Source organism: Diabrotica virgifera, chromosome 10 (genome assembly GCF_917563875.1).
Source record: "Diabrotica virgifera virgifera chromosome 10, PGI_DIABVI_V3a".
Lineage (NCBI taxonomy): Eukaryota > Metazoa > Arthropoda > Insecta > Coleoptera > Chrysomelidae > Diabrotica > Diabrotica virgifera.
The window spans coordinates 139,565,550-139,697,560 of NC_065452.1; the positions used below are offsets into that span (position 1 = coordinate 139,565,550).

Here is a 132,011-nt window from a genome sequence, read left to right on the forward strand (position 1 = left end):
AACAACATGACAAGAATCTACAAAACTTTATGGAAATCGCAAGGAAGTATAAATTAATTTTAAACGATGAAAAATCGAAATTCTGCATGACTCAAATTAATATACTTGGATATACTATTGAAAAGAAAACTATAAAACCAGATGCTGAAAGACTGCAACCCCTTATCAATTTACCAGTACCAACAAATATCACTTCATTAAGAAGAATTCAAGGAATGTTCGCCCACTATTCAAAATTCATACACAAATTTTCGGAAAAGATACATCCTATTGTCAATATCAAAGAATTTCCCTTAAATCAAACTCAAATATATGCCTTTGAAAAGCTGAAACAGGACATTGTAGAAGCAGTAGTCACTTCTGTTGATGAAAATGAAATATTTACAGTTGAAACAGATGCCTCCGAATTCGCCATTGGAGCTCAACTTACACAACAAGGAAAACCAGTAGCATTTTATTCAAGAACACTTTCAAAAACAGAACATAATCATTCAAGTGTTGAAAAAGAAGCTTATGCAATTGTGGAATCCATAAGAAAATGGAGACACTATCTTATGGGCCGACACTTTAAAATTATTACAGACCAAAGGTCAGTTGCTTTTATGTTTGACTTAAAATCAACATCTAAAATTAAAAATGAGAAAATAATGCGTTGGCGTATAGAACTGTCCTGCTATAAATTTGAAATTATTTACAGACCTGGGAATCAAAACATTGTTGCGGATACTCTTTCAAGAATATCTGCTGCTATTCACCCCACTATGTCAGATAAAAATTTATTCAATTTACATAACACAATGTGTCATCCTGGAATAACCAGATTCTATCACTGGATACGATGTAAAAATCTACCTTATTCTTTAGAAGATGTCAAACGAACTATCTCTTCTTGTCCAATCTGTGCTGAAATTAAACCAACATTTTACAAAAACAAAAGCACTTTGATTAAGGCTACAGCACCTTTTGACAGACTGAATATAGACTTTAAAGGACCTTTACCATCTAACAATCAAAATAAATATCTGCTGAATATTGTAGATGAATATTCAAGGTTTCCATTTGCATTCCCATGCTCAAATTTATCATCTTCAACAGTCATCAGTTGTTTAACTGAGTTGTTTACTACTTTCGGAACTCCTGCATATATTCACAGCGATAGAGGATCTTCATTCTTGTCTGCTGAGGTAAAATCATTCCTAACAAGTCATGGTGTTGCTTCCAGTCATACAACTCCATACAACCCTCAAGGAAATGGACAATGTGAAAGATATAATGGTATCATTTGGAAAACAGTTCAACTAGCAATTAAATCTAGAAATCTTCACATAAACCAATGGCAAGATGTACTACCTGATTCTTTACATTCAATTAGATCTTTACTGTGTACCTCTACTAACTGTACTCCACACGAACGTATGTTTAATCATCCCAGAAGATCAACAAATGGTACATCTATTCCAACTTGGCTTAGTACTCCTGGAACTGTTTTCCTCAAGAAACATGTTAGAAATTCGAAATATGAACCTCTGGTGGAAGAAGTCCAACTCCTAGAAGCAAATTCAGACTATGCACATGTCAGATTACCAAATGGAAATGAAACCACAGTATCGGTCCGACACTTAGCTCCGAGAGGAAATACTTCCCTTTTGGCAGTAGATGAGGCAACTATTGAAGATAATGAAAAACATGTAGAAAACCAGTCCCCCATGATAAATCAAAACATGGAACCATTGAACAGTGTAGAAGAAATTAATACCATAGATAGTCAACTTCAACAACCTTTTTCTGCTCCTGGTGACGGTCCAACTACTTCAACTTCAGTTCCCCCAGAACTGATATTGCAAAAGCGAATAAGAAAGCCTCCTTCCCATTTACAAGATTATGTCAGAAACTAACAGCGTGGATGAATGTGGTGTTCCTTTCTGCATAACTATTATTGTTATTATTGTCATTATGTCATTCACTCATGTCAATGTCATGTCATTGTCATATCATTATATCACAGTTTGTCAATCATAATGTATGTACAATTTTAGTTTATTAAAACCTTTAATTCTCAAGGTTTTCATTATTACAGGTCTATAGTTGCAAGCATTAGATTTTTCACCACCCTTATGAAGGGGAATAATAATGGCTATCTTTAGGCACTCTGGGAATTTGCCTCTTTCAAAGGAATCATTAATTAGTGAGACGAGGATTTCCAACACATTTTCTGTGAGATTTCAGAAGATTTTTATGGATAGTCCATCAGTACTACAGGATGATTTGCTTTTGATACTATTGATAGTTTGGATCAGTTCAGATGTATCGATTGGTCTTAAAAATAATGAATTCGAGAAAACTCCTGAATTGGGGAGATAGGAAATGGGATCTTTTTGTGGCAAAATAGTAGAAGTTATATTTTTACTCACATTAACGAAATATTCGTTTAGATTTTCCGGGTCTGGAAGGGCAAATGTTTGAACTGCGTGAGTTCTATTTCGAAGATCGTTTATTATGGACCAAGTTTCTTTTGCAACACTTTTAGAGCTTTCCATACGATTTTGATAGTAGGCTTTTTTAGCTGATTTGATGAGTTTTAGATAGGTTACCCTGTACTTGGTGATATATTGAGTGACAGAGACGTTGGTAGCAAATTTCTTGATATACAATAGTGAGCGCATATTTTTGGCTGATATGCGGATACCTTTGGTAGCCCAGGGTTTGTGATGTTTTGGCTTCATTGAAATTAAAGGAAATGCCTTATTGAAGATAGATACAAGCTTTTCTATAAAATCGTTGAAATTATAGTCCACGTCCGCAGAAGGAAAATGCCACTCAGAAGTTAAGCATAAATTTTGAAATTTATGAAAATTCCGAGCGGAAAAAATCCTACCTAAACGTCGGGTTTTCGAGGAGGGTTTGCTGAAGATGTTAAACTTCGTAAATACTGCTTCATGATCTGATAATCCCGCATTAATAATTGTAGAGCAGACATCAAGGGGTGAGAAATCTGAGACAATATAGTCAATTATGGTAGATGAAGTTTTTGTAATCCTTGTAGGAGAATTAACGTGCATTGAGAGACCATATGATTCAAATATGTTGACCAAGGACATTTGGGTAGCACAAGCAGCATCATAATTAATGTTGAAGTCCCCGCATAGAATTTTTCTGCTTCTATGAGGCAAGTCATCTAACAAATTTAGCAGGTTCTGAAAAAATAGTTCCACAGGAGAGTCAGGTGATCTATAGATGCAAATAATGTAAAGATTAAGATTTTTATTATAAACTAGGGAAAACTCAAAGAAGGCTTCATTTAACAGAAAGTCATATTTTGTAATCAGAGAAAAATCATTATTTCTAGAAAGAATTAGGGTGCCTCCATGAGCTGAACTTGGACGATCATACCTAGCAATTGTGGTATATTTTTCTACAAAAAAAGGCTCGTTGACTTCAAGCCAGTGCTCTGTAACCGCAACTATCGGGGGAAATCCTAATTCCTCCAGAAACAAAAATAATTCGTCAGTTTTATTTCTTATAGAACGAATATTAATCAGAACCATACTAAAGTTGTCATCACTAAAATTATTCGAGGTTTCTAGTTCCTCAGAACACGTCGTGTTATTTAAAAATGTCGTCTTGGAGAGCTAGTAGAATAATAATTTCGGTGACATTCCCTTGATTTTTGTATATGTATGATTCTTTCTGAACTTAGAAAGGACCTGTAAGCAGCAAGATCAGCTTCCACCTCAGCTGGACCAATTCCATAGGCATCACTAAATTCTAGAAGAATTTTTCTTAGTTCCTCAGTCTTGGTAGGTAGTCCTTCGGAAGCCAAAAATAGTTTTACACTGGTGTTGGTATATCCATCACAAAATACTGAGGCAAGCTGGTCGTGTAGGAAAGCAAGATGTAGCTTAATTGCTTTTAATATATCCGGTTCCCTTAATCTTGCTAGTAGATATCGACTGTTTGAGTTATTGGTTAATCTAACTCTTGGTGGTGTTAAAGGATCCAAATTTATGGATGGTTCCAAAGTATCTTTTTTAATGAAATTAATTTGGGAACGGAACGGATCTTTAGATTTGCAAATTTCGATGGCCTGCTTGTCAGTAAGTATATTTGTGTTTTGAACTTCATTTTTGTTTTTACTTGGAATGGTAATTGGATTTTCCAAGCTAACTGGGCTTCTGATGTGCTTCGGTTTCATATTTGCCTCAGATGAAGTTGTTGGTTCGGAGTATGAGGATTCTGTAGACCATTTAATATTTACACCAGTGGCCAAATTTCCTTATTAAATAATAAGTTAATAGATGTTTTAGACTTAATACCTATTTTGAATGAAGACCCTGTTGTTGTGTTGGCATCTTTAAGAAGGGCATAACATCTTATATATTCCTTGATACCTAGCTTCTCTTTAATGTAGTGAACTACTTGAATAGGAGTGTAAATTGGGGTTAAGTTGCTAATAACGACAACGTGGCATTTATCTTCTGCACTTTTTGATTTTGTGACTGGACTAGCTTCGAAATGTTGAGTGTCTTCGGTTTGAGTACTTGAAGTGGCATACACAATGTCTCTTTTCGATACATCTTTCTTCGTTGGTATAGCAGGTAGTTTATTTGAAAGATTACTCATTTGATTAGATATTTCACTTACGTTTGAAGAGAGCCTATCTAGTCCCAATTTTATCTCAGATGAATTTGAATCTTGGACTTGCACCTTAATCGTGTCATTGGAACAGCCGAAAAAAACTGACGATATATTTAAGATATCTTGTTCCTTATCGATTTTAAAAGATATTCAGGATTTAGCAGGTTATTTAATTTATGTATTTCGTCAATTTTTTTCGTAATATAGTCTAATTTGCCGTCATTTTTGGTTAATAAATCATATGTCTCGATGAAAATTGGCAAATTATCAGTGAGTTTTTTTGTAACTTGAATTAAGGCGTCAAAATTCTCTTGTGGTATTTGATTTTTGAAAGATTGTTAATTTTTCCATTTAGATATCTGAGACTAGGCGAATTACATAAAGTACAGAAAAATATTAAATGATAATTTTTTGGGTCCAGTAGAGTTTTTGCCGTTGTTTTATTGAGACCAGAACATTTGATGCAAAAATACCGTTTACAATCTCCATGGCAACGTATCTGATATTTATTTTCGTTTTCAGAAAATTCAGCTATAAGCAAATTTCACAATTTTTGGACGTCATGGTGTCAAGGTTAAATATTATACAAATATTTAACTAGGTCGTTTAAACTTGGTGATGTGATGATATGTGTCTCTGTAAATATGGTGAATATTGTATACAAACAAATGAGAACTGACAAACTTAATCGGTCTACCATTAGATGTTGCCAAGTTTCAATTTCATGGCTTGTTAAGTAAAGGCACCGGTAAAGGTGGCTTGTTGGTCGCTTCTTGGTGGCTATGACACGGATTATACGACAGAAGCTCAAACAAATGAAAAATATTGTTCTGTGGTCAGAGGAACTCTCAAATCGAATACTACCGAAGTGTCCGAAGTAGAAGTACCGAAACGAAATTACAAAAAAAAATTCATTTTATAAACATCATTGTTGTAGGTGTAAGTTGTATGATCGTTGTTAAGAAGACCAAACGAGGAGGGTGATTGTTAATTATTAAGAATAACAAATTTAGGAACAGATCCAGTTCAAGTCAGTAGTCAGTGTATAAACAAAACAAATCAGAAGGAATACTGAAGGTTGTTGAGGTCAATTGTAATAATTACTTATTACTTTCTCAGGTAAAACTTTTAATATCAGCTATTTACTTATTTTTAATTTACTTGTTTTTCTTTATATCATAACTCGGTTCTACCTTAGCCCTTAATATACACATTTTAAATTGCTTTTATGATGGTTAATCAGATGACTTCTCATACATGTAATAGTAAAGGCTAGGGCGTCAATTGAAATCATCATTATTTAGTATTTAGTCCTCTTATTCTAATATAGGCTGCAGGCGTCAGTTAATACTTTATGTTTTATGTTTGCCAATTCTCATGCCCTATTAGATATTTAAACTTACATCCATAGTGAAATTTAATAACAGTGTAACAGTTTGATTTCATTAATGACTGGGGTCCCCTGGATTTAATACTAAAATCCTACTACAAAGTATAAATTATTCCTAAACTATGTATTACTCTTAGTAGTCAACAAACAAAGTACTAAGTGGTTTAGAGGTCACACTTATTTATTCTGTGTGACATTTCCATTCTAAATAAAGAATTTTATTTTAAGATTCTTCTAAAAAAATGTAAACAAAATAACTGCAAAAAAACAATTATTGTGCACTTTTCAAGATTACATACAATAACTTTGTTTCTCTTTTGTTGTAAATCTTATCCAAAATTCTAGTTTTAAAATTGTTCAATTATATTGAAAGCAGTATAGAATTAAAAGCAAATAATATGCAGCTTTCTTTGATTTAAAATGTATTTAAATTAAAGTAAGTTATGTATTTTGGTGATGCAAAAAGCTGGTTGTAAAAGATAGATTATGAGTATCCTATTTTATATCTGCTTTTCATATATCGACAGCGGAAAGACAGGACCTCATAACTGAAAAATTTGTATAAAATAAGTTACTTTGGTTTTCGCTTTAGAATAAGTGTATCGGCACCTATTAAACAGCAGTTACAGCTGGGAAAATTTCCGGAAGGCTTCCAGAAGGCTTTCCCAGCTGTCACCTCTGTTTAATAGGTGCCGAAACACTTATTCTAAAGCAAAAACTGAAGTAACTCATTTTATACAACTGTTCCAGTTACGAGTAGGGATGGCGGTTGTTGACAAAAAAACCGGTTTTCGGTTATACCGGTTTTTTTACTTATGGTTTAACCTGGTGGTTATAACCGGTCAAAAAACTGGTTATTCCAAAAACCGGTTTTCGGTTTTTTTAATCAGTAGCAAATACTCAATATTTTAAAAAGTTACTTTTATATTGCACTTTATTTTGCTCAATTTTCCTCCCGAAAAATTCCCCAACAAGTTCAACCTAAAAATTTTCCCAGGCGCTTTCAAATTACCCTAAAATTGGGCGAAAGTACCCCAAATCTGGCAACTCTGATTCGTCGCTCTGTAGACGGGGTCGGTGTGTATTGTATTGTCAATAATTGGGATATTCCCAAAAGTGATGATCCTACCGATCTACTGAAATGACCCTTGGATCTACTGAGTTTAAAAAAATATCCAAATGCACTTATATTTTACTTAAAAATAAATTCGATAACCCAATTCATGTTTTATTTCTATTACCAACAAAAAAATTTCAGTAGTATTTTTAATACATTTGTATAATACCTTTTAATTCCTAAGAATTTTCTATTGTTTAAAAATTACATAATGGAGATTCCTAATCCTATTTCGGTATTCACAATCATCATACAAGAGTCTCAAGTGCTCAAGTATAAACAATTATATTAGTGACATGTTATCATCTAAAATCTAAATAACTATTCCTGAACTTTAATAAAACTTAATTGTTTCGTAAAAGCTGATGTGACACGCCTTTGATCTTTGGTGGCTAAGCCGCCAACGACACTTAAAGCAACCAGACCGACCATCGAAGTAATAGTCAGTGGGCATATCACACAATATAAATTCGTAAATAAAATTAAGCACTTATGTTGACTTTCAATAAATTAGTATAGAATATTGCACCGAGAAAAAAGTTGCGTACAGGGCCGGCTTTTGTTGGCATTCTTTATAATAATGGAATTATTTTTGATTTACAAAAGGTTGCAAATATATCGCACAATGCAAAGTAATGATGAAAATCATATTGATTGGAACCATAAATAAAAATACCTTTTTGTTTATCCTGATTTTGGCATTGAAAGACCAATAATAAAATATACCTATTTATTACGGTAGGTGTGGCTTTCACTGATTGTTTTTGGCTTGGGCTGATACAAGATATAATTTGTTCGTCGAGGTATTTCCTAATAAATTATATTTTTTAATATAGGTTATCGAAAGATAACACAGCCATTGTAACGGCTACAGAAATGTCACAAACTCTGAAAGTTCCAATTCTCTTTGGGTGACAAATGTTCGTTATCGATAACAAGAAACTTTATGTTGAAATCGAATGTCAATATTGTTCTTGTCTTGGAAACCTATCAAAAGTACAGTTTTCCTTTAAAGTCGAATATCGGAGCAAACGAATAAATACCCAAGAAGTACTGTAAGAGTATATTTCTATAAATATAAATATGTAACAATCTAAAAAATAATCAAAAAAGTATTATATGAATAGTTACAATTACACCGATTTGTAACATTACATACACTATACATTCAGTATCATTGTAAATCCAGGATGTCCACCGGTATAAAATGGCGGATTACATATTTTTTCACAACTACTTCAACATGGGTATCAAATGAAAGGGTTTGACTATTAATAAAGAGTTCATTATAGAAAATCCAAAATGGCCACCAAAAAATGGTGGGTTACATATTATTTAATTTCACAACTACTTCAATATGGGTATCAAATGAAAGGGCTTGACTACTAATAAAGAGTTCATTATAGAAAATCCAAAATGGCCGTCAAAAAATGGTGGGTTAGATATTTAATTTCACAACTACCTCAATATGGATATCAAATGAAGGGGCTTGATTAGTAGAAAAGAGTTCATTATAGAAAATCCAAAATAGCTGCCAACAGAATAGTGGATTACATATTTTCGTTGGCATACTGTTATACCCCCATCTACTGTTTTTTTTATTTTTATTGACTTCTAAAAGGCATTTGATCGTAGTAAATATTTTATATTGATCGAGGTTTTAAGAATCATTGGCAAGATTTTCCCAATTATCGCCCCAATTATGTCTCCAACAATTTTTAGTTTGAATGGTATTTTGATTTTGTTTGCGTCGTGTAAATCAGAAATTGTCATGTATAGAACTCTTTATATATATTTTTATTTCGTAAAAATAGGATATCTTGGAATGCGATGACACCCGGACAACATCTGTTTTGACCTGGTTGGCCCTTCGGAGACTTGCGTCTGTTATGAAAAATACATGCACTGACACCAAATTTATTATTTTTATTTTGAAATAGGTATCCTTTGGTTGGCAGAGCGAAGTTTAGTTTTTTTATGCATTACGTAGGGGTAATGTATACAAGGAAATGAATCACTTTCTTCATGATTTATTATCAATAATATTTAATCAAGTCAAATTAAGACTATTAGATACCTAATAACTAATATGTAAAAATTACAAAGCAATAACAATTACCTGTTATTATTTTTAGGAAATCTAAATAAACTTATTTCTCTTCCTGTCGCAGAGGAACATCCGTGAACCACACACGAGTAACCAGACATTTTAACTATTATAATTATTATATAAACGCTCAAACTTGTTAAGTCAAGTATTTACCATACACGCCTACGGACTATCGTAAAACAACCAGAGTGGCAGAATTAGCTGGAATTAGCATGTGTTGGGAACACTTAAAGCAACCAGGTTCGCGCATGCGTCTTCAAAAACGGTACACGTTTTGAGTACGGTCGTGTCATTTCTCTGTGGTTATTGTTCTCTGCTTTCGTCCAGTTCTTTGTTAGTAAATAAAATATGTGAATTATATTTGTTTGGGTTAATTACTTGGCAGATTATTGAATAATCTTTGTAGACCTGTCTTTGTTCACATTTAGAAAACTTTATTGTGGTCTCGTTAGGCCTATTCTAGAGTTTGGATCAGTTGTATGGTCCCCATCATACAACTGTTACATTGAACATATTGAAAGAGTCCAAAATAAATTTTTGAGGGTAGCAGCTTATAAGAGTGGATACAGGAGAGAGGAATATGACTATCAGTGGGTAAGAGATAGTCTAAATTTACCAACACTTGAGTCAAGGAGGACATTGTTAGATTTATGCTTCCTACACAAAGTTATTAATGCTTTCATAGATTGTCCTCAATTGATATCACTTTTTAGTCTTAAAGTTCCTAGTAGAAGCAACAGACAATCAGAAATCTTTTCAGTGCCATTTCACCACACTAATTTTGGTATAAATGAACCGACTACACGATTGGTTCGGAGTGCTAATAGCCTGCCAAGACAAATGGATATTTTTGACTCCAAAATTGGTTTGTTCAAAAAACAACTAAGGGGTATCTTACAATAAGTTTGTTGTAGTTCTGTATTGTTCTTGCAATATGTTTGTTTGTATTATTCTGATGTGTTTATTATTTTAATAATTTATTATTGTTGAGGTGTAACTTGTAAAAGTCTTGTTGTGTGTAAAACTTGTAAATGGATGCCGTAAATAAATAAATAAATAAATAAATATAAATTTTATAATAATATCCATATGATTGGGATCGAAAAAAGATAGAAATCTCTTCATTTTTTCTCTGAATTAATTATTTTTTGCAGAGGTAACTTGTTCGATTTTTCACCGGTTATTCCATTAAAAAGAAAAAACCGGTTATAACCGGTAAAACCGGTTGTTGCGAATTAAAAAAACCGGTTTTAGGTTATAACCGGTAGGTTTTTCCCATCCCTAGTTACGAGGTCCCTCCTTTCCACCATCGATATGATATTTTGTATTCAAATTAGGTTTTATTGGATTATTTTTATTTGGTTTAAAAGTATTTTAATACAGTATATATGTATATAAGCTGTACACTCCCGTGGCAGTTATAGCTGTTTTTCACTTTAATGATCCGTTAAGACATGGGGGATCAGTCCACTTTTCTTCTAATCTTTCTCCTCAAAGCTTCTGGTGTGTCTTCGTTTCCTTCACTACTTTTCTCCACTCATTTCGGTTCTCAATCTTTTTTTTCCAGTTTCGAATTCCCATAACTCTTAAGTCATTTTCGACTTGCTGTTTCCATCTTGCTTTTGGTCTGCCTCGTGTTCTTGTCTCAGGGGGTATCCAGTTGGTAATAACTTTAATGGGATCATCTTCACTTTTTCTACTTATACAGGGTGTTTCATTGGAAAAGTAACATATGTTAACTGCAGAAAGAGGACACTTAGGCCGTCTCAAAAATACCATACTTAATGGGTCTTACTCCATTAATAACAAAGATACTGGGTGTTTTATCTATTTTGCCATTTTCTTAATTGGTTCATAACTTTTTAACCACACTGTATATTGATTTTATATTTGGCACGCAAATATCGTTTAAGGTGTACAATAAATTATATTATTTACAATTGTAAAAAATCCAGGTCCGGATTAAAAAAAATTGGAAAAATATTCCAACCCAAAAACAACACCCTGTACATTAAATTTTTTTAAAATGGATTTTTCAGTTGAAAAGAGGATGAAAAACTAAATTTAGTGGTATACTTTGAATTTTCGGCAAAATGATTTTTCTGGTCAAATTTTGAATTTAAATTCTGAAATTATGTGAATTTCGAGAGCTCTAAGTAGAAAAAAATTGAAATACAGCTTACAACTTGTCAACCGCACTCTATATTCATTTTATATTTAACACGCGAATATTCTTTTAGGTGTCCAATCAATTAATTTATTTACAAATAAAAAAATCCAGGTCCGGATTAAAAAATATTGTATAAATGTTCCGACCCAAAAAAAACACCCTGTATATTAAATTTTTTTAAAATGCATTTTGCATTTGAAAAGAGGCTGAAAAACTAAATTTAATGGTATACTTTGAATTTTTGGGCAAAATAATTTTTCTGGTAAAATTTTGAATTTGAATTCTGAAATTATGTGAATTGCGAAGCTCAAAGTAAAAAAATTAAAATATGATTTAATTTTAATTAATACCATTATTTAATCTAAATTGGTAAAATATTAACATTTTAAATAGAAAAGAAAAGAAAAAGACTGTTTGACTTGTACACACTTCTATATAAATCTAAACGGGAACTGGTGTATGTTTTCAAAAGTCACACTATCAGTCTTTTGAAAACATACACCAGTTCCCGTTTAGATTAACATTTTGACACATAACAATAAATTTTGATGGTGGTAATTTTGAATAAGTACTTTAGTTTTGAATAGTTATGCTGCACATTTTCTCTGTTTTGTTATAATTTTTAGATACTTTTTTTATTAAAGTGATGTATTCTTTATTGACTCTTTATTATTTATTCATTATTTAAAGATGAATATTCGCCATAAACTATTTGTCACAGATAATAAAAAAACCCTGAAATGTTTTAACATTTCACCAATTTAGATTAAATAACGGTATTAATTAAAATTAAGTCGCATTTTAATTTTTTCTACTTAGAGCTCTCGCAATTGACATAATTTCAGAATTCAAATTCAAAATTTTATTAGAAAAATCATTTTGCCGAAAATTCAAAGTATACCACTAAATTTAGTTTTTCATACTCTATTCAAATGCAAAATCCATTTTAAAAAAATTTAATATACAGGGTGTTTTTTTGGGTCGGAACATTTTTACAATATTTTTTAATCCAGACCTGGATTTTTTATAATTGTAAATAAAATAATTGATTGGACACCTAAAAGAATATTCGCGTGTTAAATATAAAATAAATATACAGTGCGGTTAACAAGTTGTAAGTTGTATTTAATTTTTTTTCTACTTAGAGCTCTCGCAATTCACATACATAATTTCAGAATTCAAATTTAAAATTTGACCAGAAAAATCATTTTGCCGAAAATTCAACGTATACCACTAAATTTAGTTTTTCAACCTCTTTTCAACTAAAAAATCCATTTTAAAAAAATTTAATATACAGGGTGTTTTTTGGGGTCGGAACATTTTAACAATATTTTTTAATCCAGACCTGGATTTTTTATAATTGTAAATAAAATAATTAATTGGACACCTAAAAGAATATTCGCGTGTTAAATATAAAATAAATATACAGTGCGGTTAACAAGTTGTAAGTTGTATTTAATTTTTTTTTCTACTTAGAGCTCTCGCAATTCACATAATTTCAGAATTCAAATTCAAATTCAAAATTTGACCAGAAAAATCATTTTGCCGAAAATTCAAAGTATACCTCTAAATTTAGTTTTTCATCCTCTTTTCAACTAAAAAATCCATTTTAAAAAAATTTAATGTACAGGGTGTTGTTTTTGGGTCGGAACATTTTTCTAATATTTTTTAATCCGGGCCTGGATTTTTTACATTTTTAAATAAATTAGTTTATTGTACACCTTAAAGGATATTTGCGTGCCAAATATAAAATCAATATACATTGTGGTTAAAAAGTTATGAACCAAATAAGAAAATGGCAAAATAGATAAAACACCCAGTATCTCTGTTATTAATGGAGTAAGACCCATTAAGTGTGGTATTTTTGAGACCGCCTAAGTGTCCTCTTTCTACAGTTAACGTATGTTACTTTCCCATTGAAACACCCTGTATGACCATACCACCTTATTCTTCGTGCTTTTGCTTCTTTCACCATGTTTTCTCCTTCCATCCATTGTTCTATTTCGTGATTCATCCAGGGTCTTCTTTCGCTTTCATTTATTACTTTTGGTCCCAGAATGTTGCGCATTATTTTTCTTTCACATACTTTCAGCTGTTCTTCTTCTTTTAACGTTAGGGTGTTGGTTTCTATGGCATACATTACCACTGGCCTTATGGTAAATAGTCTTATATATTTGCATCTTTGTATTTTTGCTTAATTTTTTTATCTTTTATTATTTTCTTATTTTTGTGGTAAGCTCTATTTCCTGCGTGTAGTTTCTGTTTCAGGTCTATTCTTTCATTATCTCTACTAATCATCGTTCCCAAGTATTTGAATGTATCTACTTCCTCAAATCTGTAATTATCTATTATCATTTGTGTTAGTCTTGTTTTCTTGAATCTGCTTGCGTTCATGTACTTTGTTTTTTCCATATTTATGTCTAGACCTCTTCTTTTTGCCCATTTTTCTATTTCAGAGAATGCCTTAATTCATGATATTTTGTCCCGGGCTATTATAACGATATCATCTGCATAACCTACTATTTGTACTGCATTTTTATTAATTATTCCGTTATTCGTTGCTTCTTTTATGGCACAATCTAGAGCTGTAATAATACAGGCAAATTAAGCCGTAAATCATCAAATAAACAAAAAAATTGCGAAGTGGCTGTAACTTTCTACACTCATAAACAGACACATTCTTTTAAAAAATCCGATGAGTCCCGAGCATTAAATGTTGTGCTCGACCCGAAATCCAGGTATAAAGACCTCGGCGCTCCCCTCCTCAACTACGTAACGGTCACCGGCAGTCGACCAAATGCTTGCGTACCGTAATTTCGGGTGACTTTGGCCCGCCAGGGTGACTTTGGCTCATTTTGGGAAAAATATATTTTAGCAACTAGGGCAATTGTACAATAAATTATCAAGTAAATTTCATTATACCGCACCATCAGTACCATATGAACTGTTTGAAAATTTTAATAAATTATGCTAATACTTGTTATGTTACGAAAAAAACGAATTTCTAAAATTTGGTCATTCCACATAAGATTTTTTGACTGCAAAAATTGGTTGGCAACCAATAATACTTCCAAGAGTAAGATTAATTGCACAGTGGCATATTGAAAATCTGTGAATTCTTAACCTCCGTGCATCGTTATTTCAGTCTAAACATAGACAGTAAGACGGTAGGATATTATTTTGCAAGGTGCTACAAAATTTAACGGTTTTCGGGTGACTTTGTCCCAGTTTGTTGATTGTTGGATTTTGGTCATTGGTTGCTTCTATATTAAATTAAAGTAAGTAAATGCTGATTTTAAATTTGCTTTTAGCCTTGTAACAACTGCAGGGTTTATTAACTTGCAGATACTTCTTTTAACTATTTAGAATGGGAAATAAGCCACAATATTATTAAAAAATGATTTTTATTAACGTTTCAATATTTTTTAACCACAATATTATTAATAGTATTTTGTATTTTGACAACGGTACCCGATTTGGGCGTCGAAACGTTAATAAAAATCATTTTTTAATAATATTGTGGCTTATTTCCCATTCTAAATAGTTAAAATTGTAAAAATGCCACAAGAAAATAGCTTCAGAACAACACTTGCAGATACTTCGTCTAATTCTTCATTTAGTGAGAGCTATAGGGATAATGAAGATCTACATAAGCTTTCCATTGGAGTTGGAGACTTCGTAATTGTATCCGACTACTTTGACAGCTTTCCAGGAAAATTCGATGGATTTGTAAGAGGTAGTAATAACTGTTACGGTTGGGTGCAAGTAATGGTACTGGGTGAAAGAAGTTTATGGCAATGGCCCGAAGTCTCCGTAAGAAAATCCTACCACTTGGCTAATCTTGATTTCACTGAGCCATTGGAACTTGTAGATAACCGATATTTCTTTCCAGATTTAAAAAAAAGCTTGTAAATCGTTTTATTGTTCATTTTTTGTTAAGAAATCATGTTTTTTGTTAACCTAGGGTCCTATGTAAAGTTTCATGTTAGTTTTAGTTTTTCTTTGTTTGAAATTTAAATAAATTTTTTTCACCTAACAAAATGTTTGTTTCTGATTCATCTGGTAGGGTCACTTTAGCTCGAACAATAATAATCACAGAGAATAAATATAAAATGTAGCTTGAGACAAAGTCACCCGATACTAGCGGGTGACTTTGCACACCATATTTTTATTTTTTTTATAATACAGGAAGCGCTTTTTTGTGTTTTCGTGTAATTTTTCCAAAAGAGTAGTTATAGACTCAAATACACATAAATAAAGAAACATACTTTTATGTATTCAAAAAACTGAAATCTACATTTAAACTTCGAAAGTGAGTCAAAGTCACCCGAAATTACGGTACTGGTTAGTTCTCTTTTAAACAGTGTGCGTCTAGTATCGTAAGTTGTAAGATATTTCGGTTGAGCAGTATTAGAAAAACTTACAATCAACAATTATTATTGTGCATTTTAAACATTCTCTGGGTGGGTTGGTATGTGCATGAACACTTTTCAATATGACTGAAAATAATGAGTGTTTTATATGTGAAAAACCCATTTCGGATGATGCTGTAACGGTTGGTCTAGAAGCCATACAAACTTTAAGCAATTGCATCAAAGAAAGAGGAGATGGCAAACACCAGTTACTCAGCGAAAGTGATTTGATAATTGTCCACAGAAATTGTAGGAAATATTATACAAGACCAAGCAACGTGAAAGCGGCGAAGAAGATATTTTTTGATGATGAAGCATCTACGTCAAAATTGTCACCAACAAAAAAAAATTAAGATCTGAATCATCATTTGATTTGATAAGTACCTACATGCTTTTTTTGTACGGAAAAAATAGATGAAGCTTGTAAAGAAAAACAGAAAAAATTACCGGTAAGCAGAAGAATGTCAATCACTACTGTCGACAATGTAAGTACCCAAAATAGTATTATAAAACACGCTAATGAGAGAAATGACAAATGGGGAAGAGATGTCAAGGTGCGTATAAGTAATGCAATAAATGTGCAAAACCACCATAAAATTTAAATTGAAAGAAAAATATGGAGATGACATAATTATAACAATGAACCGTAAACAAACTGCCACTGTCTGCTTGCGAAATATTTTACATGCTATTTTAAGTGACCATATTTGGTATCATTCACGAAAAGTCGATGAAGTTGAAGAAAAACTCTGAAATGAAGTTATGAGAACAAATCTTATCCTCAGAGCACCGAATGATTCAGTAACATTGAAGACAACGTTCCTGATTCCCTAATGTGTTTTTTTTTTTTTTGGAAAAAGTTTTCATGGATAAACGAAAATCTAATTCGCAGTTACTAAAAAAATGTGTTACGATAGGACATTCTATAATATCTGCAGTTAAGCCCCGTTCTTTTAATTATTCCTTACAACTAAGTATTGCGTCATTTATTTATAAAAAGATGAGTTCCAAAAATTTAGTGCAAATGCTATCCAAGCTGGACATTTGCTCCAGTTATAATGACATGCAAATCCTCGAAGCATCACTAATAATGGCTCCACCAGAAGTAATTGAGCCTAGAGCATTCTGCCAATTTGTTCTTAATAACTGCGATTTCAACGTTAATTCAATTGATGGTTACAATACGTTCCATAACCTGGCTGGTATTCAATGCATAACCCCGGCTACCTCGATAGCATACTCTTCAGATGTAATTGAGCGACGCAAAAAGTTAAAGAAGTCTGCAATTGTCGATAAAAAAGGTATTGTTGAACTTCGTGTATTTGAGAAAAAGACGGAATGGGATTACAGAACCTTCTTTTTGAGAATTTAGATGATCTGTTTCCTTCTTAAAAATACGATGAAGTTCCAAGTGTGTATGATGTATTGTAAATGTGCGGAAATGGAAAACATTCGAAAATATTGCTGGATGGCAAGGATATATGGAAATAATCACGTCTACTGAATCTTTTGATCAGACGAAAATACAATTATTGCCGTTTATAATAGCTCCACCAAGTGATTACAACACCGTTTACACGTCCCTAATGATGGCTGTTAAAAAATCCAAGCAACTACAAATTCAGACCACGTTTGTCACGTTTGATCAACCCTTGTACATGACTGCTGTTGACATAGTGCTTTACGCGGAGCCGGACTCTGAATTAAGTAATGTTATAATCAGACTTTGAGGATATTTATAGTGATATTTACATGAAAAAAATCAAAAAATTATACTATTTACTTGTGGGTCTCTGAGAGACCCGTTGTACTGCAAAAGGTTAAGCGTGGCCACTTCAGCACACCCTTTATGGCTAGGGACTCCTTGGTTTCTTGAAATATATACATTTTCAAAGGTCTATACCAAGTTACAGCCACTTCGCAATTTTTTTGTTTATTTTGGACAATTTTATTGGACTATAATGAATAACTCAGTTGACAGGGCATCCCCTTGTCTGACTCCGTTTTGGACCCTGATCTTCTCTGTTGTCTTTTGACCTTTGATTTTAATACATAATATCAAAACTACATCATTATGGGAACACTAAAACCTAAATTTACAAATCAAGGGTTGAGAACCATAAGTTTCCAAGCGACATATTGTACAAAATCAGTTTTTGTAAAAGATTCTATTTAATAAAGAATTCTGCATCGAATGATATTTGAAATACGTTGAATTGTTTCTAGATGGAGGTGTAATCAATAATGAAATATGGTTTCAAGTACCTATGTGAAATATTTTCAGGTTCGGTCCATAAGGTTTCAAGCGGCAAGTATGACGTCTCATTCTGGAAGTGATTGATGGGAAGATTTTTGTAGTTCTGGTTCTGATTATGTCCTGATTCAAATTCTGTTTTTTTAAGCTTAATTTAGGAAAAATATGTTTTTTTGTTATGATTTTCAATTTAAGAATAAATATTCCTGTTATTTTAAAATTTATTGCTTACATTCACCAATTGCGTTAATATAATTTTGGAATTCTGTGAACTGCTTATCTTATAATTCCATAAGGTTTCAAATACAAGGCTTATAGTGCATTGAGGTTCCAAGTACTATGCAGACGCCAGTAAAAATGTACCAAATTTCACATTAGAATCTTACTTATGGCATTACCTATCTAATGTGAGGCATTGTCACAATTTCCCTCACTGTAGTATAAAATAATTTTAACATTTACAGTCCTTCAAATAACAACGTTATGATAAATGATGAAAGGGTTGCCAATGCGAGTCCATTATACAATTGGATATAGTAATTGAGTCAATACTCGCAATCTTAAGTTTTGTTTCCTGAAAAATTAGTGAAATGGTGCTTGGAACCTTACTGTTCTCAGCCCTCGATTTGTTAGGATGGTGTGCAGGGTAAAACGTTTTTGTCTTTGTTGCTTCTGTCTGTTTTATTTTTGTCTGTGTTGCTTCCTAAATAAATAATTTTAACATTTACAGTCCTTCAAATAACAACGTTATTAAGTTTACAATTAGAAATTTGTTTCCTGAAAAATTAGTGAAATGGTGCTTGGAACCTCAGCCCTCGATTTGTTAGGATGGTGTGCAGGGTTAAACGTTTTTGTCTGTGTTGCTTCTGTCTGTTTTATTTTTGTCTGTGTTGCTTCCTAAATAAATAATTTTAACATTTACAGTCCTTCAAATAACAACGTTATAATAGTTTAAAATTAGAAATTTGTTTCCTGAATAATTAGTGAAATGGTGCTTGAAACCTTACCGTTCTCAGCCCTCGATTTGTTAGGATGGTGTGCAGGGTTAAAAGTTTTTGCCTGTGTTGCATCTGTCTGTTTTATTTTTGTCTGTGTTGCTTCCTAAATAAATAATTTTAACATTTACAGTCCTTCAAATAACAACGTTATAATAGTTTAAAATTAGAAATTTGTTTCCTGAATAATTAGTGAAATGGTGCTTGAAACCTTACCGTTCTCAGCCCTCGATTTGTTAGGATGGTGTGCAGGGTTAAACGTTTTTTTCTGTGTTGCTTCTGTCTGTTTTATTTTTGTCTGTGTTGCTTCCTAAATAAATAATTTTAACATTAACAGTCCTTCAAATAACAACGTTATAATAGTTTAAAATTAGAAATTTGTTTCCTGAATAATTAGTGAAATGGTGCTTGAAACCTTACCGTTCTCAGCCCTCGATTTGTTAGGATGGTGTGCAGGGTTAAACGTTTTTTTCTGTGTTGCTTCTGTCTGTTTTATTTTTGTCTGTGTTGCTTCCTAAATAAATAATTTTAACATTTACAGTCCTTCAAATAACAACGTTATAATAGTTTAAAATTAGAAATTTGTTTCCTGAAAAATTAGTGAAATGGTGCTTGGAACCTCAGCCCTCGATTTGTTAGGATGGTGTGCAGGGTTAAACGTTTTTGTCTGTGTTGCATCTGTCTGTTTTATTTTTGTCTGTGTTGCTTCCTAAATAAATAATTTTAACATTTACAGTCCTTCAAATAACAACGTTATGATAGTTTAAAATTAGAAATTTGTTTCCAGAAAAATTAGTGAAATGGTGCTTGGAACCTTACTGTCCTCAGCCCTCGATTTGTTAGGATGGTGTGCAGGGTAAAACGTTTTTGTCTGTGTTGCTTCTGTCTGTTTTATTTTTGTCTGTGTTGCTTCCTAAATAAATAATTTTAACATTTACAGTCCTTCAAATAACAACGTTATAATAGTTTAAAATTAGAAATTTGTTTCCTGAATAATTAGTGAAATGGTGCTTGAAACCTTACCGTTCTCAGCCCTCGATTTGTTAGGATGGTGTGCAGGGTTAAAAGTTTTTGCCTGTGTTGCATCTGTCTGTTTTATTTTTGTCTGTGTTGCTTCCTAAATAAATAATTTTAACATTTACAGTCCTTCAAATAACAACGTTATGATAGTTTACAATTAGAAATTTGTTTCCTGAAAAATTAGTGAAATGGTGCTTGGAACCTTACTGTTCTCAGCCCTCGATTTGTTAGGATGGTGTGCACGGTTAAAAGTTTTTGTCTGTGTTGCTTCTGTCTGTTTTATTTTTGTCTGTGTTGCTTCCTAAATAAATAATTTTAACATTTACAGTCCTTCAAATAACAACGTTATGATAGTTTAAAATTAGACATTTGTTTCCTGAAAAATTAGTGAAATGGTGCTTGGAACCTTACTGTTCTTAGCCCTCGATTTGTTAGGATGGTGTGCAGGGTTAAAAGTTTTTGTCTGTGTTGCTTCCTAAATAAATAATTTTAACATTTACAGTCCTTCAAATAACAACGGTATGATAGTTTAGAATTAGAAATTTGTTTCCTGAAAAATTAGTGAAATGGTGCTTGGAACCTTACTGTTCTCAGCCCTCGATTTGTTAGGATGATGTGCAGGGTTAAAAGTTTTTGTCGTGTGTTGCTTCTGTCTATTTTATTTTTGTCTGTGTTGCTTCCTAAATTTTTAGATTTGTAATATTTTTGAAATTTGGTTTGATTAGTTGTACGATTTTTAATACATCTTGATACCAGTATTTTTATGGCTACTTCATTCATGCTCATTTACTAGTAGGCGAGCAGTTTACCCCTCAAAAGATGCCTAGAAGCGGAATACACTTACCAATTTTTTTGTATGTCTACCTCACCAATTTTTTTTTTATTCTATACATTTTTCAAAGTTCAAATTGTTTTTTTTTTAATTTAGTCAAGTGCGCTGGAAATTCAATTATGAGTAAGAATATTTTGACAAGGATAAATGGTTTCTATTTTGCTGAAAACACGGACCCAAATATTTTGAATATGTCTTTTGAGCAATCTTCTGTTGTGGACCTATAGTGTACAGCAGCTGCAGTGATTCAGTTGCGCTGTGCATAAATCTTTGTTTAAATTTAAAACCATGTTTTTTGCAAGATAGAAACCACTTATCCTTATCAAAATATTATTATAATTGCACTTGAAGGTTTAAAGATTGATAAAGCTTTTTGTAGAATTGCAATTCATTTAGTAGTCGTAGAAAAAAATCACTGAATAAGGCATTTTTTCAAGATTTTTTTTTCAGAACCTTTATTAAAAATGAACATAAAACTTTTTACATGTTAATATCTGACTCTTAAAGAATACAAAAAATATATCTTTTTTAATTTTTGCACGTACACTAATATTGTAGAGGGCGGCACAGGCGAGGCCTCGATAAAAAGTAGTTCCGATGACGGACAGTTAATCTCAGGATTGGAATCTCTTAAACAAAAAAATCGTGTACGGTATTTGAAAAAGAAAAGCTTCTTACGTGACAATTTACCACCGCTAGTGAAAAAATGGCCCATTTTTCTTCAGTTTTGCATGGTTAAAAAATATTTATTTTTTATTTTTTGGTCAAATTGTGGTAAATTGTCACTTAAGAAACCTTTTTCAAATACAGTACGATTTTTTTGTTTCAGATATTCCAATCCTGAGATTAACTGTCCGCCATCATTTCTCGAGTCCTCGACTTTTGCGCCCTCTACAATATTAGTGTACGTGCATAAATAAAAAAAGATATACAGGGTGTTTGGTAAAAAATGGGCCATAGATTCCTGAGGTTAAAATAGGTCGATTTAAGCTAACTTACCTAAGTACAAAAGTTGATAATAACCGAAATACAGGGTGTCAAAGTTAAACTTTTATTTTATTTATTTTTGAATATTTCCTGACAGGCATGGGACAACAACACGATATTTGGTAAGTGGTGCTGATATTGTACAATCTACTAAATTATGTTAAACAAACGTTTCTGGCTATTACCAGACGCGTACGACGGGGGAACGTGAATGGTTGACCCTTCCCAAATTCTACGCCACTGGCGGAATTGTTATTTTAGTGCAATTTTTTTATTCTCCAATACTTTCTATGTAAATATCATACTCTTCATTCGTAACGATAAAGCCATTAGTTTTCGAGATATTTGAAGCTAAAAATGAAGGAGCATAATACATTAATCAACATAATTGTGCCTTTTCATTTTTAACTTCAAATATCTCGAAAACTAATTATTTTATAGTTACGAATGAAGAGTATATTATTTGCATAGAAAGTATTGGAGAATCTAAAAATTATGCTAAAATAGCAGTTTCATCAGTGGCATAGAATTTGGGAACGGTCAACCATTCACTTTCCTCTGTCGTACGCCTCTGGTATTAACCACAAACGATTATTTAACATAATTTAGTAGGGTGTACAGTACCTACACTTTCTGCCAGGTACCATAAGGATATGTCAAATAGTTTTATAGTACCGTGCACACATAGTTCTTAAAGTTTTAAATAAAGAATAAATTATTAAAAAAAAAGAATACTTTAAAATAATTTGACATCCGTGTGATATTTGACAGAAATTGGAGGCACTGTACATCCTACTAAATTATGTTAAATAATCGTTTCTGGCTACTACCAGAGGCGTACGACAGGGGAACGTGAATGGTTGACCCTTCCCAAATTCTAAAGGCTGTATGACACTATACATTTTCTTGTATCATTTCTAATATCGTTTCTGATATGTCAAAAAAATGCATAGTGTCATACACAGATACAAGAAACGATATCAGAAACGATACAAGAATTTGAGTCAGACACAGATTCTTGTACAAGAACTGCGGCAATTTCTGCGCAAATAGCAAAAACGTAAAACCTGCTGGTAAAACATCTAAAATGTCGTAATTACTTACTCATAATGGCGGCTGAAATGAAAATGAGATAATGTATTGATGAATTTATTTGTGTTTTTGTAGGTATTATTTATAAATCTTTTATTGATACCTACTTAATATACCGTTTGGTATGGACCATGATACTATAAATAAAGTTATTTATAGTATCAAGTAAGTGTTATTTATAGTATCATGGTATGGACTACTGTTCTACTAATAACCATATATTTAGCTCCTAGTAAAGTTCAAACTGTAAATTTAAGTTTCATGGTGCATAATTTTTTAATAGACGAAAATACAATAGTCCCTAATTTGGATCAAACTGAAGATAATTCTAATGAAAATATTTTAGCACAAATATCAAAACAAATAACACAAATAATCAACCTCAAACAGTCAACGTAAAAGTCTGGTTAACATTAAAATGTTTATAAATTTTATAAAATCTTTAAAATCAGCTGTAGCTGTAGATGCAGTACTACCATAACGTGACATAGGGTGACAAACAAAATTTCGACCAATCACTTGCCGAATTTCATACAATTTTCTATACAAGAACTTGCATAGTGTGATACAGGGCACAAATGTACGTACAAGAAACGATATTAGAAATGATACAAGAAAATGCATAGTGTCATACAGCCTTTCGCCACTGATGAAACTGCTATTTTAGCATAATATAATATACTCTTCATTCGTAACGATAAAGTCATTAGTTTTCGAGAAGTTAAAAATGAGAAGGCACACTTATTTTGATTAAAGTATTATGCTCCTTCGTTTTTAGCTTCAAATATCTCGAAAACTAATGGCTTTATCGTTACGAATGAAGAGTATGTTTTTTACATAGAAAGTATTGGAGAATCAAAAAATTGCACTAAAATAGCAATTCCGCCAGTGGCGTAGAATTTGAGAAGGGTCAACCATTCACGTTCCCCCGTCGTACGCCTCTGGTAGTAGCCAGAAACGTTTGTTTAACATAATTTAGTAGATTGTACAATACCAGCACCACTTGCCAAATTTCGTGTTGTTGTCCCATACCTGTCAGGAAATATTCAAGAATAAATAAAATGAAAGTTTAACTTTGACACCCTGTATTTCGGTTATTATCAACTTTCGTACTAAGGTAAGTTAGCTTAAATCGGCATTTTTTAAGCTTAGGAATCTGAGGTTAAGCTATGGCCCATTCTTTACCAAACACCCTGTATACTCTTCTGTTTTTTATTAAATATTGTATGTTTTGTACCCTCTAAGAGTTAGATATTAATATGTAAAAAGTTTTATGTTCATTTTTAATAAAGGTTCTGAGAAAAAAATTCTTGAAAACAATGATTATATTTTTGGTCTTCTAAAGTGTACTAGTACCTTAAATAAGATTTGATGCAGTAAAAAAGAGTGTGTGTACTTTGTACGCACGTAAGAAGTTATACTTCTATTGTTCTTCTGCTAATGTTATAATTTCATTAAGTTTGTTTGTTATCACTTTGGTTGTTAATTTTAATGTTATGTTTAATAAATGAATTCCTCTGTAATTCTCCGGATCCGATTTGTTTCTAAATTTGAAGACCGGTATTAGAATGCTTGATCTCCATTCTTGTGGTATTCTGTTTTGTTCTATTATTTTTTGGATTAGTTTTAATAGTTGTTATCATTGAAATTTTCCCAGCTTTCTTGGATGTTATCGTTTTGTAATATTTCATTCTCGACAATTTTCTCTGATTTTTTTTTCTATATAAAAGTTTTCCGTGGATTCAGTATGTAGTCCTTCGATTCCGATTTTTATCTACATCTGCTGAGTTGAGGCATCGTAAGTCGATTATTTTTGTTGGATGTATATATCTGTTGGTTATAACTTAATCTTTCATAGATTTTTGTCCACGGGTGTTACTGAAAGTATATCTGTGTTGGTCTTTGTGGTCAAAAAATGTGTTGTTTATTCTAAGTTCGTTATTCGTGTAGACGTTTATTATCAGTTCTCCATTCGAGTATTAAAGTCCCCCCAATATCATTTTCCGTCTAACTTGACCTATCGACTTACTGCAATTTGTTGTAAAATATTTTCCTTGTTGTTTGAGGCTTGTTATTTTCTGAGCCGTATATTCCGATTATGTTCCTTCTCCATTCTTATTTTTGCTGTGGCAATCCTTTCTCATTCATATTGTTACTCTTTGATGTGATTTTGGTATCTTTGCTGTATTAGTAAGGCTACACCTTCTTTGGCCCTGATATGACAGTAAAATGTAGGTTTTGTTATCTATTTTAATAATTTGTTGAATCTAAATCTTGCAGAATAATTAAACAGATAAGAGAAATCATTAGCGACAACGTGTGTTGGCTTGCAGATGTAGCAGAAACCTCAATTTTTAGACGGTCAAAAAAATGATTTAATTAAATGCTCGCGCCAAGAAATCCAATAAGTAGAGATTTTTATATACATACATACAGAACTATCTACACCTAAATTTTTAGGGCATTTGAGTTTGTCGGGCAAAAGTACTTTACAAACGACAAAACAATGCGCTTGTCGAAAAACCTGCTATTTTTAAACACCTGTATTTTCTAATATATTAGAAGGATTTTAATTTACGAATGCTCGTTTGAAAGGTATTTAAAAAATATTTTATTTGACGGTTTCTACATTTTTTGTTCGTTTAGTTAAATTTTGACAATTAGTTGAAAATCATAAAGTTTTGTTTTCTTTTCGTTCTTCGTAACCTATAAAATACAACGTATCTTTTGCGGTCTTCCAAATTATTTCATCAAAAGGTTGACATTATATCGAGAAAAATGAGACCTTGTGCCTTGTGGGCTCAGAGATATATGGTAAAAAGGGCTATTTTTGACCATTTTGAGGGGCATATTCGATATTGAAGGTACAATAATATACAGTGCCGGATTAACCATTAGGCGGCCGCCTAGGGCCCAGGCACTTGATGGGGTCCGCATCCCACACAAATGCATTAATTAATATTTAATTATTTAAGCAGTTATTTAAAAAAAATTAAAATGTTAAACTAATCAAATAGGGCTAACTGAGACAAAAAAAAATTAAAATGGTTAATTTATGATTTCCAATCAAACTCAGTTTTTTGCTTTGTCTTTTGTCAAATATCAGAAAAATACAATCGACTTCAAGACAAATTAAGCAGTTATCTTCAAAGGCATTTTTATATTCCATGTTCTAATCATTCCGTCAATTTGGTAATCAATTTTCCAAGCACATTTTGATAAAAGCTCGTAATTATTTTGGTATGGTACGTTTTTTTTTTTTCAATTTCTACCCACCGATTGGCCTTATAGCCCAGTCACTCACGGTAAAAAACATTGCAAAACCTCCGGATTTTAAAAAACCTTTGGATTTGAAACAAGACTTGGCTTGACATGAAATTTGGTATAAGCATAGCTAACATTTCAAATAAAAAAGTGATATTGTGCCAATGTGTGTTTTTGCTCTACGGTTGAGTCCACCCCTTCTCGGGGGGTGAAAAAATATACCGTCAAATTACGTCGGGAAGTGGATAAACTGACTAATTCTAAGCAACTTTAATAGAGTTCAATCGAGTTTTTTCATCAAGTCAATACATTTCGAGTTATTTGCAAGTGAATATCTTCATTTTTCAACAAAAAATAACACGTTTTTAGACGGTTTTTCGCAAATAACTCAAAAAGTAAGTATTTTATCGAAAAATATTCTTAGCAAAAATATAGCTTTTAAAAACTTGAAAAAATGGTGTATGTGTGCAGTTTGTAGACCCAGTAGAAGCCGAGTTGTAGCTAATGAAAAGTAGGTTCTTATTCGTCAAATTCCAAATCGAATATTTCAACACTAAATAATCAGAAAATGAAGCACTTTTCATGGAAAACTCATCATAACTTGTTTAAATGTTTTAAAAAAGCATTATTCTTGTTTTTTAAAAAAATTTCTATCATAAAAAGTAAGCAAGATACGCTCAGAATAAAGTTGATGCCATTTTTTGGGTAAAAAAACTGGTGAAAATAACCCCCTAATTAGCATCCCAAATGAAATTAATTCCTTACCGCTTCACAAGCTACTTTACTTTTGTATTGTTTATATTATGCTCTGTAAGTTTTATCGGTATAAAGTGCTTATTTATAAAAGGGCTGTAGTGGAAAGGGCTTGATCAAGCCACTAATCACGAGTGTATGCAATTTTTTTTATTTGGCTTAATGCCTCGACAACTAATGGCCATTCGCATGGTACAGTGGATTTTTCCAATCAGGTACCTAATGTAGTGGGTAGTATGTGTGTTGAGTAAATGTCTTGTTACTTAGCAAAGTCGTCATTGTTTTTGCAAAGAGACGCTAATTGTATCCGAACGTCTGCGGTCCCTCCGGTGAGTACCGATCCCACAAGGATAGAAACTATTTTCATTTATTAATTTTTAATAAATGAAAAGTTCTCTACCCAGGGTATGCAAATTTTGAACAGTCATATCTTAACCAATTTTTATCTTCCAAAAAAAGCAAAAATCTGAAATATTCAAAAAATCAAAACCTATATTTTTTACTCTTTAAGATTTTTGGTACCACTAATAATTTTTAAGGTATTTTGAAAAAAAAAAGACATTTTGTTTTTCAAAATTTCAAAAAATTTGTTTTACTTTAAATCCCAATGTTTTGAAATATAAACACTGTGAACCGGTGAAACTTACAGATCATATAAATAATATACTTATAAGTTTTTTCAAGATTTTCATAAGTTTTCAAGATTTTTGTGCCAAAAAAAGGGAATAACATTATTTTAAGCTTTACTTGATAATTTTGATACTTGAAACTTGTTAAAAAAAAAACACAAAAATAAAACTTTTTTAACACTTTAAAAAAGTTGTGATGATTTTTCACCGAAAAGTGCTTCATTTTTTGGTAATTTACGTTGAAATATTTGATTTGGAATTTGTCGAATAAGAATCTACTTTTCATTAGCTCCAGTTCTGCTTATACTGGGTCAACATACTTCATACACACACCATTTTTTTAAAATTTTGTATACGCTATATTTTTTCTACGAATATTTTTTCGATAAAATACTTAATTTTGGAGTTATTTGCGAAAAATCGTCTAAAAAGGTGTTTTTTTTTCTGTTGAAAAATGAACATATTCACTCGCAAATAACTCAAAAAGTACTGATTTAGTGAAAAAACTCAATAGAACAAAATTTACTTAGAATTAATCAGTTATCCATTATTTTGAATGTATTTTTTTCACCCCCGAAGGGTGGCACTCATACTTAGGGCAAAATCACATATCGACACAATATCCCTTTTTTTTCTTTGGCATATTGGCTATGGAATATTAATGAGAAGTTGTTGCGAAATGTAAAAAAAAAGAAAAATGATCTTTTTTACATTGTCGTAATTTATGTTTGGAGTAACTAGTTCCCAAAACAACATAAATATCTGTAAATTTGTTTTAAGTAAATGGTCGATATAAAGAGGCCTACTTCTTATGGCCGCCTAGGGCCCCATGATGCCTTAAACCGTCACTGATAATATACTAAAATTTGGTAAAAATCCGCGGACCCTCCCCCCTACAAAAATGGTGGAAAAGTGAAAATCTTGCTCATAAATAATACCAGATTTAAAAAAATGTTAGATCTCAACTTTTTATCTCAATTATTTCAAATTTAATCTTTAAAATGTTTTTCTGGGATCTTCATTAACGATTGATTCGATATTATTAATTTTATCTGTTTTGATATGATATTTATGTTAATGGTATTTGCTGTATTTGATAATTATATTTAATTATTTTTACTCATTGTTTAACTTTAGAAGCCTGAGCTCTCAGTGGACTCAGTAAGTAGAGTAGTGAAAAAAATTTATTGTAAATAACATATACAGGGTGTTTCATTGGGAAACGGAAATACTTTAATAGTGAATAGAGGTCACCGAGCCGGTTCTAGATATAATACATTTTTTGCCCTACCGACTTTTATAACCGAGTTACAGGGTGTTTTATCGATTTTTCCCATTTCTTTCCTAAGCCATAACTTTAGAACCACCCTGTATATTTTGTTGATATGTGGTACACATATGTCTCATTCAAAACCCAAACGACCGACATACTAACCATAAGAAAAATCCAGGTCCGGATTAACCAAAAATTATAAAGTAATTGTGACCTTAAAACAACACCCTGTATATTCAAATTTTGAAAATCTGTTTGCATATTTGAAAAGAGTACAAAAAAGTAAGTTTATTTGTTCGCTTTAATTTTTCGGCCAGACAATTTTATGACTTTAATTTTAAAATTATATTGAATTTTTAAGAACTCTGACATTAAAAAGCAGGTATTATTAACTTTTAGTTATAAATTATTAAAGTTAATGAATAAATACTCATTTTAAAAATAATCAATACTTATTTACTACATTGGAACGACCCAATTACTAATGACAAGAAAAATGCAGGTCCGGATTAACAAAAAAATATAAAGTAATTGTGACCTTATAAACCAACACCCTGTATATTGAAATTTTTAAAATTTGTCTATGCATTTTAAAAGCGCATAAAAAACTGTGATTAAAGGTTCATTTGAATTTTTTGCGCCGTTGATTTAATTACATCAATTTTGAAATTATGTATATTAAATTTTAAAGAACTCTGAGATTAAAAACCAGGTATTATTAACTTTTAATAATTTAATGTTAATGAATCAATACTTATTTTAAAAATACTTAATACTTATTTACTACGCTGGCTTCATGTATTCTCTTGATTTGTAGCTGTATCCACATTATTAAAAATTAGAATTGCGAGAATTGTGATATTTTAATGATTTAGTAAAGAATTAAGAAAAACAGTTATATCCAATAAAAAAAATTCGTTTAAACAATTCAATAATTTATCATAAATTAAAAATAGTTTAACTATTATAACAGTTGCTCAAAATGTCCCATTTTGTTCTATGCATTTCCTTGCTCGTTTTAAAAGATTTCGAATCGATTATTATTATTGAGTTTGTTCTTAATTTTTTGGCAGCTTCTTGTCACCTTGACAGAATTAATCAATATGATTTCAAAATTGTCGTAATTAAATTATCTGCGGACAAATTTGACATGCACCTTTTAACGTAGTTTTTTATGCTCTCTTAAAATATGCAAACAAATTTTCAAAATTTTAATATACAGGGTGTTGTTTCAAGGTCACAATTACTTTATATTTTTTTTGTTAATCCGGACCTGGATTTTTCTTGTGATTAGTAATTGGGTTGTTTCAATGTGGTAAATACGTATTGATTATTTTTAAAATGAGTATTTTTATTCATTAACTTTAATAATTTATAATTAAAAGTTAATATCTGCTTTTTAATGTCAGACTTTTAAAAAAATTCAATATACAGTGGAACCTCGATTATCCGTCTCTCCACTAACCGTCACCTCTTTTAACCGTCAGGGTCCGTATATAGTTTTATTGACTACATAAGCAAAAAATTGAGTCATCAATACATTTTGTTTGAGCATTGCGATAAGCCAAACGAATGGTTAATTTGTGATGAGGATGCAAACAGCTATCGATTGCTGACAGATGACCTAATCGTTGAAATGGCAACAGAGGCGAAGGAAATGGCAACAGAGGTGGAGGAAATAGATTCAGAAGGACAAAGACTTGGCATTTGACGGTGCCGGTGTCGATGATGCTATTGCAACTAACAAAGATTTGAAGAAGCTAGATTTGACTAAAGAAGTTAGATAAGCTGCATCGTACATGCAACATTCACTGGTATTCTCAACAAGAAGAAGCCAATAAAGCAGGTTGCATGATCTTACGCCGATTTAGAAATTCAGCAGTTGCAAAATGTGAAGCAATAGTAAAACAAACAAAGATTTCAAAATATTTTAAATCAAATTGATTTTATTGTACGAACACAAATCCTTGTTATATTGAAAAACAAAAGATACAAATAAAATTTGGGAGTTGTACTATGAACTTTTAATTTTTTTTAATGTTCTGTTAACCGTCTTTGCGATTATCGGTCATACCCTTGGTCCGATGCCCTGACGGATAATCGAGGTTCCACTGTAATTTCAAAATTAAAGTCATAAAATTGTCTGGCCGAAAAATTGAAGCGAACCATTAAACTTACTTTTTTGTGCTCTTTTCAAATATGCAAACATATTTTCAAAATTTGAATATACAGGGTGTTGTTTTAAGGTCACAATTACTTTATAATTTTTTGTTAATCCGGCCCTGGATTTTTCTTATGGTTAGTAGGTATGTCGGTCGTTTGGGTTTTGAATGAGACATAGGTGTACCAAATATCAAAAAATATACAGGGTGGTTCTAAAGTTATGGCTTAGGAAAGAAATAGGTAAAACCGATAAAACACCCTGTAATTCGGTTATTAAAAGTCGGTAGGGCAAAAATGTAGTATATCTAGAACCGGCTCGCTGACCTCTATTCACCTTTAAAGTATTTCCGTTTCCCAATGAAACACCCTGTAGGATGAAAGTTGCTTAACAACCTGATTTCAACGAACTATATCAAGTTGTATTATGAATAATACAGGGTGAAATTTTGAAAGTAAAATAACTTATGGAATAAAATATTTTGTGTCCTTATTTTTGAAAATTATAAAAAACGCTAGGATACGTCAACTTTTGAAATTAAATATGCAATGTTTAAACATACATTTAAATATACAGGGTGTTTCACACAAGTTTAGCATAGTCCATGATCTTTAATATTAATGAAATACCCTTTATAGTTTTATGTTTTTAGAAGCAGTTAAAAAACCTCATCTAAAAAAGTGTATTATGTAGGGCGTATGGTCTGTTATAAATAAGGTGAAATTTTAAAATTATGTACAGTCGGAAAAATGAAAGAATACTCAGGAACGAACATATAAAACACGCTGTATTTTCCTGTCACCGTGTCACAAAGAAAATTATCCAGTGCAAGTACATGTAACAAATACATGTAACAATAATTTATTACATGCGCTGGCCATTTTTTGTGTGACACGGTGACAGGAAAATACAGCGTGTTTTATATGTTCGTTCATGGGTATTCTTTCATTTTTCCGACTGTATGTAAAATTTTCGTTTAGATATTAAATACATAAAATTTTGAAACTAATAATTTGTCATACTTTAACCCTTTGCGGTCGTTGTCATGTAATATATGACACCATTACAACTCGTAAAAATTTACTAACAATTTTGCCCACAGGTCGCCTGGCATGTCATACATGAAAAGCGTAAAACACGGATTTAGTCGTTGGCATCTCTAGCATGCCGTAAATCTAAAGTCTTATAACTCGTTAACCATTCAATAGATGACAATTTTAACGGGATATTTGAATTCCTCTATAAATTTCGCTTGAGAATCGCCCATATCGGTTTTTCGGCAAATCCTGGTTTATGTTTGACCGTGCATGTGCTAAACATCATTCCATTTCAATTAAAGAGAAGTGTTTATATGGAGTTCTGTTGATTTTATAAAGATTGTGTTAGTATTTTTAACATGAGTACAAGAAAATATTTAACTCAGGCAGAGTTAGAGGCCATATAGTCTAAGATCCGAATATAGGTCGATCTGTACCCATCTGCTTGCCGGATAAAACATTTTTTTTATTAAATTTCATACATAGACTAATATTTCTAAATTCAACCTGTAGCTTGCTTAACATGTTTTGTTCCATTCTACCAAATATAAATACTTTAGAACAAATAGAAAAAAAGATGGAGCTATTTTAAATAATGCTGTTAGAAATATTAGACTGATTAAACGGCTACGACGACCTCAGTGCACTTTCATGTGTCAAACAGTGACGAGTTCCATACTCAGATGGGAAGGGCATGTGATACGCAGTAACGACAATCGCCTTGTACACAATGTGTTCTGGGAAAGGCCAGATGGAAGAAGGTCTGTAGGACGGCAGAGAAAAAGGTAGAAAGATTCAGTCAAAGAAGATCTGGAGAAAATGGGAGTGAGACAATGGTAAATAGTGACAGGACCGACAAACATGGAAAGCAATAGTAAACGCGGCAAATAGACCAGGGCGCATCTGTAAAAATATTAGTACATTTGGACGTTGAGAGGTGACTCAAATTTTTTTTGCAGAAATTGCTTGAAAATAGCTCAAATAATAATATTTGAGTTATCCTCCCTTTCAAAAAGGTCCGGAACATTGTTTAAATAATCAAAATGTCAAAAAATGAAGGAAAAATTCGATTTTTTTCTTCGTTTTTTGATTATACAGTAGAGCGTCGATTATCCGAACTAATTGGGGGACATGGGTGTTCGGAAAACCGATTTATTCGGATAATCGAACTATATTGAAATTGTCATACATATTTATTCACAAGTGAATAAAAACCATATTTATATAACTGTTTATTTGTTTATACCTTGATAATGACAAATAGCAATTAAACAAAAAAGTGCAGTCTTTGCAACAACATATTTTTGGATACACAATTGAAGAAAATTGAAGATATTTTAAGCGTTAATTACTAACGCTTGCTCAGTACTCGAGTGTGGGGCGCGGGAGTCGGGAGTTCGGATAACCGGTCGTTCGGTTGATCGACGTTCGGATAATCGACGCTCTACTGTAACTTTAAAAGTATTCATTTCCGAGAAAAGTTGTTGTACCGACATAAAAGCTGCGTAATTAAATTTCCTACAATATAAAATTGGTTAAAAATTTAAAAAATAGTCCACCCTTGTTGCAAAATAGCAATAATTGCGAAAAAACCATACAAAAACAAGTATTCGCATTTTACATTTTTCAACCATTTATGCTACACTTAGGAGCTTCAAATTTCACCCAGAAAAACTTTATGACACAGTAAAACAATACTGTAAATTTTATTAAGATCGGTTGAATAGATTTTGCAAAATAAATTTTGCAATCCAGCTTTCGCAAAAAATATTCATTTTTTCAAAATGTTACAGAACTGAAAATAAAGCAGATAGCAAGTTGAAATCTTTGCGTATTGAAGTGTACTGTACTTTTCATTTGCAATTTGCAAAATTAAAATCGATTAACTAACACGGCGCACAGTGGTTCCAAATGCTGAAAACGTGGTCATGAGGCGAAAAAAATTCCCTATCTAGGGATTTTCATGTTTACAGTTGTTTTCTTGTACTATCGTAGAGTCCTAATACGCAGGTATAAGGATCAGACTGGATGTATTCTGGTTCATAGTCATAGCTCAGAAACAAGTGAGCCATGTCCGGGGTTATTTTGGCCGGCAGAGAAAGTGAACAAGAACGCGTATATTGAAAACGCTTAAGTCGTTTTGTAGTTTATCAATTTTATCGCTGTAAAGCATATTCTTCTTTTTTTAAGTATGTTGTAATGTAAGATGTAAGTTAACTTAAGATTTAGTAGCAATAAATGGCTTAAACTTGTTAATGCATAAATAGTGAAAATATACTTAAAATAATCAAAATTTTTGCATAATTCTGCGACTTATGTTTATTAATCTTAAAATATATAGCAAAATGATACATAATCACTTTGTATTAGCTGCCTATAACTGCCTATGCATTGCTGGCAGTTGTTTGAACACAAAAGTGGGAAATGACGCATATTACATGATTCTGGCGATTGTTGAGTATGTATGGGCGGTTGTACATAAGTAATAGGTTCTGAATATTGTACTTCATAAAGAAAATGTATTGGTAATCAGCAGTTTCAAAAGTCCCTCATAATATAAAATTTTAAACAAATATGCGTTTAAAATAAAAAAATTTTTCGGCAGTATTGAATCCGCCATTTTGTTTAAAAAAAGTAGGTAATGTTAGATTTGTAATCAGCGACCTTAAACTTCCAAATTTGACAAAACATTTTTCTTTTTGATTGATATTTTCAATTTCGTTCCACCATGTTGGATCCGTCATTTTGTTTTTCAGAAAAAATAACGCCAGATTCGTAATCAGCGATGATAAAAACCACTTAGAACTAAAGTAATTCCGAAGTGTATAAAGAATATACGCTTTTAAAGGTTCATGACCACGTTTTCGGCATTTGGAACCACAGTGCGGCGTCAGAAATTTTTTTAAATAAACATTAATTATTGGTGCTACGCGCAGGACAGCGGATAGTTTGCTCTGATTGGGCATTCCAATGACCTTTGATAATGATTGATACATTTTAATTTTTATTACATTTCGATATAAATAAATTTGTTTATTGCAAAATAAAAACACAGAGTCTATCCTTTGAAATAACAATTTTTTTAGCAAAAACTTTCTTTGTTCATATATTTTAACTTAGAGAATAAAAGTTTATTATTTTTAAACATATGCAATTGTTTAAACAATATTTCACAAACAATAATAAAATTAGTTTGATTTTTGTGGAATTAAAATATTAAAATACAACAAAATATAGAGTAAGAAAATAATATATTAGATAAAGATTGGAAGAAATTTTGGTGGAAATCAACTTCTGTGAATCGAACACCGCTGTCCTGCGCGTAGCACCAAAAATTAATGTTTATTTAAAAAATTTCCTGACGCCGTGGTAATTAATCGATTTTAATTTTGCAAATTGTAAATGAAAGGTATAGTACACTTCTATAAGCAAAAAAAAATTCAACTTGCTATATGCTTTATTTTCAGTCCTGCAACATTTTAAAGAAATGAATTTTTTTTTGCGAAAGCTGGATTGCAAAATCTATTAAACCGATCTTAGTGAAGTTTACAGTGCTGTTTTACTATATCATAAAGTTTTTCTGGGTAAAATATGAAGGTCCTAAGTGTTGGCCCAACAATAAATTGTTGAAAAACGTAAAATGCGAATACTTGTTTTTGTATGGTTTTTTTGCAATTATTGCTATTTTGCAACAAGGGTGACTATTTTTTAAATTTATAACCAATTCTATATTGTAGGAAATTTAATTACGCAACTTTTATGTCAGTACAACTTTTCTTAGAAATGAATAGTTTTAAAGTTATAATCAAAAAACCAATAAAAAAATCGAATTTTTCCTTCATATTTTGACATTTTGATTATTTAAACAATGTTCCGGACCATTTTGAGTGGGAGGATAACTCAAATATTATTATTTGAGTTATTTTCAAGCAATTTCTGCAAAAAAAATTGAGTCACCTCTCAACGTCCATCTCAAAACAGATGCGCCCTGGACTAAAAGACTCACGAAGAGTTGTAACGCCATTGATAATGATGATGATGATGATGATGATCATGTTAGGCTTGCATGTACATTAGCAATTTATATCAATATTCTTGTGTCTTTATTAAGAAATATTATTAATATAAGTGTAATCTAAAGTTATTTAAACTTTTGGATCTATTTTACTTAATTATGAATACCTATGCCATCTCAAGTAATCACAGAAATTATTATGCTTATTTTTTTTTATAAAATATATTTATTTTTCTGTCAACATGGAAAGTGTATTCAATTTCACTTTGCAATTCTCATTTTAAACGCTTTTTATTTTATAAATGAAATATTCCAATGTGTTTGTTAGAATGTTTCGTTTAGTAAAAAATAAGTATGTATACATATTATTACGTATTTATTGATTTTTGCTTATTCTAGCTCCTTCGATCTGTTTAAAGTTAATTATGTACCATTTAATGACCTTTTTTTAGTTTCTCACGGCCAGGGCCGTAACTACCATTGGGGCAAGCGGGGCCCCCGGCCAAGGGGAGCCCCGCAGGTGCCCCTTTTTGACCGTGCATAGATTTTAACGAGGAAAATAAAAATATGTATTTTAAAAGCCGATCCCAACAAAATATTTTCAAATGACACAATTTTAAAAAGACCTTACAGTGGTACCCTAGACCTCAACATAAAGTTTTATTTTTTCACTGGGGAAATTGGTATTTTCGACTAAAATGCAATTGGAACAGAACCCTCAGAAGGGGCCCCTGAGGCCTGAACTAAGCTGGGGCCCCTGAGGCCTGAACTAAGCTGGGGCTCCCGAGACCTTAACATAAAAATTTTAATTATTACTTAGAAAATTAGTTATTTCGGCGTAATAAAACCTAAAATTAAGTATTATTAATTAAGTATTTTCTATGGGAAATAAGCCACAATTTTACTAAAAAATGAATTTATTAACGTTTCGAAGCCCAAATCGGGTTTCGTTATTTTTTTTCCTGGTTTTCCCTCGTGATTTACTATGGAATCTCTAACGCGAGAATTTTACTGTCATCGTTGCATTTGGTTGTCTTTTTAAAGACAGATCACATGCTATGATTTTTTTGCGACGGATATTCTTGAGTTGGGATGGATTTCATGTACTCGAATGAACTATCTTTTAGTAAAGTCGTCCCAGGAACGCAACTCATAAATATTGGCGGTATCATTTTAAAGTCTTCTACTTTAAAATGTATAATATACGTCTGAATTGCCAATATAAATGAGTCAGATTAAATAAATTATTAGAAGAATTTTTTTACTTAGCAACAACATTTTTGTTTAATAATTCATTTTAACATTCATTCACACATTTTAATAGTATTTTGTATTTTGACAACGAAACCCGATTTGGGCTTCGAAACGTTAATAAATTCATTTTTTAGTAAAATTGTGGCTTATTTCCCATAGAAAATACTTACTTATAAAAATGCCACAAGGAAATAGCTTCAGAACAACATTAAAAAACCTAAAATGCCATTGGAAGAGGGGCTCGAGCTAAGTTGGGGCCCCCGAAACCTATCGTAAAGATATAAATTGATATTTACTGAGGAAATTAGTTATTTTGGCGAAATAAAAGCTAAAATGTAACCGAAATACGGGCCGCGCGCCGGTCCCAGCTACTTTGTCTTAACCAATTTACCCCAGACCACATCTTGGTACGTGAACGGAACCACATGGTACCACATATTGAAAAGAAAGGTAAGGGTAAGACGGAATGAGCACATTGGAATCAGCCCCACCAGTACTACAGCATAATAAATCTAACAGCAGTGACGGTACTCGCCTTCGAGAGTGTCACTGCTGAAGGTACCGGATATCGTTTTCTAATATCCTCGTCAAATAGGATTCAGATCTCATTAGAGCTGTATATAATTACTTCCCGACGGTCTCCTCCTTTTTGACATCTTCCTATTTCTTTCAATTTTTCTTCCACTTTTTCCATATCGAATTTTACCGCATTCTTGAATTTTTCTTTCACCTATTCAATTTTCTGTATCTCCTCAGCAAACTGGTTTACGTCTTCCTGCATTTTCTCTAAATAAACCTTCATATCTTCATATTTTTCTATTCGGTTTTGAAGTTTCAAGAAATTTTCTTTTTATTGATTCATTATATTATTATCTCATTTTGTTTTACTATCTGTTTATTTTGTTGTTTTTCTTTTAAATTTTTTAAAGCGAATAAAAAATAAGGTGATTTCAAAATTATTTTGTGTTGGTCAACTAAAATCAGGGCCGCCGCTAAAGTGTTGGACGCCCGTGTGCAACTTAATATTTGCCGCCCCCTTCCAACACTTTAGTCGTTTCAACGTAGGTACTAGCATTTAAAGAAATATGCAGGATACCATAACGCGTATATGAATAATAATTGCTCTGATCTCGACGTTACTATATTTAAATATATAGGCCTGGATCCCGCGTACCAAAAAAAATTGATTAATAGCAAGCTGAAAAATTGTTAATAGCTTACGGTGTCTATTCGGACAAACTTTGATGTATGGGAACACTGGAACAGGGGAAGTTTTAATTGTGGAACAGGGTAAAAATTTGGAACGTCAGATTACGAAAACGTTCCATGTATTTTGTCGGACATAACTTCCAATTGATTTGTTACCATTTCATTAAACTCTCATGCAGAAATCAGACTGGTGTTTATCACCAACTGGGCATTTTAATGAGTGTAACACGAAGAACATGTCAAATGACAAGGAATCATGTTGGAAAAATCAATTGGATGCTCTGTTCGACAAAATACATGGGACGTTTTCGTAATCTGACGTTCCAAATTTTTAAACTGTTCCACAATTAAAACTTCCCCTGTTGTAGTGTTCTGGTACATCAAAGTTTGCCCGACTAGACACCGTTAAGCTATTAACCAGTTTTCAGCTTGCTATTAATCAACTTTTTTTTGGTACGCGGGACCCAGGCCTATTTGAAATACAGTAGTGTGCAAAAGAAAAGCGTGTCTAAAATCATCAAATTCTCAACTTAGACTGAACTATAACCCTATCCATAACAATACGTAAGCATAAAGGAACAATAACATAACAGCAACCGTCGAGTAATAAAAAAGATTTTTTTAAACCATCTGGTAATAAAAAAGACTTTTTTATTACTCAATGAGAGCAACTTAACAAACACTTATCTAAATTCTCGGAAAGTATCCTATTGTCGTATCGTACTCTCTTAACAAATCATACATGTTCAGAATTTGAAAAAATCGCATATGGGCCACATAGATAAAATTATCTTAAAATCCGAAATCCGCCAGCCACTTTGAACTAAAAAGCATTTCCGGAACTATTTTATGGCTACAGCTGCAAAAGGGCAGTTCATATAATAAATAACATTTTCTGGCATTTTTGTTTAGATTGTTTAGAATATTAGAGTTTATAAAAATATCTGAATTATTACTATTTAATTTTTTGAATTTATTTTCGTTTTAAAAAAGTATTATCATTAGTTGCCTGCTTTTGGCCGCCCCTATAATCGGCCGCCCGTGTGCGATGCACACTTTGCACACATGGTAGCGGCGGCCCTGACTAAAATAGCAATATGTAGATCGTAGGTAGGAAGAAGAGGGAGAGGAAGACCTCAGATGCGATGGAAGGACGATATTGTAAAAGCTGCAGGAACTAACTGGAAAAACGCAGCCAAAGAAATGGAAAGATTTGGGGAAGGCCTATGTCCAAAGTTGGATAGAAATGGGCTAAAAGAAGAAGAAGATCGTAGGTACAAGAAATAATATTCAGTCATAGAATGCATTAAAATGCGTTTTCAAGGGGTTAAATATTGAACATTTTTCCGGACCCCGCCTTCCGCTGCGCTGGGGGGTAAACCCCCAGACCCCCTGGCAGGGGCTCCCCCAGATCACCTTTGCCCCGGGGCCCCTAACATCGTAGTTACGGCCCTGTCTCACGGCCTTGTTATCTTTTCTATTATAACTTTGTGCCTAGTAAATTGTTTCATAAAGTTATATCCTACTTATATCTTTTTGAAATGTTAACTCGGAACAACTACTGATGAATGCCTGGCCATTCAACATTTTTCAGTCCTCGAAAGATTTTTCTCGTTTGCGGTTACGTTACACGGACTTATATATTAATCTAATCCGCGATCAAATTGTTTACACTAGGAATTTTAGATACATACTATGAAAAATAAATAGATCTAGAAATGAGAATATACAAGTGTTCACATGACGTACAGTGTCCAATAAATGCTTTATGTGATTGATATGTTTTTAAAATCAAGGACTCGATAACATTTTTCTACTTAAAATAACAGCTGATAAAGATATATCAGTTTACAAACATTTGAAGTACATTGTTTTGGTTTTTAAATCAGTGTGTTCTTAGCGATTTATGTTTGTGTACCTATATCTATCAATTTGGGCATAATCTTAAACATACTGTAAGCGCATGTATATATCTATGTATTTTTAAATCCCTAAACTTTTTATATTATATTTTATTGTTATAGAGGAGAGAAACAACATGAACAAACTTTGCCGCCAAGTTTCTATCGAGTCACCCGGGCCAGTAATCAAAGATTGTGTCTTCAATTTTGAAATTCCGGTTCCCAATGTTCCTCCAAATGGAGCTAGGATTCGTGTAGTATGCGCTGGTGCGTGCTACAGAATGAGAAACAGATCTTCATCTACATCCAGCGTATCTTCTATTAGCAGTGTACAATCTACAGAAGATACAGGTTATGGTCCAGCACATCATGGTGTAAGAGATGGCGCCTTATTTCCTGGATATGAAGTAGCTGGAGTTATCGATGAGTTGGATTCTGCCGTCTCTTCAAATGACTTCAAAGTGGGAACGCGTGTGATACTATATCCGTATGAAGGAATTCCACATGGATATGCAGAGTACATTGTTGTCCCTGATCTGGAATATCTAGTAAAAGTGCCAGATTCCTTGCCAATGAGTGTTGCTGCAATGTTGCCCACAGGTGCTCTTTTGGCTAAAAACGCAGTCGTCACAGCCCATCAGCATGTCACTGACTTATTAAAAGATAGGGCCGCTGATCATATCGTAAGAATCCTTATTGTTGGTACTGGAGGATTAGCTTTGTGGGCTCTTAGAATAGCTGAATATCACTTTAAGACCCCAGAATACAAGGACAGAGTAAAAATTACTGTTGCTACATTAAAAGATGAAGGTCTTATGATGGCTGCTGCCGAACTTAAATGGTGAGTATTTTTAATAGATATAATGTTTATGCATTTATTCTGTCAAACTATTACATTGTAGCATAAGTTTTTTTTAATTTAGAAGACGTGTACAGCCTTAAATTTATAGTTTCGCTACGTTAGCACCAGTTTTGTTAAATATTAATTTTTATTTGTCTTTATTTTATCGATTCTCCAGAAAGTGCGGTGGCATATTCTATGATAATATTACCAATTTCAAAAATAAATATAATTGAAATCCATTTACGGTAACCGATCAGCGGATTTGTAGTTTGTACTTTGTCCATTACAAATTCTGCGAAAAATCATGAAGGTTTTTTAAGTTAAACCACACAGTTTCCTAAGAAGCATTCTGCAAGTAATTGGGTTAAAAGAGCTGCTAGTCGTTAAGATCATCAAAATGTTAAATACATATCAATCATATCAATACATATCAACAATCATCAAAATGTTAAATACATATTAAAATAAAACAAAAATAAGTGATAGTGATATAGTCATACAATATCACTACTACACAAGTTTCAAGATTTGAGGGAGATAATTATTTTTGCAACATGTGACTATTATATTATAATGCTTTTACTACTATAAAATTGTTATATTTTTGTTAATGAAACATGTAAAATCAGACATGGATTATAAATAATTAAATGTATAACATTTTGTATTTTGGAGATCACATCAAATACCGGGTGTCCACTTACATTTTCCCCCATTTTAACTTCCTATAACTTCTAAACGGCTCAAGATAGAAATATGCGGTCTTGTCTAAAATGTTTTATTTTAGTAAAAGTTTTGTCTGAATGGATTGAGTTTTTTTTATCGCTTTCAATTACGAAAAAAAATGACAGATTTTTGAAAAAACTTTGTTAACTTTTTTTAATGGAACACCCAGTATGTTTTTTTGTAAATTGAAAGAACGGTCATTCACCTATCCAGCGATATAAAAGTTTTTAAAATCGGTGGTCAAATGACTAAGTAATTAATTTTTAAAATGAAAGGTGCAACGTGGATATCACATAACTAAATAACATAACTACTAAGCAAATTAATATTATGTTATGTGATTTCCACAGTGCATCTCTCATTTTAAAAATTAATTACTTAGTCATTTGACAACCGATTTTAAAAAACTTTGTATCGCTGGATAGGTAAATGACCGTTCTTTCAATTTACAAAAAAAATATCTGAGTGTTTCAATAATAAAAGTCAACAACGTTTTTTTTTAATCCGCTATTTTTTATTTAAAAGCGATATAAAAAATTCAATCCATTCAAACAAAACTTTTATTAAAATAAAACATTTCAGCGAAAACCGCATATTTCTATCTTAAGTCGTTGAGAAGTTAGGCAGTTAAAATGGGGGAAAATATAAGTGGACAACCGGTATTAAGATATCTTAATATGTGATTGGTTTTAAAGAAAATATTACATGTATACAGTTACAATTAAAGTTGTGATTAGGTTATTGATATATACACTCGCAGACAAAAATATTGCTATTTACCGCCCAATATTTTAATTTGAGGCTGTTTTTGAAGTGTATTTCTTTTCTTTTTAAAAGTTTTGTACTTTTTATTACTGAATAAGTTATTCTGGACTATTCTAAGTATATTCATTGTAAAGTATAATTAATAATTATATTAATATACAAATATATAAAAAATATATTATAATAACATATTTAGTATTGAAATTAACAATGTAATATGACACCGCATTAGCGTCACAGATAGGTATATGTACATAGTAAAATCAACAATAAGTGTAGTTTGGCAAATGGGTTCAGTTCAGTTGCTGCAGTCATCACAACAGTATATAATATATTCATTATCAAGTAACTAAGAGCTACAACAAATGTGTACAGAAATTAATGAAATAGTCTGATTTTGCTGGTAACATTTAATTAGAAAGATAAAACAATAACGATAATAGAACACTTTTTAGGGTAACATTGTATCAATTTAGTACTTAGTATTTCCTACTCTAGCTCTAGTGATAGCCTGCATCCTTCTAAGCATCATGCATGATGTTTTTTTTTGCGGAAGTCGATTCCATTCCTCCTGTGCAGCAATTATTAAATCTACAATTAAGTTTGGTGCTGGATTTCTTGATCTTGTACGTCATTTTGGGCTGTCCCATAACATATTCTATAGGATTTGCATTAGGACTCATTCCCTAATAACACCAAACATTCCATGTATGTTCCTAGAATGTACACACAGGACATTGAAAACATTCCTGGAATGTCCTCAAAAGCACAAGAACGTCCCCTAAGTGTCTCAGGAAAGTCCTGTGTCAGCATTTTAAACATTCCTTGAATGTCTTGTTGGAACATTCCATGAATGTCTACGAATGTTCTTTGGACATTCACAGTATATTTTTTAGACATTCCCTGGATATAGTCGCTGATGTGACATAATACCTCCGATTTGTTTTTTCATGAGTTTTGTAAGAGAGACTAAAAACTTTTTTTAGAGTCACCTCCTGTTTTCATATATTTTTTGACATGGTTTGTAGTAAATTCAAGTATCTATTTACTACAAAACATGTCAAAATTTACATGTGAAAACAGGAGATGACCCGAAAAATGTTTTTTCGTCTCCTACAAAATTCATGAAAAAGCAGATAGGAGGTATTGTCACATCACCGACGATATACCAGAAGTATATCGCCGCCGCCTACGAAAAGTATAACTCCGAAAAATGCCGTTAAGAATAGAACTTTCAATGAACGCCGCGAAAAATATTATTTTCGATTATATGATTGTGTAAATTATAATCCCTAATAAAGTGTTAACGAAAAAATTTATTTTTTGGGGAGTATCAACAAAAAACATCATTTCTGTTTGTGGGTCCACGAAAATTATAATTACTAAAAAGTTCTCAGAAATAATTGTTTTCGTCTACACAGACACACAAGCATGATTTTCACGATCATCTATCACTCAAACTAGTTCAAAAGGCTTTGTCCTCTTTAATCTTCTAGTTTGCCCAGTAGTATCGAGGAGCTGGATTTCCTCAATATATCTTCTTGATGATTACATCCAGGTTCCATTCCTAGGTCCTTATGGAGATCACTGTTTGTCACATACCAAGGAGCATCTACAATATTTCTCAGTATTTTGTTTTGGAATCTTTGTATAATTTTTATATTACTTGGTCTAGTAAGTACACCCTCATAGTGGGCATCCATAAGTCCATACAGGTCTTAATATTTGTTTATAAAGTAATAACTTATTATGCATCGACAATGTGGAGTTTCTTCCAACTAGCCAATACACTTTTTACATATCTCTTTCTTTTGCCTTTCATAGCCACAAGGCTAGTTTCCTTCCAACACTTTCAGCTGATTCTAAAAAAAATTAAAATGAATGGTAATTTTTCTATTCTTCGCAATTAAAAAAATTGACGTGTCAAAACATTGTAACCAAAAATTGACGTGTCAAATATTGGTCATCTCTTGGCGTTGTACATCTTTTTCGCTCTTGACCAAGTCGTCGGCGTCGTTTATATTCTCAACTATCATTGTATCGCTTTACTAAATAGTCGTTTGATGGATCCGCAGTCTCCTCGCAATATCTTCTTGTCTGTAACCCTTATTAGCTAAGTAACAATTTTAACACACACTAACTCACTCAAATGTGACATATCAACAAGAAAACTGCAGAATCAAAAATGAAAGTCTCCAACTGACATTTCAATACCATGAAACAGAAAAAGAATCTAAATATAAAAATATAAAAAGGAAAGAATCACTCTCATTGGCTGTATACCATAATAAAAATTACTAAAGAAGTAAAAATCTTCCTTTGTAGCTGGTATATAATTTATTTAAAATTTTCTAAAATAGATCCAAGTTGGACTTAAATTGGGTATATCACTAGTACAATACAAACAAACGTTTTCGGACTAATCAGCCCATCATCAGGTTAAAGCCTAAAATAAGTAAACCACTGTATAAAAATGACAAAGTTAAATTTTGACTGTTAAAAAGTTAGGAAAAATTAAAACATGTGGTTACTTACTCCAGATACAAATTAGTTGTTGAAACTAGCTACTGTGGTAAGTCGAATGACCTTACCAGTATAAAAAATTGTATAAAAAAGTGTAATTAAACCATAATGGAGTCTTCATCTGGGCTTCAAACTACATGGTTATGTTGAAGACAGTAGGAAACGGACTGATTGAAATTTGACATTGAAAGACTATTGACAAGACCTTCTAGGTAGGGAATTTTATTTATGTAAAGTTACATAAAATACATAAAATTACATAAAGTACATAAAATTCCCTACCTAGAAGGTCTTGTCAATAGTCTTTCAATGTCAAATTTCATCAGTCCGTTTCCTACTGTCTTCAACATAACCATGTAGTTTGAAGCCAAGAGGAAGACTCCATTATGGTTTAATTACACTTTATTCTTGTAACATCGACTTATTGTCACTCTCGATGTAGCCGAAATGGCTAATTTTTTATACTGGTAAGGTCATTCGACCTACCACATTACTTTGGATCTGGAGTAAGTAACCACATGTTTTAATTTTTCCTAACTTTTTAACAGTCAAAATTTAGCTTTGTCATTTTTGTACAGTGGTTTACTTATTTTAGTCTTTAACCTGATGATGGACTAATTAGTCCGAAAACGTTTGTTTGTATTGTACTAGTGATGTACCCACTAAGTCCAACTTTGATCTATTTTAGAAAATTTTAAATAAAGTATATACCATCTACAAAGGAAGATTTTTACTTCTTTAGTAAGAAAAAGATTCATTGTAAGTCGCCAAAGCACACTTTGCATACTCTGCAATGTTTGTCAGTGTGTGACATTATTGCCTCTTCAGCTGTAAGGCCAATGTCCAAACATTCTTTTATCTCTAATAAATTATAATATACGTAAATATTTTCAGCCTAACACATTCAGAAATAAAAAACAATTCAACGATAAAAAATACACAACAAATATTGATTGAAAATAAAATTATGCAATATTTTTGTCTGTGAGTATATATATATTTGCATAAATAAGTCAACAAATAATAACACAAATAAAACTGACCTAAGTTGTAAGTAGTTAAGGTCATCTGATAATATATAAAAATATAGGAAAACATAAACAAATATGTCTAATCGAAAATTTTGATAGGGAAACGTAAATAACGAAAACAGTAATAGTCCAGGGTAATAAGGATTTTCTCGGGACACTCAAAGATCCAGGTAGCTGACTACTTTTTTAGTTATGGTAGACCTATAGGAAGAAAACCTACCTGTTTCCTGCCTAGAGTTCGCGTCCGTTTTTTAATTATTAACAATTTAGTGCAAAAATCGCGATTTTTTCGATTTTTTGCATCCCATTTAAAAACTAAATAGTTGACATAAAATTACAAAATTAAATTTTTTAGAACATTGAAAAACCTTTAAAATTCCGATTTTTGAAAATTAAAAAGTTAATTTGTTGCTACGCAAACTGCAAAATAAGTGAAAATCGTTATTTGTTAATAACTTTTATTAAAACTATCTTAGAACTTTACTGTTTCACACAAAGTTGTGTATTGGGGTACTTAACAAACCCTCAAAATTTGAGACCGATCCATTAATTAGTTTTAGAGTTATTCTATTTGTTTATCCCAGAGACGTCTATTTTGCAATAATAAAAACAGTTACTAGGGGGAACCTACGAATCCACCGAGTTAAAATACCGAAAAAGCAATTTCAAACTAATACAATTTTCTGTATCTCCGGATCAACTCAATGGATTTTCATATTTCTTTTTTTAATTTGTATGTAATTTCTACGTACATTACAAATATACAATTTTTTTTATAAATTTATTAATTAATAATCAGTCTAATTTGTTTCAACAATACAGTAAAACCTCGATAGAACGGACCTCTATTTAACGGACTTCGGATATAACGGACAAAAAATCAAATCATATGTAAAAAAATTTTAATGCAAAAAAATATGAAAAATCGAATTCTAGAAGGAAAAACAACAAGAATAGGATCTCGGCACTGCTTTGTGCTAACGCCGATGGATCGCATGGATTGATTACTGTAATTGTTGGTAAATCTCGTAAATCTAGTGTTGTCAAAGATATAATCATCAAAAGGCATCATCTGCTCGTTTCATATTATATCTCTAATAGGGCATGGTTCACCAAAGATATTTTCAAAAATTGGTTTTTTAAGGATTTGTACCTTCAGTGAGAAAATTTCAAGAGAAGAAACTGGTAATACCGCCTAAAGATGTGAAATGTTTATTGATTTTCGAAAAAGCTCCTGCTGATCCGCCTGAAAGTATTCTAAATTCACAAGATGGTAACTTTAATTGTATGTTTTGCCAAAAAATACATCGCTTATTCAAACCATGAATCAGTGAATAATTTTGTCAACTAGTTGCAGAAAGTTTTTAGGTGAAGTAGAAAAGTAAAAAAGTAGAGAAAAAAACTGTATTCCTTCTTTAACTTACAGATTTGTACACTGTATCTAAATACAGTACCTACATATTTAAAAAAAAATTTTTGATCGATTTTAAACCTATTTTTATACAACGGACTTTCGGCTTTAACGGACATCCTGTCCCCCCAATTAGTCCATTATATCGAGGTTTTACTGTACTTGAAAAAATATTTTTTACAAAAATCTATTTTTTTAATCATAGTATCATTAATGATCATACAAAAAGTTAAAGTGCACTTTAATAAATAAAATATTTTTATTAGGTAATTATTTATTGAAGATAATTTATTTATTAAAGTATACCTTAAGTTTTTGTGTGATTAATAATGATAGCCTGATTAAAAACATGGATTTTTGGGAAAAAATTATTTTTTCAAAAATTGTTTAAACAAATTAAACTTTTTATTAATTAATAAATGTCAAATTGCAAATAGACGAATTATATATTTGTAATTTACAGAAAAATTACATATAAATTAAAAAAAGAAAGATCAAAATATATTCAGCAGATCCCGAGATATAGAAAATAATATTATTAGTTTTAAGTTGCCTTTTTTAGTTTTTGAACTCGTGCATTTGTCGGCTCCCAGCTCCCCCTTCACTTACCACGACTAGTCATTAACTGAACAACATTTTTAAAAATTCGTGTAAAATACCAACTTTTCGAATATGTAAAATGATTTTTCTACGGACAATATTTTTAAAGTTGTTCGAAATGTTTATAAACTACACAATTTCAAAAATTTGGCATTAGTGTTTTTGACTGTATGAGATAATTTTTTTTATCTTTTTTTAGTACATTTTGCTAGTATCACTGTTCTACTTTCATTTGACATACGCAGAATTGCTTTATCTTCATTACTTTCTGTCTTATGTTATTGCAAAATAAAGGTCTCTGGGATAAACAAATAGAATAACTTTTAAACTAATTAATGGATCGGTCTCAAATTTTGAGGGTTTGTTAAGTACCCCAATACACAACTTTGGGTGAAACACTAAAATTCTAAAATAGTTTTAGTAAAACTTATTAACAAATAACGATTTTCACTTATTTTGCAGTTTGCGTAGCAACAAATTAACTTTTTAACTTTCAAAAATCGGCATTTTAAAGGTTTTTAATGTTCTAAAAAATTTAATTTTGTAATTTTATGTCAACTGTTTAGCTTTTAAATGGGATGCAAAAAATCTAAAAAATCGCGATTTTTGCACTAAATTGTTAATAATTAAAAAACGGACGCGAACTCTAGGTAGGAAACAGGTAGGTTTTCTTGTTTTCTTCCTATAGGTCTACAATAACTAAAAAAGTAGTCAGCTACCTGGATCTTTGAGTGTCCCGAACATGGTCTATTTCTAGCTTATTACCCTGGACTATAATCATAACAACAGAAGGCACGGGTCATCACGAGTTGATTATGCCCTTGCCCTTTAGTAATATCCCTTTCGGTAAGGTTAGTATAAAATGAATTATACGAGGTGTCTTGAAAATATTCTCACAAAAGAGAAGCAAATTGTTGGACTCATTTTAGATAAATTCTCGTTATCCTAAATTAAATTATAAATCCTTAAATTCACCTTTTAGAGTAGTGATTCCCAACCGGGGGGCGTTTGCCCCCATGTGGGCGATTTAAGATTTTCAGGGGGGCCGTAGAGCGAAGGGGGTGATAGAGAAAAGGGGGCGATTAGCATCCGGGAAACGAGAAATGGGTAATTGAGAAAAAAATACAATACTTTCGATGGAATATCCATAGGATAATAAAAAGTAAATATGTATACCTATGCAGGCAATAATAACAAAAACATCTCGACTAGTAACAGAGGGCTATGAATCATCATACAATTTAATTCTATAGGTAAGTAATACATTATAATAAGTTCTGCATTTTCCTTTGATCGAGCTTTCGTATTGTGCGAAAATCCGCACAAAAGAGAAAGATAGAACTGGGATAAGAATGATGAGAGTAGGTACCGACTCTGCCGATCTGACTCGAACAAAAGAGATCTGACCAAATTCCCCAACTTGAAATCTTCTTGTGGTGATTTTGGGAATCTTCAAACATATTGCCTCCATCTTCAAACATTGAAAGAAGATCTACAGTCCCGAATCCAATAGTTGACTAGACTGTTATCAACTAGTAAATTTCTACGCCATGTACTTCTCAAAGTCTGTTTCAGGAGTGTGGGTGTAAAAGATTTTGGCCACGGATAAAAAAAGTGTATCCAATCTTGTGGAATGCAATCAAATTACTATTACATATTAGCATTCCCCACAACATATCTAGTGGAGAAAGGTTTTAGCTCTGTATGTATGTATATTGAAAAACAAACTAAAGAAATAGGCTCGACATAATAGAAAGAGGGGATTTGAGGTTGCTATTAATCGTTGAGCCAGACATAAAGAAATTATGTGAGGGACACCAGGCCCAAGGAAGTCATTATCGATTATTACTAACCATTTATCATTTTATAAAATGTAAAAATAAATAAATGTTGTACTGATTAATTATTTGTTTCAATTTAATTTGGGGCGGGGGGCAATTATAGTATTCACAACTGGTGAAACCTGTCTCGGGGGCGGTCATAGGAAAAAGGTTGGGAACCACTGTTTTAGAGTATTCCAAGGCCCTCCCTTTTGGAAGGGTATTGGACACTTTTAAAATTGTTAGGCCATTGGACTCCTACTTTAAAATTAAATATGAATTAATAGTAAGCAGTTGATTTAAAAAAAATATGTCCATTTTTCAACAAAAAACCCACGTTTTAGACGTTTATTTAAAAGAACTCTTTCAGATAGAGACCGACCGAATGTGATTTTTTTGGTTGAAGCCGATGCCGAAGTTCGGCCTGTAGGATACCTTCGGCCGAAGCCGAAGCCGAAGGTGACTAAATATTTGCATTCATAGTAGGGATAGTCGATAGTCGATGTTTTGCCATCACTATTTAGGTAGTCAAAACACCAGTAATATTGAGTTTTAACAAATACAATAAAATTATTATAGTTTCTCAGAATTTTACTACGTGAGAAATATTCAAATGAAGATCTTTGAGACATCTTGGCCAAACAGTTTTATTAGGGTATAAAATAGGGTGTAAATTTTATTTAAATTATCAAAGTCTCGCCGAAGCATATTGTTTAGAGATTATTTATATAGTATAGTATACTCAGAGCATTTTATTATTCCACCTTCGGCGAAACCTTCGGCTTCGTTTTGGCCGAAGCCGAATAATCGGTCGGTCTCTACTTTCAGACGAACTCACAGAACGTTGTTGGAGGAGATAGGAGACTTCTCTTCGATAGAGAAGGTGAACCGCAATCCGCATAATGAAAAGATATATATGTACTCAATTTGATCTCCTGTATAATCGTTGTTTTACGGTCCTTAAAATATTTTGAAGTGTTCTGCCATATGGCGGTAGGGTCCCATGCTGAAATTTCCTCGGGAGTTATAATACAGTATGTCCCTGTAAGTTGTATCCATATGGAAAACTTTTTTATTATTAATTTTACGAAAAAAAGTTATTCTTTATAAAAAGTTCTGCATGGTCCAAAACCCAAGATTCAACCATAAGATATCAAATTTTATGAATGTTATACGAGGTATGTCAAAAAGTTTGAATTTCACTCAAGAGTAAAGTAGCTTTATTTTTCACAATATTGAAAATTTCTATTATGAAAAGTTGTTTGGAATTAAAAACTATATTCTAATATGCAATTACATCCTTCTAATTGAAAAAAAATTTTTTTTTTTGAAAATTATGGATATCTAACATTATTTTCAGTTATTTCAATTAATTCTTCTATTATTAATTTTACGAAAAAAAGTTATTCTTAATAAAAAGTTTTGGATGGTGTAAAACCTAAAATACAACTATCTTATATCAAATTTTATCAATTTTATACGAGGTATGTCAAAAAAGATAAATTTTTATCAAAAGTACCTTTATAGTTCGGAATATTTTGATTAGAACAACGTTTCCCAACCAGTGGGTCGCGGGCAGATTTCAGATGGGTCGCGGTGTGGCTCTTACAGTAGCTGAGTAGCGTACAGTGACCGTGTTCTTTATATTATTCTATCATCATGGGTAAGAGATGGGTCGCGAATATGAAAAAATATCAGAAAGTGGGTCGCCAGTCATAAAAGGTTGGGAACCACTGAATTAGAATGATGTAATTACATATTGAAATATAGTTTTTAATTCTTTCATAATAACAATTTTCGATATTGTGAAAAATAAACGTATTTTACTCTTAAGCGAAATTCATATTTTTTGACATAACTCGTATAAAATTGATAAAATCTGACATAAGATGGTTTGATTTCAGGTTTTAGACCATGCAGAACTTTTTATTAACAATCACTTTTTTTCGTAAAATTAATAATAAAAGAGTTATCTGAATTGAAATAACTGAAAATAATGTTAGTTATCCATACTTTTTCAAAAAAAAAATGTTTCAATTATAAGGATGTAATTGCATACTAGAATATAGTTTTTAATTCCAAACAACTTTTCATAATAGAAATTTTCAATATTGTGAAAAATAAAGCTAATTTACTCTTGAGTGAAATTCAAACTTTTTGACATACCTCGTACCTACAATATTTAAAAAATTTGATATTTGATGGCTAAATCTTTAGGTTTTGGACCATGCAGAGCTTTTTATGAACAATAGCTTTTCTTCGTAAAATTAATCATAAAAAAGGTTTCCATATGGATACAACTTACAGGGACATACTGTATATGCTTTCTGTGGTATTCTGGGTTTGACTCCGCGTTGAATAATTTTGATTTTTAGAAAAATCATTATTCTGAGGACGTTTTGGCAAGGTCGCACTTGCAAGTCAGGTAGTCACGCTTCTCGCTGTTTCTTGAAGTAAACCGACTCTGACTCTTCTTCTCGGTACGGTCATGGGTCATTTATATAGTCGATCTTGGTGCTCCTGGCAAACGGTTCCTGATAAAGGCAAACTTGGTGCTCCCGGCAAACGGTAAAGATACTAATTATTTTGATTGTGTGTCAGCCACTCATGTTATGGCGCTCTCTGTAAAAAAAGGTAGTTCCCTTAGGAAGCATTAATTTTCTGATGAGATCATTTAGGTCTAATCCACCTAAAATAAGCCTGAAGAAGACTGTCATATTGCAAAATACTAAACAATTTTTAGAAAATTCGCTTAAAAAAATTTACAAATGCATAAAATATACATGTTGAACCATTACCAGCTAAAACTAAAATGTACACTTACTTCATTTTAACAATTTTCACTTTTTTGTGGTATATAGCAATATATTATATTTCTAGGGTTAACATTGTCCAATGGAATGAAGACTTGTATGAAAAACAGCTAATAGAAAGAACCAAAGACGCTTGTAGCGGCCTAGTGGACATAGTTATTGATTTTGGCACTACTTCAAGATCACTACACAGATCCTTACAATGCCTTAACTCGGTAAGTCCTTGTACTTGGCTCAGTATATGTATGTAGGGAGTCAAACTATTTTATTAAGTTAATAAATTTAACTACAGTAGAACGTCGATAATCCGGACGTCAAAAATCCGGACCGTCAATAATCCGGATTTGTATCTAGCAAAAATATCTGATTCTTTTAAAATAAATTAAGAACTTAGCTGCGAAAAACGAACCTCTACCGCAGTTCAAAAATATTTTACACATTTATTTATAGTGTCTGATGTTTTTACTGTACACTTGCTGCTATTATAAATTAATTACAATACAGTGTTTAAACATAAAAAAATGTTTTGATTAATTTTACCTCTAGACACTTTACTGTACCGGGTGTCCCAATAAGAATGGGTCTCGGCCATATCTCAGGAACCGTTTATAGTAGAGCTTTGAAATAAAAAATTTTATAACAAAAGTTGTCTCAGGAAAAGCCTGGAAATTATTTTCATAATTGTGGGTCCACCGCTAGAGGGCGTAATTTAATATCAAAATTAAAAAAATCTAAATTTTACAAAATTTTCCTAATGAAGGGGCACTGGAAATCCGATTATTGTATTCTTCATCAAATTCTGCGCATATTTGATTTAACAAGTTTAACTCTACCTTTGCAAATAAGAGGTGGGGGTGAGTGGGAACCTTGTTATGAAAAATGGCTGTAAGTCCGGTTCTGCTAAATCAAATTTTGAAAACTGGGTCTTGTTGAAGACAGATCTTTTTCTTCAATGTAAGCGTGATAATTTTGAACCATCCTAATAAGTAATAAGCCAGCTGGGAGGCGTTATTTAATTTTTTTCAGAAATCTAGTTTTCTTTGGAAAATATTAAATACAAGTATGCATTTTTAATCATACTTTATAAAATTAGATTAAATTAGCAATAGAATAGCGAAAACCGCATGTCGATACCTTTTTTCTATCTCAAGATATCTCGAGAAACGTGTAAATTTTATACATAACTGTTACTATCACCGGTAAACTAAGTTAATGAAAAGTAGTGTGCTGTGGAAAAAAACAAAATAACATTTTCCAGATGTCAACGTATAAAAATATAATTAAATAAAACAACAATATAAAGAGAAACAATACTATTAAAATTAAATATAACACAGAACAAAAAGAACTACTTAGTGACGACCTAAATATTCAAATTGTTGCCCATCATACACTACTCTAGAATACATTATCCAGAGAATACTAAACGCCATTCAAAGCATATCGAGAGCAGAAATTGAGACTGCTGTTCAATCTACTCTTGAAAGAGTAAATGTTTGCAACGAAAATGATGGCAAAAATTTGAACGTTTATGTCATCACTAAATAGTTGTTTTTATTTCTTTGTAATAGGGCTTTTCAACGCTTCTCATTTGTTTCGAGCCTCTGTCATATGCCGTATAATCCGTGTATAATATTAATATACGAGATATGAACGAGGCTCGAAACAAATGAGAAGCGTTGAAAAGACCTAATATACGTTGACAGCTGGAAAATGTTTCTTTGTTGTTTCCATAGCACACTACTTTTAATGAATTTCGTTTACCGGTGACAGTAACAGTTATGTTTTTAAATTTACACGTTTTGTAAGATATCTCGAGATAGAAAAAAAGTATTAACATGCGGTTTTCGCTATTCTGTTGCTAATTTTGTCTAATTTTGTAATATGGTATTAAAAATGCATGTTTGTATTTAATATTTTAAAAGGAACACTAGATTTCTGAAAAAAATTAAATAACGCCTTCTAGCTGGCATATTACTCAGTAAGTTGGTTCGAAATCATAACTTTTACATTGACGAAAAAGATCCGTCTTCAACAAGACCAAGTTTGCAAAATTTGATTAAGCAGAACCGTACTCACACCCAGTTTTTCATAACAAGGTTCCCACTCACCCCCACCTCTTATTTCCAAAGGTAGACCTAAACTTGTCAATCAAATATGCGCAGAATTTTATGAAGAATACGACGATCGGATTTCCAGTGCCCCTTCATTAGGAAAATTTTGTAAAATTTAGATTTTTTAATTTTTGATATTCAATTACGCCCTCTAGCGGTGGTCCCACAATTATGAAAATAATTTCCAGGCTTTTCCTGAGGCAACTTTTGTTATAAAATTTTTTATTTCAAAGCTCTACTATAAACGGTTCCTGAGATATGGCCGAGAGCCATTCTTATTGGGACACCCGGTACAAGAGAAAACATAAAATTTTAAAACGTTTGTTGTACCTACTTTAATGTGTATACTGGCCTTTTTTTTGAGGTAATTTCGATAATCCGGATAATTTGATAATCCGAATGGGGTCCGGTCCCAATTAATCCGGATTATTGACGTTCTACTGTATTTATGTATTTGTTACGCCACCTTGTTGTAATGGGTAGGTTGTAAAGAGCGGGCCAAATTATAGCTATATCTTCAGATGCCAAAAATAATATTTTACTTAACAACAATGGTCTAAGATCATTCGTTTCTGAACTATAGGCTATTATGTTTGTAAAATAAAAAATATATTTTTATAGGGGTTGATTTGTTCAGTTCATATAGTGAGATACATTTTTGAAGTGAATACTTATTATCGCTTTAAATTTTATTTAGCGTCATGGGAAAAATCGAGACGCGTGCAGTAACCTCCGGTATACAGTAATATACAGGGTGTTTCATTAATAATTGTCCATATAGTAACTGGAGAAACCTTAGCACAAAATACGAAGATTTAACCTAAAACACTTGAATAAAATGTGGTTCCTTATTGAGGTACAGGGTGTTTTATCTAAAAATTTAAAAACTATTTTTGCTCAGCATTTTAAAACTATGCGACGTATTCTTTTCATACTTGGCAGAAAGTGAGACTACTATACACTCTACTAAATTATAATAAACAGACGTTTCTAGCTACTTCCAGAGGCGTACGACAGGGGATAGTGAGATTTACTATTTTAGTGCCATTTTTAGATTCTCCAATACTTTTTACGTAAATAATATACTCCTCATTGGTAACGATAAAGTCATTAATTTTCGAGATATTTGAAGTTAAATATGAAACGGCACGGTTATTTTGATTAATAATTTATGCTATGATTCATATGATTAAAAATTAAAAATTATTTGTACCAAGTACTTTAAAACTATTTGGCATATCCTTATCATACTTGGCAGAAAGTGTAGGTACTGTACACAGTGTACACCCTACTAAATTAAGATAAATAAACGTTTCTAGTTACTACCAGTTATACCTAATAATATAGGTACGTACAAAATTTATTTCGTCGAAGCGATGACGGTCGCGAAATCAATCCTTTTTCCATATTTCAAAATAGATTCTACATTTATTTTAAATTTAAATACTCCTCACAATTTATATATACATACACATAATATATATACCTACAAAATTTATTTCGCCGAAGAGATGACGGTCGCGAAATAAATCCTTTTTCCCCATCCAAAAATGTGTTTTACATTTATTTTAAATTTAAATACTTCTATACATACAATTTATGTATATATACACATAATATATAGCATGAGCGATGACGGTCGCGATAATGGTCACGATGACAGTCGCGATAATGGTCGCGATGACGGTCGCGAATTCAATGCTTTTTCCCCTATCCAAAAAAAGTGCACAACGTCCCTAAAGAAGTTTTCACTTCAAAAAATTGAATTTTTCTTATGGATAACAAACATTATTTTCAGTTATTTAAATTATGATAACTCTTTTATTATTAATTGTACGAAAAAAATATATACTTTGTAAACAGTTCTGCATGGTCAAAAGCCTTGAATACATCCATCTAATATCAAATTTGATCAATTTTATACGAGGTAGGTCAAATGAGATGAATTTCGATCAAGAATAAAGTACCTTTATAGTTCAGAATATTTCAATAAGGAGGATGTAATTACATATTGGAACATGATTTTTAGTTCTATACAACTTTACATAATCACAATTTTCAATATTGTGAAAAATAACGGTATTTTACACTCTTAAGCGAATTCATATTTTTTATACACCTCGTATAAAATTGAGAAAATTTGATATAACATGTTGTAATTTAGGTGTTAGACCATGCAGAACATTTTATACTGAATAACTGTTTTCGTAAAATTAATAATAAAAGAGTTATCATAATTATTGAAATAACGGAAAATAATGTTGGTTATCCATAATTAAAAAACAATTTCAATTTTTTTTTTCAATTATAAGGATGAAATTGCATATTAAAATATAGTTCTTAATTCCAAACAACTTTTCATTATAACAATTTTCAATATTGTGAAAAATAAAGCTACTTTACTCTTGAGTAAAATTCATATTCTTTGACATACCTCGTACACGGCTTAAAAAAATTGAAAACTGATGGTTGTATTTTAAGTTTTAGACCATGCACAACTTTTTATGAAGAATAACTTTTTTTCATAAAACTAAGAATAAAAAAGTTTCCCATATGATGCCGACTTAATTGGACACGCTGTATATGCCAAAAAATTATAATTTAAAAATATAAATCGACCTGATTTGTAATTTATCTCCAGAGTCGCCCATTCTCGAGAAAATGAATTTATTCCAACTCAAACGTCCTCACTGTACCTATAACTTCAGAGGCTTATATCTTAAAACCATGATTTTTTGGAGCTACGCACCCATTAATTCTTTTGTTCTACACATCAAGGAATACCAGAACCCAAAGTTTCAGAGCATTTGACAGAGTCGTTTCCCACAAGGTTTCTGCGGGGTCATTTGCGGAATATCGTTCGAATGTAAGAATATGTTTTCGAAATAACTTCGACATTGAAGGTAAAAATCTGACAAAGAATGTAAAACACTATTGTTGCCATATTATTACATATTTATAAGGAATAGAAGTATTTAATAATTAATATGATTAAAGACAAAATCATTAATGTTGTTCTGAAGCTATTTCCTTGTGACATTTTTATAATTAAGTATTTTCTATGGGAAATAAGCCACAATTTTACTAAAAAATGAATTTATTAACGTTTCGAAGCCCAAATCGGGTTTCGTTATTCTTGACGGATATTCTTGAGTTGGGATTGATTTCTGTAATCGAATGAACTATCTATTAGTAAAGTCGTCCCAGGAACGCAACTCATAAATATTGGCGGTATCATTTTAAAGTCTTCTACTTTAAAATGTATAATATACGTCTGAATTGCCAATATAAATGAGTCAGATTAAATAAATTATTAGAAGAATTTTTTTACTTAGCAACATCATTTTTGTTTATTTTAATAGTATTTTGTATTTTGACAACGAAACCCGATTTGGGCTTCGAAACGTTAGTAAATTCATTTTTTAGTAAAATTGTGGCTTATTTACCATAGAAAATACTTAAAGACAAAATCATAAATGGTTTTGAAGAGATAAAAGTGAACTCGTGTTGTAGTTAATACGTTTGGTTAGAATCAAGGTACCTATTAAAAAAATGGCGTAACACTGGCGCCAACATGACGCGGGCAGCACCAACAAATCATACACTTTGAAAATATGTAATTATGTACCACTTTACATATCGTGAAATGGACGTAGTTTCAAAAGCTTTGAATCACTTTAACCATATTTTGATTGTTACAATTTTATTAAGCACAATCGTTTTAATTTTATGATTCTTAAACAAGATTTGCTTTGTTTGTAGGGAGGTGTAGTTCTGGTTAGTGAGGAAGTGGCTGAACGCCTTCTACCAAAGTTTTCACGCTTGATTCAGCAAAGAAATCAAAAAATTGAAGCAGTCGCTCAAGGGTCAATTGAACAACTCAAACAATTAGTCCAATACGTCGCACAGGGTGATATTAAACCACCACCATATACCGAATTTTCTGCCGAAGAAGCATCATCTGTAGTTCAAAAACTATGCATGTCCGAAATACCTGGTCGGGCTATTTTACGTTTTCATGACGTACAGTAAAGCTTAAGTTGTATTTGGAAAAGTGACTATTTAATAACTAAATGTTACTCATAAATGTTCATAATAATCTTATTTTTCATATTTGATTGTTGGGATGTAACATTGAATCATTTACATAATATATAGTAGAATGTTGCCACCAAGCTAGAAATGTAGAGAGTGATGTATTGTCGTTACGAGAGAAATTACCATGTTTGAAGAAAGTAGTTACACCCAAGTTAACACTTGTATTTCTACACTACGTTTAGAACTGATAGTTAATTTTAGAGCCTTCCATTACTTTTACTTTGATTTGACGAAATGATCTTGTTTTCACCAAATATATTTTGTGATTAGTATTATTAAATGTAGAAGTAAGTATTATGTATTTAATCCATATAAATAGTCTTTCTAGATGGAATCGTACTCCTTAAAGATATGTGATATGTTTATATTTTTTATTAACATATATTTTATATTTATTCTAAAACACAGCATTTTTATTTTGAGTTATTTTGCATTTTAAATAATAACAGACACATTTAATAAACGATTTATAGATGTTAGTGGCATTTTTATTTGAACCTTTATCTATTTAATAGTTTATACAGAGTCGGTATTTTCTTATCGATGGTATGGGTATTTAATAAGAGCAACAAAGAGACATGCATTTATTATACATTTAAAACGGGTTAGAAGATATTGGGCGGCCGAAGTAGCCGAAGATTGGGCGTTGTAGGTATGGCTTTGTCAGACAGCGTTGCCGAATTTGGAAATTATCAAAAGAAAATATTAAAGTAGAAAAAATAATATAGTTAACTTTTTGTAAACAGATAGATATAATAAACAAATTATTTAAAAATAACAAAATATTGTTTTCACCCATTTTAAAAAAATGTGAAAACGTTGAATTTTAAATTTTAAATTCAACGTTTATTTTTTTACTTATATTTTTCTTTTAAATAATTTGTTTAGTAGATGTACTTATTTGTTCACAAAAAATAATATAGGTACAGTAATGAGTGCGCTATTAAGAACCGGCAAAATAACGCAAAAGATGGAAAGCATAATACGTTGTGAAATAAAAAGAGATGAAACTAATAGAGATGTAAAATTATCGATAGGAACCTATAAATTTACATAACATTACATAGTTTCGCACCATTAGACATATCTGAGGAGTATAACAAATCTAACCGTGACAGCAGAATTTTATAAAATTCTAAATGTTTTCTGTCACAGACGTCTAAAGGAGGGAAACTATGTAGGTACCTGATGTAATGTAAACTTATAGGTTCCTATCGATAATTTTATACGTCTACTAGTTTCATCTCTTTTTATTTCACAACGTATTAAGTTTTCCATCTTTTGCGTTATTTAACCGGTTATTAGCGCGCTCATCACTGTATTATTTTTTTTTTCTACTTTTATGGATAATTAGATACGCATGTCTGTCTCTCTCAGAGACTTTGTAAACACAACTTTTCCGTCATTAGATAAGACAGGACAAATGAGCTGTCGAATGAAAGTTCATTACCCAACGATCTTATTAAGGTGAGAAATTTGACCTTGCACTTCCAGTTTTAGAGTTGAAACTTGAAGTACTATTTTAAAGTCGCCCAATAAATATTATAAACGACTTATTATTGGACGCGCTTTAGCAAGACGAAAACCATTATATTTTTCCGGCTTTGTGCAAGTCTGTCCGTCCGTCTGTCTATCGAATATAACTCCTACTTTATTAAAACACTCAACTCCGGTAGCAAAATAATATAGCGGGAGACCTGAAAGCTACGGGCGTGGAGAACTGGACAGAGATTGTCTAAGACAGAGAAGAGTGAAGGCATGCTGTCGAGTGGGCTAAAACCCACGAAGGGTTGTAACGCCACGTAGTACGTAGTAAGTATGAGGTGTCGAATTAAGGATGGTATTAAAGCTGAGAAATTGGACTTCACACTTCCGGTTGCAGAGTTGAAACTGGAAGTAGTGTTTTAAAGCCGCCGAAATAGTACAAGCGACATATTATTCGATGCGCTTTAGCAATACGAAGACAAGGTATCAAATTAGATCTTATAACCCAAAGATGGTATCAGTTGCAACCGGAAGTACTGTTTTAAAATCACCGAAATAGTACAATACATTTGTTTTCGTCTTGCTAAAGCGTGTTAAATAATACATTGCTTGTATTAATTCGGCGTCATTAAAACCGTACTCCCGGTTGTAACTCTATAAACGGAAGTCCGAGGTCAAATTTCTTACTTCTAATGCCATCTTTGGGTTATAAGCTCTCATTCGACACATCATTTGTCATTCTATTTTTTTGTCGGACGGACTGACTTGACTAATATCGGAAGCATCTTGCTACGGCGCGTCGAATAATATGTCGCTTGTACTATTTCGGAGACTTTAAAATAGTACTTGTGCGATCAAGTTTCTCACTTTAATAACATCCTTGGGTTAAGAGCTTTCACTCTTACACCTCATTTTTGTCCTTCTGTCTGATCTTATGACGGAAAAGTTGTGTTTACAAAGTCTCTGGGACAGAAAAACTTGCATAATTAATTAATTAAAGTAGAAAACATATTATATTAATGTTTGTTAACAAATAGTGTAGGTACTAACCAAATTATTTAAAAGAAAAAACTAATAAAAAAATAAACGTTGAAATATAATTCAACGTTTTCACATTTCTTAAAATTGGCGAAAACAATATTTTTTTACTTAAGTTTTTTTTCTTTTAAATAATTTGTTTATTATATCTGTTTACAAAAAGTTAAATATATTATTTTTTCTATTTTAATATTTTCTTTTGATAATTTCCAACTTTGGCAACACTGTCTGACAAAGCCATTACCTACGACCCGAAATTTTTTGGTGACCCTTCCCAGTTCCGCCACGTTCGACCGTCCCACATCTTCTAACCCGTTTTAAATGTATAATAAATACATGTCTCTTTGTTGCTCTTATTAAATTCGCATACCATCGATAAGAAAATACCGACTCTGTATAATATATATATATATATATATATATATATATATATATATATATATATATATATATATATATATATATATATATAATATCGGTTTACAACGTTCTTCGACGTCTTCCGATTTCCAATCTCCATCTCGTTCTGTCATTCCATAGATCGTCCTCGAGTTCTCTGTCCCTGATTTCTCTATCAACTCCTTCTCTCCAACTTCTTCTAGGTCTTCCTGGTCTGCGCCTTCCTCTTGGTTGCCATTCGAGGATTTGTCTTGGTATTCTATTCTCCGGCATTCTCCTTACGTGTCCGTACCAGCTGAGTTGTTTCGTCCCGATGTCGTCAACAATAGTATGTGTAACCACCATGATTTCTCGGACTCTCTCGTTTGTTATTCTGTCGCGTCTAGATATTCCCGCTGAACGGCGCCAGAAGTCCATTTCTGTTGCTCTAAGCATTTTCTCTGTTCTGTCTTTTAGGAGCCAAACTTCGCATCCATATGTTGTGATGCTTTTTATTATAGTGTTATATATTCTTTTTTTATTTTTTTTATTCTCCTTAGAAATAGTTTATATAATAATGAATAAAATTAGCTACCCATTTGGTAGTGTTAAGAGGACTACTTATAGAAACGGATACAGAAAATCTTCAGCGATAAGTAAGAACAATTCTCACGAATGCAAATAAACATCATCCTCGCATTGCAGTCGGATATAGCTCAGTAATCCGAAAAACGAATTGCTAGTGTAAGGTATTATTTTCAGAAGCAGACTGAGAAATTTACTTTACATCAAGCAATCTTCGTAGTAGATGACACAACACTTATCCATAGAAAAATGCATAAAGTGCGCTGGAATAAGTGTTACCCCCCCCCCCTCCCTTATTAACTTATTTATTTTTAGCACATAAGCGAAAAGCTCGGATAGGTCGATTTTTAAAATAATCATAGTATATTATTGCATCAATGTTTCGAACTTTACGCGATCCCTCCGCAGGTGACAGGCATAACTTTGACTTTTTTAAATGGGAAAGTGCATCATGTGACACCTCATTTAAAAGCTTTTGAAATGCTGATTACAAAAATGTATAATACTTTATTCCTATTTGAAAGCGTAATCGCAAAATTTCGGTCAATTTTTTTTTAAACGCATTCATTTTTTTCGAATTCTGAGAAAAATAATAAGTATTTTTGAAAAATTTAAACGCAGTATGAAAGACTAGATAATTACGGAGGGTTGAAAGTCCCTTAGACTAAACAAAGTTTCTTTTGAATGATATATTTGAAATTAAAAATCAGACCTAAACTTTCTCTTTTTTTTTTCACCCCTGTGACTTATTAAAATAAACATTATAGAAGTTCTTAGGGACTCTAGACCCTCGACAATATTGTATTATTTCATTCTGTGTTTAAATTTTTCAAAAATACGTACTAGCTTTCTCAGGAATCGAAAAAAATGAATACATTTAAAAATAATTCGACCGAAATTTTGCGCCTACACTCTCAAATAGGATTAAAGTATTATACATTTTTGGAATTAGCATTTCAAAAGCTTTTAAATAAGGTATCACATGATGTACTTTCCCGTTTAAAAAAATCAAAGTTATGTCTGTCACCTGAAGAGGGATCGCGTAAAGTTCGAAACATTGATTCTATAATATACTATGATTATTTGGAAAATCGACCTGTCCGAGCGTTTTGCTTACGTGCTAAAAATAAATAAGTTAATAGGGGGGGGGGTAACACTTCCCACATAACAATTTCATGTTTTTAGTAGATTCATAGAACATACTTTTCAGAAAAAGTATATACTGAGAATATGTGTAATTGCGAATGTGCAGAGCAGATACTGAGTATATACTACATTACAGTACTTAAACGTTCTATGTATATACTTAGAATGTACTATCGCACTTCTTTTCAGCATGTACCAAGAATATACTTTTTAGAATATTCCAAGGAAGTGCTATAAACCTTCTATTTATAAACTTAAAACGTACTACCGCACATCTTTGTATGGGAAGAATATATATTTTTAAGAATCAAGTGCTATATTGATCAGAAGCAGAAGTATGTTTGCAGCATCACCTAATCTCATCTTAGGTTCTACCAAATACCTATTATATTTACATATTTTAATTGCAAATGAGAATGTAGTACCTACATTCTACAATATTGCTTAAAAAGTAAGTACATATTTATAAATTTTAGTTATTTATTTAAATTATTATATATTTAGCTAAACTAAACTATGTAACTAAAATTTATATACCTGTATGTACTTACCTAGATACCTACTATTTAAGTAATATTGAGTTACCAAAATAGATATTTTGAAGCACCGCAAACAAAGTAAAGATATTATTATGTATGTTCTTAAGTCCTAGTACTTTATCATTCGTCTTCATCCTTAACACTGCATAGATACAAATATTGCCTATTTTCGTTTTCATATTTTACCGTTGTTTCCTATCACTGATCCATTCAGGTAAGAAATGGTCAGAATAAGGTATGTATTGTGGAATAACAACATCGGTGGTTAGTGTTGCCAAACGGAGGGAAATTTCCCTTTTTGCTGGAATTTTCAACATAAAAGGTGATAAAGGGAAAAAGTTAACTCAAAAGGAAATTTTTGTTCCAGTCCAAATTGTACAATATTAAAAAAAATCTAAATATTTGAAAATAATTAAACATATCTTCTCAGATTTTATAAAAAGTATGGAATTTTTTTATAAAAGTGGGAATTTTTAAGGTAAGTTAACGGAAAAAGCTTACTCGACGGTTGGCAACACCAAAGCCTTTGGTTGTGGGTTTTGGCACGTTTCCATATTGAATTGAATGTACCTAAATTCAAATTAAAAAGATGTAAAAATACTCATAATAAACTCGAAATAGTACATTTCCATTATGAAAACGACTTTTTAATAATAAACGTTAATACAATACTTAATGTTTAAACTTTTTTACCATACAACAATTTTGAAATGAAATTCGTCCAATACTACCTACATACATAAATTTTATTAATTATTCTAAAAAAAGGATATTTTAAAAGTATCTATACTTATAAGTATGTGTTAAGAATATTCGATAAAGGTATATTCTAAGAATAAACTTTTACGAATATTCCGAGATACTACGTACACGAATGTACTCAGTATATTCGGTACGAGAATATTCTTTGAAGTATGTGCAAACAACATGAAATTTAGAATGTTTTTAACCCTCCGTTAGGCGCGTGGTCTACAATCGTAGACCACTCTCCTTTAAGTGGTCGCAAATTGCATAAAACTGCACATACGCCCCCATCCCGCTTAGTAGCTGTCACTAATACTTCCAACTTACTCTTCAGTTTGCTAAACGCCGCCGATCTGTTTGCATTATTTTTTTACCATTATTGAAAGAGTACTGGTCTACAACCGTAGACCACGCGACTAAGCGCGTTCCAGTTTTTAGTTGTATATATAAAGCTAATATGTAGCCTGCTGTGTATATAAAGCTAATAACATAAATGAAAATGTTTCAAGAAGCGACTTCAATGAAAACTTAGCATGGGAACTAATCAAACAGCAAATTGAATATGGATCAACTATGCCTTCCCTGCTAAGAGAACTTAGACGACGAGCTCGCGTACTGCTCGGAGTTAGAGAAGTCGTACCTCCTTCCCCTAATATTCCAACAAATTACGTGGGACGATGTTGTATTTGTGCATGAATTTGCAATATGTCAACAAGAAGGGCATGCCAAAGATGTGACACATTTGCATTCAAGGATCATTTTGGGGATATTTGCACTGAATGTTTGACGGACTAAAATTGTGCCACTTTGACCATTTACGCCCGGTTTCATAATCAGTTAAAGTGGACTTTAAGTTTTAAGTTGGTACCCTTGTCAATGCAATTCATATGGGAATGTCAACGTTAAAGTGAACTTTAGTTAATGTTCACATTAAGTTGATTATGAAACCGGGCGTTAATAGTTTTGTTCTTTTTTACTTTTCAGTTCTATTCTTTATTATTTATCCCTATTGGTCATTATATAAGTTGAAAGATAAAAAATATTTGTGTTTTTTACTAAATTGAGCTTATTTTTGTGACCATTTTCATTTACTTGCGAATAAAAACCCAAAAAATCATGACCTCGTTTTTAATTTTACCACTGTCAAAATGAGAAAAGCCAAGGAACAAAACATATTAATATCAAAGTGCGAACATAAATAAATATGTTCTTAACCACTAATTTGTTACTTTTGTCAAAATCCGGTATTATACGACAAAAAACTATTGGTCTACAATCGTAGACCACGCGCCTAAGCTTGTCAGCAATAACGACGCGCCTAACGTAGGGTTAAGGTACATGCTATGCTTGTACTACGCATATACTAAAAAGAATATACATACTCCGACGAATCTTGGTAGTATATGCTTTGAACATGATGCGAACATCATTGTTATGTGGGTTATTTCAGCGCACTGTATATATGATTATGTAAACCTTTGTATGAACGACATCCAATTTTTTTTTATTTGATACACTGCATTTTTACAATCTACTCTATATATAGTCTGTCTAATTTACTTACCGGTGCACGTCATTATCTACGTGTTGACATTTTTGCCCAATTACAAAAAATTCTTGAATTCATTTTAAATCAAATACATCACATAATTTTTGCGGAAGTGGAAGTGGATTATACAGCAAAACAAATTAATAATCAATGTAAATAAATCAAAACTTTAGAAATAGAAAACAAGAATTAAGTTATAATCTTACGTTAAAGTACATAATAAAAACAGTAAAACGAAACAAATACTTATAGTAAAAAATAAAAAACAAATATGAAGTGTCATCACCGCAACTGTCAAATAAATGTTACCAATTTATGCCAAAATATCACCTTCATTCGATTACAGTTACAGTGTGTTCCGAACAAATATGCTTCATAAAAACGCTTTATAATCCATTTATACAAATTAAATGAAACATATTATTGTGTATTTCTTTAACATTAATAGAAATCTTTAAATATTATTTCTACGCGCACATAATAAAATATGTATAGTAACTGTAATGCCAGTGTATTCGGCAAAATGATTCTAAAAAGAACACACCTACCGCCTAAATATTTCGTGTTGGTATCATGTGACGTCACGGGCTATGACGCGGATGACGTGCAACGGTAAGTAAATTAGACGGAGTATACAAAGTAATAAGTAAATGGTATGTAAGTCAATTAACGTGAGTTAGGTACCGTCGAGTGACGTTTCTTTAAGTTTTATTGTGGTAGGTCGTCTGGCCATATTCTCTTGTCTTCTTTCAGAAAGTGGTAGGGTGAATAAATTATTTATCAATTCGTTGGTGTGGTCAAGGGTATGATTTTTATATTTTATTGAACGATTCTTTATTAAGTCCTAGATTAGTGGGATGTCCAGATCATTGTGAGGTGTCTGGTTGGATACGTACCATGGAGCTTTACTTATCATACGGAGTATTTTGGACTGGAATGTTTGGAGTATCTTCGTATTTGGAGGTTTACTGCAGCCCCATAGTTCTATTCCGTATGACCAAACTAGTATAAGCATAGCTTTGTGCAGAAGCAGTTTATTTTCAAGAGATAACTGAGACCTCTCGTTAAATAGCCAGTTCATATTTTGTAATTGTAGATCTAATTGTTTACGTTTAGTTTTAATGTGCGTTTTCCATACGAGTTTTTCATCCAGATGCAATCCCAAGTATTTGACAACTGGTTTGATGGGAATCGGAGTATTATTTATAGTTGAGGACAATGCAGATTTTCTTGTTGTAAAAGTAATTTGTACTGATTTGCTGACATTAACATTTATTTTCCATCGCTTGAGCCAGTTTTGTAATTGGTCTAAATTATTTATTTGTACTTTTTGTGATGCTACATTATTAGGGTCCACATCCACTGCTAAGATTCCAGTATCATAGGGTGACTTCCAAATGAAGTCAAGTCTAAACTAAAATATAAGGAACGGTGAGACTCGGTAGACAAGGGACTTAAAATGACAACTACACGCTATATTGGGATCCAACTACGCTCACAGACCAAGTAGCGCCACGTAATATGACGGATCTCATACTCCTATGAATAAACAAAGTATAAAATAAAACTTATTGATGTAGCGATACGTAACACCAACAATCAGCGTGTTTAAAACAACGAGAAAATCGACAAGTATAGAGACCTTAAGATATACAAACATGGGGACAGTCGAGAATGGAGAGCACGCACATATTACCTATTATCCTGTACTACTGGTCTCATTTGAAGATAATGAGAATAATAAAAAATTGACTAAACATGTGAGTTAAAACACCGTTCTAATCTTATTAATAAAAATTTGTTACGGCACTAAAATTATTGCGCTCCCCAGTCCCAAGAAAGAGTACCATCGCATCGTGCCCATGGGATGCATGCCATAGGGGAAAAAGTGTTATCTAAGAGATGCCCCAGAGGGGATAGACTTAATAACGAAACAGGAGCGGTAGATGTTTGAATTTGGAATTCTAAAAGAAGATGCGAACTGTCTAACCAGTCATGATACGTTTCACAATAGAAAGATATCGTTTCAAGCTAATGCCTGTAGAAATATATTTCCAACAGTCGGAAACAAATCTCTGTTGAATATAAGAAATGCAAAGCAAAACAAAAGGTTTTTAGTTATGAACATACTTTTGACCCAATTCAATGTTATGACCCAATTTATGAAGATATAAAAACTTAATGATGGCATCTCCCGAGGTAAAATATATCGGAAGTAAAATGAGCCTCCGTTCGGATCTCCGGGTGAGGACTATCTCAGGGGGAACACCATTGCAGGTTAGAAAAATCAGGATAGGGTCGTGGAATCTTGGTAGTCTTACAGGTAAGAGTCTGGAGTTAGTGGATGCGCTCAAACGAAGGAGAGTTCAAATTGCTTGTATTCAAGAAACTAGATTACGAATAGATATTTTCGAATGAGGCAAAAACTGATCTATTCCATTTGTAATACACCTTAATATGCCGCAGAAAAAAATCATTCCCCAAATATTCATCCCTTATTTACAACCCCTGACATTAATGTTTTTAATAGCACCCCGTACATTTTTTTATAGTTTTGGATGTGATCTTCTATCGTCCATTCAACAGATTATTTAAAAATAAAATGGGTTTGTAAGGTAGCAAGAAAATATCAGTTTATTTTTGTTAAATTAATCAAGATAGCCTTAAAAAATTGAATAGAAAAGAAATAGGTCACTGGCTTTATTGTCACTGAAATTAGATAAATCGTCAATATTACAAAATAAAAGAATGAAAGTAAAACAAAAACAATTTATTGCTAACTTTAAATAAATTTCAAATTGAAGATACTACTCGTACAAATAAAATACAACCTTGGGAACAATAAAACTTAAAGGAACAATAAAAATAAATGCAATAAAAATAACATGAAAAAAATAAATCAAAACACCAACTAACTAACTAATATTATCTATATTAAATGTTCGAATTGTAACCCACCTGCTGCAACACACATTTCGAATCGTTCCAGAAGATTTCTGGTACATGTGGCTAGAAATTTATTTTATGTTTTGTTTATCAACGACCCAGTTGAATATTGCAAATTGACCTTGACCATAACTATGGCAAACTACCAATGTGAGAATTGTTTACATGAATTCCCCGAAAATGACAAATATAATAAGCTTCGTTGTTTTGGGGAATGTCAGCGAAATTTCTGTATGCACTGTTCTGGATACAACAAGACCATCACCAAAACTCTCCTGGACCCAAAAAATTCAAATCTAAGATTTTTCTGTAAACTATGTGATTCGCCTAGCCTCAGATATTTAAATGAAAAAATAACAAATCTATCAAAAAATCAGATACCTCATGAGAACTTTAATGCCTTAATTCAACTAACTAAAAAATTGACTGATAATTTGCCCGTTTTTATAGAGACATACGATTTATTAACAAAAAAAGATGGCAAATTGGATTACCTTACAAAAAAAATTGACGAGATCCATAAATTAAATAGCTTAATGAATCCTGAACATCTTTTAAAATCGGTACGGCAAATGCAACAAGATATCTTCAATATAAAGTCAGTTTTTTTCGGCTGTTCCGATGATACTATTAAGGTTCAAGTTGAAGACTCAAATTCATCCGAGATAAAATTGGGATTACAAAGGCTATCTGAAAACATCAGCGAAATATCTAATCAGATAAGTAATCTTTCCAGCAAACTACCTGCTATACAAACTGAAAAAGAGGTACCTAAAAAAAAGATAGTGTATGTCACTTCAAGCACCCAAACTGAAGGCCCTCAACATTTCCAAACCAGTCCAGAAAGAAAGTCAAAAGTTTCAGAAGATAAGTGTCATTTTGTTGTTATCAGTAACTTAACCGCAGCATACACCCTATACAAATAGTACACTACATTAAAGAGAGGCTAGGTATCAAGGATTATATTAGATGTTACGCTCTCCCTAAAGACGCCAACACAGCAACTGGTTCCTCATTCAAAATAGGCATAAAATCCAAACCATCTATCGACTTATTATTTAATAAGGAAATTTGGCCACCTGGTGTCAACATTAAATGGTCTATAGAATCACCACACTCTGAACCAAAGACTTCATCTGAAGAAAATATGAATCCGAAGTACATCAGAAGCCAGGTTAGCTTGGAAAACCCAATTACCATTCCAAGCAACAACAAAAATGAAGTTGAAGACACCAATATATTTACAGACAAGCAGGCCATCACAATTTGCAAATCTCAAGAGCCTTTCCGTTCCCATATCAATTTTGTTAAGAAAGATACTTTGGAACCATCCATAAATTTGGATCCTTTAACACCACCAAGAGTTAGACTAACTAATAACTCGAACAGTCGATATCTTCTTGCAAGATTAAGGGAACCAGACATCTTAAAGGCAATTAAACTACATCTTGCTTTTCTTCACGATCAGCCTGCTTCTGTATTTTATGACGGATATACCAACACCAGCGTGAAACTCTTTTTGGCTTCCGAAGGATTACCTACTAAGACTGAAGAACTACGAAAAGTTCTTCTAGAATTTAACCATGCCTATGGAATTGGTCCAGCTGAAGTGGAAGCTGATCTTGCCGCTTATAGGTCCTATCTAACTTCGGAACGAATTATACACCTACAAAAGTCAAGGGAATGTCACCGAAGTTATTATTCCACTGGCTCTCCAAAGCGAAATTTTTAAACAACACGACGTGTTCTGAGGGACTAGAAACCTCAAATTATTTTAGTGATGACAACTTTGGCATGGTTCTGATTAATATTCGTTCTATAAGAAATAAAACTGATGAATTATTTTTGTTTCTGGAGGAATTAGGATTTCCTCCGATAGTTGCGGTTACAGAGCACTGGCTTGAAGTTAACGAGCCTTTTTTTGTAGAAAAATATACCACAATTGCCAGGTATGATCGTCCAAGTTCGGCTCATGGAGGCACCCTGATTCTCTCTAGAAATAATGATTTTTCTCTGGTAACAAAATATGACTTTTTGTTAAGTGAATCCTTCTTTGAGTTTTCCTTAGTTTATAATAAAAATCTTAATCTTTACATTATTTGCATTTATAGATCACCTGATTCTACCGTGGAACTATTTTTTCAGAACCTGCTAAATTTGTTAGATGACCTGCCTCATAAAAGCAGAAAAATTCTATGCGGTGATTTCAACATTAATTATGCTGCTGCTAGTGCTACCCAAGTGTCCCTGGCAAACATATTTGAATCGTATGGTCTCTCAATGCACGTTGATTCTCCTACAAGGATTACAAAAACTACATCTACCATAATCGATTATATTGTCTCAGATTTCTCACCCCTTGATGTCTGCTCTACAGTTATTAATGCGGGACTATCTGATCATGAAGCAGTGTATACGAAGTTTAACATCTTCAGCAAACCCTCCTCAAAAACCCGACGTTTAGGTAGGATTTTTTCCGCCCGGAATTTTTGTAAATTCCAAAATTTATGCTTAACTTCTGAGTGGCAATTTCCTTCTATAGACGTGGACTATAATTTCAGTGTTTTTCTAGATAAGCTTCTCCACATCTTCAATAAGGCATTTCCTTTAATTCCTATTAAGCCAAAACATCGGAAACCTTGAGTTACGAAAGGTATTCGCATATCAGCTAAGAATATGCGTTCACTACTATACATCAAGAAATTTACTACCAATGTTGCTGTCACTGAATATATCATGAAGTACAGGACAACATATCTAAAACTTGTCAGGTCAGCTAAAAAAGCCTATTATCAAAATCGTCTGGGAAGCTCTAAAAGTGTTGCAAAAGAGACTTGGTCTATAATAAACGATCTTCGAAATAAAACTCACACAGCTCAATCATTTTCCCTTCCAAATCCTGAAAGTCTAAACGACTACTTCGTTAATGTGAGTAAAAATATAACATCAACAATTTTGCCGCAACAAGATCCTATTTCCTATCTTCCTAATTCAAGACAGGTCTCGAATTCATTCTTTTTACGACCAGTCGATAACTCTGAACTTATCCAAACAATCAATTGTATCAAAAGCAAATCATCCTGTAGTACTGATGGACTATCTATAAAAATTTTCTCTAATCTCACAGAAAATGTGTTGGAAATCCTCCTCTCACTAATTAATGATTCATTCGAAAAAGGTAAATTTCCAGAGTGCCTAAAGACAGCCATTATTATTCCTCTTCATAAGGGTGGCGAAAAATCTGATGCCTGCAACTATAGACCTATTGCCTTACTACCGGTACTCTCCAAAATTATTGAGAGACTCATTAAAACTCGACTTATGTCCTTTATCGTTGATAACAACATTTTATCACAAAATCAGTTCGGCTTTTTAACAAATAAATGTACCACTGATGCCATGTTTTCTGTACTACCTACATGAGGTTTACCAAGCACTAAACAATAATCTTTATACTGCCACTGTTTTCTGCGACTATGCCAAAGCTTTTGATTGTGTAAATCACGACATCTTGATTACAAAACTAAATTTCTATGGAATTCGAGGTATTTCTTTGAATTGGTTCCAATCCTACTTGAATAATCGGAAACAACTAGTTAGAGCAAATGATACTGACTCTAGTCTCAAAAACATCGTCTGTGGAGTACCACAAGGTTCAGTATTGGGTCCTATACTGTTCCTTATCTTTATAAATGACATTACTAATTTAAAAATCAATGGGAAAATTTTTCTTTTTGCTGATGATACCAGTATCACTTGGAGCAACTCAACTATTGCATCTCTTCATGAAACTATAACTTCGGATCTACTGACGATAAAGACCTGGTCTGACTCTAATTTACTCTCTTTTAACGTAAATAAAACAGTAGCATTATCCTATAAAGGAGCTCTTCAACCTTTGCCACTTCATAACAGCCAGATCAGTACCGTTGATTCTGTAAAATTTCTTGGTATTTTTTTAGACAGCAACCTCAAATGGTCCCTTCATATCGATTCGTTAAGTAAGAAACTCGCCTCAGCTTGCTATGCAATACGATCTGTCTCAAGGGAACTCAATTTAGCATCTTCTAAAATAACATATTTTTCGTTGTTCGAGTCTCATCTTCGATATGGTCTTCCTTTTTGGGGTTCTAGTACAGCTGCTCAATTTGATGTCATTTTTAGATTGCAAAAAAGAGCAATAAGATATTTGTTTGGCCTCAGAAGATCTACACATTGCAGAAGTTACTTCAGAGATCACGAAATTTTAACACTTCCATCTTTATATATTCTAGAAACGGTTTGTTTAATTCGTAAACACCTTCATGTCTTTCCATCAAGGCCCAATCATCTTTACTCCACCAGAAATTCAATCTTTGATATTTATTTACCGATTCCATCCACTGAGTTAGTAAAGAAATCTATATTATATTCCGCAAAGAAACTGTACAATCATCTTCCGTTACAACTTAAATCTGCAACATCTTTCCCTAAGTTCCGAAAAATGACAAAAGCCTATCTATCCAAAAGACCATATTATTCAATAGAAGAATTTCTTAATGAATAACTAAGAAAATTGGGTTCCATGCGCAGTAGCATAAACTTGTCAGTTCCTTATGTTGTACCTATTTTATTTTATTTGTTGTATGTTCAATTTGCAATTTATATATGTTTTGCAATAAATTGTTTTTGTCTTGGCTTTTATATCTTATACTGTACATTGTTGACGATTTATCTAATTTTAGTCAATTGTAGTTGTTATTTGTTATTTATATTATGTTTTTCTTTTGACTGTATGTAAGCTTTGTCCATAAAATTGTAAAAATTTTCAGTGGCAATAAAGCATATTTCTCTCTCTCTATCATTTCGGGAGTAATTTGGCGACATGCTTGTCTTAGGTTTTCTTTTAATGCCTCTACATTTTGTGGTTTTGATTGATAACCAATATCTTTTATCGCTCCCCAAAAGAAAGAGTCAAGAGGTGACAAATCAGCTGAACAGCCCACATAATTTCTGGAGAGTTGTTTGCTATCCAGCAGTGGCGGCTGGTCTGTAAGTGAAGGGAGAGGTCATCCGGTGGTTCAAGATTTTTTTGGAAAAACAAACCTACAAATCCCATTTTAAATAATTTCTTATTCCATCATCTGTATTGGTTTCTTATAACTTATTTTGCAATATGTTGTTTAAATTTAAGCGGATCTTTATTTGACAAGTAAATATGAAATAAGTAAAAGGAACAAGTCTTCATTACTAATTGTCAAATAAATCAGATAAATAGTATGATATAATATGTAATTATAACAGCCAGAATATCAACAAACTACTTAAACTCAAAACCTAAAATAAATAAAAACTTACATTTTTATGCGGATTTAAAAAGTAAATCGATTCTTCTTCAATTTAATTTCATTTGGCGTTGGAGTTCATTTATACTAACCACTACCGACATTTTATAAAAAGCTATAATAAAATAATATTAATCTCACGAACACACTTAACTTTGTAAATTCCGAACTAATCCCTGCGTAGATCTACGGTCTACGGTCAATGACCACGATGGTACCAACTTGCGTATTTTCGTGAACGTTCGGAATCCCAGTGCTGTATTCTCACAGTGAGGTCAAATAAATTTCTTGACCATCGTGAATGTTCGTATTTAGCTGTAATATTGCGGTAGTTTCAATCAAAGATAAATTTGGCTTTTCGGTACTGTCAAACAGCTCGTATTTCATGTTTATTTATCGGTAATCTTTTGGCGCCATCTTTGTCGCTATATTTTACAACAACAAAATGACTGAAAAGTCAATACAATAAAAGCAAAATTTAACTTTGAACGATACTATTGTATTCCGAACATTTTTAATACAGAAAATTTTCTTTTTTTAAGGAAATAATTACATTATAATCGTTTGATTATACAATTATTACAGGGAGGTCATTGACCAATTGACCTAAAGGGATAACCGCCACTGCTATCCAGTGGTTATCAAAACGGTTTTGAAGGTGGTCGCTAACGATTCTCGCAATATGTGGAGGAGCTCCGTCTTATTGCCACCACATTTCTTGACGCTCATGAAGAGGAAAATCTTCTAGTAAATCGGGTAGAATGTTTTCTAAAAAGTCTAAATATCGAACACCTATTAAGAGTGCCGTTAAAAAAGTAAGGACCTATAACACGGCCATTAAATAAACCGCACCACACATTTATACCCCAAATATTCTGAAATCGTGTTTCCATCATCCAATGTGGGTTCACGGGCCACGGGAGACCAATAATTGGAATTGTGACAGTTGACAACACCATTATTGTGAAATCTAGCCTAATCGCTCCACAATATTTTTGATAAAAAAAGTGGATCATCATTGATTTTTAACATCATTTTTGCAATAAAATCAAGACGTCTTTAGTCATCACCAGGCTGTAATCCTTAAACTAGGTGCACTTTAAAAGGATGGTACTTAAAATCTTTGAAAATTCTATATACGCACAGAACTTCTTGAAATGCCACATTCAGTGGCGAGGGTTCTAACAGACACCTTGGGATTAAAATTAACATAGTATATTAATAAGGTTTTGGTTACATCTTACTGTGCGTTCAATTGTACCTCGTTTATTATTTAGAAAATGTCTCTGTCTAAGTGAGCGTTCCTAATTCTTAAATGTTTCTTCACTTGGAATGTTTCGATATGGAAACCTTTCTTGATATAATTGTCGAGAAATTCTCCTATTTTTTAGTCATTCTCCATAAATCAGGATCATATCAACGTACTCTTCAGGCGAAAATAAATAAGGCATATTGAAATTACAACACATGTAATTATTACTGGTCTAATACCAAACGTCAAAAATAATAATTGTTGATTTGACAGATCAAATCATGGCAACCTGAATTAAGGGTAATATCCAAGACGTAAAATAACCGCAAAAGTTTTTCAAATAGGTATGTGACTTTATTATAAGAGATTTTTTTGTGAATTTTTGCACACTCATTTGGAAGATAACGTGTATGCTCCTACAAAGACCAAATTTTGAAAAATAAAAAATAATCTCTAAATAAAAAGAGTGTGTACTTCGTACGCACGTAAGGAGTTATACTACGTAGTTAAAATTGTAAAATTTTCAGTGACAATAAAGCATAATATTTCTTTTCTATTCTATTTTTAAGGCTATCTTGATTAACCTTCGGATGACCAAGCGGGGGAAATTGTGACCCCAGCGTATGTTTTTCTTTAATAAATTCTAAAGTATTTTTAATTTTTAACTCATTATTTTTTATTTGACTTTAATATCATTCTAGATATCCTCATATTTTGAAATAAAAAAAATTCCCTATATTTTACGAATAAAAAATATATTCTGAAGTTGATGTTTAGTAAAATAGCGTCTATTATGTGTAGTTACAAGTAGTTTTACGCTAATGACGTCGACTTTGCAAAGTAACAAGACACTTACTCAACATACACACTACACATGACACTAATACTCATGTTGTGACTGGCTGAATGACATAAAGTCCATGCCAAAAAAAAATTAAAAATTAAAAAAAAACTTTATTTTTTTGTTAATTGTCATTTTTGACCTGGGGTCATTTCCCCCCCTTGGTCATCCGTGTAACAAAAAAAGGTTGGTCATCGGAAGGTTAACTTAACAAAAATAAACTGATATTTTCTTGATACCTTACAAACCCATTTTATTTTTAAAAAATCTGTTGAATAGACGATAGACCACATTCAAAACTATAAAAAAATTAAAGTTAGGGGTTGTAACTAAAGGATGAATATTTAGGGAATGATTTTTTTTTCTGCGCCACGTTAAGGTGCATTACAAATGGAATAGATCAGTTTTTGCCTCATTCGAAAATCTCTATTCGTTTAAGAGATATGTCCTCGAAAAATTAGTCTGGGACACATAATTGACAAAAATAAACTGATATTTTCTTGATACCTGACAAACCCATTTTATTTTTAAAAAATCTGTTGAATAGACGATATATAGAAGACCACATTCAAAACTATAAAAAAATTAAAGTTAGGGGTTATAACTAAAGGATGAATATTTAGGGAATGATTTTTTTTCTGCGCCACGTTAAGGTGCATTACAAATGGAATAGATCAGTTTTTGCCTCATTCGAAAATCTCTATTCGTTTAAGAGATATGTCCTGGAAAAATTAGTCTGGGACACATAATTGACAAAAATAAACTGATATTTTCTTGATTACTTACAAACCGATTTTATTTCTAAAAGATCTGTTGAATAGACGATACAAGACCCCAACCAAAACTATAAAAAAAATGTACAGGGTGCTATTAAAAAAATTTAAGTTAGGGGTTGTAACTAAGGGATGAATATTTAGGGGATGATTTTTTCTTCGCCATATTAAAGTGTATTACAAATGGAATAGACCAGTTTTTGTCCCTTTAAAAAATCTCCATTTTGTTAAGAAATATAGCCTGGATAAATTAGTCTGGGACACTTAATTAACAAAAATAAATTGATTTCTTAATTATTTACAAACCGATTTTATTTTTAATAAAACTGTTGAATAGACGATAGAAGACCACATCCAAAACTATAAAAAAATATACAGGGTGCTATTAAAAAAATTAAAGTTAGGGGTTGTAACTAAGGGATGAATATTTAGGGGATAATTTTTTTCTACGCCATATTAAAGTGTATTACAAGTAGAATAGATCACTTTTTGTCCCATTCGAAAATCTCTATATGAGATATAGCGTGGCTAAATTAGTTTGGGACACCCTGTACATGTCATCCACCGCGGAAGCTTAATAGATCACGCAATTTTCATTCTCAGGCAGTACCTATGTAATTACCAAATTAAAAAAAATCTGCAATTGAATCAAGCTAATACGACTAGGAAGCCTAAGCTGATTTATTACAAACAACCATGCTGCTTGAGACTTCGTAAACTTGCATATAGATTTGGACATTGACCATCACAATGGAAAAAGTTCCATTATCATGTAAATATAGAAACACTAGTTCTTTAAGCTCGAAAACATGAAGTGAGATTTTGTTACGTGAACATCGAACCCTATGTCTATCAATTTTCTTTAAGTTCCAAAACTTCACAAAATTGACATGATTAATATTCTCGAGCATGAAGATTCAGAGCAGTCCACATAACCAGGGCCCCCGCTACCATATGTGCAATGCACACGGGCGCCAAAACCCATGGTCAAAAATTGCAAAAAAAAACAAAAATTAATTTTAAAATAAAAGTTGAGAAATTAAATAGGATTAGGTATAAATACACATGAAATTGTATTAGTATATCATCCAGTTATAGTGTCGATTCCTATTTGCGAGATCATGTCAGAAGTCAGGCAGTAGTTTCTTAACCTACCTAAGAAATTTAGTTGATTACTTCCAGTAGAATGCCTCAAGTCAAACGTTGTAAGTCACATTCTCCCTAAAAATGACTTATGAGATATAACATTTATTATTATACATAATAATATTATTGTTTTCTTGTTTGTATTTATGAATATGTTACCCATATTATGATAAACACAGACAGTTTATTTGTTTTTAATAACTACTTATATTTCTGCAACTATTGTCAGAAACATCGTAGTATCTCATTTTAAACACTTATATTGACTTACACCGATTGGCTTCTGAGGCATCGATATGTAGATCTTCATTTCAAGAAATTCTTGTACAAGCGAAAGAAGCTCCCTCGAAATTGAAGAAGACTCTCCACCGTTACCAACGGTCAGGAGGAAATTTAAGCTGTTTGACTGAATACTGAGATGAGACACCTCATACTCCAAAAACCGCCTTTAAAATTAGTTTTTTCTTAAAAATTATAAATAAAACTTTAAGCTCTCTAAAAAACCGATTCGACTTATTAGGTGGATATGTTAATATTTGTGAACAAAACGTATTGTCGAGTGGAGGGCACGAAAATAAGCACTACGGAGCAGAGGACGCCCACCGACCATATGGGCCGACGATCTGAAGCATGTTATCGGTAACTGGATGCAAGCAGCACAAAACAGAGACAGATGGAAAGAACTGTGGAGACCTATGTCCAGCACTGGACGCGTATGTGTTGATGATGATGATATTTTCGATTTTTTTAGCGACATATTCAAATTAAGAGACAGTGATTTTTTTGAAACTTTGTTCTGTTCTTGAAGAACAACTGACAAATCAGGATAATAGGTATATGGACTCTAATGATTTGTCTAATGAAAAGCGTTCAAGATATTTTCATTACCTGATGTTATTACTCTTTCGAAGTTAAAAATCCTTAAAAATTATTTAAGATCGACAATGCTCCAAGAAAGATTGTCTAGGCTAGCAATATTAGCAATTGAACAAGAAATTTTTGATGGTATAAATTTTAGTAATTAATGTAATTCATGAATTTGCAATAGCAAAGTCTCGGAAAATATCACTACTGCAATAGCTATCTATTTTTTATTTTTTTATTGTACCTAGCTTTCATTTTTGATTTTATAAATAAATCACGTAGGTATTTTTTATCAGAAATATCTGCATATTTTTAAAAAAATATTTAAGCATAATTAAAAAGTAGTACTTATAATATGTAGACATTAGGCAATATTTCTGTCGTCTGTTCCTAAAAAATATGTGATTTTTAGTTATTTTCTAGTATTTTATAATCAACATGTCTGGACCCTATTAGTTAGGTAAATCCTTGAAATGAGTGTGAACAAGAATTTATTTTGTTATGATTTTATTCTGTTTGCTTCAGTCTACAAATAAATATGACTTCTAAAGTTCAGTCTTTTGCTTTATTTCAAGCACCTACCTACCTTCAAAAAATAAATAAAAAAACATGATCCAAAATGCTTTGAGGGGCGCCAAAATACTTTTTTGCACACAGGTGCTAGTAGCCCTTACAGGGGGCCTGCACAAAACCGATCCTTTAGCGTAAGCGACAGTCCTTAGTAACTGCTGTGTACATCATTTTGAGAGTTGTCAATGAGATTGTCTTTTTTCTTATTTTGTAGAAGTACTTTAGGCCCATTTACGTCTTACTTAGGATCCATCAACATCTTATGACACGAAAGAAGGTAATGGTAAAACAAAATAAACAGAATAAAATAAAATTTATTACATATGTACAAAACATTAAAACTATTTACAACTGTTACATAAAATGGCTACAATAAAAATAGTAAAAACAAAAGTAACAAGTATGTATTTTGTCGACAGGGACAACAATATTGTCAGATAAGAAATATCTATAACTCAGTAACAATTTACACTCTTGTTAAATCCGTAAATGATGCTATAGCTTTTTTGTTTAGACGAAAACATTGCTTATGGTCGTAGATACAAAATTATAGAGGGAATAAATTACACTTTAAATTGATTTATTATCAGCACTTCTTGTCGTTGTTAGTAACATTTTTATGAATCTGACTTCTAATTTTCGTTACAGCTAATAAAGATTAAGAGGTAATAAGGAGAAAACTCTTATGTGTAACCAATTGAGTAGAAATACATTTACAATTTACATTCTACCAAATGTATACGGTGTGTGATGTTGAGCATTAGCCATAGTAGTCACCAAATTACCTTGTTCATTAATAACATATCCTGTATTTGCTAATTGATACGAAAATGTATTTGTTGTAGTATGGTTATTAGTATGTTGAGGAGTCACAACATTTGCGTTGGGGACTAACTGCGGTACAGGAGTGACTAAAAAGGTTTGTTGGTGATGTTGAGCATTGGCAGTATCAGTTGGAGATGGAGCAACGACTAACGGAATCACTTGTTGAACTTCGTTGGTAATGACACATTTTTGTACTTGAATTTGCTGTTCACGAGGTCTTTCAATAACTGTTTGTATTTGTTGATTTTGTGTAACAGTTTGAACTTGTGGTGTTTGTTGCTGCTGTTGGTTACTGCTATGAGTAGTGTTTTGATTAGTTGAATGATGTGGGGTACAAGATTTAGGTTCAACTTTGCAGAATTTTACATGTGGAAATTGTTCCTTCATAAAATGCCTAAATGTTGAATAACCCATTAACTTAATACCAGGTTCAAGAATCTGTCCATATTCTTTATAAGAATCATGTAGATTTTTTCGTGTGACATCCCAAGGGAGCTGTATAGGCTGTTTGGTATTTACGATATCTTTTTCTCCGGTATGCTGTTCTAAATACTGTTTCAAAAACTCAGTGGCATGTCTGTAAATATCTAGAGAGAAGGTATTATGAGGTTTTTTACCATGATTGCCATGTACTCTAGGAGCGACACCGTGTGTCATTACATGTTTTCTTATTCTTTTTAATTGATAATGTGTACAGTTTTCTAAATACAAGAAAGCATCAAGACATACTCTTCTACCTTGATACACATACTGCGCTCTTAACCTCCTTCGTTCCTTGTGTCTTACCGTAGTATCAGGGTTTGCTAAACAAGCCATGGTGACTCCCATTAAATACATGTCGTGTTCACCTTTCGTAAGTTCAGCTATATTAAGTCGATGTTTATAGACACTTTCGGCATTTAAACCTCTGAAACAGCTTTCATCCTGACATTCACAACCTCTTTTAAATCTATCTTTTACTTGAGCAGCACTTTCTTCTATCTTTGTTGGATCATTTGGCACACCATTAACTATTTTTTTCTTTTTTTTCACTGTGATCTTTTTTTTAGCCTTCGGATTTTCTTTTTTAATTTCATTTTCTGGACCTTTTGGGGATTCATCACCTGTTTCAGATTCTTCTATAGAGTGGCCAGTATAAATGGTATTAATATTACTCTCCGGATCAACTATTGTGTGACCCTCCCAAATGACCTAAAAATAAGTATAGAATTAATTTTAAAAGTTCAATATAAACTTAGGTGCATAGAAATCGGCCCACTTAAAAATTTGGTCATATTTGATGTCTCATATTTTCTAAACCCGTTGGCCGATTTAAGTGATTTTTTGAACATGTTATGGTCTGATTCTTTAACAATACCACAGTAATAATATTGTTGCCAAACAGGTAAATTTTCATTGTATACCGGGTGTACCAATCCAACTGTGTTTTTTTCTCAAAGTTCGCATCACCTTGTGGAATATTCTAGCATTTATAAAATACTCAAATTAAAACCCAACTATAGCTTCAGGTTTTCTTAACATTATCTTTTTTGATTCATTCGTTTATGTTGGATAATAAAAAAGTTAGGTACTTTAACAACTAGACATGTTCTTCATCAATACTGTTTGATGAAGAACAATTTTTACAACTTTTCTAAAAAAATGCGACAAACTTTAAGGGGTAATTCTGTATGAAAAAATAATAACAGTTGGCTTTATAAACGTATGTCTGCAAATGTTTCGTTTCCCAGATACGGGATGTTGAATTTTTTCTTACAAACTGACGATTTATTTATTGCTTTCAAACCAGATGAGATATGCAAATGAAATTTGGTAGGTTTTAATAGATAGTTATTGCGATCCTTTTGACATAAAATTAGGAATTTAATATTCACCATTGGCGCGAATGACCGATCATATTACCCGCATGTACGCCAATGGTGAATATTAAATTCTTAATTTTATGTAAAAAAATCCGCAATAACTATCTCTTAAAACCTACCAAATTTCATTTGAATATCTCAACTGGTTTTAAAGCAGTAAATAAATCGTCAGTTTGTATGAAAAATTCAACATCCCGTATCTCGGAAACGAAACATTTGCAGACATACGTTTATAAAGCCAACTCTTATTAATTTTTCATACAGAATTACCCCTTAAAGTTTGTCGCATTTTTTTAGAAACACCGTGTATTGATGAAGAACATGTCTAGTTGTTAAGGTACCTAACTCTTTTATTATCCAACATAAACGAATGAATCAAAAAAGAGAATGTTAAGAAAACCTGAAGCTATAGTTGGGTTTTAATTTGAGTATTTTATAAATGCTAGAATATTCCACAGGGTGATGCGAACTTTGAGAAAAAAACACAGTTTGATTATTACACCCGGTATACAATGAAAATTTACCTGTTTGGCAACAATATTATTACTGTGGTATTGCTAAAAAATCAGGCTATAACATGCTCAAAAAATCACTTAAATCGGCCAACAGGTTTAGAAAATATGAGACATCAAAAATGACCAACTTTTTAAGTGGGCCGATTTCTATGCACGTAAGTTTAGGTACAGTTTATTAACAAATTATTTAGAATATTTAAAGACGGACGGACTGTCAATTCAAATAATATGGCAAGTTTGACTATTTTGAGTATTTAGGACTTTCGCTATAAACCAGTATGAAACTGAGAGGTAGTATAATTAACAACAGAGTTAGTCTAATGGCAAAAAACAAGCAGCATTTTGTGTGTTTGGTGAAACAGCAAAACAATCTGGTGACTTGATATTGTAGTTTAAGAAAACACATATACAAACTAGGTAAGATGAATGAACCATGGTGCAGGAGCCAGGAAGTGCGAAATGGAAGAATATACTGTCATACACATCCTATGTCATTGCAATGTACAGCAACATGAGGCAGGTATTATTGGTCCACTGATAATTGAACCAGGATAGCTTCTAAAACTACCAATAAGGAAACTGTTTGTTTTTCGTTGAGGCCACAGGACTTATTAGAGTTTAATGAAAAACACAAGGTTTGGTACAACGGTTTTATGACTAAGTGCCAGAGATTACGAGTATCGCCTGAACTAAGAAGACAAAGGAAGAAAGGTAGCAGGTTCATAAATCCACAATAACAGATAGAAGAAACAAGAAGATCTAGAAAAATTAGGTTCTGACATATGGCCGTATAAATTAAGTGGCCGTTTGCCAAAAGCTGATATGTCCACTTCGATATTTTTCAGAAGAGCAAATTCAAATGTCCACGATGTCCATAAAATCCATATCCACGATGTTTAATGTTTATACAGCTATTTATGTGAGTTGACGTATAAAGGCTGTATGACACTATGCATGTTCTTGTATCATTTCTAATATCGTTTCTGATATTAGAAAGTTATGTACATTTTCTTGTATTGTTTCTTGTACATACATTTGTGCCCTGTATGACACTATTCAAGTTCTTGTATCGAAAATTGTATGAAATTCGGCACGTGATTGGTCGAAATTTTGTTTGTCATCCTGTGTCACGTTACATTGGTATGGTAGTACTGCGTCTTCAGCTGATTTTAAGGATTTTATAAAATTTATAAACTTTTAAAAACTTATAAAGGACATCGCACACATCTTATGGAAAATATAATGTCACTCAAATTCAATAAAATTTATACGAATAGATTCGTTTTAAATTAACGGTCAAATCTTATCATTGCGCCAACTCCATATTTTCAATAATAAGAGCAGAAATTGATATAAATAAATCTGAAATCAAATGGATACGTACATAAGTTAGAGAGAGAAAAAATATTGTATAATACCCAAATTGTCGGTACTCCATAAATCAGCGGATTAGTTTCACTAATCCGCTTAGGCCCAGCGGGGTTTAAGCTCTTTTGAATAGCACCCAGAGCAATAGTGATTGTAACTGACAGTTTTACTGACTCCAAAAATGTGATTTCGATAAACTTTAATTGCAATTTGCGCCGTAATTAATCATAATTAAGAGTTGGCGCAATGATAAGATTTGACCGTTAATTTAAAACGAATCTATTCGTATAAATTTTATTGAATTTGAGTGACATTATATTTTCCATAAGATGTGTGCGATGTCCTTTAACATTTTAATGTTAACCAGAATTTTTACATTGACTGTTTGAGGTTGATTATTTGTGTTTTTATTTTGTTTTGATATTTGTGCTAAAATATTTGCATTAGAATTATCTTCAGTGGATCCAAATTAGGAACTATTGTATTTTCCTCTATTAAAAAATTATGCAACATGAAACCCAAAGTTATAGTTTGAACTTTACTAGGAGCTAAATATATGGTTTAGTAGAACAGTAGTCCATACCAAACGGTATATTAGGTATCAATAAAAGATTTATAAATAATAATACCTACAAAAATACAAATAAATTCATCAAGACAAATAATCCCATTTTCAGCCGCCATTATGACATTTAGTTAGATATTTAGATGTTTTACGTTTTATTACCAGCAGGTTTACAAGAATCTGTGTCTGACACAAATTCTTGTATCTGTGTATGACACTATGCATTTTTTTGACATATCAGAAACGATACAAGAAAATGCATAGTGTCATACAGCCTTAAGAAAAAACTGCAACTGTATGGTTGTCGTGGAAATTTGAATTTGCTCTCCTGAAAAGTACCAAAAATGGACATATCTGCTTTTGGCAAACGACCACTGAATTATGTAAGAGAATTCTAAGAAAGAGAAGAACTCGTGAGAGATACAAGTGACAATTTACGACAATGGAAAAAGTATATGTACAACTACCTGCTGCTCATCAAGATTATGTGTGAAGTGCCCTGAAGCATCAATAGCTGAAAATAATGAATGTGATATAGACACTGGTGTGTGCCACTGTATATGTGCTTCTTCTTGTCCATCAGCACTGGTCGAAGTTTGATATGTTTGGTTTTCTACAACATCCTCTTGTTTTTCAATTCTCTCTACTGATAACAATGTGTGTAAGACTTCACTAGCTTCCTTCTCAGCTGAGTCATCCACTGCTGACATCTAAAAAACATTAGATTTTTAGCATAACACATCTACAGAACTCATGCTAATAATGAAAAAAAAATCCTGAACATATAAGGTATGGAATATTTTCTCATTCCTCCAAAAGAACATCCGTGGCATGCTGAATACTATGTGGAACTGCTGGATGATTGTGAGTCTGTACTGGCCAGACCATAACTTTAAATTGGGACTTCTGCTTCTATAGACTGTTTCTCCTATCTGTGTAATTGTTGTTTTGTTGATAGTTAGCTTCATTCCGTTTTCAGTTTTTGCAATTAGCATCAGATCGTCAGCACACACCCGAGATTTCTACTCCTTACAGATACATTCAGTTTTACTCCTTATGGTGAATTTCTTAATAATATCGTCCATATATTAGAAGTGTTGGGATAATTGCTCCTCCCTGTCTTAAACTTCCGTTTATTGTATCTAAACATATATCTGATGTTGAATTATTTACTAATAATAGTTCTTAGTAACTTGTTATCTATTCATTTTTCTTTTATTATTTTCCATCGTTTCTGTCTTGGTACTCTATTGAACGTTTTTTGTAGCTTAAGAAATGCTATGCTTTTGTCTTATCTGTTTTAAATTAAATATATGATCCTGTATCTACCACTACTAAATCCACTTTGTGCTTCATCTAATGTGTTTTCTGTCATTATTCTTAATAATTTGTTTATGTATTATGTTTTCTAAGAGTTTCATACATGTACAGGGTTATTCACTATATTTTGAGCCCCCTGTAAATTGCTTTATTTACAGAATTAGAAAAAAATGTAACATGAAAAAGTTATTTGATTTTTAAATTATGATTTTTTGAAATATATATCGCACTAGTGACGTCATCCATCTGGGCGTGATGACGTAATCGACTATTTTTTTAAATGAGAATAGGGGTCGTGTGCTAGCTCATTTGAAAGGTTATTCAATTCTCTATTCAGTAATATAAACATTCAGATAATTATTTATACAGGGCGTCAAAAAATTTTTTTGAATTAAATTAATTGACACAAAAAGAAGAATGTATGTAATTTATTTAATTCAAAATATCTTCTACTGCTGTTAAAAAACAGAAATAAAAGTTTATTTATTCAATTAATTTAATTAAAAAAAATGTTTTTGGATACCCTGTATAAATAATCATGTTAATGTTTATATTACTGAATAGGGAATTGAATAACCTTTCAAATGAGCTATCACACCAGCCCTATTCTCATTTAAAAAAATAGTCGATTACGTCATCACGCCCAGATGGATGACGTCACTAGTATGATACATATGTCAAAAAATCATAATTTAAAAATAGAATAACTTTTGTATTCTACATTTTTTTCAATTCTGTAAATAAAGCAGTTTAGAGGGGGTCAAAATTTAGTGAATAACCCTGTACATACCAATGTAAATCTTCGGTAGTTGTTACATTCTCTCTTAACTCCTTTTTGGGTACTATTAGTGACACTTTCCAATCTTCACGAATTTCTTCATTTTTCCATATTTTATTGATTATTTTTAGTACTTAATATTTGTTCTATATTTTTTTATTTTCAAGCTTTTATAATTTCTGTTATTATTTATCCACTCCAGGAACTTTTCCATACTTTAACGTTTTTATTGCTTCTTCTAGTTCTTCCTCGTTTATCGAGTTTTCTGTGTTATCTTTCAATATATTATTTTGTCCTTCAAAATGTCAGCTTGGTTTATATCCGTTATTAGTTCTTCAAAATGTTGTTTCCTCTTTTAACTATTTGTTTTGTTTCTCTTAGTAATTCTCAATTTTTATCTTTAAGCTGTATACATATTTAGAATTATTTACTATACAAAGCAAAAATAAAAAGCAGGTATTCAATATTATTTCATGCTATAATTAATTACAAACTCAAGTAATATTTGGTAATGAAAGTGTAATGCACTTGAAAAAGTACTTAATACTCGCAACTCTGTTCCAAATGTTATAGTTTTATATTGGTTAATAATATGTATAGAGGCAGATGCACCTAAAAAATAATCCTGGCAGTGTCCATGACTTTTATATTTTGAGTATTGTTAAAGTTTACCAATATACGCTAATCTCACATGTTATTTGTAAATGCTATTTGTGAGCAGTTATTAACAACCTTGAAACATAATACACGAATTTTTTTAGATGAAGAGATTAGATTAGGAGATTTTTTTCTCTACTTTTACTGTTTGAACTCTATTTCTTGATACAATTTACTATTGTTATCAGGAGTAAGCCACAATTTTACTTTAAAAAAAGCTTATTTTGACCTTTCAATTTCCACTTCCGAAATGCATTTTTTACTTTTATTTGCTAATATAGGAAGAGTTTACTTTACTAAAGAATATTTAGTTTTATTCATGTTATACACTCACGGACAAAAAAATTTTTGTGCTGCCCCCAAGTGCCAAAGATAGGATTACTTTTCCGAATGCGATGTTTTAATGTATAATAGGTTTGTTCTAGCAAACAGTCAAACTAGTTAGAAACCGTCAGCAAATAGTTGGTCAGTGAGATAACATAATAGTCACCAGTGCTATCCCCTCTACTCGCGCTGGTCGACTATTCGCTGATGGTTTCAAACCGTTTGAAACTGATGCTAGAACAAACCTATTATAAATGAATCGGATTTAAATTTAATATGGGCTATATGGTGGCCAATATAATTTTTAAATTGAATCTCATCAAGGTAAGTAACCACTATTTTACCGACATGAAGACCTGCGTCATTAACACGAATTTGATATCCAATATGTTCCTATCAAAATCTTTTCCAACGCAATAACATCTATAATAATGTAAACTCATTACTTGATCTAGTTTTGGTTCATGATGAAAATTGCATTGTCGCAGAAGCTGATGAGGGATTAGTTGACCCCGATAGTTTCCACCCTCCTTTATGCTTTAATTTAAACCGCGGAGATGTTTTAACTGATGAAATGAAAGCTGAAGGCTTTTTCTACGATTTTAAATCAGCAAATTTTCAAGGTATTTCTGATTACTTAGACACAATATACTGGGATGAAATTTTCAGAGACAAAAGTTTAGATGATATGGTCAATATACTTTATGATGTCTTATATGGCGCTATCGATGTTTATGTACCAATGAAAAAGTTTTATACCGGCAATTTTCCTAAATAGTATACCCGAGAGTTAAGAAACTGCATCATTGCTAAAAAGAAAGCTCATAAGAAATTTAAAGTGACCAGGTTACCTCAAGACTATAATGAATTTTCTAGATTGAGGTCGATATGCAAGTCCTTATCAGGTCAAGCATACAATCAGTTTGTAGCAAACGTTGAACATACACTTCCTAGTAACATTAAAAGCTTCTGGAGGTTCGTAAATTCTAAAAGGAACAATAATAGCATTCCGAACACTTTAAACCATAATGGCCAAACCAGTTCCGATGGTCCTACCATAGCCAAGATGTTTGCTCAGTACTTTGCTGCAGTATATAGTGAGGACGAATGTCCTATTCCAAATAGTGCAAGGGCTAACACTAGTTTCAACATTACTGGTTGTGACTTATCTATTTCAGAGGTATATACCAAATTATCCCAGCTAAACATACATAAGGGTCCAGGGCCTGATGGAATCCCACCCAAGTTACTGAAATACTGTAGTTTTAATCTTGCTCGTCCCTTATTCTTTATTTTTCAAAAATCATTACAAACGAGTGAATTCCCTCCCGTTTGGAAAGTTAGTTTTATATCACCGATATTCAAGAATGGAGATAGAAGCGGGGTACAGAGCTACAGACCTATTAGTATCCTTAATACTATACCTAAACTATTCGAGAGTTTAATATGTGACAAAATTAAGCCTACTATACAAAATGTAATCATTGAACAACAGTATGGTTTTGTTATGGGGAGATCAACTGAAATGAACTTGTTAAATTATACCTCCTTCTTAAATGAAGCATTGGAAAGTAAACAACAGGTAGATGCGATTTATACAGATTTTTCCAAGGCATTCGATAGAGTCAACCATACGTTATTGTTACATAAGATCGAACAGTTGGGTTTCTCTGATCCTCTGCTTAGTTGGATTCGAAATTATCTATTAGATAGAAGGCAGATAGTTCGTATTAAGAATTATTTCTCTAATGAAATTATAGTTACATCGGGTGTACCTCAAGGCTCCCACTTAGGACCTATCCTTTTTAATTTATTTATAAATGACATAAATAAAAGCTTCAATTTTGCTCAATTTCTTCTATTTGCTGATGACCTTAAATTATTTCACATAATTACCTCTGATTTGGATCACTACAATTTGCAATCAGATCTTAATGGTCTTGTGGAATGGTGCTCACTTAATGGTATGGACTTAAATGCAAACAAATGCCATGCTATAACTTTTACTCGACTAAGACACTTTGAGAATAATTCTTACTTTATACGGGACACTAGGTTACAATTAGTTGACTCAGTTATAGATCTGGGTGTTATTCTTGATACTAACTTAAATTTCAACCTACACATTAATAGCATGGTTTCTAAGTCATTAAGGATGCTTGGCTTTGTTAAAAGATGCAGCTATGACTTTACGACTGGTCGTTCTTTAAAATTTCTTTATTGTTCTTTGGTTAGACCACATTTAGATTATGCATCATGTGTTTGGTCACCTCAATATAACTGTCATATTAATAAAATCGAACAAGTTCAGCGTAAATTCTTACGTTATTATGCTTATAAGATGCATCTCACTGGTCAAAGTTATGAGTCTTTACTGCAAATTATTCGACTTGACTCATTACAGAGTCGTCGTCAACATAAAGATCTTTGCTTCTTATATAACTTAATTCATGGTCATAAATTCTGTATCCCACTTTTAAATAAAATTGGTCTACATGTACCTTCAAGAACCACCCGTTCTGTGACCACCTTCCACGAGGTCATTAACCGCACAAATTATAGTTCAAGTTCCTATCTCTCTAAAACTCTTAAATTAGCAAACACATTATCTCCGCAAATTGATTTCTTTGTGAACGACTTTACTGCGTTTTCCACACAATTATATTTATACTTAACTTAATGTTCTAATTTCAAGACTGATTTGTCAACTACTGTTATTGTCTTTGTTCTAGGATAAGTTGTATTTGTCAATTTCAAAATGTTCTAGCTCTCAATTGTTGAATGAGAGCAAGTAAGTTTATTCTTTATTATTGTTTGTTATGTATTTACCAATTTTGTATCTACTAGATCTTATTTTTCTAATTTGTGTGACATTTTAATTGTAAAAAATTTTAATTGTATCATGTACTAATGGACTTCGGTCCGTAAATGAATAATAAATAAATAAATATGGCTGGCAAAACATGATCTTCTAAAATGTTTTTAATGTACATATTAGCTGTCATTCAGCCAATCACCTCCACAAGTTCGGTATCTCCTTTTCAAGAAATACCACTCCATAGCATTATGCCGCCACCACCAAAATTATCACTGTATAAGGTTACATCTGGCATAACATTCACCATATGGAACCAAAACTTCGTCTACAGAAGAGTTGGCGAACAGTAGGTCAGTTGTAACCTCATACAGGCGTTAGTTTTGGTAGTGGCGGTATAGTCCTACGGAGCGGTATTGCTTTGAAAGGGCGTACCGAACATGTGAAGGTGATTAGGCGAATGCCAACTGATATGTACATTGAAAACGTTTTAGATCATGTTTTGCCATTTGAAAGCCATATTGGATATGACATATTGATGCTAATGCACATCTTCATGTCGCTAGCATAGTGAATTCTTACCTTGATGAGATTCAATATACTGGCCAGTATATAGCCCAGATCAGATTTAAATCCGATTATAGCATTTATGTGATACTTTTAAACATCGCATTCTGAAAAGATATTATTATGATACAGGGGGCTAAGGATAGCAGCATAAAAAATTTCATTCCTCATGCATATGTAAAATTTTTGTCCGTGAGTATATTTAACACGTTAAGCGCCAGACACAATATTGAAAAATGCCCCTGGGCCAAGGCATTTCGTCATAGCAGTTTCGTTAATACACAGCGGCCCCTAGAGACCTCCATGACTATGGGGAACTTCCTACATTGGTCCCTAAGGACTGCCATGGTGCTTAGGGTGTTAATAACAATGCAATGAGTACAAAACTTTGTTTAGGCATAGAAGTAGGTATACATTATTGTATAAATATAGAATATTCCAATTATTTTTATTTAATATTAGTTTGAGTAGAATCAGTGGCGGCTGGTCCTATAAGGCAGTGCCTCACCAGTATATCAATAGACTATTTACGTTATTTCGTCATCAATTCTTTAAATACAATTTAAGTAACTCTTTGAAATTGGCTAAATAACCTTATTTTTATGATAAAACATAAAAATGAGTACAGCCCTGATCTCTGCCCTCTGTCCTACGTGCGAGTATTTTGCATCTCATTCTCACTCTCTCAAATTATTACAGATGAAGCAAGCCGTTCTTGCCTTTTCTAGCACACTACCGTTTCGTCAAACGGCACCAGATGTATATTGGCAACCAACAACAAAATTCCAACTGAGGTTTAATTTCGGAACGCGAATTTCACTATCCCTGGAGACTAGCCTCTGGCCATAGTAGTAAGTGTAAGATACGATAAAAGCGTATAATGTCGAACTTCACCAATCTGTTTAATGGATAAAAATTATTGGATATGTAATTTAGTCTGTTAACAATTTTAAAAAACAAGGGGTGCCCGATATAATTTTGTTCTGACTACAATTAATTAATAATTAAAAAATTACTTTTCTTTATAAATTAAAAAACATTCGGGCGGGTCAGATATTTTAGATTTTATAGATCATTCGAAATAAAAAAAGATCTTTTGTAATTTTTTTCTTAAATTGATCATTTTCGAATTATGTATAAACAATTTAAAACTAAAAAAAGAAAGAAAGATGACGTTTTTCCAGGCTCGAAATATAGTAAAAAATATCATTTTTGAAATAACGAAGTTCATACCTAAATTCAAGCTCAACCATTATTCTATCAGTTTTGATAAGTAGTTTGGACTTATTTCAGTCATTTTATGTTGATTTTTAGTTGTTAATGCAACGATCAACAGTTTTGCCATAAGGAACTTTCCTCCTTAAAAATGAAAAACTTTCCTACATTTTAGAATAAAATATGGCAAAAATTATTATCAAGACCTGATAGAAGAGGGTTTGAACTTAACTTTAGGTACTTGATGATTACAAAAATAATATTTTTTACTTGTGTTTTGAGCCTTATCATTGATAATCGTCATCTTTCGTTCTTTTTTCAGTTTTAAATTGTATATTATAATTCGAAAACGATCAATTATATTTTTAAAATTTATAAAAAAGTCAATTTTTAATTATTAATTAATTATAGTCAGAACAAAATTGGATCGAGCACCCCTTGTTTTTTTAATTGTTCCTCCTCCTCCTAAGTGTCTTTTCTATTGAGGTTGGCGGTCAATATGACAAATTTCTGTCTGTTCTGGGCTTGATGAATTAAGTAATTTGCTGTTGTGTGGATCCAATATCCGATGTTTCGGAGCCAGGATTTTTTCTTTCTTCCTATATGCCTTTAACCTTCGATCTTGATTTCTAATATTACCTGGAGCTGCTCAAATTCCCTATAGCGCATTATGTGTCCTACATAATTACGTCTTTCTAATTTTGATAGTATTGACCAGAGGAGGATGTGTGTTCATTATTTTCAGTACTTCTTAATTCGTAGTTCTGCTGGCCCAGCATATTCTTAACATTAGGCAGTACAACCACATTTCGAATGAATTCAATTTGTTGACGTCATACTGTTTTAACATCCAGGACTCACAACCATATAGTAATAGAGACCACACATAACACTTTACTCTTCTCATATTGTATAATAATTATATAATTGGTAACATACGAAATTACATATCCAATAATTTTTATGTATCCATTAAACAAATCGGTGCAGTTCGACCTTATATCAGAACCTCTACTATAACGTTTTTTTTGAGGATAGATAGACTTTTTTCAAGATAATGATTTAAAACTTAGTATGCCAGAAGTTTTTAAATTATTATGCATTTGTGTTGTTTTGCCAGTGACAAGTGCTTCTGCAGAAAGAAGTTTCTCCGTGCTAAAAAGGATTAAAATTATATCAGAAATACAACTAGAAAGGCACGATTGATTAATATGGCAAAAGTCTCAACTGAAAATTCATTTATAAAATCGCAGGATGAGAACGCTTTTATATATGAGGTAATACATGATTTCGCAGAATGTACTGTAGATGGCCTCATGTTAAAATGTAACAAAATAGACCTTCTGGCCATTAAAGAGAATCTAACACCGTACTAATAATATTCCTCAAATGTAGGGTGCCTCACCATCTTGTACTATCACGAGCCGCCCCTGGGTAGAATAGAATAGGACCTCTATTACTGATACTTATATCTATATCTTTTTATATTATTGTTCTAGAGCTATTTCGTTTTGGCCTCTTAAGCAGTTTACTATTTTAAAATAACATACATATAAAATCAGAGTGGTGTTAATTTTGACGATCATGTAATCAAATGAACTATCTTCCAATAAAGTCGTCCCAGGAAGGCAACTCATAAAAATATTGGCAAAATCATTTGAATTGTCAATATGAATGAGTCAGATAGCATTAAATTATTAAAGGATTTTTTTACCAAGCAACATAAACAAAATTTGTTTAATTTATTAATAGGTATTTTGTATTTTGATAACGATTTCCAAAGTGGAAGTCCAAACCTCAAATAAATTTAATTTCCAACTTAAATTGTATGTAGCTTATTTCCCAAGTAAAATAGGTAGTAAATTCTACTTATATTCTAAATTCTAGAGTATGTACTAAATTAGACACAATTTGAAACAATTAGTAAAAAACGGAAAAATGGAAACAGTAGTTGTTATAGGTACCTACCTACTTAATTTCAGAATTTTTAAAACGATTGAGAGTTTAAGTTAAGGAGCAACTGATAAAGTTACTATTTAAAGATATTTTTGATCAACATGACAATTTTTACAATACTATTTGATAATATCGTGGAGTATTAACCTGTGATATTGTTTTATAGACGTACATAAAAATATAACCACAAAATTGTATGTTTATAAACAAAATAATGACATCAATACATAAAATGTTTTAAAGGAAAACAGTCTTTAATGTGGCAAAGAAAAGATCAAAGTCGCTCGACAACTTGCATTCTAGACACACAAAAGTAGCCCATAATGGCATCCATTACAAATAAAATGTAGTTACCTTTTTGTGGATTATTCTATAATTTTTCAATGATTTGTCCTTAAATTCGACATAAATTAAAGAATATAATGTCGTTACATATTTCAGTACTTATAAAATGTTCACTTAAATCAATATTTTAAAGAAATCTTAATTTTAAATATGAAATGAATTATTCCTATAAAAAGCTATGCCAGTACATCTGTCTAAACTTTACGTTACCTTACCCTCCACCTGCGCAATAGGTATAGTAAGTTGATGACATACTGCGCCGGTACATAATATTATGGCGTTTGCTAGGACTAATTATTATTTTATAGTATATCTGAATTGGGTTTAAAAGAAATAATAAAAAAGAATTTACAATTTTGTTCCTTTAATTTTTTTATACATTTATCGAATTTCATGTTGTTTCTACAATTAAATACTATAAAAATATAATCCAAAGCCGCGCGGTAGGTACATCTTTTCAATATGATGCCAAGCCTTCGAAATGCCGCCCCTTAAATATTATTGAAACTTTTATTTTTTATATAGAAACTACAACTTTTATTTTAAAAACAAAACATACTTTAACTTAAATGAAATTATGTATTAACACTAAACTAAATTAAGTGGGTATGGTACCTAATGCTTTTTAAATGCATTATTTTTCTTCGAATCCTAAGAAAACTAATTAGTATTTTTGAAAAATTTAAATGTAGAATAAAATATTACATTACCGATGGCCGAAAGTCCCTGAAACCTTTATAATGTTTATTTGAATAAACAGGGTGAAAAGTAAGAGAAAATTGAGTGTAATTTTTTATTTCAAATACTTAAATCTTATTCAAAAGAAACCTTTTGTTTATTGTAAGGGGCTTTCGGCCCTCGGTACCTAATAATGTAATCTTTCAATCTGTTTAAATTTTTCAAAAATATTTATTAGTTTTTTGAGGATTCGAAAAAAAGTGAATGCATTTATAAATAGCATTGCAAGCAAATTGTGCGCCTATGCTCTTAAGTAACATTTACAAAAATTATATCCTTCTGACTTTAATTTTGGAAAAGTCGTCAATAAGATTGGTGTAGTCTAGTTGGGATAGATAGGTGTAGCAGTTGGAGAGAACTCTATTGAAATAAGTGCTAATTTTTTTAGTTTTGTTTGTCTTAAGGAGCTTCGTAAATAGTTTTCAATTTTGACAAACTTCTTTCCTCACTAGCTACCCAGACAAGGAGCGTTAATAGAATTCTTAGTTTACAACTACATTTGGGTGTAAATAATATAAGGTCATTTTGGCACAAAAATAGGTAGTAGCACAAAACCTCTAAAGGTTTCATGGAGAATGGTAACATTTGATATGTATATGTAAGTATATGCAGTGCTGTTTTTGTAACAATAGAGGTTCCGGTACGCAATGTTCCGCGGGGTCTGGGGAGGGTTCATAAAGGGGGTCTGCCCCCGGGAAAACTTTTTAAATTTAGCCTCAATAAGAGCGTTTTAAAGCTATTTGGGAGCAAGGAATAAATTCAGGAATTTGTTTATAATTTGGTTGTTTTTTTTATTTTTTGTCCCAAGAGGTGCCAGTACGGCGTACCGGCGCGTACCGCCACAAAAACAGCACTGTGTATATGTATATGTATATAACATTTGATATGTAAATGTATATCACGCAATTCTTCTAGAAGATAATTATATCATCATTTTTTTTTCTTTTTCTATTGAAAGTATTGAATGAAAATTCATACAATATTTTTCTATTGTTTCATAATCTATTTCCCTCAAGTTAAAAATACACTGGCGGGCAAAAAATTTAGGTCACTAGATAATTTATACACGTTTGATGCCTCGAATTTCCTAAACTTGTTGTCCGATTTGAGTGATTTTTTTAGTATTTTATAGCTTTATTATTTAAGAATCTCAATGTATTACTATTGTTGCTAGACAGGTAAATGCCATTTTATACCGGGTGTAACAATCATAGTGTGTTTTTTCCTTAAAGTTCGGAACACTCTGTGGAATATTATAGCATAGATAAAATATTGAAAAACTCACTTGTAGCCTTTAGGCTTTCTTAACATTTTCTTTGTTGATTCATTTGCTTATGTTGGATAATAAAAAAGTTAGGTATTTGAACAACTAGCCACGTTCTTCATCAATACAGGGTGTTTCTAAATAAGTGCGACAAACTTTAAGGGGTGATTCTGGATGAAAAAAAAGAATGTGTGTGTACTTTGTACGCACGTAAGAAGTTATACTTCTATTATATGATTTAAACGAAATTAATATACTTTAAACAGTTCATTGATATTTTATTTAAATATTAAACTAATTTTAATACTTACTACTTTTCAAAATTTTTTATTAAAACAGTGCCAAAAATTAAAATAATAAAAGAATAAAACACACACAAACAAACACATTGAAAAATGCCACAAATGATTTCTGAACAATGTAGGAAAAAGTTTTAACTAAATACGTATTTTTGGAAAAAAATTATATAATAAATAAACTTACAATCATAAAATGTATAAAAAAAAATAAAAAAAAAATAAAAGTTTCCATTGGGGTTCGAACCCGCTTATCAGCGCAGTTAGTATTGAAATTCATTCACCTTAAACTTTTACCCACGGAGACCATGTGTCATCATGTGCGAAGATCAACTAACTAAACGGATTAAACTTTTGACGGTTCTGAATTTAACCAAATTATTTTGATTTTGAATTGAAATTATTTAGAATTGAAAGAAATATTATCATACAACAAAACATAGAGTAAGAAAACAATATATTAGGTGCATATTGATAGAAATTTTGATGGTAATCAAATTATGTAAATCAAAGCATTACATACTATTTTGGTTGGTTCTTTTTAAATTTTCCTAATAATTGGTAGGTACCTATGAAATTTTTTATTAGGATACTGAAACATTTACAATTATTACGTACCTGTCGCTTTTAAAAACCATTTAAAAAGTCACTACAATATTAGGTATAAACTTTTTTCTCTGCCATCACAACAATCAAAACTAATTAGGTACACATTAATTTGTTTATCCAAAATCTCCATATTGAACAATTATTGACACATGATTTTAACACCCAATCAGATCCCGTATAACGTTTATATCATACTGTCTGTGTGCGCATGCGCGCAGAATTATGAAATTTTACTCTCAATAGCGCCTAAAGAAGTATAACTTCAATAATGACCGTTTGCTTTATAAACCTATGTCCACAAATGCTTTATTTCCGAGATACGGGATGTTGAATTTTTTCTTACAAACTGACAGTTTATTTGTTTCTCTAAATCCGGTTGAGATATGCAAATGAAATTTGGTAGGTTTTAAGAGGTAGTTATTGAGCATTTTTTGACATACAATTAAGAATTTTATATTCACCATTGGCGTGCATAAGGGATGTATCTAAAATATTTATACCCGTATGCACACCAATGGTGAATATAAAATTCTTATTTGTATGTCAAAAAATGCGCAATAACTACCTCTTAAAACCTACCAAATTTCAGTTGCGTATCTCAACCAGTTTTAGAGCAACAAATAAACCGTCAGTTTGTAAGAAAAAATTCAACATCCCGTATCTCGGAAATGAAACATTTATGGACATAATATGTTTATAAAGCAAACGGTCATTATTTTTTCATCCAGAATCACCCTTTAAAGTTTGTCGCACTTATTTAGAAACACCCTGCATTGATGAAGAACGTGGCTAGTTGTTCAAGTACCCAGAACTTTTTTATTATCCCACATAAGCAAATGCATCAAAAAAGTTAGTTAGGGTTAGGTGGAGCAGGGGCGTAACAGAGGGCCCCGCAGCGTGAAGCTTGCGGGGGGCCCCCAATCGCTTAAGGGCCCCATCTTGTCATCTGATATTATGTAAAAATCTGTTATTGTTATATTATTTTTACGTTGTCTGTTTAAATTTAAAAACGTAAAAATTTCTAACTAGACGTATTTGCCAAGTGAATCATCTCATAATATCTAGAAACTTAATCCCTTCCGGCCTACCGAAATTTTATGGCAGCGACAATAAACTATATAATGCTTTGTACGTGACTATTGAAAGATATTAGAATTGCAATTTGACGAACAATATTTTTATATCTAAAAATGGGTTTTCTTTCTCTCTGTTCTTTACTTACTTTTAGTATTTCGATACAATATTATCGCCAGTAATTTTATATTGGTTGTTTGCATTGAATGTTATTTATGTTTGTGTTGTTTTACGGTTATAGTTGCATCAGTTTGGTACGCATTTATTTAACAATTATTGACGACTTTTCTTGTGTAGGTAATCATTGAACAATCTCTCAACAGATAAACGGTAAGATAAGGAAATTATAACACTTACGCTTTAGGGGAGTCAATGTAGAAAAGCTTGGCATTGTTTCGGTTTCGGAAAAAATTAAACAAGCTTATATTTTTCTAAAACATTTTTTATTAGTTTATATATCTTATCTTAAAGTGAAAAGTTCTACTCACAGATGCCTCTAATTGTTAATTAATTCTTTAAACAATAAAACTGTTTTATAGTTATTTTTCTACAACCGTGTTAAAAATACAATTTTTAGCACTCCATACGTGCGTTAAAAATGCTACTTTAAGGCACTAGTGCTTTAAAATATTTTTAAGGCACTGCGGTTCGTATTGACCGTATAGACAATTTTGATGTAATGTCAAAAAAATATAAAAATGGAATGTCAGTCACGTTCAAGTAAAAGTTTTTGTAGATATTGTCCTGTAATTACGTTTGTAGAAAAAATATTGTATGATATGCGTGTTAAAAAGTATATTTTTAAGGCACTTATGTGAATTGCAGAACTCGCTATAGCTCATACTGCAAACTTTCACATGCGTGCCTTAAACGTGTACTTTTAACACTTATATCATAAATAATTTTAAAAGATATCGGCGAATTCATCATTTTACTTTGTTCAAAAATGTTTCTATTTGTTTTTTGATTATGCTGAATTCGAACATGTCATTAAATCAGGGCCATAAATCCGATGTTGGGGGCCCCGGGGCAAACGTGTTCTGGGGCCCCCTACCGGGAGGTCTAGGGTTAATCACCCAGTAGAAGGAGTCCGGGAAAATGGATATTTAACCACTTGAAAACGCATTTTAATGTACTCCATGGCTGAAGTTTCCTGTACCTACCTACATATATTGCTATTTTAGTTGACCAACACAAAAAAAAATTGAAATCACATTATTTTAAGCTAAATATTTACCATCAATATAACATCTTTTCTGTTTCTGTTTTCATAAAAAATATACTACATATAATGTTACTTACATTCTTCGGCTATAATGTAGGTTTTTAATCGCGTTATATTGCCTATAGGCAGTATAACGCGATTACAATCGCGGGGCCCCCTTCGCCGGGGGCCGGGAGGCACTGCCCCGGTTGCCCCAATGGCAGTTACGGCCCTGTCAGACATTACAATTTGAAAATTCAAAATAAATTTTTTTGAGCACTTATACAGTATGTCTGCGTGGTGTACAAGAATTCATCTGTACTCAGTAGATATATCTTAAAAACACCCTGTAATTATCTACGATAATTACTTTCAGTTATTTATGTCATCAAAACAACATTACAACCTTCACTCGATTATATAAATATTGTTAGCCAAGATCACGATTCACTAATAATTGCAGAGTCAATTATAAACACTTTTCATGGTCGATGCTGAATAGGCATTTCTAAATATATAAACAGTTAAACTATAACAAGGGAATTCTTTATTATTATATGAGACATTCGTCATTCTGTTTGGGTGATCAGACGTAATATTTCCACATTAAAGATAGTGTCTCTTTCTACACGAGATGTTCTTTGGGTGAGGTGCTACCAGCTTATACTAATGCGAGTGTAAATAAAACAACTCAACAAGTAAAAGCGTATCAATTATTCCACCCCTCGGATAAGGGATAACCACCCTCACCGGGAGAAGATAGCCTTAGTGCCCAGGGCTGTCATATGGCGATCCAGAACCAGGGAAGAACTCAGGACTGGTGAACAGGACAGGTATGAAGAAACACGTCAATGTTCAGGCACCTAGACCACCTTAGACAACAGTGTGGTATATGTAAAATGGATGGAGACATCAGGCCGACGCGGAGCTGAAAAGGGAATAGTATGGAGATGGAACATCGTGGGACAATGGAAAATGGACAATGCTATGGAACGTGCAGCGAGGACTTGTGATACGAACAAAGACGTGTAAAAGTAGTAAGTCTAATATTATTTATTTTTATGGTATTTCCTGATTCGTATAATAATTAAGTATTTTATGATATTAGTCCTGATTCATATAATATAAAGTATAAAGTAATATTAGCGTAATTGTAATTTAACATGCACATAACCTTTTAAGTTTTACCTATTTTTATTTAACTATTCTATTTTTAATTACCTTATTGGTATTATAAGGAATTTTTTTTTAACCCTGATATTAGTTATTATAGGACGCAATGATACAATTTTATATGATTTTTACATATTCATCAACGTATACTGTATCCTTGCTGACTTTCATTCATTTATTATTTGACTACTGATTTTTAGTACATTTTTGCAATTTTTATGATTTTAATATTTGCTATCGTAAATATACCTATCAAAATAAATATACGATATATATAACAAATATACGCTATATGCATAATACATTTAAATTATTATTCTAACTACTTATTTACAAAGGTTAATATAACGTTATTTATTTTTGAATTTTTATTACTACTGCAATTTTTACATATTTTTACCATATATTGTCGTATTATTTTATCTCTATATTTTTACTATATATCTATATACTACATATCTATATACACCGTAAGACTATCGAATTTATATTTTCGCTAAGAAGTGCAGAAGCTGGAAAAAAGAAAAAAAATTATGTATAAATGAGTAGCAACAAAGTTACTTGGGGAGATTTTGTCAAAATAGTTGAGGAAATTGCACAAGAAATAGACAGGCAAAGCAGAAGAGTCTTAAAGAAAAAAGTTCCGAAATCTAAGGACATAAAGGAAGAAGTAACGACACAGCTAATTAAAGCTTATAACAAGTTCACACAATTGACTAGGAAAAACTGGGAAGCACTTTCGGACAAACAAAGGGAATCGTGCAACAAATATTTTGGAAAAATCAGAGACAAAGTTATACGATCATTTCAAGCAGTAAATGTGAGAACAGTGGTTCCAAGTTCAATACATCAACCAATCGACAAGGAAGTTGAAGAGGAACAAAGCGATGAGGAAATAGAAGAAGGAAAAAGCGACGAGGAAGGAGAAGAAGAAATAATTAACGACGAAATAAAAGAGAAAAAAGGTGACATAAAACAAGATATAACAATATTAAACATGGCTTTGACAATCAATGAATTTTTGAATATCGCAAGCAAGATATTGCCCAACGAGTTCGATGGAAGCGCAGGGAAATTACAACCATTTTTAGACGCATTAGAACTACTTGGAAAATTGGCAGAAGGTCATGAAGACACAGCTGTAACGCTAATAAAAACGCGACTCACCAATAAGGCTAGGAACCTAATAACCACAGAAGATACAATTCCACGGATAGCTGAAGTACTAAAGAAAGAATTAAAGGGTGATAATCCGAAGAATTTAATAGCCAAATTAGCCAAAAAAAGGCAAGGGCATAGAGATGCAGCAGTGTACGCATCTGAAGTGGAAGAGTTAGCAGAACAATTAAAAGTAGCATACATAGCGGAAGGAATGCCACTTGACTTAGCAAAGAAATATACGACCGAAGCTGTAGTAACAACAATGAAACGAAACGCTAATGCAGAGAAAGCTAAGCTAATACTGGAAGCAGGTAACTTTACATCACCGCAGGAAGTAGTATCTAAATTTTTGTCGATCGATACGACTGAAGAAAATGCACAAGGAAGAGTCTTAAATTATAGGACAAACTATGAGAATAGGAGAGGACAGCAGCAATACAGAAGAGGATACCATAGCAAATATGACAGAGGAAGAAGAAATAACTTCGGACAACGGAACGAAGGAGGAGCAACGGACAATCAACGAAATTATTCGAACAGAGGATACAGACAATTTAACAATCAAACATACAGAGGAAACCAGAGAGGCGGACGTAACAGGAACGTAAGATTACTAGAAATAGAGGACAGTCAAGAAGAGCAAGAAAACCAGCAGTTGGGGTTTTGAATGAACAACAAGTTGGAAGCACACAGGCAGAAATAAAATATAACATTTACAACTTCGACCTAAACCTAACGAACTTTGTACGAATGAAAACAGGAATTCTTGAAAACACAAGCACTTTTATCATAGACACAGGAGCTGACATTTCAATACTAAAATGTTCACAAGATTTTATGAAGGAACAGGTGAAACCAAACACAAAGGCGAAAATAAAAGGAGTCACTAAAGGAGAGTTGCAAACAATGGGAGAAGTTGAGACAACACTCGAAGTAAAAGGAACTCGATTCGAACACATCTTTCAATTGGTAGAACCTAACTTTCCAATTCCAACAGACGGAATCATTGGGAGAGACTTTATTTCTAACTTTCAATGTATACTAGATTACGCAAACCTTAAAATGCACATTAAAGAGGACAACGATTGTTACATTAGTACGAAAATTCTGGATAATATAGACAATGACACCATAATAATACCGCCTAGATGTGAAATTTACAGAATCGTAAAAATTTTTCAAACGTTAAAGAAAGACAGGATAGTGGAACAGCAAGAAATACAACCAGGAATATTCATAGCAAGAGCAATTATTTCAAGTAATAATCCATACATCAAAATTTTGAACACAACGTACGAAACAGTAAATGTAGACGCAAGCACAATCAGGACGTTGGATATTAAACTATTCAATATATATAGGCTAGTCAACGACAGCAAGGACAGAAAAAAAGAATTACGAGAATCACTGAAATTAGACATACCAGAATACATACGAGACAACTTAGTATCGTTATGCGAGGAATATTCGGACATATTCGCCCTAAGGCATGATATGTTAACCTGTAACAATTTCTACGAACAAAAACTAAGAGTTAAAGACCAAACTCCGGTATATATCAAGAATTATAGCACACCTCATGCGCAAACAGAGGAATTAAATCGACAAGTACAAAACCTAAGAGACCAAGGAATCATAGAACCATCTACATCCGAGTACAACAGCCCAGTAGTACTGGTACCGAAAAAAGCTATAGATGGAGGAAAAGCATGGAGATTATGCATAGATTTTAGACAACTGAACAAGAAGATAGTTACAGACAAATTTCCATTACCAAGAATAGATTCGATATTAGATCAACTAGGAAGAGCAAAATGGTTTTCAGTTATAGACTTAATGTCAGGCTTTCACCAGATACCATTAGAAAAATCATCGAGAAAATACACATCGTTCAGCACAGAAAATGGAGCATTTCAATTTACCAGATTACCTTTTGGATTAAATGTAAGCCCAAATAGCTTTTCAAGAATGATGTCAATAGCATTTTCAGGATTAACACCAGACAAAGCATTTCTTTACATGGACGATATCGTAGTAATTGGAATATCCGAAAAGCATCACTTAGACAACCTGAAAAAGACATTCGAGACATGTCGAAAATTCAATTTGAAACTTAACCCAGGAAAATGTCAATTCTTTAGAAGGGAAGTAACATATTTAGGACATGATCTTTCTCAAGAGGGAGTATCACCAGACAAAGCGAAGTATGCAGCAATTGAACAATATCCGACACCTAAGACAGCGGAAGAAACAAAGAGATTTGTAGCATTTTGCAACTATTACAGACGTTTTATTAAAAATTTTGCGGAAATATGCAGACCACTCAACAAATTATCGAGGAAAGGAGTAGAATTTTCGTGGACCGAGGAGTGTGAAAAAGCATTCAAAAAGCTTAAAGCATCTCTGACGAAACCACCAATTTTAAAATATCCTGATTTCAACAAACAGTTTATCTTAACAACAGACGCATCCAATGAGAGTTGTTCAGCAATCCTAAGTCAAGATTACAACGGAATTGACCTACCTATAGCATATGCATCAAGAAGTTTTAGTAAAGGAGAATGTAATAAACCTATAATCGTTAAGGAATTACTAGCGATTCATTGGGGAATTAATTATTTTAAATGTTATCTATATGGAGCACCAACATTCAAAGTAAAAACAGACCATAAACCTTTGACACACCTATTTGCAATGAAAGAACCAACCTCAAAACTCACGAGGATCAGATTAGACCTAGAAGAATATGACTTCGAAATAGAGTATATAACAGGGAAAAGTAACTACGCAGATAGTCTTTCAAGAATAACATTGCATCAACTAAAAAACCTATACATAGACAACGCCCATATACTAGCTATAACAAGAGCTCAAGCAAAAGAAAAGGAGAAAGAAGCAAGACAAACAAAGGCTGAAAGTGAACTCGCACTACAGCCAGAAGCCACCAAACAGACAGTAAGGAAGGTACTAAATAATTTAGAGGCGCATAGACTACCAATTTTGTCCTTTGGAGCAGAACTAATCTCACCAAGACTGAGCATTAGGGCCAAAAACAAAATAAAATGCAGCAAAAGCATAGCCACAGGATTGAATCATTTCGATTTAAACCAAGCGTTGGTACAGCTTGATAAGCTGGCGGTAGAGAATGCAGTACGTAAAGTAAAAATATACGTAAATGATATTATTTTTAAAATGTGCACAATTGATGAATTTATTAAAGAAGGAAATAAAAAATTGAAGAATATAGAAATATACATATGTGAAGTACCAGAAACAATAAAAGATGACAAAGAAAAACACAGATTAATAGAAGAATACCATAATCACCCGATGTTCGGAGGACACGTAGGGAATAACAGACTAATTAAGAAGCTAAAGGCAAGATTCCGATGGAAAAATTTGGAAAAAGACGTAAGAAAATACGTAAAACAATGCCACAAATGTCAAATTAACAAACCGAAAAGAACACATGTCGAAGAGTTCGTGATATCGGACACATCTTCCAAACCATGGGACATAGTATACATAGATACAATAGGTCCATTCACGAGAAGTAATGAAGGTAATACATACTGTATCACAATGTTGTGCGAACTGACAAAATACGCGGTCAGCATACCAGTGTGCAATAAAGAAGCAGAGACAATAGCAAGAGGAATCTTTGATCATTTCATACCAACATACGGACTCATGAAGCAAATAAGAACAGACCAAGGCACAGAGTATAAGAACGAAGTAATGCAGGAATTAACAAAGCTATTAAAAATAGAACACAACTTTTCAACGGCATACCACCCACAGTCCATTGGAAGTTGCGAAAAACTACACAGAACGTTGAACGAGTACGTAAGAGCATTCATAGACGAAGACAGAGAAAATTGGGATGTGTGTTGCAGAATGTTCACATACTGCTACAATACAACCCCTAACGCGTATCATGGATACACACCGTTCGAACTGTTATATGGCAGGAAGGTTAATCTACCGGAAGACCTTACACAGGAGATTCAACCATGTTACAATATAGATGCCTACTACAATGAGTTACGATACAAACTACAAAGCGCACACGAGAGAGCCAGAACCTTCTTATTAAAACACAAAAAAGAGCGGCAAGAAAAGAATAAGCTCACAGCAACACCACAACACTTTAAAATAGGAGACCTAGTCCTTGTAAAAAGGGAAGAGAATGGTAAGTTTGATAGTCTTTATGTAGGTCCTTTCACAATAACAGAAGTAAATAACGTTAATTGTAAAATCAGAATAGAAAACAATAAAATCAAGGAAATACATAAGAATAGATTATATGCTTACAATCCGAAAACACAGTGAGTGACAAGTGTTACGAAACAATGTTGTTAAACGAACATTTTATATTATTTATGTATTTACGTAGGCTTAGGAAGTTTGTATATAAAATAAATTTTTTTGTATTGATTACAACACAGTATGGGTTGGTAGTACGACTTGCAAATTTCCCTCCCCGTAGTCGGAAAATTCCTAAAAAGGGAAGGTGTACAAGAATTCATCTGTACTCAGTAGATATATCTTAAAAACACCCTGTAATTATCTACGATAATTACTTTCAGTTATTTATGTCATCAAAACAACATTACAACCTTCATTCGATTATATAAATATTGTTAGCCAAGATCACGATTCACTAATAATTGCAGAGTCAATTATAAACACTTTTCATGGTCGATGCTGAATAGGCATTTCTAAATATATAAACAGTTAAACTATAACAAGGGAATTCTTTATTATTATATGAGACATTCGTCATTCTGTTTGGGTGATCAGACGTAATATTTCCACATTAAAGATAGTGTCTCTTTCTACACGAGATGTTCTTTGGGTGAGGTGCTACCAGCTTATACTAATGCGAGTGTAAATAAAACAACTCAACAAGTAAAAGCGTATCAATTATTCCACCCCTCGGATAAGGGATAACCACCCTCACCGGGAGAAGATAGCCTTAGTGCCCAGGGCTGTCATAGTGGCTTCGAACCATATGGGAAACATTTTTATTATCAATTTTACGAAAAAAGTTATTCTTCATGAAATGCTCCGAATGGTCTTAAATCTGAGATACAAAATAAGCCAGATAAACCATCAGATATCAAAGCTTATCAATTTTATACGAGGTAAGTCAAAAAATAGGAATTTAACTCAAGGATAAAGTACTTTTATATTTAACAATATACGATTTTAATTTTAATATGTAATTACATCCTGGTAAATAAAAAATTCATTTTTTCAAATATTTCTCAAATTACCGATAACCAACATCATTTTATTACAATAATTATAATAACTATTTTATTATCAATTTTTTAATTTCACGAAAAAATTCTTTATAAAATTCTTATCAGATTCTTTATAAAAAGCTCTGCATTATCTCAAAACGAAGATTCAATCTTAATATATCACATTTTACCAACTTTATACGAAGTATGTCGAAAAATATGAATTTCTCTCTAAGAGTTAAGTATCTTTATAGTTCACAATATATCAACTGGAATGATATAGTTGCATATTTAAACATAGTTTTTAATTGCGAACAACTTTTTATAATAAAATTTTTCAATATTCGTGCAAAAAAAATTTTTTTAGATTTCATTTTTTTTCGACGTTTTGAGTCCCCCTGAGTCTAAAAGGCAAATAAAAAAAACTAGTCGGAAGTATGTACGTACGTACGTATGTACGTACGTATGTCGCCACCGCCCAGCAAAAACTACCGGACCGATTTTGATGAAATTCGGTATAAGTAAGTTTAAGAGAATTTTGTCGAGAAACTAAGCTTTAAAAAAAACCTCTCAAAGGGGGGCCGAAATAGGGGGGTTATTTAGGGCCCATTTTTGCAATTTTTGAAATTCAACTCAAAGTAAGCTCATCGATAGGAAAATAAAATACGGAATTTGACATTTCCAAATTCAAAATGGCGGCCAACATGGCCGACCGCCCACCCGACACATTTCCCTACCTATCTAAAAATTTGTTTAAGATAAGTTTAATTTGAAAAAGTCGTTATATAGCCTAAAGATGGGGATATAAGAAGGATGTTATCGTTTTTCAGAAAAAGTTACGGGTTGTCTATATTTAAGGGGTCAAAATTTGACATAAATTTGAACCAGATTTTCTCAAAAATGGCTCCAAGGAATTTTTTTATTTTTTGATATATTTTTGATATCCTATCGGTGAATCGAATGACATTAGTCAGATTTCTTAACTCCCCATAGGATGGGAGTTGAGTTTTTTATAAAAAAATATTCGAGTGCCCGTAACTTCCTTCATAATAGAAACTAAAATTTGAAATTTTGCAGACATGTATGGTACTTTATTATCTAGTATCAAAATAAATTTTAATAAAAATATCGCTTCCGGTTGAACCGGAAATGAATAAAAAATCTTAATTATTTTAGATACGGCCTGTATATTTTTACATATTTTAAAAGAATGCAAAATTACCTTTCCAATGACATAAAATTCATTGCTGTATCTCAAAAACTCGAAAAGTTATGGTAAATAGAAATTTTGCTATAAACTTATGTGTGTCCTCTCTCACACGATCATAGCAGAGCATTATTGTAGGGCAGTCAATGAGGGTATTTGGCTCCGAATTCCATCCTACTACATTGATATACTTGATATTTTCACAGTAAGTAGGGAATAGCTCAAGAAACAAAATCTAAGAGGTCCTTAACTCACATTATTTTAACTTTTCTAGCTTTTAGAGCTGCAAATTTTTCTACAATGTCACTAATTTCAATGCTTGATAATAAATTATGCTCTATAGAAACAGTTGCTAAATTCGATAATCGTTCTTGAGACATTCTAGACCTTAAGTAATTCTTTATCAATTTTAATTTTGAAAAGCTGCGTTCTGCGGAAGCTACAGATATTGGTAATGTTATAAAAACTCTTAAGGCTTTGGAGAAGTATCTGTCAATGCGTTAGTATTAATGAATTGCAGTATATCTATAGGTGCAATATACTTATTTTCTAAAAAACCTTTCAATGTTTTCAACTCCTCAAACAGTAACATACCATCAATATCAGCATCAGTGGGGTTTTTACTGTCGGTGAGTTTTAATTGTAAATTCTTACAGTAATTTAATAATAAATTATCTTCAACAGTTTCCAAGTTATTAATATTAAAAACGTTATCAAATACTTTATGATGCTCTTCAAGGACCTTAAAACGGTCATTAAGGCTACGGCTCCACGGGCTGGAAATTGACGCTAGCAGTAGCCGCAAAACGAACTTAAGGTTCCGCAGAACGGAATAGGAATAGCCGAACTGTACCGACTACAGGACTTGTGCGTAGTCGGTTCAGTTCGGTTATTCCTATTCCGTTCCGTGGAACCTTAAGTTCGTTTTGCGGCTACTGCTAGCGTCAATTTCCAGCCCGTGGAGCCGTAGCCTAAGTGACCCGAGGGTAGCATCTACTACAGAAAAAAAGAAGTCCGCCTTAAACTTTATTTTAGGATCAACCGTGGCAGTTTCATCTGCTCCTTCATAGGTGAACATTCGCTTCTTCCTTCGTGTAATTTAAGGAAATTAAAAATTTATATCAAATTGATCAGCTAATTCTTTAGCGGAGCTAATTATATTTTCAAATGTTTCATCTGATCTATAATTTTGAATTAAATGAACAAGATTTTTTAAATTAGATAGTGCTTCAGAAATATCAGTTTATGGATTTTGTAATATCTTACTAACAACGTTAATTTTTGTTAACACATCATACCATATAAGTAAATAAAAAACAAATAAATTTGAAAGACATTATCTTTGAAATAAGTGAATTTGCTAATGTTCTGCTATCGATATCTTTTGATTCATCTTCAGCTATCTCTAAAAGAGCGTAATAAATTTCATGAAACTGAACTTTTAGTGGTTTTATCGCTTCTACTCTACTTTCCCAGCGTGTTCCTGATAACGGTTTCAGAGTTAACTGTTTTAAGTGTTTATTTAAAACGTCCCATCTTTTGGTTGAAGCAGAAAAAATATTGTATAACTCTTGCACTAAATTAAAAAATTCAACTACAGCAAGTGAAGTTTTAACAGCATCGTTAACCACTAAGTTAAGGGAATGAGCTGAGCAGGGAATGCAGTGGCGTAACAAACTCCGTCGGGGCCCCCCCGCAGAATTTCAAATGGGGCCCCTTTTAACCCGGGAGCAGTCGCGCCGTTAGAAAAAATCCAAGTTTTTATCATTTTCCGTGATAACTTAATGAAAAATTTTGCAACATAACTTTCCACTTGTAAGTGCCTCGAAGAAGATTGTAGTAATGCGTAGAATTTTTTTAAATTTTTTAATTTCATTTTTATTTTTTTTTTGTGTTTATGGCTTTGGTGGGAACCAATTAGTTTTAAAATTGTTAGAAATAGATATTTTTAACATAACAAGCAAACAAAAATATTATAAAATTGAACTTTGTTTTAAATTCGTATTGTTAGATTTTGTTCTACGCGCGACTGTTTACGTGACAGAAGTGAGCGCGACTGCTCCCGCGTTAAACAATTACTAAATACGACTTATTTAACAAAAACTTTTTTGTGTTAGAGTTGTCATTCACTGTTCATAACAACTTACATTTCTCATCTTTATTGGTATACCCATTCCAAATAAACAGCTTGTTTTGTTGTTTTCTGTACAACTTACCTACAATACATTTAATAACCAGCTTTAAAAATAGTAAATGTTAAAACAATTCTTTCTTGATTTCTTATACAGTGTGCTTGCGTAGCTTGGAACCTATGGGAAACTTTTTTATTACATATCTATATTACGAAAAAAAAGTTATTCTTCATAAAATGCTCTGCATGGTATAAAACTTAAGTTGCAATAATCAGATATTAAATTTTATTGATTTTATACTAGGTATATCAAAAAATATTAATTTCGCTCAATAGTACCTATACCACCTTTATATTTTACAATATTGAAAAATTTTATTATAAAAAGTTGTTCGCAATTAAAAACTATGTTTAAATATGCAATTATATCATTCCAGTTGAAATATTGTGAACTATAAAGGTACTTAACTCTTAGAGGGAAATTCATATTTTTCGACATACCTCGTATAAAGTTGGTAAAATGTGATATATTACGATTGAATCTTCGTTTTGAGATAATGCAGAGCTTTTTATAAAGAATCTGATAAGAATTTTATAAAGAATTTTTTCGTAAAATTAAAAAATTAATAATAAAATAGTTATTATAATTGTAATAAAATGATGTTGGTTATCGGTAATTTGAGAAATATTTGGAAAAATTAATTTTTTATTTACAAGGATGTAATTACATCGTATATTGTTAAATATAAAAGTACTCTATCCTTGAGTTAAATTCCTATTTTTTGACTTACCTCGTATAAAATTGATAAGCTTTGATATCTGACGGTTTATCTGACTTATTTTGTATCTCAGATTTAAGACCATTCAGAGCATTTCATGAAGAATAACTTTTTTCGTAAAATTGATAATAAAAATGTTTCCCATATGGTTCGAAGCCACGCAGACATACTGTATAAGTGCTCAAAAAAATTTATTTTGAATTTTCAAATTATAATGTCTGACAGGGCCGTAACTACCATTGGGCAACCGGGGCAGCGCCTCGAGGCCCCCGGCGAAGGGGGCCCCGCGATTGTAATCGCGTTATACTGCCTATAGGCAATATAACGCGATTAAAAACCTACATTATAGCCGAAGAATGTAAGTAACATTATATGTAGTATATTTTTTATGAAAACAGAAAAGATGTTATATTGATGGTAAATATTTAGCTTAAAATAATGTGATTTCAAATTTTTTTTGTGTTGGTCAACTAAAATAGCAATATGTAGGTAGGTACAGGAAACTTCATTCATGGAGTACATTAAAATGCGTTTTCAAGTGGTTAAATATCAATTTTCCCGGACTCCTTCTGCTGGGTGATTAACCCCAGACCCCCCGGTAGGGGGCCCCCAGATCACGTTTGCCCCGGGGCCCCCAACATCGTACTTATGGCCCTGATTTAATGACATATTCGGATTCAGCATAATCAAAAAGCAAATAGAAACATTTTTGAACAAAGTAAAATGATGAATTCACGGATATCTTTTAAAATTATGTAATATAAAACAGTTTTATTGTTTAAAGAATTAATAAACAATTAGAGGCATCTGTGAGTAGAACTTTTCACTTTAAGATAAGATATATAAACTAACAAAAAGTGTTTTAGAAAAATATAAGCTTGTTTGATTTTTTCCGAAACCGAAACAATGCAAGTTTTTCTACATTGACTTCCCTAAAGCGTAACTGTTATAATTTCCTTATCTTACCGTTTATCTGTTGAGAGATTGTCCTATGATTACACAAGAAAAGTCGTCAATATTTGTTAAATAAATGCGTACGTGCGTACCAAACTGATGCAACTATAACCGTAAAACAACACAAACATAAATAACATTCAATGTAAACAACCAATATGAAATTACTGGCGATAATATTGTATCGAAATACTAAAAGTAGGTAAAGAACAGAGAGAAAGAAAACCCATTTTTAGATTTAAAAATATTGTTCTTAAATTCGGCAAATTGCAATTCTAATATCTTTCAATAGTCACGTACAAAGCATTATATAGTTTATTGTCGCTGCCATAAAATTTCGGTAGGCCGGAAGGGATTAAATTTCTACATATTATGAGATGATTCACTTGGCAAATACGTCTAGTTAGAAATTTTTACGTTTTTAAATGTAAACAGACAACGTAAAAATAATATAACAATAACAGATTTTTACATAATATCAGATGACAAGATGGGGCCCTTAAGCGATTAGGCCCCCCCCGCAAGCTTCATGCTGCGGGGCCCTCTGTTACGCCCCTGAGGGAATGTATATAGCCCTAGAATTCAGAGCTAGTATTTTTTGTTGTAGACCATTGTATTTGCCTTTCATGTTTGCAGCGTTATCATATCCCTGTCCACGTAAGTCCTTAATATTGAGATCTAATTTTTGCAAGAGGTCCTTAACAAAATTAAAGAGGACTTCTCCTGTAGTATTTACTACAGGACAAAAACCTAAAAAGTGTTCCTGAATCTTGGTGGTGTTCAGTTTTTGATTGTAATGAACAAATCTAATTATAATGGTCATTTGTTCAGCGTGACTGACGTCAGGAGTAGTGTCTAATATAACAGAAAAGTATTTAGCTCCTTTTACCATACCTAATATATTTTGTTTTATTGTTTTTGACAAGATGCCGATAATTTCGTTTTGAATTTGGTCGCCCAGATAGTGAGGCATATTTGAAGTCGCAGTCTGCACCCTCCGCAAATGCTCCGCCATCACCGCATCGAATTTAGCAAATGTTTCTATTAATTTTAAAAAATTACCATTATCGTGATCATACAGTTTTTTTGAAGCTCCTCTGAACGCTAAACCTTGCTGAGATAAGTATTGAATAGCATAAATTAACCGTTCAATAACAGAATACCAGTACTTCTTTTCTGAATTGTATAACTTTTGTTCCCGAGCGTCTATTGTAGATTTTTGTACTAAAGCTCTGGTAAGTTGATTACATTTTAGAGAGTTATTTGTATGTCCAGCACTTTTCTCATGAACACTTAAAATGTGTGACATATGTCTCCAGTCTCTGCATCCTTTTTCATTTGTAACCTGATTATTTGAATCACCAAAAAGTTTACAATAGAAACAATAAACTGAATTTAGCAATTTTGAATACAGTAACCACGAGCGATTAACTTTTTCTCCATTTGTCAGAGTTCTGTAGTAATAAGCTACAGAAAAACTTCTACCAAAGCTGTCTTTTGGAAAGTTGAAACTGTTTACCTGTGGTACCCGATTCTGGAGTAAATAATCCCGTTGCCTAATTGATAAATTTACTGGCCACATACCTGGATCCTCCGTTTCTTGCAAAGACGAAAAAGGGTCACTCAGTGATGGAACCGGATTTTCATCTAATTTTGGTAGGTCAGATGTCTTTTCTTTTACCTCTTTGTCTTCATCTTGGAGATCTGTCGTTAATGGAGATGAAAAACTGGTAGACTGTTTTTCTTCTGGGAACTGTCTACTTGATGAAGATGGATCCATTTTCTTTCTTTTTTCCACATCTGTGGTCCCATTTTGTTTCAAAAACATATTTAGGGAGCCCGATAGTTTTCTCTGGAGATCTTCCTGTGCTGCTTTCCTTTTTCGATTTTGGGCACCTGACGGTTTTTTAGACATCTGCAAGAAGTAATAATAGAATAGTTTATAGATTACTAAATTACTAAACTATTAGACACCCTGTGTGTATTTATTAATACTTTCTTGCTTTAATAAAAATGCCATACATCCAGGGCCGCCACTAAGGTGTTGGCCACCCGTGTGCAACTTAATATTTGCCGCCCTCTTTCAACACTTTAGAAATATGTACATACTAGTATTTAAAGAAATGTGCAGAAGATGCACATCAATAAACCCGTGTTGAGCTGCCCTCCCCCACTTGCAAAAATTAAAAAACAAATAGTTCTGATTTATGAGTTATTTATGAGCTTTCATATTCCGCAAACTAAAAATTTTGAGCTCGTTCCACTGAGCAGGAATTTAATACTTTAGTGGAGGGGGCTGAGTCAGCCCCCCACTACTTAAAAATAGGAATATTGAATCGGTTTTTGCGGCAGAATTACGAGCTATTTATGAGCTCTTGAAATTATATAGTTTCGATTTTTGAGCTCATCCCCTTCACCCCCAAACAACCCTTTAATTGATTTAACTTAAGAGAAAAATGCTGAGAAAACTTAAAATATATCGTATTGCGGATATAATTCCTATAGCTTATATACTCTAAGAATAAACTATTAAATCACGTGCATTTCGATTATTGAGCTACAACCCCTTCGCAAGAAAACCACCCTATCTTCCCGGCTTAAGAGAAAGTTGTACTTAAAATGCATTAAATTAATTATTTGGTGACTACATATCATTTAATAATATATAAGCTTAAAATTACGCGCATTTAGATCAGTAAATTGCAATTTATTTTGTATAGTGCAGTCACTGATGGTAAAAATCAACGATTACCTTTAATTTCGGTGAACCTTCATCGATTTTCACGAAAATTGGTCAGTGGTTATAGGATACGTCAAGAAACAAAGGTGATATGGTACCACCTTGCGCCTTTACCCTGAGGGTGGATACCGCCCCTTCTCGGGGGTGAAAATTATTTTATAAAAAATAACTGCACAAATCAATAAAAGAACAAATTAAAGGCAAAATTTATTATATAAAGTTATTAAAATAAGTCAATACTTTTTAAGTTATTAAAGATCAAAGATTTTAATTATTCGTGAAAAAAATGCATGTTTTGAAGCGGTTTTTCGTAAATCACTGAAAAACTGTAAGTTTTTACAAAAACGTTAATAGTAGTTTAATTCGTATAGCTTATATTCTAAGAATAAACTCTTAAATCACGCACCTTTCGATTATAGAGCTACAACCCCTTCGCAAGAAAACCATACCGGCTTAAGAGGGAGTTGTACTTAAAATAATTTAAATTAATTATTTGGCGACTACATATCGTTTAATAATTAATGAGCTCGCAAAATATACGCATCTCAATTATTGAATTGCCATTTTCTTTCTATAGTGCAGTCACTGAAGGTAAAAATCAACTATGACCTTCGATTTCGGTAAATCTCCATTCATTTTCACGAATTGACAATAACAACTTGTACTTTTAGCCTGGGGTATATGTCACCCCTTCTCGGGGGTGAAAATTACTTTATTAAAAATAACCCCACAAATCGAGAGAGGGACAAATTCTAAGCAAAATTTGTTATATAATGTTATTAAAATAAATCAATAATTTTTGAGTTATTAAAGATCAAATATTTTAATTTTTGTGAAAGAAAATGCATGCTTTAAAGCGATTTTTCATAAATAACTCAAAAACTGTAAGTTTTTACAAAAAAGTTTTCATCACTAAAATTGAACCTAATAAAAAATATAATAAATTTATTACTTGAAAAACCCTTTAATGTTAATTTAAAGTAAGTTATTGGTAATTAAATGTATATTTTTTTCTGCGATTGTTCAAATCTAAGGATTCAAGCTTAAATAACGGGAAAGAGATGCATTTTATAATACTTAGGTACTAAATACTTGTCAAAGTACTTAGAAATACCTATCAAAAATGAGCTCCAGAAAAAGTTGATAGCATCAAAATTTATACTTATAAAGTATATAGCTATAAAACTGTAAAACATTTAATCTTTCAAATATAGATTATTTTAGATCATATTTAAAATAATAACTCCAACAATACACAATTGACGTAAAAAATGATAGATAACGAAATTTGAGTTTTTTTTTATTAGCAAAGATTTTACTTGTCTTTTGATTTATATATGAATCAAAATAACGAAGATAGAAACGTTTAAGCCTAAATTTTACTACGAGAACAATGTAACTGGAGCCCTTTAACCTATTATCCTAAAAAATAAAGTACTTAAAAGGTTAAGCCGGTACTTTATGTCTCGGTTGACAGCCAGTTAGTTAACCGGAGTTTAATCGGGACCTCTTTAGGGTCTCTTGCGATGTAATAAATGCATTTACAAGTATTATTATGATTATAAATAAGAATAATAATAATACTTATAATTGCATTTATTACAACGCAAGAGACCCTAAAGAGGTCACGATTAAACCCCGGTGAACTAACCGGCTGTTAATCGAGACATAAAGTATCGGGCCTAAATGTAATACAGTTTTATAGCTCTTGAAATTACCTTTCAAATAGTTGGATGTGCCTGATATCATAAAAATTAACAGAGCGATTAAAAAAAATTCATTTAAAAAAAAATTTTTGGAGTATAAATTTTAATGCTATCAACTTTCTCTGGAGCTCATTTGATAGGTATTTCTAAGTACTTTGACAAGTATTTGGTAAGTGTTATAAATTGCATCTATTTCCCGTTATTTAAGCTTGAATCCTTAGATTTGGATAGTCGCAGAAAAAACTATACATTTAATTACCTATTACCTATAACTTACTTTAAATTTACATTAAAGGGTTTTTCAAGTCAGCAATATATTATATTTTTTATTAGCTTCAATTTTAGTGATGAAAACTTTTTTGTAAAAACTTAGTTTTTAAGTTATTTATGAAAAATCGCTTTAAAGCATGCATTTTCTTTCACAAAAATTAAAATATTTGATCTTTAATAACTCAAAAGTATTGATTTATTTTAATAACATTATATAACAAATTTTGCTTAGAATTTGCCTCTCTCTTGATTTGTGGGGTTATTTTTAATAAAATAATTTTCACCCCCGAGAAGGGGTGACATATACCCCCGGCTAAGTTGTTATTGTTAATTTTCTTTCTTGACGTATCCTCTATCTGCTCACCAATTTTCGTGAAAATGAATGGAGATTTACCGAAATCGAAAATCATAGTAGATTTTTACCTTCAGTGACTGCACTATAGAAAGAAAATGGCAATTCAATAATTGAGATGCGTATATTTTGCGAGCTCATAAATTATTAAACGATATCTAGTCGCCAAATAATTAATTTAAATTATTTTAAGTACAACTCTCTCTTAAAGAATATAAGCTATACGAATTAAACTACTATTAACTTTTTTGTAAAAACTTACAGTTTTTCAGTGATTTACGAAAAACCGCTTCAAAACATGCATTTTTTTCACGAATAATTAAAATTTTTGATGTTTAATACCTTAAAAAGTATTGACTTATTTTAATAACTTTATATAATAAATTTTGCTTATAATTCGTTCTTTTATAGATTTGTGCAGTTATTTTTTATAAAATAATTTTCACCCCCGAGAGGGGGCGGTATCCAGCCTCAGGGTAAAGGCGCAAGGTACCATGTCACCTTTGTTTCTTGAGGTATCCTCTAACCACTGACCAATTTTCGATGAAGGTTCACCGAAATTGAAGGTAATCGTTGATTTTTACCTTCAGTGACTGCACTATAGAAAATAAATTGCAAGTTACTGATCTAAATGAGCGTAATTTGGAAGCTTATAAATTATTAAATGATATGTAGTCGCCAAATAATTAATTTAATGCATTTTAAGTACAACTTTCTCTTAAGCCGGGAAGATAGGGTGGTTTTCTTGCGAAGGGGTTGTAGCTCAATAATCGAAATGCACGTGATTTAATAGTTTATTCTTAGAGTATATAAGCTATAGGAATTATATCCGCAATACGATATATCTTAAGTTTTCTCAGTATTTTTCTCTTAAGTTAAATCAATTAAAGGGTTGTTTGGGGTGAAGGGGATGAGCTCAAAAATCGAAACTATATAATTTCAAGAGCTCATAAATAGCTCGTGATTCTGCCGCAAAAACCGATTCAATATTCCTATTTTTAACTGGAAAACTTTTAGTGGGGGGGCTGACTCAGCCCCCCCACTAAAGTATTAAATTCCTGCTCAGAGGAACGAGCTGAAAATTTTTAGGTTGCGGAATATGAAAGCTCATAAATAGCTCATAAATCAGGGCTATTTGTTTTTTAATTTTTGCAAGTGGGGGGGGGGGCTAGCTCAACACGGGTTATCAATAATAATTTGTAAATCGATAAATACTTGAACAGTTAGATTAATATCCATGAACCAACGTCCATTATATTTGTATCCTAATTTAAACTTCCATTTAATTAAAATAAACCGTGAACAATATAACAAAAAACACATAAAAAAACTGAAAACGAACTTTTCTGGTTTTCGTTTCGGGAAACATTTTGACATTGTCTTTGTCTTTAATATCCAATGTCGCACAAATTTTCCAATTTTATTTAATAATGATAATAACTAAGAATATAAATATACAAACCAGCATACTACATTTAAGAAATGTACCTATGGAAAGGATCGATTGATACAAATACATACATGGAAACCTGGATATATCAGAAAACATTTTGTTTTATTAATTTTATCAGTAATAATATTCTATCTTTAGCAGGAAATTTTTAATATAGTCATATAAGAGATAATTAAACAATAATTTAATTGTGCTAATAAATTATTTATTTGTGCTTTATCAAAATATTAATTAATAAATACGAAATTACACTTTAAGCTACTAGCACCACCTATGAGTGAAGGTACCAAGTTTAACCGTGAGTTAAAACAAAGTGTCTTTTTGTCTCCACCCTACAGATTCCTTTTTCACTAGTTCACCGGCCCTTCAGAGTTTCCTTTTTCACTGGTTCTTATCGTCTATCCATTACAGCATAGATGGCGCGGACAGTCGCACTCAAGGTCTGCCCAAATTCATCGAATCCCAACTCACATACACCCTTAACGCATACGCACCAAACCGTATACGGCCCAACAATTTATTTTACAATTACAACTTTATAATTTTACATAATACACATAGGTACTTAAAATATCTCATGTTCGATAGATAACGTTGCTAAAGCAAAAAGTCAACGACTGCTCATACTTAGCTACAGTAATGGGTAGAGTTAGGAATATACGTACCATTATAGTTAAGTTTGGAAATGTTGATAATATAAGATTATCTTCGGAAAAATGGATTCAGATTCAAGAATATCAGCAGGACTTTCTTCTGTGGTAAAATATGGTTGAATTTCTTTATATAAATCGATTGCACTAATGTCAGTCTCTGAGCTGTTTATGTCTGTACTGTAGGGGCTTTCGCTTTATACACTTTCTCACAATTGGTTTTTAAGTTCATCATCGTTTTTAAATTTGGTTATGCCATATATATTACACTAAAAAGTCTGAATGCTGTTAAAGTAATTGGAACCGTTCTTCAATTGTTGTTATGGCAGCATCCAAAATCTTAAAATAAAAATTTATTTCAAATGAGAATTCTAGAGATAATATAGGTTCATCAGTTCATTCATACTCAAAATGCACTTCTCTTCTTCTAACTCGTTCGTAGGGAAATCTTCTTAGTCCAGGGCTCATCTGTTTTGAGGTGGACGTTGAGAGGTGACTCAAATTTTTTTGCAGAAATTGCTTGAAAATAACTTAAATAATAATATGTAAGTTATCCTCCCACTCAAAATGGTCCGGAACATTGTTTAAATAATGAAAATGTCAAAATATGAAGGAAAAATTCGATTTTTTTATTGGTTTTTTGATTATAACTTTAAAACTGTTCATTTCTGAGAAAAGTTTTACTGACATAAAAGTTGCGTAATTAAATTTCCTACAATATAGAATTGGTTAAGAATTTAAAAAATAGTCACCCTTGTTGCAAAATAGCAATACTTGCGAAAAAAACCATACCAAAACAAGTATTCGCATTTTACGTTTTTCAACCATTTATGCTACACTTAGGACCTTCATATTTTACTCAATAAAACTTTATGATATCATAAAACAACACTGTAAATTTCATTAAGATCGGTTTAATAGATTTTGCAAAATAAATTTTGCAATCCAGCTTTCGCAAAAAAAATTCATTTTTTAAAAATGTTGCAGGACTGAAAATACAGGAGATAGTAAGTTGAATTTTTTTTTGCTTATAGAAGTGTACTGTACTTTTCATTTTCAATTTGCAAAATTAAAATCGAATAATTACCACGGCGTCAGGAAATTTTTTAAATTAACATTAATTTTTGGTGCTACGCGCAGGACAGCGGTGTTCGATTCACACAAGTTGATTTACACCAAAATTTCTTCTAATATTTATCTAATATATTATTTTCTTACTCTATATTTTGTTGTATTTTAATATTTTAATTCCACAAAAATCAAACTAATTTTATTATTGTTTGTGAAATATTGTTTAAACAATTGCATATGTTTAAAAATAATAAACTTTTATTCTCTAAGTTAAAATATATGAACAAAGAAAGTATTTGCTAAAAAAAGTGTTATTTTAAATGATAAAGTATGTGTTTTTATTTTGCAATAAACAAATTTATTTATTTATATCGAAATGTAATAAAAATTAAAATGTATTTAATTATTAAAGGTCATTGAAATGCCCAATCAGAGCAAACTATCCGCTGTCCTGCTCGTAGCACCAATAATTAATGTTTATTTAAAAATATTCCTGACACCGTGGCAGTTAATCGATTTTAATTTTGCAAATTGCAAATAAAAGGTACAGTACACTTCTATACGCAAAAAAAATTCAACTTGCTATCTGCTTTATTTTCAATCCTGTAACATTTTGAAAAAATGAATTTTTTTGCGAAAGCTGGATTGCAAAATTTATTTTGCAAAATTTATTGAACCGATCTTAATGAAATTTACAGTATTGTTTTAGTGTATAATAAAGTTTTTCTGAGTGAAATATGAAGGTCCTAAGTGTAGCATAAATGGTTGAAAAAACGTAAAGTGCGAATACTTGTTTTTGTATAGTTTTTTCGCAATTATTGCTATTTTGCAACAAGGGTGACTATTTTTTAAATTTATAACCAATTCTATATTGTAGGAAATTTAATTATGCAACTTTTATGTCAGTACAACTTTTCTCGGAAATGAATACTTTTAAAGTTATAATCAAAAAACGAAGAAAAAAATCGAATCTTTCCTTCATTTTTTGACATTTTGATTATTTAAACAATGTTCCGGACCTTTTTAAGAGGGAGGATAACTCAAGTATTATTATGTGAGTTATTTTCAAGCAATTTCTGCAAAAAAATTTGAGTCACCTCTCAACGTCCAAATGTACTAATATTTTTACAGATCCGCCGTGGTCTATCTGTAATATCAGCTTTTGTAGATATCTCTTTGGATTCGGTTACAAAATTTTGAAATGATCGTCAGAACCTTTATGTGTGAAATATTTTTTTTTTATTATCAAATACATCAAGTGAACATTTTGTCAAATTTTGGACGTTGAAGAATTTTTCTAATCACGTTTATTTTAGTTAAAATATCTTGCCACACCACAACAGAACACATGAATTTGAATTTCCAAGATTTTTTTTGCAATCCACTGTGTCTACCGCGCATATTGGCTTCATTATCGTAACCCTGTCTACGCAAATTATTCATATTTATATTTAATTCTTCAAGTTTATTCTCTATAAATTCAAAGAGAACTTGTCCAGTTATATTGTTCTGAAGTTATTTCTTTATAACATTTATGTAATTTATTATTCTAAATAGAAAATAAGCCACAATTTAACTTAAAAAAATTATTTTTTAAGTTAAATTTAACTTAAAATAACTATTTTTTAAGTTAAATTGTGGCTTATTTCCCATTTAGAATAATAAATTACTTGTCCAGTTACACCAGTTACAGGAGAAGAGCCCAAGAAATATTCAAATATCCGAACTGAAAGTTGAAACAAGAAACACATCATACTACAACAATTGTTATTTGTTCTACGTGCGTTATATCTGGGCTACGATCTAATATAATAGAAAAATATTTAGATTTGTAGAAATAGAACTGTAAATGATAAATGAAACGCATTTTAGTATTATCAGGTAATAATAATAATTATTGTTTGGAATATTAGAGTTTAGAATTAGAATTATCTGAATGATTACTATTTAATTATTTGAATTTATTTTCGTTCAAAAAAAGTATTACCAGTGGCCTGCCTTTGGCCGCCCCTATGGTTGGCCGCCTGTGTGCGATGCACACTTTGCACACATGGTAGCGGCGGCCCTGTTATGCTTTATAGTTTAGAATAGACATAATAGACAATCTGTTTTTTTCATTTTGGGACTGATTATCTTTTGAAGAAATATTTTCAGAATAGTATAATATTATGTTATATAAAAGAGACACAAATAGGCATTTATACTTGTCTTAAGTGCCTGATATTTGATATGTATATACTATACACACACCAAAACTTATGGAATCACCATGTATTTCAAAGTAATATTTAATTATTTTGAAAAAACTTGTTATTGTTGCGAAGAATAAAGGTTTTTATTGAAAATAAACAAATATATACGACAATCGGATAGTACAGCTCGGTACAGTGTAGATTATTTGCTTGAGTTGCAAATTGAACGAAAATAAATAAACTAACTTTTGCGTACAAAAACGAAAATATGGCTGATGTGGGGTTATTGAACTTACAACGAGGAAATATTATTGGTCTTGTGGAAAAAGTAATATTCTCAGAGGGACATAGCTGTAGAACTAGGCGTAATACAGGGCGTTCTGTCCAAAACCTTTGCTAGGTGACAAGAACTAAGAAAGCTCAAAAATAAAGCAAGGGAAAGCCTCCAAAAGTAATAACGGCTCTCCAAGATCGTTTAATTGTCCAATTAACTGAAAGATACCCAACAATTTCTCACCTGCAGCTCCAAAGGCAGCTTTTGGAAGCTACAGGAGTAACTGTTTCAGTTGAAACGATAAGAAGAAGAGTTCGTACCAAGAAGTATACAGCAGGAGACAGTTATGGGTTCCCGAGTTATCCAGGTAGCACAAGATTGATCGCCTAAATTGGGTCTTCACCACCAAAATTGGAACATTGGGAATTGACAAAATGTGCTATTTCCAAAAAAAGTCAGGATTTGTGTAAAATCAGATGACCCATGAAATCGTGTACTTAGAGGTCGAGGAAGACAAGCAAGAACGAAAACTGTCAGATCTGTTCACAAATATACAAGGGGAAGTGTAATGTTCTGGAGAGGAATTGTGATCCGTAAAAAACTCCTTTAATTTTCATCCAATCAATTTTAACTGCTCACAGGTATGTTGAAAACCTGTAGTCAGGCTCTGAAGAGGTGCAACAGGAGTAAATTTAATTTTGTTGCATGATAATGGACCTCTACATACCATTAGGTGACTACAGACATCATTGAAGCAGAAGGTATCCCTTGTTTGGAGTGGCCTGCTTGCTCACCCGAGCTTAATCCTATAGAGTATTTGTGGGATATGCTTAAAAGAAAAATTAGAGCTCGCCGGGATAATCCACAAAACACCGCACGGCTAGTACAAGCTGCTCTTAAAGGATGGAGCAACCTACCACAACACAATGTTGATAATTTGATTAGGAGCGTGCCCACGCAAACTGAAGCTTGCATAAGGACTAGAGGTGATAACACTGACTACCACAAAATACAAAAAAATAAATAAAAACAATTTAAACATTATTCGTTTTACATTTAAATTTTGTATGCTATTGACTTCAAAACAACTACTTTCAATTTGTTTGTTAAATACTTTATTGTTTTATTTAATTGTTATGTATTTGTTATTAAATTGCTTTAAAATAAATATTGTTTTGCCTCGTGTGTTTGTTTTTTTAAATTCGCACGAAATAGTAAGAAATATCAGATGATTCCATATAAGTTTGGGTGTGTGTATATTATATCACGTATAATGTGACTTTTAGAATCGCGATATCTCAGGAATGGTAATTTTTAGGGAAAAAATCGTAAGGACTATTTTTGTAGAGAATTTTAAAATCTACAACTTTGGTTTGAAGTTTTTTTTGATAAAACTTACCGTTTTCGAGAAAAATCCAAAAAATCTCAAACTTTGACCTTTGACCCCGAATAACTTTTGTTGCACACATGGGATCGATGTTGATTTTTTTAAAAAAATTTTGTTATGGTAAACCCTAGCTCTCCACCAAAATTTGGACTTCAGGCAATTTTTTTATTTCAAATGTCTATATAGACCGGGTTAGTATGGCTTATAATTTTTGAAAGCCGCTGAGGTACCTAGTAAACAAAGAGATTTCCATCTGTTGTCAATCTGGTAGTATGGAGAACGATATTATTATTGTCGGTTTCTGTACTACTTACTAGACTGCGAACTTAGTTTGAAAATTCTGACTGTTTTTAGAGTGTTTTTGTGTAATGTGTAGAGAGCGGAATATATGCAAAGAGCATATAGATGCATATATTGCATATTTTCAGACAACAAACACAACATTGCATATTTAAGCTAAACACGATTTATTTTGCATATTTTAAAAATAACTTATATAAAAGTTTAAAATTTTTCTCTCTTAGTTGGAATTTTATAACTTCGATTTGAACGAGCTCGTTATTTATCTATCTATCGCTCATCTGGACTTTCCCATTACTACCTGAATTTAACAATTATGGGTGTTCCCAGAAAAATATTATTTTATTAGCGTAGCAAGTCGTAGGTAAGGTACCTACCTGCTTTTAAGGGTCTAATAATTATTTTGTCAGTTTCCGGCCAACATTTTGTTTAAAGTAAGCGTTGTATCGTATTTAGTGTTTTTGAAGTGATTGGTATATATTAAATTTAAATATGTCTACCATTCAAAAAAGTGCTTGGATAAAGTGTTTTCCCGTGTTAAAGCTAAGTGGAGACAAAGTATTTTGCAAGGCCTGTTCCAAAATCGTAAGTTACATTCATTTTCACATTTCATTTTTTAAATGAGGAACTGACAAACAAAAGCATCATGTGCCACAAAAGAAATTTTTCTGGAAAGAGTGTTTTTATTCGACAAATTCGCTTTTACTTCTATAAAGACGGACATAGAGAGAAGCATCAAAATACAAAAATCCATCAAATTGTAGAAAATTCCGCTTTTGTTCTTCAGCTTAAGTAACGTACTTTGTTCTTTAAGTAACGTACAAATTGCTAAAGAACTTATGTTCATAAAAGTTAATTTTAGTTTTTTACCAGATCTAATAAAGTCATTAGAACAAAGGAATTTACAATTAAGTGATTCGGTTAATCTTGTTAACACTTTTTCTGCTCTTTGTCAAAAAATTCCCGGAAATACAGGGATTACAATTAGAAATAAATTAAAAAATGTTTTAGAAAAAAATGAGGGCTTCGATTGTTTGAGAAAAGTTGTACGTATTTTTGAAGGCAACTTTTCTGAAGATCTTACGACTTAATATATTGTTTTATTTTTGAGTATTTTTAATATGCATTTGCATATTTAGACAAATTTAGAAAAAATACCTGCATATTTGTAGTAAAAGTAATGCATATATATGCGCATATTTTGGTAATGTTGTGTTGCATATATTCCGCTCTCTAGTAATGTGTAATCTGTATCGTAGGTGTAATTGTGTTATTTAAGTTTTGTAAGTTTTGAAATTAAAAGTAGAATATTGAACGTATTCTCTGTCCTTTTATATGAAGTTGAAGGCTGGGCAATTACTGACGCAACTGAAAAAAGATTTGCCAGTTTTGAGATGTGGTGGTACCGAAGAATGTGGAAAATATCACAGACACAGCACTTAACAAACACTGAAACATTAAGAAGGATGAAAAAAAAGAAATACTCAACACTGAAGGAAAGAAAAATGAAAAAACCTCTCGGTCACATACTAAGAAATGAAAAGTATGAGTTGATGTAATTAGTTATACAAGGGAAAGTGAAAGGCAAAAGGGAACCTGGGAGACGACGCATGTCCTGGTTGAAAAATGTAAAGCAGTGGAGTGGAAAAACAACATACTCCAGGGAAATAAGGTTTTTGTCGGGACACTTGAGCAGCCAGGTTGCAAATGGGTTTTTTGGGTACTATATATGGTATGTTAAACAGTAAATGGTTAAGTTCAATTAGTTACCACTATAAACAGCCCGGATAATAGTATAAAAGACCCGGTTTCAGGTAAAATTTATTTTAGGCTTTATTATGGGAGTACCGTCTAGTCAGTGTTAATTGCAAAAGACCAACTCTGTCTACCTCGGTGGCTTATCGCTCCGGGTGGGTCTTTACAATAGGCCAGGTTATTATACCTAATACATTATACATACAAATATATACCTAATATACCTAATACATTATACATACAAAAATGCCCGTCACAGTTCGGACAAGAATTTTAGTTATTAACAAATAAGGGTCAAAAATGGCAGTTTTTTCGTTTAAATCGCTACAGGTAAAAATAGGATAATTAAATATCTTATTTATAGTATTCTTCTTTTAGTAGATGAGCCAATGTTTAAAACGGCAGTTTTTTAATTTTGGTCCGATCATTTGTTGCTTCGAAAATTGCAAAATAAAACTAAAATTTCGAAAATAAAAAATTTGCTATAACTTTCGCGAAAGTGACTTTACGACTTTTATATTTTACAAAAAGTTGAGTCAAAGAGTCCATATACTGCACAAAAAATTTTAAGACGATTCGTCAATTAGTTTAAATTTTATTCAATTTGTTTATCCCAAAGAGCTTTTTTTTGTAATGTTATTGTTCAGAAAATAATAATTATACATAAATTCTATGAAAACCACGTGAAAGAACAATAGTCTTGTTTTCAAATTATTGAAGAAAATCATTAAAAAGTAATTTTTGTCACTACGAAAACATTTTACTAAAGTAGAGTCATTTTTGGCTTGAAAACAATTGAAATAGCTTTGTTAATATTGACTGTAGAGTAAATTTACCTTGGAATTTCAAAAGCTGGTATTTTTACACAAATTAAAAAAAACTTTTCGCCTATGTTAATTACGGTCAAAGTTATATCACTTTTATTATTTAATTCACAGTTACTTCAATATACATAAAATTCTCCTGTAACAGTGTTAGTTACCATACTACTCCGAAACGGCTTGGCCGATTTTTATGAAATTTTACAAGTATATCCTATGGGACTGGGAATAGGTTTTAATCTATTTTTCATACCCATAAGTTATAAGGGAGGTTGCCCCCCTGACATTTTTTAAATTTTTTTGGACAAAATTATCTATTTTAATTTTATATGATGTAGCATTAAAAAATACATACAACCCTTAATTTAGACTTTTCCATCACCAACCCCTATTTGTTAATACCCATCTATATATTTACATCTATAAAATTCTCCTGTCACAGTGTTAGTTGTCATACTCCTCCGAGACCGCTTGACCGATTTTTATGAAATTATACATGTATATTCGGTAGGTCTTAGAATCGGTCGTAATCTGTTTCTCATATCCCTGAGTGATAAGGAGAACTCCCCCTAACATTTTGAAATGTTAGGTGGGGATTTACGTACATAACGTACTCTGCAAGACTACGAGTACATACAATTTAAAAAAATTATGATCAAAATCCATCAAAAAGCTCTGGAGATATTAATCGCAGCATATGTTTGAAGGATCAGTTTCATTTTTTGAGTGCACGGACTTTAATAATTCATTTCCACCGACCACAAATCGATTTCGTTAGAACGTTATTTTTAAAGCTTTATTAACAACTCTGTTGAAGTTTAAAGTTTACTCACACTTTTACACATAAACTATGTACCTTCAACTTCGAAATGACGCTAGCTGGGTTGCTTAATTGTTATAAACAAAGTAGCTGTCAATTAAATAAAAAAAGTGGCTAACTTTGACTGTAATTAACCTAGGCAAAAAGTGTTTTTTGAAAATTCGTATAAAAATACCAGCTTTTCAAATCCCAAAGTAGTTTTAATCTACAGTCAATATTAACAAAGTTATTCAAATTGTTTATGAACTAAAAATGACCCTACTTTAGTAAAATGTTTTCGGAAAGATAAAAATAACTTTTTAATGATTTTTTTAAAATACTCTGAAAACATGACTTTTCTTCTTTCATGTGGTTTTCACAGAATTGCTATTACATTACTATTTTCTGAACAACAATATTGCGAAGAAAAAGCTCATTGGGATAAACAAATTGAATAAAATTTAAACTAATTAACGAATCGTCTTAAAATTTTTTGTGCATTATACGGACTGTTTGTCTCAACTTTTAGTGCAATATGAAAGTCTGAAGGTTATATTCACAAAAGTTATAGCAGTTTTTTTATTTTCGAAATTTTAGTTTTATTTTGCAATTTCTGAAGCAACAAATGTTCAAACCGAAATTCAAAAACTGCCATTTTAAACCTTGGCTCATCGACTAAAAAATAACAGTATAAATAAGATATTTAATTACCCTATTTTTACCCGTAGCGATTTACACGAAAAAACTGCCAATTTTGACACTTATTTGTTAATAACTAAATTTCTCGTCCGAACTGTGACGGGCATTTTTGTATGTATAATGTATTAGGTATATAGTACCTAAAAAACCCATTTGCAACCTGGCTTGCTCAAGTGTCCCGAACATGGTATATTTTTGCCTTATTTTCCTGGAGTAACAGTAGAACTCTTCAGAACCGCTGCCGACAGAGTAAAATGGACCATGGTGATCGCCAATGTCCTTAAAGAATAAGGCACATGAAGAAGAAGAAATTTTGTAACATGGGTTCAATTTTTATATTATCTATGTTACAAGTTTTCCTTGAGATTATACATATACTTCGTCTGTTTATAATTAATTTTTCGCAGTGGCGGCTCGTGACCTCAGTATACGGGTAGGCGACACATATAGTGTATAATATAATATGTACCGGGTGTCCCAATAAGAATGGCGCTCGGCCATATCTCAGGAACCGTTTATAGTACAGCTTTGGGAAAAAAATTTTTATAACAAAATTTGCCTCGAGAAAAGCCTGGAAATTATTTTCATAATTGTAAGTCCACCGCTAGAGGGCGTAATTAAATATCAAAAATTAAAAAATCGAAATTTTACAAAATTTACCTAATGAAAGGCCACTGGAAATCCGATTATCGTATTCTTCATAAAATTCTGCGCATATTCTGAGGTGGGGGTGAGTGGGAACATTGTTATGAAAAACTCGCTGTAAGTCCGGTTCTGCTTAATCGATTTTTGCAAACTTGGTCTTGTTGAAAACAGCTCTTTTTCGTCAATGTAATAGTTATAATTTGGAAACAGCCTATTACGTAATATGCCGGTTAGGAGGCGCTATTCATTTTCTTTTTAGAAATCTAGTTTTCTTTGGAAAATATTAAATACAAGTATGTATTTTTTTCCTGTATTACAAAATTAGACCAAATTAGCAACAGAATACCGAAAACCTCATGTCCATACCTTTTTTCTATCTCGAGATATCTTAAGAAACGTGTAAATTTTAAACATAACTGTTGCTGTCATATAAGTGGAAATATATAGAAGCAAGTAGTGTGCTTTGGAAAAAAACAAAGAAACATTTTCCAGATGTCACCGTATATAATAAATCAAAACAAAATATGAAAAACTCTACTACTGGGGTGACGTCTTTGGGGATATTTCATTGCATATATTCTAGCCGCAACAGTTGTATTTCTTATGCATTCAAAGAATGTGGCTATCATGTCAAATGCTTCTTAGTTTGTAATAATCATCTTGAATTTCACTCTGTATAAATTTTATATAAATTTTAATAGAAACAAACCGCAACAAACCATCAATGAACAAATTTTTATGTTTTACTGATTTGGCACATAATTTGACACATGATGACTTTTTGAAGGTAATACTTCTAATAGTTCTATTTTTTCCATAGCACACTACTTGTTTCCACTTTGACTTCCTTAACTTAGTTTACCGGTGACAATAACAGTTATGTATTTATCTTAGTTGTGAATAGGATAATTGATATTAAAATATAATGAAATAAAAATTAAAAATTTGTGTAGAAAATCTGACGTTCTTATATTTTCTACGATTCATCGAGAGAAAAGCAAATGCGCGGAGGCAACAATTCATAAAAATTTACATATTAACGCTATTTTTTTGGTATTATTTTAAGTATTAAAATTAGTGTAATACTTAAACAAAAATGAAATTAAACTGTTTAAAATATATTTATTTCGTTAAAATCATAATAGTAGAAGTATAACTTCTTACTCGCGTACAAAGTACACACACTCTTTTTTTGTTATATTTTATAGTGTTATTTGTCTTGTTGTTTTGATTTATTATATACGGTGACATCTGGACAATGTTCCTTTGTTTTTTTTTATAGCACACTACGTGCTTCTACACTCTGGACCAAAATTAACGGGCCACCTTAAAAATGGGTTATTTTGGATGTCTTATATCTCCTAAACCTGTTGTCCGATTTAAGTGATTTTTTTAATATGTTATAGCCTTATTCCTTGACAATATCGTTATAATAATATTGTTGCTAAATAGGTAAATTTTCATTGTATACCGGGTGTACGAATCAAACTGTGTTTTTTTCTTAAAGTTTG

At 31.9% G+C, this 132,011-nt stretch overlaps 2 protein-coding genes across 7 annotated transcripts; one reads left to right on the top strand and one right to left on the bottom strand.

The window, feature by feature from the left end:
- Positions 1 to 5,388: 5,388 nt before the first annotated feature.
- On the top strand, positions 5,389 to 59,734 carry LOC126878466 (uncharacterized). 3 transcript variants are annotated; one of them, XM_050641207.1, is made up of 5 exons: positions 5,389 to 5,518; positions 5,573 to 5,754; positions 40,634 to 41,351; positions 53,111 to 53,258; positions 58,920 to 59,734. In XM_050641207.1, exons 3-5 carry the CDS (start codon positions 40,648 to 40,650, stop codon positions 59,187 to 59,189), a joined length of 1,122 nt encoding a protein of 373 aa, XP_050497164.1. In that variant the 5' UTR covers positions 5,389 to 5,518; positions 5,573 to 5,754; positions 40,634 to 40,647; the 3' UTR covers positions 59,190 to 59,734. The 3 variants fall into 3 exon arrangements, with proteins under 3 accessions (XP_050497164.1, XP_050497163.1, XP_050497165.1); XM_050641206.1 differs by having other exon boundaries at positions 5,503 to 5,754; XM_050641208.1 differs by lacking the exons at positions 5,389 to 5,518; positions 5,573 to 5,754 and adding an exon at positions 40,403 to 40,564.
- A 20,999-nt stretch (positions 59,735 to 80,733) lies between these two features.
- Positions 80,734 to 95,754, bottom strand: LOC126878467 (uncharacterized). Of its 4 annotated transcripts, none has more exons than XM_050641211.1 (3): positions 95,557 to 95,754; positions 86,038 to 86,280; positions 80,734 to 82,451 (listed from the first exon to the last, which is right to left on the bottom strand). In XM_050641211.1, exons 2-3 carry the CDS (start codon positions 86,278 to 86,280, stop codon positions 81,156 to 81,158), a joined length of 1,539 nt encoding a protein of 512 aa, XP_050497168.1. In that variant the 5' UTR covers positions 95,557 to 95,754; the 3' UTR covers positions 80,734 to 81,155. The 4 variants fall into 4 exon arrangements, with proteins under 4 accessions (XP_050497168.1, XP_050497166.1, XP_050497169.1 ...); XM_050641209.1 differs by having other exon boundaries at positions 86,035 to 86,280; XM_050641212.1 differs by lacking the exon at positions 95,557 to 95,754 and adding an exon at positions 95,215 to 95,372.
- Between the last annotated feature and the right edge of the window lie 36,257 nt (positions 95,755 to 132,011).

What these genes read in the sequence shown, in the direction of transcription:
- LOC126878467 (XM_050641209.1), bottom strand. Translation starts at nt 86,280, where the DNA reads ATGTCAGCAGTGGATGACTCAGCTGAGAAGGAAGCTAGTGAAGTCTTA. An exon ending in ATCTTGATGAGCAGCAGGTA is followed by an intron (nt 82,452 to 86,034) that starts GTTGTACATATA and finishes ACTTATTTTTAG; the next exon opens with GTCATTTGGGAGGGTCACAC.
- LOC126878466 (XM_050641207.1), top strand. Translation starts at nt 40,648, where the DNA reads ATGAACAAACTTTGCCGCCAAGTTTCTATCGAGTCACCCGGGCCAGTA. An exon ending in GCTGCTGCCGAACTTAAATG is followed by an intron (nt 41,352 to 53,110) that starts GTGAGTATTTTT and finishes TTATATTTCTAG; the next exon opens with GGTTAACATTGTCCAATGGA. An exon ending in CCTTACAATGCCTTAACTCG is followed by an intron (nt 53,259 to 58,919) that starts GTAAGTCCTTGT and finishes CTTTGTTTGTAG; the next exon opens with GGAGGTGTAGTTCTGGTTAG.